Raw genomic sequence first — 144,179 nt, forward strand, 5'->3', positions numbered from 1 at the left:
ATGAGGACATGGAGAACCAAAACATAAATGAAGTAGTCAAAAGCTTAGGAGGTCCTATGACAAGGGCACGTGCTAGGAGAGTCAATGGTGCTCTAATACAATTTATGAAAAAACCAACGGTAGCAAGGGACCATTTGGAAGGAAATGAGCCAAGACTTGTCATTTTGATCCAAGCTAATGAAAAGGGCATGTCATGTGGGCTTGCTGCCCCATTTTGATGATTCTAATCAATTATGTTGTAATAAAATGTGTTATGGCCCAACTTGTCAAATTTTGGCCCAAAACACTTGTTTTTAATTTTTTGTGTGTTTTAAATATTCTAAAGCTCTTAAAGCTTAGAAATTTCGTGACTTCTAAGTTTCTAAGTAAATAATGGGCTAAAGAAATCAAAAGGTCAAGCATTGATGGAAGGAGAAAGAGAAAGGTGGGATGCATTAATAAAAGTGGCTATAAATTGCTATTATTCATCAAGGCAATTAATATCCACTTTCTCCACCACCTTTAAGTGTGTGACCTTTCTTTTCCAAACCATTATTGACTAGTTAGTGGGCTGAAGTTGTAGAAGTTCTTGAGTTATTATTGTAAGCTACCTTTTACCTATAAATAGGGAGCTAAATATGAATGAAAAAGCAAGTTGAATTTTGTTAAACACTTTGTGTGATTTTGAGAGGTTTGCTCCTTTGGTTCTGGATTGGGCCAAGTTTTTGATCTTACCAAGAAACCAAGTTTCTTGTGGTGATCTTCCCTTAGGGCTTATCATCCTTTCTAAATCATAGAAAGAGTGTGGCGCCCCATTTCTTTCCTTTTCCACCTAGTAGTTCTTTCTAAACTTTTCGTTGTTGCAATTCTATCCCAACATAAATATTACTTGTAATTTCGTGTTATTTACCCTATATTATCATCACCAATCACAAGTTTCACAAATATAACAAAGTATGAGAAAAATGGCCGAAAATCAAATCGATTAGCCATCAATTTTGGTCTTGTAATTTTTAATAATTAAAAAATAAAATTTAGAAACTAAATCATGCTATCACAGATAACACACCAAAGATAAAAAGACAGACGAAGACACTTATTCAACTCGTTTTCTTAATTAACCTTCTCGGTTCATTCCTCCATGCAACTCTAGAATCGACTTACACTTTTCTACCAGCCATCTAAATCTCAAAGTTCCCTCCATCTGAGTAGGTGCATCATTTCAGAATATCTTCATTCCAACATTTCATTTCTTTGTTGTTATCAACCGTTAGAATGCATGATTGATCCTATGGACAGTAGAAGATGAATGAGAAAAAAGTTGAAACCAAAAATAAGCAAATCCATAAAAATTGATCAATTTTAATATCATATCATTGCCACTTACATTTTAGGATGTAATTACCGTTATACAGTGATAGGTTTTGGACCACCAAACCAATCGATCAATAATATTTTCTCAATTTCCAAATCGAAGAACTGAAAATTGTGATCCTGTGGCCAATCTATTAAACATTATGGAAAGTCAGTATGAATTCTTAAAACAACAATTTACAACAAAAGATAAAAGTAAAAACATATTATTTATGTAATATAATAACAATACCAATAATGTGATGACATTTTCATAATAGTAATTATGCAATTTTTATCAAGAAAATCCATACAATATATATATATATATATAAAGGCAATTATATGCCTATAACTCTTTATTTTCATAATAGTAATTGTGCATTTTTTAAGAAGAAAATCCATACACTATATAAAAGCAATGATATGTCTAAAACACAGTATTAAATTATGTATCTAATAATTTTTATCCTTTTGTTAAATGAGAGGTTAGAAATCTTCTAAACGTACAAAAATTTGGTTTCAAAATTATGTTGATAAATTCATTATTTTGGAAAGTTTCTATTAAATAACTTTGAAGGAAATCAAGAGAGATAAATTATTTTTATTATTTTTTAATTTTAATTTGATTCACTCAATTTTTGGTGATACAACATCAATATCATTGGAGTACTAAATATATTTGTAACGTATTTATTTTATACCAACTAAGTTATTGGGAAGTAAGTGAAATTGAGATTTATATGATTTTAAAGTATTGATTCTATATCAATTAAACTATTCCCTACGTAATGATTTTAACGTATGGGTCGTTAAAAGGCTTTTATATCTTACAAAATAAGATAATTTTCTCAAATCTAATCATCTAAAAATACAGAAATGTTAATAATAATATTAATAATAGTATCACTAAATGTATATTAGTTGTGTTAATCCTGATATTCTTTTTCACTCATAGCAGTCGGTGCCGTAGATGATACATAAAACAACCCAATAAAATATGCATTTTTGATGAGGACATGGAGAACCAAAACATAAATGAAGTAGTCAAAAGCTTAGGAGGTCCTATGACAAGGGCACGTGCTAGGAGAGTCAATGGTGCTCTAATACAATTTATGAAAAAACCAACGGTAGCAAGGGACCATTTGGAAGGAAATGAGCCAAGACTTGTCATTTTGATCCAAGCTAATGAAAAGGGCATGTCATGTGGGCTTGCTGCCCCATTTTGATGATTCTAATCAATTATGTTGTAATAAAATGTGTTATGGCCCAACTTGTCAAATTTTGGCCCAAAACACTTGTTTTTAATTTTTTGTGTGTTTTAAATATTCTAAAGCTCTTAAAGCTTAGAAATTTCGTGACTTCTAAGTTTCTAAGTAAATAATGGGCTAAAGAAATCAAAAGGTCAAGCATTGATGGAAGGAGAAAGAGAAAGGTGGGATGCATTAATAAAAGTGGCTATAAATTGCTATTATTCATCAAGGCAATTAATATCCACTTTCTCCACCACCTTTAAGTGTGTGACCTTTCTTTTCCAAACCATTATTGACTAGTTAGTGGGCTGAAGTTGTAGAAGTTCTTGAGTTATTATTGTAAGCTACCTTTTACCTATAAATAGGGAGCTAAATATGAATGAAAAAGCAAGTTGAATTTTGTTAAACACTTTGTGTGATTTTGAGAGGTTTGCTCCTTTGGTTCTGGATTGGGCCAAGTTTTTGATCTTACCAAGAAACCAAGTTTCTTGTGGTGATCTTCCCTTAGGGCTTATCATCCTTTCTAAATCATAGAAAGAGTGTGGCGCCCCATTTCTTTCCTTTTCCACCTAGTAGTTCTTTCTAAACTTTTCGTTGTTGCAATTCTATCCCAACATAAATATTACTTGTAATTTCGTGTTATTTACCCTATATTATCATCACCAATCACAAGTTTCACAAATATAACAAAGTATGAGAAAAATGGCCGAAAATCAAATCGATTAGCCATCAATTTTGGTCTTGTAATTTTTAATAATTAAAAAATAAAATTTAGAAACTAAATCATGCTATCACAGATAACACACCAAAGATAAAAAGACAGACGAAGACACTTATTCAACTCGTTTTCTTAATTAACCTTCTCGGTTCATTCCTCCATGCAACTCTAGAATCGACTTACACTTTTCTACCAGCCATCTAAATCTCAAAGTTCCCTCCATCTGAGTAGGTGCATCATTTCAGAATATCTTCATTCCAACATTTCATTTCTTTGTTGTTATCAACCGTTAGAATGCATGATTGATCCTATGGACAGTAGAAGATGAATGAGAAAAAAGTTGAAACCAAAAATAAGCAAATCCATAAAAATTGATCAATTTTAATATCATATCATTGCCACTTACATTTTAGGATGTAATTACCGTTATACAGTGATAGGTTTTGGACCACCAAACCAATCGATCAATAATATTTTCTCAATTTCCAAATCGAAGAACTGAAAATTGTGATCCTGTGGCCAATCTATTAAACATTATGGAAAGTCAGTATGAATTCTTAAAACAACAATTTACAACAAAAGATAAAAGTAAAAACATATTATTTATGTAATATAATAACAATACCAATAATGTGATGACATTTTCATAATAGTAATTATGCAATTTTTATCAAGAAAATCCATACAATATATATATATATATATATATATATATATATATATATATATATATATATATATAATATATATATATATATATAAAGGCAATTATATGCCTATAACTCTTTATTTTCATAATAGTAATTGTGCATTTTTTAAGAAGAAAATCCATACACTATATAAAAGCAATGATATGTCTAAAACACAGTATTAAATTATGTATCTAATAATTTTTATCCTTTTGTTAAATGAGAGGTTAGAAATCTTCTAAACGTACAAAAATTTGGTTTCAAAATTATGTTGATAAATTCATTATTTTGGAAAGTTTCTATTAAATAACTTTGAAGGAAATCAAGAGAGATAAATTATTTTTATTATTTTTTAATTTTAATTTGATTCACTCAATTTTTGGTGATACAACATCAATATCATTGGAGTACTAAATATATTTGTAACGTATTTATTTTATACCAACTAAGTTATTGGGAAGTAAGTGAAATTGAGATTTATATGATTTTAAAGTATTGATTCTATATCAATTAAACTATTCCCTACGTAATGATTTTAACGTATGGGTCGTTAAAAGGCTTTTATATCTTACAAAATAAGATAATTTTCTCAAATCTAATCATCTAAAAATACAGAAATGTTAATAATAATATTAATAATAGTATCACTAAATGTATATTAGTTGTGTTAATCCTGATATTCTTTTTCACTCATAGCAGTCGGTGCCGTAGATGATACATAAAACAACCCAATAAAATATGCATTTTTGATGAGGACATGGAGAACCAAAACATAAATGAAGTAGTCAAAAGCTTAGGAGGTCCTATGACAAGGGCACGTGCTAGGAGAGTCAATGGTGCTCTAATACAATTTATGAAAAAACCAACGGTAGCAAGGGACCATTTGGAAGGAAATGAGCCAAGACTTGTCATTTTGATCCAAGCTAATGAAAAGGGCATGTCATGTGGGCTTGCTGCCCCATTTTGATGATTCTAATCAATTATGTTGTAATAAAATGTGTTATGGCCCAACTTGTCAAATTTTGGCCCAAAACACTTGTTTTTAATTTTTTGTGTGTTTTAAATATTCTAAAGCTCTTAAAGCTTAGAAATTTCGTGACTTCTAAGTTTCTAAGTAAATAATGGGCTAAAGAAATCAAAAGGTCAAGCATTGATGGAAGGAGAAAGAGAAAGGTGGGATGCATTAATAAAAGTGGCTATAAATTGCTATTATTCATCAAGGCAATTAATATCCACTTTCTCCACCACCTTTAAGTGTGTGACCTTTCTTTTCCAAACCATTATTGACTAGTTAGTGGGCTGAAGTTGTAGAAGTTCTTGAGTTATTATTGTAAGCTACCTTTTACCTATAAATAGGGAGCTAAATATGAATGAAAAAGCAAGTTGAATTTTGTTAAACACTTTGTGTGATTTTGAGAGGTTTGCTCCTTTGGTTCTGGATTGGGCCAAGTTTTTGATCTTACCAAGAAACCAAGTTTCTTGTGGTGATCTTCCCTTAGGGCTTATCATCCTTTCTAAATCATAGAAAGAGTGTGGCGCCCCATTTCTTTCCTTTTCCACCTAGTAGTTCTTTCTAAACTTTTCGTTGTTGCAATTCTATCCCAACATAAATATTACTTGTAATTTCGTGTTATTTACCCTATATTATCATCACCAATCACAAGTTTCACAAATATAACAAAGTATGAGAAAAATGGCCGAAAATCAAATCGATTAGCCATCAATTTTGGTCTTGTAATTTTTAATAATTAAAAAATAAAATTTAGAAACTAAATCATGCTATCACAGATAACACACCAAAGATAAAAAGACAGACGAAGACACTTATTCAACTCGTTTTCTTAATTAACCTTCTCGGTTCATTCCTCCATGCAACTCTAGAATCGACTTACACTTTTCTACCAGCCATCTAAATCTCAAAGTTCCCTCCATCTGAGTAGGTGCATCATTTCAGAATATCTTCATTCCAACATTTCATTTCTTTGTTGTTATCAACCGTTAGAATGCATGATTGATCCTATGGACAGTAGAAGATGAATGAGAAAAAAGTTGAAACCAAAAATAAGCAAATCCATAAAAATTGATCAATTTTAATATCATATCATTGCCACTTACATTTTAGGATGTAATTACCGTTATACAGTGATAGGTTTTGGACCACCAAACCAATCGATCAATAATATTTTCTCAATTTCCAAATCGAAGAACTGAAAATTGTGATCCTGTGGCCAATCTATTAAACATTATGGAAAGTCAGTATGAATTCTTAAAACAACAATTTACAACAAAAGATAAAAGTAAAAACATATTATTTATGTAATATAATAACAATACCAATAATGTGATGACATTTTCATAATAGTAATTATGCAATTTTTATCAAGAAAATCCATACATATATATATATATATATATATATATATATATATATATATATATATATATATATATATATATATATATATATATATATATATAAAGGCAATTATATGCCTATAACTCTTTATTTTCATAATAGTAATTGTGCATTTTTTAAGAAGAAAATCCATACACTATATAAAAGCAATGATATGTCTAAAACACAGTATTAAATTATGTATCTAATAATTTTTATCCTTTTGTTAAATGAGAGGTTAGAAATCTTCTAAACGTACAAAAATTTGGTTTCAAAATTATGTTGATAAATTCATTATTTTGGAAAGTTTCTATTAAATAACTTTGAAGGAAATCAAGAGAGATAAATTATTTTTATTATTTTTTAATTTTAATTTGATTCACTCAATTTTTGGTGATACAACATCAATATCATTGGAGTACTAAATATATTTGTAACGTATTTATTTTATACCAACTAAGTTATTGGGAAGTAAGTGAAATTGAGATTTATATGATTTTAAAGTATTGATTCTATATCAATTAAACTATTCCCTACGTAATGATTTTAACGTATGGGTCGTTAAAAGGCTTTTATATCTTACAAAATAAGATAATTTTCTCAAATCTAATCATCTAAAAATACAGAAATGTTAATAATAATATTAATAATAGTATCACTAAATGTATATTAGTTGTGTTAATCCTGATATTCTTTTTCACTCATAGCAGTCGGTGCCGTAGATGATACATAAAACAACCCAATAAAATATGCATTTTTGATGAGGACATGGAGAACCAAAACATAAATGAAGTAGTCAAAAGCTTAGGAGGTCCTATGACAAGGGCACGTGCTAGGAGAGTCAATGGTGCTCTAATACAATTTATGAAAAAACCAACGGTAGCAAGGGACCATTTGGAAGGAAATGAGCCAAGACTTGTCATTTTGATCCAAGCTAATGAAAAGGGCATGTCATGTGGGCTTGCTGCCCCATTTTGATGATTCTAATCAATTATGTTGTAATAAAATGTGTTATGGCCCAACTTGTCAAATTTTGGCCCAAAACACTTGTTTTTAATTTTTTGTGTGTTTTAAATATTCTAAAGCTCTTAAAGCTTAGAAATTTCGTGACTTCTAAGTTTCTAAGTAAATAATGGGCTAAAGAAATCAAAAGGTCAAGCATTGATGGAAGGAGAAAGAGAAAGGTGGGATGCATTAATAAAAGTGGCTATAAATTGCTATTATTCATCAAGGCAATTAATATCCACTTTCTCCACCACCTTTAAGTGTGTGACCTTTCTTTTCCAAACCATTATTGACTAGTTAGTGGGCTGAAGTTGTAGAAGTTCTTGAGTTATTATTGTAAGCTACCTTTTACCTATAAATAGGGAGCTAAATATGAATGAAAAAGCAAGTTGAATTTTGTTAAACACTTTGTGTGATTTTGAGAGCTTTGCTCCTTTGGTTCTGGATTGGGCCAAGTTTTTGATCTTACCAAGAAACCAAGTTTCTTGTGGTGATCTTCCCTTAGGGCTTATCATCCTTTCTAAATCATAGAAAGAGTGTGGCGCCCCATTTCTTTCCTTTTCCACCTAGTAGTTCTTTCTAAACTTTTCGTTGTTGCAATTCTATCCCAACATAAATATTACTTGTAATTTCGTGTTATTTACCCTATATTATCATCACCAATCACAAGTTTCACAAATATAACAAAGTATGAGAAAAATGGCCGAAAATCAAATCGATTAGCCATCAATTTTGGTCTTGTAATTTTTAATAATTAAAAAATAAAATTTAGAAACTAAATCATGCTATCACAGATAACACACCAAAGATAAAAAGACAGACGAAGACACTTATTCAACTCGTTTTCTTAATTAACCTTCTCGGTTCATTCCTCCATGCAACTCTAGAATCGACTTACACTTTTCTACCAGCCATCTAAATCTCAAAGTTCCCTCCATCTGAGTAGGTGCATCATTTCAGAATATCTTCATTCCAACATTTCATTTCTTTGTTGTTATCAACCGTTAGAATGCATGATTGATCCTATGGACAGTAGAAGATGAATGAGAAAAAAGTTGAAACCAAAAATAAGCAAATCCATAAAAATTGATCAATTTTAATATCATATCATTGCCACTTACATTTTAGGATGTAATTACCGTTATACAGTGATAGGTTTTGGACCACCAAACCAATCGATCAATAATATTTTCTCAATTTCCAAATCGAAGAACTGAAAATTGTGATCCTGTGGCCAATCTATTAAACATTATGGAAAGTCAGTATGAATTCTTAAAACAACAATTTACAACAAAAGATAAAAGTAAAAACATATTATTTATGTAATATAATAACAATACCAATAATGTGATGACATTTTCATAATAGTAATTATGCAATTTTTATCAAGAAAATCCATACAATATATATATATATATATATATATATATAAAGGCAATTATATGCCTATAACTCTTTATTTTCATAATAGTAATTGTGCATTTTTTAAGAAGAAAATCCATACACTATATAAAAGCAATGATATGTCTAAAACACAGTATTAAATTATGTATCTAATAATTTTTATCCTTTTGTTAAATGAGAGGTTAGAAATCTTCTAAACGTACAAAAATTTGGTTTCAAAATTATGTTGATAAATTCATTATTTTGGAAAGTTTCTATTAAATAACTTTGAAGGAAATCAAGAGAGATAAATTATTTTTATTATTTTTTAATTTTAATTTGATTCACTCAATTTTTGGTGATACAACATCAATATCATTGGAGTACTAAATATATTTGTAACGTATTTATTTTATACCAACTAAGTTATTGGGAAGTAAGTGAAATTGAGATTTATATGATTTTAAAGTATTGATTCTATATCAATTAAACTATTCCCTACGTAATGATTTTAACGTATGGGTCGTTAAAAGGCTTTTATATCTTACAAAATAAGATAATTTTCTCAAATCTAATCATCTAAAAATACAGAAATGTTAATAATAATATTAATAATAGTATCACTAAATGTATATTAGTTGTGTTAATCCTGATATTCTTTTTCACTCATAGCAGTCGGTGCCGTAGATGATACATAAAACAACCCAATAAAATATGCATTTTTGATGAGGACATGGAGAACCAAAACATAAATGAAGTAGTCAAAAGCTTAGGAGGTCCTATGACAAGGGCACGTGCTAGGAGAGTCAATGGTGCTCTAATACAATTTATGAAAAAACCAACGGTAGCAAGGGACCATTTGGAAGGAAATGAGCCAAGACTTGTCATTTTGATCCAAGCTAATGAAAAGGGCATGTCATGTGGGCTTGCTGCCCCATTTTGATGATTCTAATCAATTATGTTGTAATAAAATGTGTTATGGCCCAACTTGTCAAATTTTGGCCCAAAACACTTGTTTTTAATTTTTTGTGTGTTTTAAATATTCTAAAGCTCTTAAAGCTTAGAAATTTCGTGACTTCTAAGTTTCTAAGTAAATAATGGGCTAAAGAAATCAAAAGGTCAAGCATTGATGGAAGGAGAAAGAGAAAGGTGGGATGCATTAATAAAAGTGGCTATAAATTGCTATTATTCATCAAGGCAATTAATATCCACTTTCTCCACCACCTTTAAGTGTGTGACCTTTCTTTTCCAAACCATTATTGACTAGTTAGTGGGCTGAAGTTGTAGAAGTTCTTGAGTTATTATTGTAAGCTACCTTTTACCTATAAATAGGGAGCTAAATATGAATGAAAAAGCAAGTTGAATTTTGTTAAACACTTTGTGTGATTTTGAGAGCTTTGCTCCTTTGGTTCTGGATTGGGCCAAGTTTTTGATCTTACCAAGAAACCAAGTTTCTTGTGGTGATCTTCCCTTAGGGCTTATCATCCTTTCTAAATCATAGAAAGAGTGTGGCGCCCCATTTCTTTCCTTTTCCACCTAGTAGTTCTTTCTAAACTTTTCGTTGTTGCAATTCTATCCCAACATAAATATTACTTGTAATTTCGTGTTATTTACCCTATATTATCATCACCAATCACAAGTTTCACAAATATAACAAAGTATGAGAAAAATGGCCGAAAATCAAATCGATTAGCCATCAATTTTGGTCTTGTAATTTTTAATAATTAAAAAATAAAATTTAGAAACTAAATCATGCTATCACAGATAACACACCAAAGATAAAAAGACAGACGAAGACACTTATTCAACTCGTTTTCTTAATTAACCTTCTCGGTTCATTCCTCCATGCAACTCTAGAATCGACTTACACTTTTCTACCAGCCATCTAAATCTCAAAGTTCCCTCCATCTGAGTAGGTGCATCATTTCAGAATATCTTCATTCCAACATTTCATTTCTTTGTTGTTATCAACCGTTAGAATGCATGATTGATCCTATGGACAGTAGAAGATGAATGAGAAAAAAGTTGAAACCAAAAATAAGCAAATCCATAAAAATTGATCAATTTTAATATCATATCATTGCCACTTACATTTTAGGATGTAATTACCGTTATACAGTGATAGGTTTTGGACCACCAAACCAATCGATCAATAATATTTTCTCAATTTCCAAATCGAAGAACTGAAAATTGTGATCCTGTGGCCAATCTATTAAACATTATGGAAAGTCAGTATGAATTCTTAAAACAACAATTTACAACAAAAGATAAAAGTAAAAACATATTATTTATGTAATATAATAACAATACCAATAATGTGATGACATTTTCATAATAGTAATTATGCAATTTTTATCAAGAAAATCCATACAATATATATATATATATAAAGGCAATTATATGCCTATAACTCTTTATTTTCATAATAGTAATTGTGCATTTTTTAAGAAGAAAATCCATACACTATATAAAAGCAATGATATGTCTAAAACACAGTATTAAATTATGTATCTAATAATTTTTATCCTTTTGTTAAATGAGAGGTTAGAAATCTTCTAAACGTACAAAAATTTGGTTTCAAAATTATGTTGATAAATTCATTATTTTGGAAAGTTTCTATTAAATAACTTTGAAGGAAATCAAGAGAGATAAATTATTTTTATTATTTTTTAATTTTAATTTGATTCACTCAATTTTTGGTGATACAACATCAATATCATTGGAGTACTAAATATATTTGTAACGTATTTATTTTATACCAACTAAGTTATTGGGAAGTAAGTGAAATTGAGATTTATATGATTTTAAAGTATTGATTCTATATCAATTAAACTATTCCCTACGTAATGATTTTAACGTATGGGTCGTTAAAAGGCTTTTATATCTTACAAAATAAGATAATTTTCTCAAATCTAATCATCTAAAAATACAGAAATGTTAATAATAATATTAATAATAGTATCACTAAATGTATATTAGTTGTGTTAATCCTGATATTCTTTTTCACTCATAGCAGTCGGTGCCGTAGATGATACATAAAACAACCCAATAAAATATGCATTTTTGATGAGGACATGGAGAACCAAAACATAAATGAAGTAGTCAAAAGCTTAGGAGGTCCTATGACAAGGGCACGTGCTAGGAGAGTCAATGGTGCTCTAATACAATTTATGAAAAAACCAACGGTAGCAAGGGACCATTTGGAAGGAAATGAGCCAAGACTTGTCATTTTGATCCAAGCTAATGAAAAGGGCATGTCATGTGGGCTTGCTGCCCCATTTTGATGATTCTAATCAATTATGTTGTAATAAAATGTGTTATGGCCCAACTTGTCAAATTTTGGCCCAAAACACTTGTTTTTAATTTTTTGTGTGTTTTAAATATTCTAAAGCTCTTAAAGCTTAGAAATTTCGTGACTTCTAAGTTTCTAAGTAAATAATGGGCTAAAGAAATCAAAAGGTCAAGCATTGATGGAAGGAGAAAGAGAAAGGTGGGATGCATTAATAAAAGTGGCTATAAATTGCTATTATTCATCAAGGCAATTAATATCCACTTTCTCCACCACCTTTAAGTGTGTGACCTTTCTTTTCCAAACCATTATTGACTAGTTAGTGGGCTGAAGTTGTAGAAGTTCTTGAGTTATTATTGTAAGCTACCTTTTACCTATAAATAGGGAGCTAAATATGAATGAAAAAGCAAGTTGAATTTTGTTAAACACTTTGTGTGATTTTGAGAGCTTTGCTCCTTTGGTTCTGGATTGGACCAAGTTTTTGATCTTACCAAGAAACCAAGTTTCTTGTGGTGATCTTCCCTTAGGGCTTATCATCCTTTCTAAATCATAGAAAGAGTGTGGCGCCCCATTTCTTTCCTTTTCCACCTAGTAGTTCTTTCGAAACTTTTCGTTGTTGCAATTCTATCCCAACATAAATATTACTTGTAATTTCGTGTTATTTAATATTAACTGCCTTGATGAATAATAGCAATTTATAGCCACTTTTATTAATGCATCCCACCTTTCTCTTTCTCCTTCCATCAAAGCTTAACCTTTTAATTTCTTTAGCCCATTGTTTACTTAGAAACATAATAGTCACGAAATTTCTAAGCTTTAAGAGCTTTAGAATATTTAAAACACACAAAAAATTAAAAACAAGTTTTTTGGGCCAAAATTTGACAAGTTGGGCCATAACACATTTTATTACAACATAATTGATTAAAATCATCAAAATGGGGCAGCAAGCCAACATGACATGCCCTTTTCATTAGCTTGGATCAAAATGACAAGTCTTGGCTCATTTCCTTCCAAATGGTCCCTTGCTCCCGTTGGTTTTTTCATAAATTGTATTAGAGCACCATTGACTCTCCTAGCACGTGCCCTTGTCATAGGACCTCCTAAGCTTTTGACTACTTCATTTATGTTTTGGTTCTCCATGTCCTCATCAAAAAAGCATATTTTATTGGGTTGTTTTATGAATCATCTACGGCAGCGACTGTTATGAGTGAAAAAGAATATCAGGATTAACACAACTAATATACATTTAGTGATACTATTGTTAATATTATTATTAACATTTCTGTATTTTTAGATGATTAGATTTGAGTAAACTATCTTATTTTGTAAGATATAAAAGCCTTTTAACGACGCATACGTTAAAATCATTACGTAGGCAATAGTTTAATTGATATAGAATCAATACATTAAAATCATATAAATCTCAATTTCACTTACTTCCCAATAACTTAATTGGTATAAAATAAATATGTTACAAATATATTTAGTACTCCAATGATATTGATGTTGTATCACCCAAATTTGAGTGAATCAAATTAAAATTAAAAACTAATAAAAATAATTTATCTCACTTGATTTCCTTCAAAGTTATTTAATAGAAATTTTCCAAAATAATGAATTTATAAACATAATTTTGAAACCAAATTTTTGTATGTTTAGAAGATTTCTAACTTCTCATTTAACAAAAGGATAAAAACTATTAGATACATAATTTAATAACGTGATTTAGACATATCATTGCTTTTATATATTGTATGGATTTTCTTCTTAAAAAATGCACAATTAGTATTATGAAAATAAAGAGTTATAGGCATATAATTACCTTTATATATTATATGGATTTTCTTGATGAAATTGCATAATTACTATTATGAAAAAGTCATCACATTATTGGTATTGTTATTAAATTACATAAATAATATGTTTTTACTTTATCTTTTGTTGTAAGTTGTTTTAAGAATTCATACTGACTTTCCGTAATGTTTAATAGATTGGCCACAAGATCACAATTTTCCAGTTCTTCGATTTGGAAATTGAGAAAATATTATTGATCGATTCGTTTGGTGGTCCAAAACCTATCACTGTGTAACGGTAATTACATCCTAAAATGTAAGTGACAATGATATGATATTAAAATTAATCAAATTTTATGGATTTGCTTATTTTTGGTTTCCACTTTTTTCTCATTCATCTTCTACTGTCCATAGGATCAATCATGCATTCTAACGGTTGATAACAACAAAGAAATGAAATGTTGGAATGAAGATATTATGAAATGACGCACCTACTCAGATGGAGGGAACTTTGAGATTTAGATGGCTGGTAGAAAAGTGTAAGTCGATTTCTAGAGTTGCATGGAGGAATGAACCGAGAAGGTTAATTAAGAAAAATAAGTTGAATAAGTGTCTTCGTCTGTCTCTTTCTCATACTTTGTTATATTTGTGAAACTTGTGATTGGTGATGATAATATAGTCTTAGAGTTACTTGTGATACATTGTTTTGCCATTATTGGTTTATGTACTGTTGATTTTATCGGAAATGTTTTATAACATTGTTGAATGAGTTTCCGCTGTGCTGAACATGTGTTTTGATATTTTTGGATATTTCCTAATAAAGCATGACAAACGATTTGGTATTTTATTTATTTTATTAATTGTAACATCCTTGTTGTATAATTACTCTGATCTTTATTATATTTTTCGCGGGGGTTTTTAGAAGGTTGTTACAATAGTGGTATCAGAGCAGGTCGGTCTGTCCGGCCAATTGTAGAGTCAGTTGAGTTGCACGACAGTTGAATACTGTCGGCATATTATCCCTTGGTACGCGAGATGTGAGTGAATCACTGTCGGTACTTGGTTGTTTGTTGCGGAAGTTGGTTTGAAACAAGTGGGGGAGAAGCTTTGCTTCTCAGTTATGTTTCAGTTGTAAGACGATTGATTCAGTAGGCTGTTGTTGGCAACCATGCAAGCGTTGTTGGAGTTGTTGTTTTCCGAATCGAAGGTGACTTGAAATTAGGACTTTACTGGTAGTTAAGTTGGAACATCTGGAAGGAAAATGATTAGAGGTAATTGATGATTATTTGTAGGAGAGGGAAATTAAGAAGTTGTAATGTATCAGCTTTGCTGATGGGCTGCGAAGTTGTCAGTTGAGTAGTCGTGCGTCTCGGAAGAGGTTCAGTTGCAAGTTTGCAAAGAGGATTGTTGTCGTAATATTTCAAAAATCGCACTACGGCAATGGGATGTGTTGCTCAAGTTATAATAATGTATGGAAGTAAAGAGATATGATAAGGGGCTGTTTGGAATATGATTGAGTTGAAGAGAATGAGTTTTGGAGTGAAATTTTCGTAAGCAAAACGCCGGAAAATTGCTGAATAGCTGCAGAACTTCGAAAATTCATAACTGGAGTTCTGGACATCCGATTTGAGTTCCGTTTGAAGCGGCGGAAAGCTAACAAGACGAACTTTGTTATAAAAATGGTTGCAGCAGCTATAGCATATTTAATTGTTACAGGATGATGTTGGAAAGAGGTGAAGTTGCAGTTACGCGTGCTCTTAGAACTAGACTTGTTTGTTGGTACGGCGGATTGAAGGAATGATTAAAAGGTTTGTTGAGAAGCAATTTTAGGAATTAAATGTACCATTTGAGGAGTTTTGGAAATATCATTTGAAGTGTCGCTGCATGGCGTCAGTGTTGCAATTTCGGACAACGATTGGAAAATTCATATCTTGAGATCCGAGTGTCTGATTTAAGTGCGGTTTGGGGCATTGCGAAGCTGACTTAATAACCATGATATATGTTGTTATTTGATGTTTAAAACTTGTTTGAAATGTGTTCCCATTATAAAAACAGAGGCATGGGAATTTTGGGTTGTTGGGAACCGGTTCCCAGATAGAGACAACCCGGTTCCCCATAGTAAAAATCAGAGACGAGTTATGGTAAGCAGCCAGTAACTGGTTCCTGTGTGGGAGGAACCGGGTTCTACTGTGTGTTTTTGGAAAATTGTTTTTACTTAAAAAACCCATAACTTTTGATCCTATGAGGAGATATTCTGAAGTCAGTTAAGGAAGCGCAAAACTTGTTGAATAGGAATGCCTACTATCGTGATTGTTTGAAACAAAATTGAGTAGAATATGTTGTTGAGGAATAAGTTGATGAGATGTTCGGTAATAAAGATGATTTGATTACCGATGGATTTTAGTGAGGAGTGAATTAGTAGAAAAGGTGAAATAAGTTTTAGTACAGTTGAAGTCGTATTTATGATGCCAAAGCAACAACATGTATAGAAGAAGAATTGTAGAGGATTTCTTACACCTATTGGTGTGAGGAAGAATTTTTGAGATTCCGAGTGGAATGATACTTGGACGCAAAAGATGTCATGGGATTTAGAGTGAAACCACGAGTTATGAATGTTATCGCGATCTTTTTCCAGATGAGGATTTTGATTCAGAACGAGATAATTAGAAAGGTACGAGTATATTAGTGATTATGAAGTTGGGAGTACTTAACAGGTGTGTAATGCTAAGTGACCATGAAGCAGATTATGTAAAATGTTTGGATGTTGGTATCTCACTGACAAGATCCACTGAGAGGGAAGAGTGCAAGTTGTAAAGACTCAAGGTGAATTATCGAGCTATGACGATGTTAATGACTTTGAGTGCAAACTCGGAAAAGGACACTATTATGTAGTAACGACGGTTTATGCTTAAATATGGTTGTCGGCTATCTATTGATAAATTGAGGACTTGATCACCCTTAATCTCTTGTTGATAGTAGACGAAATCATATAGATAGGATGAGCTTGTTTGTTACCTTAATGGTTTAGGATATGATGGATACTAAGTCGTGAGAATAATCACTCACCATGTTGTGTGAACTTATGAAGAAGTGAATATGAAAGAGTGCAACATATTGGACGATGATTTAAGACGGGTAATCAGAGTCGTGCAGCGAAAGTGTGATGCGGAGTAGTGTGCGAGTACTACTCGTGGGCAGTGAGGAATTAATATGCCAGGAGCCTACGTAGAGAACATGAATTAATCTGTATGATAGATTTAGAATCTAGTGGATGCAAGGATGTCGTGCTAGAGAATTAGAACTCTTTTGAATAATTGTCGAGATGATGAGTATGTTATTATGGATGTACTTAGTTAACGAGTATGTATTCAGCGAAGTTAAGGCGATGAGTGTATACTATATGACGCTATAATAATTTTGTACTGTTGTAAGGTATTATTGTAGATTTCCAGATATAATGAGGAATTATACTCTATGAAGAATGAAGTTGATTTAATTCTTAGAGAAGAGCAAGACTCGGTTTGAGCTATTTTGTAAGCAATGGTATATTAAGGCTGATGAGTGTGATTATAATTACTTGTGTGTACTCGTTCTGATGGTTAGAATGTTTAAATAGAGGAAGTAAATCAGGACTTTGTTTTTGAGTGCGAGTGAGTGTTGCTAAATGGTAGATTAGTACCATGTATGATAAAGAAGGATTCTGGAACGAATGAGTAAAGAGAGTTGGAATTGGATAAAACTGAGAAATCTAATTAGTAATGATGATTGTAATGAGTAATCAAATAATGCAGAAAAAGCGGAATGTAACATGTTAGATAATTGCTGGTATGACTTGAGAGGAGTCAGATAGTTGAAATTCAATGGTATAGGAATGTTATTATCGAGCTCTTGAAGGAAGCAGTTGGTGAAAAGTGTAAGTGTTATTTCATCGCTCAGATGGAAAAGTGTGTCTAAAGTTGGTACGTTCGGTAGATGGAATGCTTTACTGCAGTGTTGATCGGGTGTGGTCATACCATGGTTGTGTAATTATATTACTTAGTTATTGGGCGTATTGTATGAGTCTCACCTTGACGCTCCATTGTCGTTAACCTTGGGAGATATGGCGAGTGGTACACCTTTGGATGGTCAAATGCGACGTAGGAGCTGAGATTGAATGCATGAGGCATGCTTATGTTGGTTATGTCAGATGAATTTTGAGGTTCGACTAAGAAAGTGTTAACTGAGAATGGGAGACTCAGATGAAGGACTCCTATCTGGAACTTTTCACTAGAAGTATGTTTTCGAGGACGAAAACTCTTTTAGTGGGGGAGAGTTGTAACACCCCGAAAATTATTTCTAATTATTTAATTTAAGTAGGAAAATTATTTAATTGGAATAATTGATTTTATGAGGAACATTGAGAAATATTGGAAAATAGTTATTGGGCCATGGGTGATGTTAGTAAGAAGGAGGTGTTAAGTTAGTAAAGCCCATTACTAATTTAATGTTATTTTTATAAAATAATAAGGAATTGGAAGAAAGGAAAAAGGAACGTGAAAAGCAGAGCAGAAGAGACGAGAGATTGGGAAGCTGATGCATGAAGAGGAACAAAGAGGGAGAAGACCAATCAAGAATTTGGCTAAGGTAAGGGGTGATTGCTCTAATTATATGGTATTATGATTTTGATGATGATAGGATTGAATTAAGGAATTAGAATCTCTATTTGGGATGTTAGGTTTTGTGAAATTCCAACACTGACATGTATGATTTGATGAATTGCTTGCAATTGATGATGTAGTATTGTTACATGGTGTTATGGTTTGTTGTTTGTGTATTAGAATCATGTATTTGGAGTATTTTGATGTTATTAATGATCAATTTCGTAATGGTATGAGTTGGTATGTGTTTGGGATGCATAAAAGCCTTAAAAATCATGTTTTTAAGCTACTGGGTTCGTGGGAACCGGTTCCCATGTGGGAGGAACCGGGTTCCACTGTGTTAGAACGTTAAAAATAGCATTTTTGGGTCTAGGAACCGGTTCCCATGTGGGAGGAACCGGGTTCCAGTACAAATTCCAGCAGCACGTTTTGAAAACTGTTCTAACTTTATAGGCTTCTAATTTTCAAACCGTAAGTCCGTTTTATACGCCGTTTTGGACGTTGTTCCTTAAATTGAATGCTCTACCATATGAAATAAAGAAAACAACAATAACTTGATTTTATTTTGACAAATATCGTTTTCTTCAAATGTGGTTTATTCTTGTTTTGCATAGTTGATGAGGTTCAATGAATTGTTGTTTGCATAATTGAATATGTGCAATGATGTGTGTTGTTATAATGTGATTGCTTCTGCTTGTTATGCAAATGGATGTTGTTCGTGGTAAATATGGTTATCATGTGTTTTGATGAATGATGATGCAGATGGATGTTATTCATGGTAAATGTTGTTATCATGTGTTTTGATGAATGATGATGATTGATTTGTTTTGAATGTTGCATGATACATGTACATACTTGTTGTGACGTTATTGGTAAGATGTGATAAAGCGATGTTAAGCATCGGATTGATGATGATATAACTATGTGACATGTGTGCATTCATTCATAAATCATTTGCATTGGACTCGTTGATGAACGGATCCTTGACGGCTAATTCCCATTGTGCGGAGATTAGCAGGCAGTCATCGTGTGCCCATGTGGGGTGTGAGCGATGAGGCAGTAGTCGTGTGCCCATGTGGGGTGTGAGCGACTAAAGGGCAGTATCGAAGAGAGAAGTCCTGTGAATGTGATTCACGAATTTTGGTACCACATGCATAAGAGTCTGCATGGTCTTTGTATAAATTGTGACATGTTAGGATGAAATCCGGTGATATGATTGTGTGGTGTTATTGGTGCATTCTTTTGACTTGTGCTTGTGATTGGTATGAATTGATAAATCTGAATATGCTAAGTAGGGTGGATAATTGCTTATGAAATTCTATATCTGATGATTTATAATGCTATTTAATTATGATGTAGTCTCACCCTTACTTTGATGATTCCAAATTGAAGCAGCGGCTTAAGCAATCGGTGAGGATAACTCGTAGAGTTTATCCGGTTATGTTGGGTCATGTCGGTCATGCTCTGATTTGTAACACTGGGATCGATAGTCTTAGAGTTACTTGTGATACATTGTTTTGCCATTATTGGTTTATGTACCGTTGATTTTATCGGAAATGTTTTATAACATTGTTGAATGAGTTTCTGCTGTGCTGAACATGTGTTTTGATATTTTTGGATATTTCCTAATAAAGCATGACAAACGATTTGGATATTTTATTAATTGTAACATCCTATAATTACTCTGATCTTTATTATATTTTTTGCGGGGGTTTTTAGAAGGGTGTTACATTTCTTATGGTGATAAATTCTAAATCTTGAGGGTTAATGAACAAACCTAAAAATAAAACCGAGGTTAAACACTATAAACCTAAAAATTAAACTAATTAGCCTAAATTATTTAACCTAACTGAACCCAATTAAATAAATCAAGAAAATCATTTATTAATCAAAGCATTTGTAGATATTTTATAAAAAATAATTTTTTATATGAAAACCTAGGTTTGTTAAAATATTAGTTAAAAGAAAACTAAGCAAAAAAAAAAAGAAAAAAGAAAAAAGAAAATAGAGAAGAAAACTTAGCTTTGCATAGATGTGACGCGTGGCTGAAGGATCTTGGTTAACCCTAGAAATTAGGTACGAAGAAGAAGAGAAATATTAGTGTATTGTGGTTCAACAAACCCTAATTGACTAAACCCTAGTTGATAAAAATCTACAAACCTAATTGATTAAAAAATAAACTAGGTTTAAAAAATTAGTTTATATACAATAAACAATTTAACATTATTGAGAATTAAGAAAATTGAAAGTTCAGTTTAATATGTCAATTAAATAATTAGGGGATTAAATCCTAATTATTTAATTGATTAAAAGCATTTGTAAAAAGGAATTGAGTTTAAAAAAAACAATTATTAATAAAAATTGTAAAAAATCGAACTTTCGATAAAATAAATATTTATAATTTTACTATAATAAAATTTATTAAGAATAAATAAGAATATAAATAATAATAATTATAATGGAAAGAGAAAATAAGAAAATAAAATAAAAGTACTTATGTAAAAAAATAAAAAAAAGTTTGAAAAAACTTAGCTCTGATTCCATGTGACCAGCCTGTGAGGGATCATGGTAGACTAGCAACCTCAGGTGCGTTGGATCTAATTAGTGATAGATTTGATGGCTTAGGATTGGGGGCGTATTGAGGTCATTGACGAGAGCGTGAGCACTGGATCCCCGTTTGGACAAGAATAATTAAAAAAAAAGGGACGCAAGTGGCAGGGATCGAACCCCTGCCCTTGCATACGAAAGCCTTAACACGCGCGCTCTCTCCACCAAGCTATTCTGTCTTCGCTGTTTACCAAATACACATTAACAAATATATTAAAAAACATAATTTTGATTTCAGCAAGCGCGCGCACAGATGGGAATTTGAATTGAACCAATGGGGCTTCGCCACATCATCGTCTTCTTCACCGTTTTGGAGCCCAGATTTTGCTACGATTTGGCTTCCACTTTGTTGTGATTCCTTCCCTAGCCAAAACCTATCAAGTTAGAACTCGCGCTACAAGCACAATCAATTACGAATAAGAACCCAGATCGATAGAAGACAACAATACGAATTCAATGAGCCTATTGATTTGGCGTAAAATCGCTTCTATATAGAACCCCCATGTGTGAAGCAACCGAACCCTAGTAATGGCATCGTACGATTCCTACACTTAAACTCCAATTAAATTGCACAAGAAGTACAGGTTTTGCATAGCTTTGCCTCTACTAGTAGGGAATTTAAATAGATTCGCCTTGTGAGGACCTTATGAGATGTGTACTATGGGAGACCTGCCCCTAATAATCATAAACTGAGGATGATGCCCCTGACTGATTGAGAGGTAGCTTCAGACCCACTTGGGTGCATGCCCCTGATTGATTTGTATTCTTTGAGAGATTCTCGGAATTTTGACCTGATTGCCCCAGATTGATTGGAAAAAGCACGTCGTGCCCCTTGTATTCATTGATTTCTAATCAACTAAGTCAGTGTAAGAGATGTTGTTGCTGAAGTGGCTTCGTTTGTCGGGATAATATTTAGTCACTAGTCATACTCTGTGCAGATTCTTTCTGATGCTAACACTTGAAATTATGTAGCAGAATATGTTTAATAATGAACTCATGAGATGCAATGCATATGTCTGTCTTGTTTTTTTTTATTTTGAAAAAAAACATTAAAATTAGAGGTGTAAAAGCGTGATGTTTATAGAAACACGATGTTTGTAAAAACGAGATATCAACTCAGTATTTGTGGTAAACCTTAAGGCTTCAGGATACCTTTGTTGTGACAGTATGCTTTCGAACTAACCATGCTTCAGTTAGGACTTTCAAGGGTTGTAACTTGGCTTGGTTCACGGTTTAAGAAACAAAAGGATAATGGCTCAAAAATTTTCTTTATACCCATCCCAATCTTCATGATGTTCTTCGATCCTATGCTCAGTTAACTTTGCGTTTAAATCCTAGCGTAGCTTGAAGTCGTATCATTGGCATTTGATGGTGGTTGAAGCACCGGCAGTTTATTTGGACAACCAATCGTCCTTTTTTGTAATTTTCTTTTGTCGAGGATTTTTTAGCAACCCTTCTTTTTTGACTTTGTTATCCCTAACTTTTCCCTGAACTGTTTATTTTGAGATTATAGTCAGCGGGATGTCTCAATTATTGATAAGTCTCCTTCATAGGTTTTGACTTAACATCTTTTTCTTTTTGGATATTGACTGCCTGACTCAATGGTTGCGGGAGCCCATCATTATTTGTGTAAACAACGACTAGAATAATTGAGTTAACTGAGTAGCTACCCTTCCTCGGGTTATGATTGAGGGTTTTAAATTGTACAAGAAAGAAAACTCCTACGCCTTAGGCTCAAAGGGGTTGACAAGGGATTAACGTCCTTATATCTCCACTGTTTAGGAATTGAAACAATGCCTGTACATCGTCAGCATAGTCCATTCAAAAACATACTATATGAGGTTGCGGTATCGTATTCGTCATCCTCCCTCAAAAGGCTTACAGTTTAGCAGGAGTTGAATAAACACAAAACATATGCAAAGTAAATACACAATTAAAATGAGTGATAGCGAAATACTTTATTCAAGACAAACATATGCAATGCACTAATGATGATTATTAAAACAGATAATGTCTATCATAAGTCGAATGTTTAAACAAATAGGAAAGAAATTGCAAATGAAATTAAGTCTAATGATCTAAAAGTCCATCTTTCTAGCCATCCACAGCATTAGCAATCTTGTTGTGATTAGGCATGGGAGCAGTGATCACGTTAGGAGTCTCAGGAGGGTCGAACTCGATTTCACCAGCATCGATCATGTCTTGGATCTTAATCTTCAATGCCCAACAGCTATTAGTGTCGTGCCCGGGACTATTAGAATGATAGGCACATCGCACGTTTGGATTGTGCTTAGCAGAAGAAGTGTTGATGTGTTGAGGAGGATCCCTCACAGTAATCATTCATGCCTTCAACAGATATTGCAGCGCCTCATCTAATGACATGTTGATGTTGGTGAATTGACGCTTAGGTGCATCTGGCTTGCATCGTTGATGTGGAACTGCCCCAACAGATAGGTTGCGTTCGTTACGACTTTTCTGGTTGTACACCATATTGACTTTATTCTTCCTATTATACAGCTTTTTTGTAGCACCAGATGAAGTAGCCACTTGAATCTTACCACTTCAAATTCCTCTTTCTACGCGCTCTCCAATCAGTATCAAATCAGTAAAACCAGATGACGAACTCCCCAGCAAATGACTATAGAAAGGACCAGTCAGTGTACTCATAAACAGGTCGACCAACTCTCTGTCAGCTATAGGAGGTTGAATTCTTCCGGCCAGATCCTTCCATTGAGCGTACTCTTTAAAACTTTCCTTCGGACCCATAGACATGCTTTGTAGTTGCATGCGAGTCGGCGCGAGGTTAGCATTGTATTGGTATTGCTTATAGAAAGGAGTTTCCAAGTCTTCCCATGTATGAATGTTGGCACCATCCAACTGATAGTACCACTCTAGTTGAGTTTCAGATAAGCTCTCTTGAAAAAAGTGGATCCATAGCATCTTGTCAGCAGTATGAGGCTGAATCTTCCTCACATAGGACTTTAAGTGCAGCTTAGGACAGGAGACTCCATCATACTTAGCAAAGGTCAAAGTTTTGAACTTTGGAGGGATAACCACTCCAGAGATGAGTCCTAGCTCCTTAAAATCTAACCCAGGTACCTTCTGAATCTCCATGGCTTTCATACGTTCTTCCAGCATCCTGTACTTGTCATCAGGATGTTCATCCTCATAGTAATAGTCCTCTTCTTCCTCAAAGGTCTTGACAGAATCATGGTTGCTCTTTGCATCAGTTTTGATGCTAGCATGGTCATCTTGATCATCGTCATTGTCTTCAGGAATTTCTGCTTCATTGGTTCTCTTAACAGGACCTCTAAATCTTTTCCTCAAGCGAATGGCATTAACTGATCTTTTGGGCTTCTTCTCCTTCTTGGTCAAGAGGGTTTTCAGCTCGTCTTGCCCCTTGGACAAGTTCAGAATCAAATCTTGGAACTGGGCATTCTGAGCCTGAAGGTCTTTGACTGATTGCTCGAGATCCATTTGTGCTGAAATAAACAGCGAGAGAAGATGAGAGACCTGTTATGGAAACCTGTTATGCGATGTTATGAATGCAAATGCAATGCTTTCAAGGATCTTCAGGAAATTTAGTCGGCAACGTCAAAAAATGATTTGGTCGCATCTTCGTTTGAAGAATTCTGATTTTTGGATGTTCTTCTATGGGAATCAAGCTCACCATATCGAGTGGGTCATCGCCTTTGATTCGGGATACTTCTGAATTTGAAGGTACATGGCTAGAGGAAAATAAATCCTCTTGCCCCTTGATAGGTACTGGGCCTCTGAATTGGAGAGTATGTGGCCAGAGGAAAATAAATCCTCTTGCCCCATGATAGGGATTCAGTCCTTGATAAGAGCACCTAAAATTGTGCGCCCTAAATTCCTAAGATCCTTGAAAGGGTTAGCTAATCATGTTATGTTATGATGTCATGATGTCATGATGTCATGATGTTATGTGAATGCGGTGCATCAGGCAAAGCGTAAGATAGTAAGGACGAGTGAGTCCCACAAGAAAAACCTGCAAGAAACCAAAGGGTTAGTAGTAAACACAAACAAGTCACACAAGTGTCCTTAGGTTTAGTGGCTTGCATGATGTTCGTAGGTAAGTACCCTTCCCACTGAAGTTTAGTTGGTTCAACTTGTCCTATATAAAGATCGGGTTCTAGGGGGCTCATATCATTGACCTTTCTCGAAGGCGCTTATCTCAGTTCTGTCATACCCCAAAATTTGCCCGATCAAATCGGCGTCTTTTAATTCATCAAGGGCCAAAATTAAGAGTCATGGGGTTTGACATTCCTATTGTCAAACCCACCCTCTTATAAAATACCCTGAGTTAAAATGGGGATTAAGGTTAGAAGGTGCCTGAGCCCAATCATCTGGCCCATCTATTCCATATCTGGGTTTTTATTTGTTCTTATAATTATACGCATAATTTATTATTTACCTCTTGATTATGGTTAGGCATCAATATTCGGTTCAACTTACTTTCTTAAAGTAATACTATATTAGGGTATTATTTAGGGGTTTTTTATTGTTATTATTATTAAGTTTAAATAGGTTAGAATATTATTAGGATATTGTTTTTTAATATTATTAGGAGTAATAGTATTAATTTCATTATTTAATTAAATTAGTTAATTGGTTAGTGAGGATTAATAGGTCAATAATATTGGGTTAATAAGGATTGGACAATAAGTCCATTGGGTGTAGAAAACTTTGACCTAATACACCAGTATAAATAGGTTTATTTCAGACACACTCAGGGAGACACGCACAACACACTTTGATTTAAATTTACAAATCCTAGTTTTTTTCGAGGGACCAAATTTCAGCGCCGATAAGATACACAAGCTAATTCTCATACATTTTTTTGGCCATATTATCCTATACATACAGAATATTTGTTTTCTATTGAGTCACAAAAAAACCTTTTCCTCTCTCACGCTGAAGATCTGGTCTCGAAGCACCTCACGCGAATTTCACAGTAATAACAGAGTTCCAATCGAATCCTCGTGGCCTCCGGGATATAAACCGATCCTCATCACCAACCAGGAGACGTTGGAACGCATTCTCATACCCACGTTCTTATGTCAAATATTTTTCGATTCGTACTCGCTCATAGGGGGATTATAAAGTGTTTTTGAATAGATAATTGTATTCATAATCTTGTTTGCAAACCATCTGGGCTGTTTAATTTGATTTTTGTTGCAGATTGGAGAATCCACCATGGCTAGGTTCTCCAAGCTCTAAATTAGGATTTCACAAGATAAGCGAAATCAGACCAAACTAAGAACATTAACGCGTTCAGAACATGATTTCCAATCGAACCATATAATTTTTTACGTTATTTGGGCTGAGTTGTACAAGAGTGGAATACGCGGCCGGAAAAGAACCAAGGAAGAAGACGCGTGAACAGTCCGCGAGCATGTGCATTTCGTTTTAAGTTTTATTCGCGTTTTTTTTATATATGATAATTTAGAATCATTTTATGAACGTGAATTAGAAGCAGCGCGCGTGGCTAGATCAGTACGTTGGTGACTGACACTGCCTGGGTTCGATCCCCAGACTTTTACATTTGTTTTTTTTACAGATCTGGTGCGTGCAACATGAGGAGGTCCACCATACGTCCTCCACTAGCAGCCCCAAGATCCCACCATTATCGGATCTGACGCGCGTGGAGTCACAGGTCCACCATGGACCATCAAAGGGGCGCTGCATAGGATCATGGCCCAGGTTTGTTCATATAATTTTTTTTTCTATTTAGGTAAAATATAAATGATGTTTAATCTATTTAATTTAATTAGATTATTCAATTAGGATTGTAATAATATAATTAGGAGTAGAATAATATAATTAGGGTTTGGATTCATTTAGGATTATCCCAATTATTCGATTATTCGACTTAATTAATTTAATTAGTTTTAATTATTATAAATCACAAAAATCCTAGAAAGGTCAAGGCATTAGAATTTGCCCAATCCCATTGCCCATTTGGCAAAGCACATTAATTCTTGAATAATTCTCTCCTCGACCCGACTAAACCTATTAGTCGCATTAGACGAGAGATAAAAAATACATAAAATTCAAAACACATTTAATTTGCTGCCCGTGACGATCAATCTATCGATCTGAGTAACCAACAATGCCCCTTAATCCGTTAGCTATACTGACCAAATCTATTGGTCATCGCATCTAACGGTCACATATCAAATCAGGGTTGTACGCCCAAATCTAAAACACTTCAAATCAAACTATGGATTTTCATCCGTTCGATCAGGCAATTCAAAAAGCCTTGCAAAACACAAATTCAAAACTACGATAGGCCATTCAAAAAGCCTTCAAATCATATCAAATCAAATTCTAAGGCGTACAACCCTGTTCCCGAACTACGTTGACTCTGATTCTCCATAAGGAGATACGTAGGCACTTGGATAACCAAGGCGAGTCCCCCTCCCTAAAATCTCAATTTTTCCCCTATTCACTTTCCTTAGCTATAAACCTCGATATTTAGCCATAAACTGTTACCTTAGATTCAAAGCCATAGGAAAGGGTTGAGGGTGCCTAACACCTTCCCTCGACCTGATTATAATAACTTACCCCGAATCTCTTAACTGCGTAGGGTTTCCTATTCGCCCTTCAGAATAGGTGGCGACTCTAAAACATTAATTTTTAGGGCAGGTTGCTACAGCTGGCGACTCTGCTGGGGACACACTTAATGGTGAATTATTATGCTCCTAAGGCTTGAGAGGGTTTAGGTTTTGGCGAATCATTTAGGGTTTTGGTGAATTTTTTAGGGTTTGGCTTATTCGCCATTTTAGGGTTTATGATTTTTTTTTATAAATATTTAAATTTTTATTTATTTATTTATTTATTTGCAATTTCATTTATTTACAATGATTTAATTAAATATCTATGTACTTGAATATTTGTTATTTTACTGCATATTTTGGGTTGTATATAAATTGTTGTTAAACCTAAGCGTGGGAATTATATTTAAGACCAGAGGGGAATTACATCGCCTACGAGTCTTATTATAATTCCACTCAGAGTGGGTTGAATATCCGGGAAGGTCTGATACGAGGCTTGACCTTGTTGAGGGTTGGACTTGGTATTTGGCTAATCTCTCTGGGAACCTACCCCTAAAACTCGAACCTCATGGATAAATGAGTTGTTCTAAAACCCAAAGAGACAAAAAGTCTCGGTGGCTACGAACGACCCCATGAGACCTTCTAGAACATATCAATGGGAAGGGTAGGCATCCTAAGCCGTTACGTCGAACCTATGAACCTAGGGCTTATGTGCTTACGTGCTTATATTATATGCAATTTATATACCGCGAATGTCTTGCGTGTTAATTTTTGCAGGTATTCCTACGTGTTCCCTAGCCTGTAGGGACTCTAATTCCAAGACCATGTCCTTCCCACGAAGGACACCTCCATTTGTGCATATTGATTGGCCTCTCGATGGCCATGAGATCTAGTGACTGTCTTGAACGGTCACCCCGTGCTTACATCTTTCATCCCTAGCCTATAGGGATTTTCTTTTACATCCATGTGTTTTCACAACAACGCATCCTTCCCCGAAGGACAACTTCATTAGCATGCGTTTAATTGGCCTCTCGATGGCTATGAGATCTAGTGACTGTCCTGAACGGTCACTCCATGCTTGTTTCCGCGCACCCTCTAACTTGTAGGGTTTGGATTCCCATCTATACATCTTTCATCCCTAGCCTGTAGGGATTTCACCTCATCCGATATCGTCCTTATATAGGTTGTGTTCCACATAGAGAACCTTCCCACCAAGGACAACTTCATTGGTACACGTCGAACGGCCTCTCGATGGCCATGAGACTTGGTGACTGTCTTGAACAGTCACCAGCCGCTACCTTCTGCATACCCCCCTAATCTAAGGGATTTCCATTGGCGTGTCATAACATCTATCTTGCAAGGACTTCACTAGGGTCTAATGCCGCCTCTAAGGCTATCCCTAGGATTATACTTCACACATCTGCATTGCATACACGGAGTTACAATACAAGGGGTCTCTCGCATTCACATGCATTTGCATTTTCATGCATTCATACATTTACATTCGCATCTTCGCCCGCATCCATACTTTCCGTGCTAGCCGATTTCTCGAGACTACTGGAGAAAAATCAAAGGATCATAAACTATGGAGAAAGGAGGACAAAATATCAAGAATGATCTGGGTCTTACTAAAAAAAAGGGGATGCATGTCACCATGCTAGTCGCATGTCCATGCCTTGTCGTAACGGGATTGTAAATATAACTGAGGTCATCGCCGAGAAAGGATTAGTTCAACAAAAGATTTCCCTCATAGATACACACAAGGGGTGTCTAGTCATAAGGGGGTTCATCTATGAACATAGCAAAATTTACGTGGACGCTCTACGATAACCTAGGGGCAAGGGTCAGTCCAACTAGGGCAATACCCTGAATAAAGATGCCTATTTACAATGGAGGGAAGACGACATGGGTTAACTCCACACCAAGGGGCAAAAGGGTCATAGTCTATCTTTGTCAATCTACAAACCCTGAAGGTTGCAATGGTGTGATACTATCCTTAGGAAAAGCAAAAGAGGTTTAGTCAAAGGAAACTCATGAAGTTCCGATAGGACGAAAACCCACCGCTAGCAATTTATTCCCGACAGGTTTGACGTGCCCAAAGAAAATTCGAGGTTACCCTTACTTCTACAAGTCCATGAACTAAGGAGTAAAATAAGGTCAACGGATTTACAAAGGAGATTACCCCTAGGATCAATAGGTCTTTCCACGCTCCGAATTTCAATCCCTACGACCGCTAAGTGTTACTCAAGATAAAGGTGGTACCTTTGGATTAGAAATTCAAATGGGATGACTACACATGTTTTGGAATCGATTCACTCGCACGCTTCTATTCTATTCTATTTCAAATTCAGGGTTATTAACAAACTTAAGGGAGAACGACGAATACAAATAACTAAGTCCAGCTAAACGTATGCTTTCAAGGTAAGACTGAACCGACGATGTACATGCATTGTTTCGATTCTTAAACAGTGGAGATATAAGGATGTTAATCCCTCGTTACCCCCTCGAGCCAGGAGTTGGAGCTTGTTTCTACTTTGCAAATAAACCTTGATTTCAACCAGGGGTAGGGTAGATTTCAATTAATTCAATGGTGTATTATGGTTGTCAAGAGAATCAATCAATCCGAGCAAGAATTCAAGCAAAGGTTCAAGCATAAGGTTCAAGCACATCTTCTTCCTCGTATTCATCCAAGAATGAGGAAGTAATGGAGATAACAATAACATTCACAACAATCCTCTTCCTCATTACATCATTCAAGATCGAGGAAGTATCAAAGGTGAAGCTTACAAATCAAAGTCAATATGGCAGTCACAACATTCAATATCCAAGGAGCAATACCTTCAAAAGAGCATAAAAAAAAGGAGAAAAATCGCCCGCTAAGTCAAAATGAAAAAAAAACAAAAAAAAAGACTTAGGCAAAAAATTAGGGCATCCCGATGGATCAAATTCAAAGGATTTGGTTCATGAAAAATAGGGGATAAAAACAAAGGCGAAATACAAAGGATAATCTTGTGACTGCTAAACCAACAAAGCTTCACACAATGCTTGGATCTTTACAAACAGTTTTCATCAGTACTTGGATCTTTACTAAGGCTTCTGCTCAACATCAGAACTGAAACGATTCTCTTACAAACAAAGCACATTCATTGGATTAGGCGAATTTTTAGGATTCGGAGAACATCAAGGAGAAAGGGGTGGGGTAAATAAACTTTGAGCCTTATATCCATTGTTTCTTAAAACATGAACCAGGCCAAGTTACAACATTCAAAAGTCCTAATTGAGGCAAGGTTAACCATGAAAGCATATTAAGCAGGATTTTGTTATACCAACTCCTAGGTTTTTTAAAACTATTTCTAACCACTACGCTTCTTCAAGCATTCATTTCTAAATCATCCAGTCCTAATTCATAACGGACTTCGATTCCAAAACTTGCATACACATTGCATTGGAGTTACTTCCCGAAGAGCACAACGTCATCTACGAATATATACTTAGCATCGAGGAAATCTCGAAACTGGTTTAATCAAAGGCGATCATTTCAAATAAAGACTCTGGAAATGGGGGAACCACATCTAGGGGGTTCTCCTAAACAGAGGCAAATTTCATGGATCGCAGGGGCATACAATCAAACATCCTATTTAGTAGGGACATTCTTCCTAAGGTTCAATCGACTTGGGGGCACATCTCGAAGCAATAACAAACAGGGGCATGTCAAACATGGGAAGAATTCAAATTCAAAAGGATAGAGCACTATGGATAGCCCTCCATATCCTAGAGATCAAGTGCACACCCTTCAACCTAAACGTTGAAGCATATAACAAGGTTATTTCTCGGGGCACTTCCTTCATGGCTTGGAGATCATAGACATCTTTTTCCACCGAACACTGGGGCATTGGATATCAAATCCATAAAGAAAACCTCAAAAGGTTAAAGGTGTGGAGAACCTCCAAAGGTTAAAGGCGTGGAATATTTCGAAAAACCAAACTGGGGCAAGACGCACAACAAAAAGAAAAGGCGTCTTTATATTTTACAACCTCAAATCAATCTTTCTCATAACTACGATCTTCAAAGTTCAAAAAAAACAGGTATTGGGAAATCGTGCTAGCATCCAACAAACCTACAATCCAGCGAGCTATATACGCTTGGTTATCAATAACCTATCATTGGAGCATCATGCAAATACATATAAGTCATGCATTACATACATTGGTTGATACATTACACCATACCTTCTCAGGGAGTCTTCTTTAAGACATTCTCTTTCCAAGAACCTTTTTAGGTAGTCTTCTTTAAGACGTTTCTTTTCTAAGAACCTTTCTAGGTAGTCTTCTCTAAGACAATCATCACCACTTCCAAGAACCTTTCTAGGTAGTCTTCTTTAAGACATTCTCTTTCCAAGAACCTTTTTAGGTAGTCTTCTTTAAGACGTTCCCTTTCTAAGAACCTTTCTAGGCAGTCTTTTCTAAGACATTCATTGTCATTCCAAAACCCTTTTTAGGTAGTCTTCTTCAGGACATTATTTTTCTAAGTACCTTTTTAGGTAGCCTGCTTTAAGACAATTTGTCATCCTTTTCAGGAACCTCTTCAGATGGTCTTCATTAAGACATTCTACGAACCTTTCTGGGTGGACTTTTCTAAGACATTAATCGTCCTTTCTAAGAACATTTTTTAGGTAGCCTTTTTAAGACATCTTTCAGCCTTTTCTGGTGGTCGTCTTTAAAGACATTCCTCATTCTTTGCTAAGAACCTTTTCAGGTAGCCTTCTTCAAGAAAAATTTTCACATCCATTCTAGAAACCTTTTCAGGTAGTCTTATAGAAGACATTACTTCGTTCCACTCATTACATCAGCCGACATATGCATAAGCATTATCCACATACATAAACATTACCAAGCCAGCATAAGCATAGCCGAGGTATAGGTGCAAATATGGTTTAAACAAAGTTCAATGGGTTTAAGGAGATAAAATCTTGGGATTGCATCAGCATACATACATACACATTAGCATTAGCATATACATATCACAAAAAGCCCAATTTTTATTGGCAATCCAAACCATTTTAAAGCCAGTTCCCGTCTGGTAGTCAGTTCCCGTCTGACTGTTACATTAAATCCAATTCTCGTTTGGTAGTCAGTTCCCATCTGACTGTTACATTAAATCCAATTCTCGTTTGGTAGTCAGTTCCCGTCTGACTGGTACATGAAAATCCAATTCTCGTTTGGTAGTCAGTTCCCGTCTGACTGGTACATGAAAATCCAATTCTCGTTTGGTAGTCAGTTCCCGTCTAACTGTTACAGCAAAACCCAATGATCCTAATGGTGCAGGTGAGTTTGCTATAACCCTAGCAAATGATCCTAATGGTGCAGGTGAGTTTGCTATAACCCTAGAAAATGATCCTAATGGTGCAGGTGAGTTTGCTATAACCCTAGCAAATGATCCTAATGGTGCAGGTGAGTTTGCTATAACCCTAGCAAATAATCCTAATGGTGCAGGTGAGGTTGCTATAACCGTAGCAAATGATCATATTGGTGCAGGTGAGTTTGCTATAATCATAGCAAATGATCCTATTGGTGCAGGGATTTATTTTCCCATATCAGGATTTTCTACACGGAGTTATCAATACATTTCAACCACATAGTGGTCACTCTACAATCGAATGAATATTATCAGTCCTTTTCAGGAACCTTTCCAGGCAATCTTCTTTAAGACATATTCCATCCTTTTAAGGAGCCTTTCCAGGCAGTCTTCTTTAAGACATATTCCATCCTTTTCAGGAGCCTTTCCAGGCAGTCTTCTTTAAGACGTATTCCATCCTTTCTAGGAGCTTTTCCAGGCAAACAGGGTTTCACAACAAGATTTTCAAAAGGTTTCTCAATTGGGTTTATCACGTTAGTCCCTCGGCAGTGATCTTCTCCAAAACATCATCAACATCAAACAAAGGTTTTTTTTTCTCTTTTTCAAAGCTACTAACATGCTTCAACTACAATCATGCATCATTCAACTAACATACCTCATTCATACATAATGCATATACATACATCGCGCTCATTTATTTTGAGAAGCTCACTGCATCATACATCGCATGCATTATAACATTGCATAAAATTCAGGTGGCCTTTTTAGGCCGTGCTACAATCGAAACACAGTGATTCCTTTCGAAAGCATCTGCTTCGCATTCGAATGAAAGGGGTATTCACCTCGGGTGGCATCTTTAAGCCCATCTCCTGCATAAATTCTTCCCAAACAAATGCAAATTTCAGGGCAGTCTTAGTGTTCAATCATCTTCTACCTTTAGATCACGATAGGCAGACAAGCCTATCTAGCTCTTCAGGTTTAAGCAGATTGAACAGGGGCAGCTGTCATACCCCAAAATTTGCCCGATCAAATCGGCGTCTTTTAATTCATCAAGGGCCAAAATTAAGAGTCATGGGGTTTGACATTCCTATTGTCAAAGCCACCCTCTTATAAAATACCCTGAGTTAAAATGGGGATTAAGGTTAGAAGGTGCCCGAGCCCAATCATCTGGCCCATCTATTCCATATCTGGGTTTTTATCCGTTCTTATAATTATACGCATAATTTATTATTTACCTCTTGATTATGGTTAGGTATCAATATTCGGTTCAATTTACTTTCTTAAAGTAATACTATATTAGGGTATTATTTAGGGGTTTTTTATTGTTATTATTATTAAGTTTAAATAGGTTAGAATATTATTAGGATATTGTTTTTTAATATTATTAGGAGTAGTAGTATTAATTTCATTATTTAATTAAATTAGTTAATTGGTTAGTGAGGATTAATAGGTCAATAATATTGGGTAAATAAGGATTGGACAATAAGTCCATTGGGTGTAGAAAACTTTGACCTAATACACTAGTATAAATAGGTTTATTTTATACACACTCAGGGAGACACACACAACACACTTTGATTTAAATTTACAAATCCTAGTTTTTTTCAAGGGACCAAATTTCAGCGCCGATAAGATACACAAGCTAATTCTCATACTTTTTTTTTGGGCCACATTATCCTGTACATACACAATACTTGTTTTCTTTTGAGTCACAAAAAAACCTTTTCCTCTCTCACGCTGAAGATCTGGTCTCGAAGCCCCTCACGCGAATTTCACAGTAATAACATAGTTCCAATCGAATCCTCGTGGCCTCCGGGATATAAACCGATCCTCATCACCAACCAGGAGACGTTGGAACGCATTCTCATACCCACGTTCTTATGTCAAATATATTTCGATTCGTACTCGCTCATAGGGGGGTTATAAAGTGTTTTTGAATAGATAATTGTATTCATAATCTTGTTTGCAAACCATCTGGGCTGTTTATTTTGATTTTTGTTGCAGATTGGAGAATCCACCATGGCTAGGTTCTCCAAGCTCTAAATTGGGATTTCAGAAGATAAGCGAAATCAGACCAAACTAAGAACATTAACGCGTTCAGAACATGATTTCCAATCGAACGATATAATTTTTTACGTTATTTGGGCTGAGTTGTACAAGAGTGGAATACGCAGGGCCGGAAAAGAACCAAGGAAGAAGACGCGTGAACAGTCCGCGAGCATGTGCATTTCGTTTTAAGTTTTATTTGCATTTTGTTTTATATATGATAATTTAGAATCATTTTATGAACGTGAACTGGAAGCAGCGCGCGTGGCTGGATCAGTACGTTGGTGACTGGCACTGCCTGGGTTTGATCCCCAGGATTTTACATTTGTTTTTTTTACAGATCTGGTGCGCGCAACATGAGGAGGTCCACCATACGTCCTCCACTAGCAGCCCCAAGATCCCACCATTATCGGATCTGACGCGCGTGGAGTCACAGGTCCACCATGGGCCGTCAAAGGGGCGCTGCATAGGATCATGGCCCAGGTTTGTTCATATAATTTTTTTTTCTATTTAGGTAAAATATAAATGATGTTTAATCTATTTAATTTAATTAGTTTATTCAATTAGGATTGTAATAATATAATTAGGAGTAGAATAATATAATTAGGGTTTGGATTCATTTAGGATTATCCCGATTATTCGATTATGTCGATTATTCGACTTAATTGATTTAATTAGTTTTAATTATTATAAATCACAAAAATCCTAGAAAGGTCAAGGCATTAGAATTTGCCCAATCCCATTGCCCATTTGGCAAAGCACATTAATTCTTGAATAATTCTCTCCTCGACCCGACTAAACCTATTAGTCGCATTAGACGAGAGATAAAAAATACATAAAATTCAAAACACATTTAATTTGCTGCCCGCGATGATCAATCTATCGATCTGAGTAACCAACAATGCCCCTTAATCCGTTAGATATACTGACCAAATCTATTGGTCATCGCATCTAACGGTGACATATCAAATCAGGGTTGTACGCCCAAATCTAAAACACTTCAAATCAAACTAGGGATTTTCATCCCTTCGATCAGGCAATTCAAAAAGCCATGCAAAACACAAATTCAAAACTACGATAGGCCATTCAAAAAGCCTTCAAACCATATCAAATCAAATTCTAAGGCGTACAACCCTGTGCCCGAACTACGTTGACTCTGATTCTCCTTAAGGAGATACGTAGGCACTTGGATAACCAAGGCGAGTTCCCCTCCCTAAAATCTCAATTTTTCCCCTATTCACTTTCCTTAGCTATAAACCTCAATATTTAGCCATAAACTATTACCTTAGATTCAAAGCCATAGGAAAGGGTTGAGGGTGCCTAAAACCTTCCCTCGACCTGATTATAATAACTTACCCCGAATCTCTTAACTGCGTAGGGTTTCCTATTCGCCCTTCAGAATAGGTGGCGACTCTAAAACATTAATTTTTAGGGCAGGTTGCTACAAGTTCGGCAATCGAATCACCGACCAAAAAGGTCCTGAAAGTCCAGTCCATATGAGTGTAGCTTCGAGTATCAACCAACTTCAGTCGGAACCAAAGCCAGCCATCTCGCTACTTTCTAATAGGCCAAAGTCAAGTTCAACTAAGGTTCTTGGGACAAATTAGTGATTAATGACACCACGCAGCAGCCAAGTGTTTCCTCAAGTGGGATCCCAAGGAACACCAGGACAAACCAATGTGTCAACACTAACGATGGCCACGATATCAACCACAGCAGTATACGCTATGCAGTCTTCTTGGTCTCATGCCATTTACCTAAGGTACTCAGATCCAGGTTAGGATCTTTCTGTAATACGGTGAACTGACTTTTTTGAAATGTTGCGGGTAGCAAGATTCGCCACCGACTTTTATTTTATCCAATTTAATAGAAAGGCTAAAAGAACAGAAAAAGACCTTTTAAAAAAGATTTTGAGTTCGGGGGGTAAATTATACAAAGGGAAGGTGTAAAGCACCCTTTGCATCCATGGTTATCCATGGGCTCTTAATTGCTTAGCTCACTTTGTTTTTAAAATGTTTGAATTGCTTAGCTTGTAAATGAGCGTAGTCTTTTTGAAAAGTTTCTTTGAAAAGAAGTTGGAAAAGATTTTGAATTTGAATTTGAATTTGAAAAATAGCAAGCAATTAATAACAACTACCCTAAGTTTAGAAATTTGTTCTTTTAGCTTTTCAGGGCGAAAGGGTCTATCCATACCATGAGAGGGCAGGAAGTCTTTCAATTGGACGTTTAAGGGTCATCGAGAGTAATCGTTCGCCACAAGACTGTCCCATGCCATAAAGAGGGCAGGTAGTCTAAGGGAAGGATATAATAGTCATTATGTTTAGGCATCATGCGAGGATACCTTAGCAATAGGGACAATCATTTTTTTACTGAGGCATCATCGAGGGAGTTTCAATAACTTTAAAATCAACATTGCTTTAGGTATCCTCAGAATCGAGGGACTTGACTATTCTTAGGCAACAAAATTAAGGCAACAAGGCAACAGTAATAAGGCAACAAGGCAACCAGAGGGATTACCCTAAAGGTGCGTGGGTGCACAATCACGTGATTCAATTCAGTTATATTATCTTGTAATTAGTGAGCTATGTTAATTCAAGGCTTGTACTCCCTAAGATTAGTAACCACAGCAATTAATATTACGGAATTTAAAGGCAGAAAATAAATTCCTACGCTATTATAATAAACACCTGCGGGGATGGGGAAATTAAAAGGCGGGAAAATAAGAGGGAACAGTAATTAGTTTTAAAATCATGGAATGCCTTGATCTTCTCGAACCCTCGGTTGACTCTGAAAATTAAAAAAAGAAAATAATAGGAGTGAGTGTAGGGGTAATTCATCAACTATTGAACAAAACCCTATTTAAATTCTTAAGGCAAAATAAAATAAAAATGTTATTAAACAAAGAAAGTAGAAAACTTAGCTTTTTGGTCGGGTAAGGCGCGTGGCTGAAGAATTTTGGTTATCCTGAAAATTAGCCACGAAGAAGAAAAATGTTAGTGCATGAGTGATCTCAACAATTATAACGTGGCAGATCAAAAAATAAAAATAATAATAATTTAGGCAAACAAAAAGGGCATGGAAAAGGCAAGCCCCCTGAATGAGCCAAAAGTTAAACAGGGTTAATGGGCAACATCTACCAGTAAACCTAAGGCTACCAGGGTTTATAAATGGATCGAAGTTAACAAAATTTAAAAGTATATACAAAAATAATAGTTTTTATTGTTTAAAAAATAATTATGAATAAATTGTGAAAAAATCGAGTTTACGATTAAGTAATAAATGAGTATAAAATTATCATATAAAACTAATTAAATAAATAAAAATAAAAAAATAAAAAATAAATTATAATGGAAGAAGAGAAAAAGAAAATAAAAAACCTTCATGTAATTAAAAATAAATAATAAAAAAAATTAGCAACACTTAGCTTTGTTCCAATGTGTACGCCTCCTGAAGACCAATGGTGGTCCTAGGCTATTCTGAGCCTTGGATTAGTGTTGATGGAGATCCTGTGGTGAGATATTGAAGGTGTACCATGGACACCCACAGTCTAGTACACTGGATGACTGAGATAGGAAAATTAGAAAATAAAATCCCAGAGGTGGGATTCGAACCTTGATTGTATCGGTACCCAACATCTCCACTCTCCCACCTGTGCTACGCTGCTGATCTGTTAACTAAATAGAAAGAAAACATTAAATAATAAAAGAAACATGATTATGGGCACAATCAACGAATCATCACGGTGGGGCCCCCCATGTTCTACGCGAGCCAATGGGATGAAGCAAGAGAGTGCATCTGGATTGACCAGCCACTAACACGCTTCCACGCCTTGGTCAAAGAGTCAGCCACCTGGTCTTCTTCTTCAACTTCGTAACCTGCGGATATACCTGCGGAATTTCCCAGGGATTTTCCTGCGATTTTTTCTTCGAGTTCTTCATGCTCACACCTGCAATTTGAAAACACGTACAAAGGGCGATCTACACTACTGAAAACAAACCAGATCGACTAATGGGAACCCCCACAATTCATTGGAACCGTTAGTTTTGCTTAATCATGCTGGTAACTTCCAAAATGAAGGTTCCTTCTTCCCATGCCCTAGCAATTGCAACATGTCATCCCTGCGCTAAAACTTGCGAACGATGACTCTAAACCACTCTAAACATGTTTCTGGACATATATGTGTGCTTGAAATTTGTTTAAATTACATGAATCGGAGATTTCGAATTTAAAAAGTATATACAAATCGAAGGAGTTGGTTGTATGTGTTCTGACTCGTGAGCAGCTTCAAGAGTGATTGGGAGTGCTCCTTGTACCTCCAGGAAGACAATGCAACGTTGGCAATTGGCTGTAACTCGCTCTGAAAGTGAAATACCTTGTGCCCTAGTTATGAAAACCTTGTGATCTTTGGAACCCTAGTTTTCTCCTCCTCTTTTCGTCCCTCTTGGTCTCATATTTCTTTAGTATATATAGGGTAAGGCATTAGGGTTAATATGTTTGAAAAGAATCCATTGATTGGTGAGAAAAATATATGAAAAGATATAATTGAAATTTTGAATAAAAGTGTTTATTTTTGCATTCAATCTTTCTCAATCAAAGGCCAACGAAATCCCTTGGATTTGTATGTGAATATATTTAAGATTGATTGCAAAAATAAACTCATGCATATCTTTTGTATTCCTTATTATTTATTTAATTAATTTTGACTTTTAATAAATAAAAAATCAAAATAATTAAAATAAATAAAAGAATGAATCATGAATGGGCTTAGGGGTCGTGGATAGGCTATGGATTATGTTTGGATCAAAAGAACTTGGGCCCATTTGGAAATATTTGGAGTTTTGGACCTTTTTCTTTCATGCATACCCTTGAAAATAGGTGAACTTATGCACCTTGCCATTTCCTCATACTTCAGAATTTTTCCAAGTTCTTGGACTTTTTAGAAACCTTGAAGGGTCCTCTAACTAATGTCTTTGGTCTCATGTCAAAATAATTTTTCATGCTTCTTGTGTGCTCTTTTGAAAAAGATGACTTTTGGCTGACTTTCAAAAGAGACCTTTAATGTTTTGAGTCATATCTCCCAAATGAAGCATTTTTAGACTTGGCATGTGAGATACAAAATTTTAGAGAATTCAATTTCCTTCAAAATGAGCGTTGGATGGGAAATTTTTGATGTTCCATGTAGGAGTTGTGGCTGGTCAAAGTTCAGTTGACTTTCTCCTATGAAAACCCTAATTTAGAAACTTTTAGATTTGTTGATTTCTGATCTTTCCTTGATGAACCATGATCAATCCTTGATCAAATAAAGTTGTTGACAAAAAATCAGGAACTTTGACTGTGATTTGACCATAGTTTGATTTTAAGGTCAAACTAGTCGACTGTTGACTATTTGAGCTTTTGTCTAGGCAATCTTGTGAATCAGAGTTTGAATCTTGGCATGAGGACCCTTTTGAGCATATGAGAGGCCATGGAGTCCATTTGAGGTATCAGAAGCTAATTTCTCTTTGAGAAGATCAAAACCCTAGTTCAAAGGCATTCGTTTAGGAGGTAGGTAGCTTTGAGCAATTTGGAGATCTTTGAGCATTTGAAAGTCAGATGGACTGAAATATGATTAAATATGATTGGAAAATTTTAGGGTATGATAGCTGCCCCTGTTCAATCTTCTTATACCTGAGGATGTAGATTGGCTTGTGTGCCTGTCGGAATCTGAAGGTAGAAGAGGATTGAACACTAGAATACCTAGGAATTTGCCCTAGATGAAGTAGGGACTTTTTGTAGGAGATGGGCTTAAAGATGCCATCCAAGCAGAGTATTGTTGGAGATGGGCTTAAAGATGTCATCCAGATTCTTGGGATTTGATTGTGATGGGCCTAAAGATGCCATCTGTCTCGATAAGTTTTGAAAGTCAAAATGAATTGTACGTTAGATTATATCTGAATTTAAGGTGTTGAGAAGTAGTTGTTGAATGTTAATCGTGTCATTTCTGTTCGTAGTAACAGAATTTAGACTTTGACAGTTGATCGCGTCTACCTCGTTTGTGATGATAGAGCTATATCTTGGAAGGTTGATCGTGTCAGCACCGTTCGTAGTAACTAAATTAGATCTTGGAGAGATGATCGCGTCTACACCGTTCTTGATGATAGAATTAGATCTTGTAAATAGCATACCATAACGGTTCACACATTAGACCATATATGATAGAGGACGTCAGAACGAGTCATGCATTAAACCATATCTGAAGGAGAATATTAGATCATATCTGTCGGAGGGTGTCAGAACGAGTCATACAATAGACCATATCTGAGGAAGGATACCAGAACGAGTCGTACATTAGACCATATCTGGAAGTAGGACATCAGAACGAGTTATTTATTAAACCATATCTGAAAGAGAATACCAGAACGAGTCATACATTAGACCATATCTGATGAAGGGTGTCAGAACGAGTCATACATTAGACCATATCGGAGGAAGGATACCAGAACGAGTCGTACATTAGACCATATCTGGAAGTAGGACATCAGAACGAGTTATTCATTAAACCATATCTGAAGGATAATGCCAGAACGAGTCATACATTAGACCATATCTGACTGAGAATACCGGAACGGGTCATACATTAGACCATATCTGATAGAGAATGCTTGCACATTAGAGTTGATAAGTTATTTGATGAAGTTTTTGAATGTAAAAGGCTTGTCAGCATGAATCTTCAACTCGATTATATCTGAGAGGAATGCTTGTCGAGGCGGAACCTGAAAACAAAGTTTGAAATATGCAATGTCATGATGCATGTATTATAGACGAGTCTCTCCAAATAAATGAGAAACCCATGTGTTTATCATGAAGTAATGTATGCAATGTATGAATATGTATGTGATGTATATGATGTATGACTGATGTTGTTCTGAGAAAATAAATCTCTGTATCATTGTGACTTGGATATTTGATCTTGTTTTGAAGATGTGTAGCTGGGGATTTATGATTTCTGCTTAGGGATGGAAACGATTTGAATGATTCGTCTTGATGTACCTTGACTGGGGATAAGAGAGATGAATAACCCTGTTTGGAGAAGAGAATAGTATAGGGGAACCGGCAGTGTCAAAGATGTAAACTCAGTTAAGGAACTGAGTCTTTGTTGGGACGAGAACATTTGAAGATATCTTCTTAATGATTACTCTGTGGGGGTATGATCTTGTGAAACCGGCTTTGTGGGAAGGCATGGATGATTTTAATATTGCCCCCAGTGATTTATATCTCTTGCTATTATTGGACTTATATTGATTAGGATGCACCACTGAGTATTGATCAAGATGTCAAACTGGACTTGCGTAGATTTGCCCCTGCTAGTAGTGACTTTGGAAAGATTCGCCTCGCGAGGACTTTATGAGATGTGCACTATGGGAGACATGCCCCTAGTAATCATAGGCCCAGGACAATGTCCCATGTTGATTGGGATCTTGAGAGATTCTCGGGATCTTGAGAGATTCTTGGAATCCTGACCTGACTGCCCCAGGTTGATTGGATAAACCATGTCATGCCCTTTGTATACAAAAGAGAAATTGCTTCTGAAGTGGTTTTGTCTGTCGGGATAACTTTTAGTCATTAGTTGTACCATGTGCAAATTCTTTCTGATGCTAACATTTGAAATTATGTAGCAAGATATGTTTAATAATGAATTCATGAGATGCAATGCATATGTCTGTCTTGAGTTTGTTGAAAAACATTTAAAACAGGAGATGTAAAAGCGTGATATTTGTAAAAATGTGATGTTAGTAAAAACGTGATGTTTTGTAAAAACGAAATATCAACTCAGCATTTGTAGCAAACCTTAAGGAGTCAAGATACCTTTTTGGCGACAATATGCTTTTCGAACTAACCATGCTTCAGTTAGGACTTTCAAGGGTTGTAACGTGGCTTGGTTCACGGTTTAAGAAACAAAGGATAACGGCTCAAAATTTATTCGTACCCATTCAAATCTTCGTGATGTTCTTCGATCCTATGCTCAGTTAATTCTGTGTTTAAGCCTTTAACAAAGCTTGAAGTTGTAACATTGATATTTGATGATGGTTAGAGCACCGGAACTTTTATTTGGACAGACAGTCATCCTTTCTGGTAATACTTTATTTTTGTCGAGGATTTGCAGTGACCTCTTTTGAAATGTTTTCTTTTGTCGAGGGTTTTTAGCAACCTCCTTTTTGACTTTGTTATCCCTAACTTTTGCCTGAACTGTTTATTTTGAGATTACAGTCAGCGGGATGTTTTTGATTTTTGATAAGTCTCCTTCATAGGTTTTGACTTAACATCTTTTTTTTGGTGGACATTGACTGCCTGACTTAATGGTTGCGGGAACCCATCATTATTTGTGTAAACAACAGCTAGTACAATCGAGTTAACTGAGTAACTACCCTGCCCCAGGTTATGATTAAGGGTTTAATTTATGTGAGAAAGAAACTTCTACTTCTTCGGCTCAAACGGGGTTCACGAGGGATTAACATCCTTATATCTCCACTGTTTAGGAATTGAAACAATGCCTGTACATCATCAACATAGTCCGTTCAAAAGCATACTATATGAGGTTGCGGTATCATTTTCGTCATCCTCCCTTAAAAGGCTTACAGCTTAGCAGGAGTTGAATATCACAAAACATATGCAAAGTAAAGACATAATTTAAAATGAAATAATTTATTCAAGACAAACATATGCAATGCACTGATGATGATTATTAAAACAGATAATGTCTACCATAAGTCGAATGTTTAAACAAAGAGAACAAAAAAATTGCAACTGAAAGTAAAACTAATGATCTTAAAGTCCACCCTTCTAGCCATCCACAGTATTAGCACTCTTGTTGTGATTAGGCATGGTGGCAGGAGAGTCGAACTCGATTTCTCCCGTGTCGATCATATCCTGGATTTTGTTATTCAATGGTCAACAATCATTAGTGTCATGTCCAATGCTGTCGGAGTGATAAGCGCATCTTGCGTTAGGATTATATTGATGAGATGAGGTATTAGGCTTTAGAGGAGGATCCTTTAAAGTGATCAACCCTGCTTTAAGCAACTGTTGTAACGCTTCAGCCAAAGTTATGTTGATCTTTGTGAATTGTCTTTTAGATACTCCTTGTTTACATTGGTTGCCCTTTTGTCGTACCATCACTTGATTAGAGGCTAGGACTGCTCCCACAGTATTGGATTCATTCCTCTCATTGTGCGCCTTCTTTGTGGTATTAGAATATGTAGCCACTTGAATTTTACCGCTTCGGATACCGCTTTCAACATGTTCCCCAGTCAGTATGAGGTCAATGAAACAAGATGAGGAACTTCCTAATAAGTGGCTGTAGAAAGGACCAGTTAATGTACTCATGAACATGTCAGTTAACTCTCGGTCAGTCAAGGGAGATTGAACTCTGCCTGCCAGGTCTCTCCACTTTTGAGCGTACTCCTTGAAACTTTCCTTCGGCCCCATAGACATACTTTGTAGTTGCATGTGGGTTGGCGCAAGGTCAGCATTATATTGGTATTGCACATAGAAAGCAGTTGCCAAATCTTCCCATGTATGGATTTTGGTACCCTCCAGTCGATAGTACCATTCGAGTTGTGTTCCAGATAAGCTTTCTTGAAAGAAATGGATCCAGAGCTTCTTATCAGCAGTATGAGGCTGAATCTCTCTCACATAAGACCTCAAGTGTAGTTTAGGACAAGAGACTCCATCATACTTAGCAAAGGTCGGAGTCTTGAACTTCGGAGGGATAACAACTCCAGAGATGAGTCCTAGTTCCTCAAAATCTAACCCAAGTATCTTTTGAATTTCCATGGCTTTCATACGTTCTTCCAACAGCTTGTATTTGTCATCAGGATGTTCATCCTCATGGTGATAGTCCTCTTCTTCTTCAGAGGGCTTGGCAGAATCATGGTTACTTTATGCATCAGTTTCGATGCTAACATCATCATCTTGTTCATCTTCGTCACTGTCTTCAGAGACTTCGGCTTCCCTGAGTTGCAAGATCGGTCTAAGCTTTTTCCTCAGAGTCTTCTTGCCCCTCTTATTCTTCTTTTTAGTCAGCATGGTTTTCAGCTCTTCTTGCCCCTTGGACAAATTCAGAATCAAGTCTTGGAACTCAGTGTTTTGAGCTTGGAGATCTTTAACTGATTGTTCGAGATTCATGATGCTGAAATAAACAGCGAGGACGGATGAGAGATCTATTGTAAGAAACCTGCTATGCATTGTTATGAATGCAGATGCAATGTTTTCAAGGATCAATAGGACATTTAGTTTGCGACATTTAGACATTGAATCTGTCACAGCTTCATCTGAAGAATTTTGACTTTCGTCTTGGCACGTCCTTCTTTAAGAATCAAGCTCACCATATCTAGTGGGTCATCGCCTCTGATTCGGGATACTTCTGAATATGGCTAGAGGAAAATAAATCCTCTTGCCCCTTGATAGGTACTAAGTCTCTGAATTGGAAGGTATGTGGCCAGAGGAAAATAAATCCTCTTGCCCCTTTATTAGGAATTCGGTCCTTGATAAGAGTACCTGAAATTGTGCGCCCTAAATCCCTAAGATCCTTGAAAGGGTTAGTAAACATGCAATTTTATGATGTCATGATGTCATGATGTTATGCTGATGCAATGCATCAGGCAAAACGTAAGGTGATGAGCCAAACAAGTCCTACAAGAAAAACCTGCAAGGAAACGAAAGGGTTAGTAGCACACACAAGCAAGTCACACAAGTGTCCTTAGGTTTAGGGGCCTGCATGAAGTTCGTAGGTAAGTACCCTCCCCACTGAAGTTTGGTTGGTTCAACCTGTCCTAGAATAGTAACCGGGTTCTATGGTGCTCATATCCCTGATCTTTCTCGCGGGCATTGTCTTAACATGGCACTTGATCGGCCAGCCAAAAGCATCCCTATAATCCAATCTCAATGAGTGTAGCATCGAGTATCAACCAGCTTCAGTCAGGAATCCAAAGCCAGCTATCTCGCTACTTCCTATAGGCCAAAGTGCTTAACTAGGGTTCTAAGGGCGAATTAGTGCTTATGACACCACGCAATAGCCAAATGTCTCCTCGATCATATTCAAGGGCCATCAGGACAAACCAAAGCATCGCACTAACGGTGGCCACCAGTTCAACCATAACGATACATGTCGTACAACCTCCCTGGTCTAATGCCACATACCTAAGGTACACTAGATCCGAGTGTAGGATCTTTCACACAGCAGAATACCCAAAACAACCTTTAAAGATAAAACAAACCAATCAAACAATTAAAGTGATCCTAAACTTTAAGGTAACCCCTCTTTAATTCGAAATCATTCCCAGCAGAGTCGCCAGTTCTATAATACGGTGAACTGACTTTTTTGAAATGTTGCGGATAGCAAGAGTCGCCACCGACTTTTATTTTATCCAATTTAATAGAAAGGCTAAAAGAACAGAAAAATACCTTTTAAAAAAGATTTTGAGTTCGGGGGGTAAATTATACAAAGGGAAGGTGTAAAGCACCCTTTGAATCCATGGTTATCCATGGGCTCTTAATAGCTTAGCTCACTTTGTTTTTAAAATGTTTGAATTGTTTGAAAAGCGGAATGTGAATAGTAAAAACTTTGAAGAAGAACTTTAGCTTGTAAAAAGCGTAGTCTTTTTGAAAAGTTTCTTTGAAAAGAAGTGGGAAAAGATTTTGAATTTGAATTTGAAAAAGAGAAAGCAATTAATAGCAACTACCTTAAGTTTAGATATTTGTTCTTTAAGCTTTTCAGGGCGAAAGGATCTATCCATACCATGAGAGGGCATGAAGTTTTTCAATTGGACGTTTAAGGGTCATCGAGAGTAATCGTTCGCGACAAGACTGTCCCATGCCATAAAGAGGGCAGGTAGTCTAAGGAAAGGATATAATAGTCATTATGTTTACGCATCATGCGAGGATACCTTAACAATTGGGACAATCATTTTTTTACAGAGGCATCATCGAGGGAGTTTCAATAACTTTAAAGGCAACATTGCTTTAGGTATCCTCGGAATCGAGGGACTTGATTATTCTTAGGCAACAAAATTAAGGCAACAAGGCAACTGTAATAAGGCAACAAGGCAACCAGGGGGATTACCCTAAAGGTGCGTGGGTGCACAATCACATGATTCAATTCAGTTATATTATCTTGTAATTAGTGAGCTATGTTAATTCAAGGCTTGCACTCACTAAGATTACTAACCACAGCAATTAATATTACGGAATTTAAAGGCAGAAAATAAATTCCTACGCTATTACAATAAACACCTGCGGGGATGGGGAAATTAAAAGGCAGGAAAATAAGAGGGAACAGTAATTAGTTTTAAAATCTTGGAATGCCTTGATCTTCTCGAACCCTCGGTTGACTCTGAAAATTAAAAAAAGAAAATAATAGGAGTGAGTGTAGGGGTAATTCATCAACTATTGAACAAAACCCTATTTAAATTCTTAAGACAAAATAAAATAAAAATGTTATTAAACAAAGAAAGTAGAAAACTTAGCTTTTTGGTCAGGTAAGGCGCGTGGCTGAAGAATTTTGGTTATCCTGAAAATTAGCCACGAAGAAGAAAAATGTTAGTGCATGAGTGATCTCAACAATTATAACGTGGCAGATCAAAAACTAAAAATAATAATAATTTAGGCAAACAAAAAGGGCATGGCAAAAGGCAAGCCCCCTGAATGAGCCAAAAGTTAAACAGGGTTAATGGGCAACATCTACCAGTAAACCTAAGGCTACCAGGGTTTATAAATGGATCGAAGTTAACAAAATTTAAAAGTATATACAAAAATAATAGTTTTTATTGTTTAAAAAATAATTACGAAAAAATTGTGAAAAAATCGAGTTTACGATTAAGTAATAAATGAGTATAAAATTATCATATAAAACTAATTAAATAAATAAAAATAAATAAAATAAAAGAAGAAATTATAATGGAAGAAGAGAAAAAGAAAATAAAAAACCTTCATGTAATTAAAAATAAATAATAAAAAATTAGCAACACTTAGCTCTGTTCCAATGTGTACGCCTCCTGAAGACCCATGGTGGTCCTGCGCTATTCTTAGCCTTAGATTAGTGTTGATGGAGATCCTGTGGTGAGATATTGAAGGTGTACCATGGACACCCACGGTCTGGTACACTGGATGACCGAGATAGGAAAATTAGAAAATAAAATCCCAGAGGTGGGATTCGAACCCTGGTTGTATCGGTCACCAACATCTCCACTCTCCCACCTGTGCTACGCTGCTAATCTGTTAACTAAATAGAAAGAAAACATTAAATACTAAAAGAAACATGATTATGGGCATAGTCAACGAATCATCACGGTGGGGCCCCCATGTTCTACCCGAGCCAATGGGATGAAGCAAGAGAGTGCATTTGGATTAACCAGCCACTAACACGCTTCCACGCCTTGGTCAAAGAGTCAGCCACCTAGTCTTCTTCTTCAACCTCGTAACCTGCGGAAATACCTGCGGAATTTCCCAGGGATTTTCCTGCAGTTTTTTCTTCGAGTTCTTCATGCTCACACTTGCAAATTGAAAACACGTACAAAGGGCGATCTACACTACTGAAAACAAACCAGATCGACTAATGGGAACCTCCACAATTCATTGGAACCGTTAGTTTTGCTTAATCATGGTGGTTACTTCCAAAACGAAGCTTCCTTCTTCCCATGCCCTAGCAATGGCAACATGCCATCCCTGCGCTAAAACTTGCGAACGATGACTCTAAACCCCTCTAAACATGTTTGTGGACATATATGTATGCTTGAAATTTGTTTAAATTACATGAATCAGAGATTTCGAATTTAAAAAGTACATACAAACTGAAGGAGTTGGCTATATGTGTTTTGACTCGTGAGCAGCTTCAAGAGTGATTGGGAGTGCTCCTTGTACCTCCAGGAAGACAATGCAACATTGGCAATTGGCTGTAACTCACTCTGAAAGTGAAATACCTTTTGCCCTAGTTATGAAAACCTTGTGATCTTTGGAACCCTAGTTTTCTCCTCCTCTTTTGGTCCCTCTTGGTCTCATATTTCTTTAGTATATATAGGGTAAGGCATTAGGGTTAATATGTTTGAAAAGAATCCATTGATTGGTGAGAAAAATATATGAAAAGATATTATTGAAATTTTGAATAAAAGTGTTTATTTTTGCATTCAATCTTTCTCAATCAAGGGCCAACGAAATCCCTTGGATTTGTATGTGAATATATTTAAGACTGATTGCAAAAATAAACTCATGCATATCTTTTGTATTCCTTATTATTTATTTAATTAATTTTGACTTTTAATAAATAAAAAATCAAAATAAATCAAAATAAATAAAAGAATGAATCATCAATGGGCTTAGTGGTCGTGGATAGGCTAGGGATTATGTTTAGATCAAAAGAACCTGGGCCCATTTGGAAATATTTGGAGTTTTGGACCTTTTTCTTTCATGCATACCCTTGAAAATAGGTGAAATTATGCACCTTGCCATTTCCTCATACTTCAGAATTTTTCCAAGTTCTTGGACTTTTTAGAAACCTTGAAGGGTCCTCTAACCAATGTCTTTGGTCTCATGTCAAAATAATTTTCCATGCTTCTTGTGTGCTCTTTTGAAAACGATGACTTTTGGCTGACTTTCAAAAGGGACCTGTAATGTTTTGAGTCATATCTCCCAAATGAAGCATTTTTAGACTTGGGATGTGACATACAAAATTGTAGAGAATTCAATTTCCTTCAAAATGAGCTTTGGATGGGAAATTTTTGATGTTCCATGTAGGAGTTATGGCTGGTCAAAGTTCAGTTGACTTTCTCCTATGAAAACCCTAATTTAGAAACTTTTGGATTTGTTGATTTCTGACCTTTCCTTGATGAACCATGATCAATCCTTGATCAAATAAAGTTGTTGACAAAAAATCAGGAACTTTGATTGTGATTTGACCATAGTTTGATTTTTAGATCAAACTAGTCGATTGTTGACTATTTGAGCTTTTGTCTATGCAATCTTGTGAATCAGAGTTTGAATCTTGGTATGAGGACACTTTTGAGCATATGAGAGGCCATGGAGTCCACTTGAGGTATTAGAAGCTGATTTCTCTTTGAGAAGATCAAAACCCTAGTTCAAAGGCATTCGTTTAGGAGGTAGGTAGCTTTGAGAAATTTGGAGATCATTGAGCATTTGAAAGTCAGATGGACTGAAATATGATTAAATATGATGGGCAAATTTTGGGGTATGACACTTTCACACAAGTAAACCCAAACAGGCCCACAAATATAAAGCAAACAATACATACATTTAAAGTGAATCCTAAACTTTAAGGTAACCCCTCTTTTTAATCGAAAGCATCCCCAGCAGAGACGCCAGTTCTGTAATACGGTGAACTGACTTTAAAGAAATGCCGCGGATAGCAAGAGTCGCCACCGACTTTTATTTTATCCAATTTAAAGAAAGGCTTAAAAGAATAGAAAAAAACCTTTTCGAAAGAGATTGAGTTCGGGGGGTAAATTATACAAAGGGAAGGTTTAAAGCACCCTTTGTATACATGGTTATCCATGGGCTCTTAATTGCTTAGCTCACTTTTGAATTGTTTGAAGTGTCGTATTTGTTTAGAAAAGATTTTTTAATAAGGACTTTAGCTTGTAAATAAGCATAGTGTGGACCTCCGTTTTTTCTCGGGCCATACCTCTGAGCGGGAGAGATACGTGAATTGACTCTTTTTTATCGCTTATGCTTTCGCATTTTTTTGAAAATTCACAGAGTCGCCACCGACCTTTTATTTTATCCAATTAAGGAAAGGTTTATAAAAGAAACAGAAAAAAGACCTTTAAGAAATTCTGGGTAAGGGGGTAGGTTATACAAAGGGAAGGTGTTAGCACCCTTTGTATCCATGGTTATCCATGGGCTCTTAAGTTTGCTTAGCTCACTTGTTTTTCGATTACTTTTCAATTGCTTTAGAATGCTCATATGTGGTTTCAAATACCTTTGTAAATTGAATTTTGTAATGATCCTTGTGTGGATGTATACAAAATGTTTGTTTATCTTTCGAAAGATGTTTTGAAAAGAACGTTAACTTTGTAATGATCCGTGTTTGGATGTATACAAAGTATTGTCTTTTTGGAAAGTTTTGTTTTGAAAAACAACAGTGTATGAGAATTTTGTTTGTTTTGATTTGAGCAAGCAAACTAGGAGGTCTACCATGAGTTGTAAGGTCTTTATCCTTATTTCCTTTAAAAATCTATCCTTTCACCGGATACAAACAAAAGGTTCGATTTTGTACTCGAAACAGTGGAATTTTGACTTTGATTTTGAAAAGAATGAGAAGGGATTACCTTAAAAGGTGCAAGTGTGATTGTGTTTGTATTCAGATATTTTATCTTTGAAGTTAGTGATCTAACGGTTCAATTTTATCTTTGACATACACGCAGTTTATATTAGCTGGAAATTAAAATGCGGAAATGTAAAGTGCGGAAAGTAAATCTACGCTATTACATCGATTGTGCAGGAAATGTAAACTAGCCTATTTACATGATTTTGACATCCTATACATTTATCTAGGAATTTAAATTGCAAGAAAAATAAGAGGCATGTTTTTGGATTTTTTTTATGATTGATTTTAATTATAATTAATGCATGATTAATTAAATTAAAATGAAGAAAAAAGATGAAAATATATTTAAACCTAGAATTTAAGTTTAAAATATGTACAAAATATTTGTCAATTAATTTTAAAACAAAACTAATTTTTTTGGAATTTTTTGAAATTGATTTGAAATTGATTAAGCTAATTAATACATAATTATGCAAATAATTACATAAATAATTAAAACTCAAAGAGAAAATTATTCAAAATATGTACAAAATTAGTTTATAATATATAAACAATATTTTATATAAAGAACAATTTTTTTTATGATTTTTTGATTGGTTAGAATAATTAAAAAGCAAATATATAAATATATACTAATTAATTATGCAAAATATTGAAATTATGAAGAAAAATAAAATATTTTTATTTCAGAAAATAAAACATTATTTTAGAAGCTTAAAAATATTTTTTGTGTATTTTTTGGATTTTTAAAACTATTTTTAATTAATTTAACAAGAAATTAAAATAAAATAGAAAATTAAAAAGATAATGATCAAGTGTGGAAATTCATGAGGGAACATGGTAAGGATGAGCGTTTTGGAACGTTAGATGAGCTGGCAGGTGGATCAGAAGGTGATTAGAGTGAGGGACCATAGCACGTGGAACACCTGCAAAACACTGAATCCAAGGTCTGTTTAAAAAATTACGCGCGCGCCCTCCAGCCAATCAGAGGACGCCACGCATCATCTTCTTCCTCAGGATGGGTCTTTTACACCTCTCAATTGCAGGTGGTGTAAAAACTCCAACCTTTTACACCTGTTGAAAATAACGAATGCAAGCAAACATTAATATAAATTTGGCGCGATGCCATGGTTCAGTTCGTCTTGCTCACGCGAGTTTAATGGTACCACTTAGAACCTGTAATTTTGCTTATTTCAGAAAGCCCTAATTTGGAGAGTATGAACCCTAAAATGGTAACTTCGTATATAAGCAACCAAACCTTAATTAAATGTCCAGAAACGATCTACACACCACACTAAGTTCAAATATATGTCTACATCTTGCTAGATATGCGTGTGTTATGAGATATGAGTTAGTTTTAGTTTGAACAAACCGTGGCCTAGGTAGCTCGATTTATGAGGTTTCAAGACTTGGAAATGATTGAGATATGCTCAGTGATGCTTGAGGAAGGTATTAGAATGTTTAGTTTGTATGGAAAGTGACTGGAATTCAAAATTCGAATTTGAGATTTCTTTGAAAAGTTTAAGTGATTACAAGTGTGTTACAAGAAGAATTCTGGCTATGATTTCTGTCCCTTTTGATTGTGAAGTGTTATAGCCTTTATATAGACTATGTTGTGCTTAGAATTGAAGCCAAGAAGCATCTAGTTGCCTTTGTGGAATTCTTGATTTTTTTATATTAAAAACCTTTGAATTATTGACCAAGTCTTCTTCTCTTCAATGCTCTTGCCTTGCTCTTCAATTCTCTGCAGAAAATCAGAGATTCCTTGGGTGAGTCATGCTTGGATTGTAAGCTACCCATTATCCATTCATTTTTATTTTAATTTAATCTTAAAATAAGATAAAATTAAGCAAAAAATGGATAAAAAAAGGTGTGGGCCTTGTCTTGGTCGTGGGAGGCCCATTATATTATGGAAATGATGTTTGAACCATGAAAACTTGGCCCCATTTGGAAAAAATACATTTTTGAGCAATGTTGGTTTCATGCATTTTCCCAAAATTTAGCCAACTTCAACAAGGTGTAAATCCCTCAATTTTTGGAAACCTCAAAGAGTCCTCTAACCAATTCCTTTGGTCTCATGTCAAAATGATTTTTGATGCTCCTTGTGTGTCCTTTTGAAAAAAGTGTCTTTTTGTTGACTTTGAAAATGACCTGTAATGTCTTTGGTCATATTTTTTAAATGGTGAATGCAATGACCATGGGATCAATTGCATTTGAAAGATAATTGAATTTCCTTCAAAATGAGCTTTGGTTTGAATTTTTTGGATGAAGGATGAGAGAGTTATGATCAGTCAAAGTTGAGTTGACTTTTCAGGCAAAAACCCTAATTTTGAATCTTAGGGTTTTGTTGATTTTTGATCTTTCCTTGATGAATTATGATCATCCAATGATCAAATGATGAATCCTTTGACAAAATATGGACTTTGACAAAAAATTTCATTTTTGACTGTCTGTTGACTTTTTGGGTCAAACGGGTCGTCTGTTGACTGTTTGAGCTGCTGACGGTGCGTCTGAGTGAATTGAAGTTTGAAAATTTGTATGATGGTACTTTGAGATATATGGATGTGCATGAAATCCATTTGAGGTCTCAAAAGCTTGTTTCTCCTGTAAAAACAAGAAAACCCTAGTCAGGGACTGTTTGTGTAGGAGACAGTTAAGCGTACCTGATTTTTGTGCAGTGTTGAGTCTCTGCTAATCGTGTGATATTCAGAAGACTTCTAGAACAAATATCTTGGAATTTTGAATTGTAAAAGATTGATTTGATTGATGGTACAAAACACTGAGAATTGTACTGCCAGCAGTTTGACTGTCGACTGACTGTTCAGATATTGACGTAGCAGTTAGAGTGAAAAATCAACAGTCCAAGTTAATTTTCTTTTTGTTGTTTTTGTTTTATGTGTAAGATTAAATTTTATTTACATGACTTGTTAAAAAAACACAGACATAATAAATAACTAATATTTACTGTACGCGAGCAAAATTACCGATAATAACCCTGAAAATCATTTAATGCACAGAAAAATGAATATTTGACTGGCAGAAAACACATAAAATATCATCTGAGTAATTAAGCAATATTATGACAAATAGTACAACATTTAATACTGACAGTACAAATATTACATACTATATTGAACAGTACGACGAATAAACGGTACATTTAAGAAATAAGAAATACGGCAAATTTTAAGAATGACGATTGATAACCCATGCTACAAATAGTAACATGTAGATGATTGGGAGCATAAGCATCCCAGGTCCACAGTGTTCCGGGCTATGTAGACAGAAGAAAGACATGATCACCGTAGCAATGGTGATGACCATAAGAAAACACGTTTCCCACCGCTTCGCCATTTTGTCGGGAAAGAAGAAAGGATGGATTATGAAGTAGAAATTTGAGAGATGAATTAGAATTTGATGTGAGATTTTTATGAGAAAATGAGAGGTATTTATAGAGTGGAAAGAAGGATAGAGACGTTGGGGAATGATGTGATTCCGTACAAAAGGAGAATTTGAGTGGAAGTGAGATTTGAAAGAAAGTGTATGATAGTGTTGGGAAAAAGAGAGATGTAGAGAATAAAGTTAGGATTTGATTTTTGAAAAAGAGATTTGAAAAGATTTTTGAAAATAATGGAATATAGTACAAAAATTAGTTGGAAACAAAAGATAATAATAATCTGCTTGTTACCAGTACAGTCTGAGTTTCCTGATTCTGCGCCTGCAAAAAGATTTAACTCTGTACCAATTGTGTCAGTACTATTTATCTATAAATAAATAAATAGCATGTGTGAAGTAATAAACAGTATTTGGCGTTTGCGTAAGAATAAATTCAACTGCAAGCCAAATTACTGTATAAGAAAAATTCTAAAAACTAAGTATTTCATATGTCAGGGTATTTGTTGAAATAAAAATCCATGATTATATGAGACTCTTAATTTTCAGATTGGAGTTTTCTTGAAAAAAGATGCGGGCAAATTTTGGGGTATAACAGTTGCCCCTATTCAATCTTCTCAAACCTGAAGAGATTGTCTGAAATCTGAAGGTAGAAGATGATTGAATATTTAGATGCCCTGAAAATTTGCACTTACCTTGATCAGAAGAGATGTTGGAAGTTGCATTTGAATGTCGTCTGCGAAATGTTGTTGGCAGATTGAAACATTACCTGAGATGGGCTTTCAGATGCCACCTGGTAAATGTGTTGATGGTTTGTTCATCAGAATGAATCCATTGATTATATCTTGATGAAGGATTTGAAAGTCTTTGTGTTGACTGTTTCGGAATCGTCCAAGGTTACCGCTTTATGTCTAGGAGGATGATTGCTACGGAACTTGTCCAAAGTTTTTCCGCTTTAGATTTTGATCATTGTGGAACCGTCTGAGGTATCAGCTTTAGATCTTTGATGTTAGATCGTTCTTGAACCGTCTGAGGTATCGACTTTAGATCTGCAATGTTAGATCGTTCTGGAACCGTCTGAGGTATCAACTTTTGATCTGCGATGTTAGATCGTTCTGGAACCGTCTGAGGTATCAACTTTTAGATCTGCGATGTTAGATCGTTCTGGAACCGTCTGAGGTATCAACTTTAGATCTGCGATGTTAGATCGTTCTGGAACCGTCTGAGGTATCAACTTTAGATCTGCAATGTTAGATCGTTCTGGAACCGTCTGAGGTATCAACTTTTAGATCTGCGATGTTAGATCGTTCTGGAACCGTCTGAGGTATCAACTTTAGATCTGTGATGCTAGATCGTTCTGGAACCGTCTGAGGTATCAACTTTTAGATCTGCAATGTTAGATCGTTCTGGAACCGTCTGAGGTATCGACTTTAGATCTGCAATGTCTGTTTTTGAGTTGGTAAGTGATCAGAATGAATCTTCGGCTTGATTATATCTGAGAGAACCGTTCATGGAATTCAGGTGAACACTACATGTGATTGAGAACATCTTTGTTGAAGATATCCGTCTACCTGAAAAATCAAGTTAGTGATATGCAATGTTTATGATGCATGTAAATGTGAGATATTCCCGAAGAAATATGCATGTGATGTTGTGTATGAATATGCGCATGATGCATGATGTATGATGTATGATGTATGAATGTATGAATGTGAATATGAATGTGATGTCAAGCTTTTATTTGGGAAAATAAATTTCCGTCAGTCATCTGGATATGACTATATTGTGATTGTTGATGATCTTTTGTCTTGTTTGAGTATCCTCGGCTGGGGAAATTCTTTGAGAACCATGGTACTCTGTTGAAGGATCTTTGACTATCACTTGGGAATGAAGGGTAGCTGGAAGTTCTGATGCCCTTTCAAATGGGAATGAGGAAGATGCATAATCCTCCGATGCACTATCTGACCAAGTCCGGGTGCGGGGATCACACCTTCTGAAGATAGTAATCTGGAACAATCCTGCTGGGGGATAAGACTTCTTTTGAAGAGAAAATCTTTTTGAGGAATTTGCTGAGAAATGCGTTTCTCTTGGGGATTTTCTTCTGATGGAATGATGTCCAGATAATTGGGACATTACCTGAATGCTTTTCCTGTTTTTCCTGGTAAACATCAATCATATTCAAATGCACATGTTCATTCAGAATTATCATTGGGACGTTTACGTATTTAAAACAGAAAAAGTGAAAATAGTGATTTTTGAGCCTAAGCTGCATTGATTTTTTGAAAAAGAGCCATGATAGGCTGAATAGCACAGGGAGACAACAATCCTAGAAGTAGGAAATTGTCAGAAAGTTTTGGAAAATATTTATAAAGATAAATAGCTATGTGAAAACAATCCAGTCAAGTTTCAACTCTGCTATTGCCAATCTGTCTTCGAGCATCTCATCCCTCACTTGTTGGAAGAAAGTGATTGGACTGATCGGTGTCTTTGAGGTGTTGAATCTTGATGGTGAGTAGGCAGCTGAACGGAACATAGTTGTATGCTTCACTCCCTAACTTTTGCCTAGGCTGCCCTTTCAGGTTTTCAGCCTATCGGGGTAGTATTTGTTTAGTCTCTAATTTTTGCCTGGACCGCCCTTTCGGGTTTTCAATCCACCGAGACGCTCATTTTTTTGCCTAAGTTGCCCTTTCAGGTTTTCAACTTAGCGAGCTGTTTTTTTCTTTTTAAGCGAAGTACTTTTTGACTATGTCAGCATTCACCGGGTGTGGGAAATCCTCACCATCCATGGTGGTAAGCAACATGGCGCCGCCGGAGAATATTTTCTTGATTATGAATGGTCCCTCGTAGGTGGGAGTCCATTTGCCTCTGGGATCACCTTGTGGTAAGATGATGCGTTTGACAACCAAGCCACCAGTTTGGTATGCTTGACTTTTGACTTTTTTGTTGAAGGCTTTGATCATACGCTTTTGGTATAGCTGACCATGACAAATAGCTGCGAGCCTTTTCTCATCAATCAAGTTTATCTGGTCCAACCGTGTTTGAATCCAATCGTCTTCGTCTAGATTGGCTTCTTTCATAATCCTTAGGGAAGGAATCTGAATTTCAATTAGAAGAACTGCCTCCATACCATAGACTAAGGAAAATGGAGTTGCCCCTGTTGAAGTACGCGCAGATGTGCGATAACCATGAAGAGCAAAAGGCAACATCTCATGCCAGTCTTTGTAGGTTACTGTCATTTTTTGTATGATTTTCTTGATGTTCTTGTTGGCAGCTTCCACCGCACCGTTCATCTTTGGTCGATATGGAGAAGAATTATGATGTTTGATCTTGAACTGTGTGTAAAGTTCAGTAATCATTCTGTTGTTTAGATTTGTGCCATTGTCCGTGATAATCCGTTCAGGGATGCCGTACCGACAAATGAGATTGTATTTGATGAACCGGGCCACCACATTTTTGGTGACAGAAGCAAATGAAGTTGCTTCTACCCACTTTGTGAAGTAGTCAATAGCGACCAGGATAAATCGATGTTCGTTGGAGGCAGTAGGTTTGATTTCTCCAATCATATCAATACCCCACATTGCAAAAGGCCAAGGAGCCGTCAGGACGCTTAATGGAACTGGAGGTACATGTACTTTGTCAGCGTATATCTGGCATTTGTGACATGTTCGGGAGTGATGATGGCAGTCTGTTTCCATGGTAGACCAGTAATAACCTGCTCTAAGGATCTTTTTAGCCATTGTATGTCCACTGGAATGAGTACCGAAGGCACCATTGTGTATTTCTTCCATGATCTGTTCTGCTTCCTTCTTGTTTACACAGCGAAGTAAAGTCGAGTCATGGTTGCGTTTGTATAAAGTTCCATTGCTTAGAAAGAATTTGGCAGCAAATCTCCTTAGAAACTTTCTGTCGTTAATGGATGCCCCTTCAGGGTACTCCTGAGCTTCGAGATATCTTTTTACTTCATGGAACCATGGTTTTTCTTCTGTTCCCTCGGTATTGATCTCATTGCAGTATGATGGTTCTTCTTGCCTGTAAATGGTGATCATAGGCGCCTCGTTGTCCCACCTGACTTTGAACATGGATGACATGGTAGCTAAAGCATCAGCTAGTTGATTTTCCTCGCGTGGGATGTGTTCGAAAGTGATTTCTTCGAAGTAAGGAATCAAACTCAGCACATATTCTTTGTAAGGAATTAGATTCGGGTGCTTCGTGTCCCATTCCCCTTTGACTTGGTAGATTACCAAGGCCGAATCTTCGTAGACTTCCAGGAATTTGATTCTTAGATCGATTGCAGCTTTGAGACCCAGAATACATGCTTCGTATTCGGCTATATTGTTAGTGCAATTGAAGCATAACCTGGCAGTGAATGGTGTATAACCTCCTGCGGGGGAAATGATCACAGCTCCGATGCCATTGCCAAGTGCATTAGAAGCTCCGTCAAAAACCATAGTCCACCGGGATCCTGGCTCGGGTCCTTCTTCTGGTCCTGGTTGTTTGTAGTCATTGACTAGCATAATGTCTTCGTCTGGGAAGTCAAAGTTCAATGCTTGATAATCATCCACTGCTTGATGAGCCAGATGATCAGCTACCACACTTCCTTTGATTGCTTTTTGGGAAGTGTATTGAATGTCATATTCAGTTAAGATCATTTGCCATCTCGCTATTCTTCCAGAGAGAGCAGGTTTTTCGAACACGTATTTGATGGGATCCATCTTGGAGATTAGGAAAGTGGTGTGATTTAGCATGTACTGTCTTAGTCGGCGAGCCGCCCAAGCTAAGGCACAACAAGTTTTTCGAGTAGTGAGTATCTTGTTTCACAATCGGCAAACTTTTTGCTAAGATAGTAGATTGCGTGCTCCTTTCGGCCGGATTCGTCATGTTGTCCTAGTACACACCCCATTGAGTCTTCTAACACAGTTAGGTACATTATCAGAGGTCTGCCTTCCACAGGTGGCAACAAGATTGGAGGTTTTTGGAGATATTCTTTGATTTTGTCAAAGGCTAACTGGCATTTGTCATTCCACCTTTCCACTTGATCTTTCTTCAACAGTTTGAAGATCGGCACACAAGTAGTAGTCATGTGGGCAATAAATCGGGCGATGTAATTTAGACGTCCCAAGAATCCTCTGACTTGTTTCTCGGTACGAGGTATAGGCATTTCTTGAATGGCTTTAACCTTGGCGGGATCAACCTCAATACCTTTGCTGCTGACGATGAAACCTAAGAGTTTGCCGGATCTTACTCCAAAGGTACACTTATTTGGGTTCAGTCGCAACTTGTATTTCTTGAGTCTGTCAAACAACTTGTGTAAATGACCCAGATGTTCTTCCTCGGTGTTGGATTTTGCAATCATGTCATCGACATACACCTCTATTTCTTGATGAATGATATCATGAAATAGCGCTACCATTGCACGTTGATAGGTTGCTCCTGCGTTTTTCAGACCAAAGGGCATTACTTTGTAACAAAAGGTTCCCCAGGGTGTTGTGAAGGTTGTTTTTTCCATGTCTTCGGGTGCCATCTTGATTTGATTGTACCCTGAGAATCCGTCCATAAAGGAGAATACCTTGCATTGTGCGGTATTGTCAACCAGTACATCGATGTGTGGTAAAGGGAAATCATCTTTGGGGCTTGCCCGGTTCAGATCTCTGTAGTCCACGCACATTCTGACTTTCCCGTCTTTTTTAGGTACAGGCACGATGTTAGCTATCCAAGGAGGATAACTTACAACTTTTAGGAATCCGGCATTGAGCTGTTTTTCAACCTCGTCTTTGATCTTTTTTGACATATCAGGCCTACTCCTTCGTAGTTTCTGTTTGACTGGAGTGCTACCTTCTTTGATTGGCAGGTGATGAACTACAATGTCTGTGTCAAGGCCTGGCATATCTTCATAGGACCAGGCGAATATCTCGACGTAGTCTCGTAGCATTTGAATCAGCCTTTGCTTGATGCTGTGTTCTAAATCAGCCCCTATTTTGACTTCTTTCTTTTCTTCGTTGCTGCCCAAGTTGATGACCTCAATTGGCTCCTCGTGAGGCTGTATGGCCTTGTCTTCTTGTTCTAGCAGCCTTGCAATTTCTCTTGGCACTTCACAATCTTCCTCACTTTCGTCCTCAGTTTGGTAGATCGGACTTTCAAAGTCATGACGGGCAATAGCAGAATCGTTGTTGACTGGATCCAGAGTGTATGTGAATCTGCATGTTAGTTATGTGAGTGTGTGTGAAGAAAAAACATAGCTATTTGAAAGCGAAGAAAGAAAGAAAAAGGATCACAAAATTTAAATATGCAAGCGTCCCATGATTTTATTGAATGCACATGATCATGATATGATAAGCCCTTATAGAAGGACCAGTGTGCTAAGGCACACGGCTTTCAAGCTCATGGTTCGATTGTTCAGGAACCATTTTTATCTTTGCACAATATACACAAAGAAAACAGGAAATGGCATTTACTCCTGGTCAAAGGAGATCACATCCTCAGCTTTCCAGTTGTTCAATCCACTGTTGTGAGCAAGGAGTACCCAGCTGTTCCAGTTGCAGTTGTCTTTTTCATCTTCCACAGCATTGATTTCATTAGTGGGAAAATGAGCCGGTGATCCTTCGGGATAAGGGATATACTCTGCTGGATACGAGAGCCCAGGCTGAGATATCTCTGTTGGCTGAGCGAGATGCTCGATAAGGCCGTCCCATGCAGTCGGGATGATGTTTTAAATAGAGAATTGTGCATCCTGATGAGGAGTGTATGCTGACAGAAAGCAACCCTCTTTATTTGGTATTTCCCTGGCTTCTTCAAAAGTGAAATTATCATCGTAATGTTCATCCCATCCAGTTGGGACAATGTCCTTCATAGCAATTTGTGAGCTCGGAGGAGCGGAATATTTCACCATATAGTCATATTTGCCGCTGGGTTCTCCTAGCGTGTCCCATACTTCTTTGGGTGGATTTTGATATTGCTCAGTGACGGGACTTGTGAAACTTTCGTCATTTTCAATTTGATCACCCCATCCAGTCGGGGTAATGTCTTCCATAGCAACATAAGAATTCTGAGGTGCGGTATACTGATAATTATACCCGTCACTTGGTTCTCCCACAGCATCCCACATTCCCATGGAAATGGGTGGAATCTCATCTGGATATGGCTGAATGATATGGTTCAAGAACACTCCTTCATCTTCAATAGCGTTTACTTCTTGGCTGACGAAGTGTGACATTAATCCTCCAGAACGAGGACCTTGATCATTCTTTTGATCTTCACTATCATAGCCCAGGCCTAGCTTGTCAGACTTGTAGGGTATATCGGGAAGTTGTCCCCATACTGTGCAATTACCCTGTTCAATCATGGCTTTGGCATCTTTGAGAGAAGCCATAGTTGTAGTTGGAGTAGCAGGAATATGCTTGGTGGTAGAGACATCTGGGGAGACCACCTCAAATGATTGGCATGGAGTTTCGATGAATTCGTCCTCCAACTCAACATATTTGGAATTGCTTAGGTGACTAACCACATATTCCTCTTCGCCATAGACTGTGACAATCTTTCCTTTTACTGGATATTTTAACTTCTGATGCAGGGTAGAAGTTACAGCGTTTGCCCCATGTATCCAAGGGCGTCCAAGTAAACAGGAGTAGGCTGGGTGAATTTCCATTACGTAAAAGATAGAATCAAAGATTTGAGAACCCACTCTGATTGGGAGATTCACTTTTCCGTATACCGTTCTTGTTGACCCGTCAAAGGCTCTTACCACAACATCGCTTGGTTGTAACATAATTCCTTCGAAGTCAAGCTTTTCTAGTACTGTTTTCGGTAACACGTTCAAAGAAGAACCGTTATCTACTAGCACATGAGATAGAGTGGTGCCATTACATTCAATGGAGATATGTAGGGCTTTGTTGTGATTTTTTCCAGCAGGGGTTAGATCCACATCAGAGAAACCGAGACCATTGTTCACGGTTAGATTGGCAACACAATTCTCAAATTGGTCGACTGAGATCTCTTGAGGCACATGCGCAGCTTTAAGGAACTTCATCAGAGCTTTGGCATGAGCTTCTGAATATTTTAGCAGAGATAGCATTGAGATTTTTGAAGCAGTGTGCCCCAGTTGCTCAACAATATTGTAATCACTCTTGCAGATGATTTTCAATATTTCCTCCATTTCTTGCTTTGATGGATCCTCAGCAGTGATCTCCACCGGGGTTTGAACTTGTTCAACTTGTGGCTCTTTGCCTCGAGCGTTGTTATCTTGATTAGGAACTGGGACTCGGACTGGATCAGCAGCAACATTTGGAGAAATTTCTGGTGAAAAGATTCTTCCACTTCTCGTGATCTTGCTGGTACCCACAATATTACCCACAGTTGGAGTAGTTAACTTTGCGGCCTCTTCAGTCGAGGTACCCTGCTTAACTCCATGAACGTAAACATTAGTGTCGTATCCCCATGGGATAGCTTTGTCTGAGGAGTATGGAAATGGAGTTGGACTAGTAATGACTACTGATGCCACTTTGAGTGTAGCAGAAATTTTGAATGGAGCCTTGGCAGAGATTTTGAATGGTAAGCTGGAGATCATTGAGGCATCCTCTATTCTCATCCCGTTTGCAAAGACTTCACACAGCACGTCCATAGAAGGGAGCCTCTCAAACATAATGATACGGCGATCCATCCATTTTTGAATTCCCATCCTCAGATTTTCACAACCATTGGGCAGGCAGGAGCAGTAAAAGCAGTCGGGGTCACATCCTGGGAAGTAACCAGCTCGGATTAGCTTTCCTTTGACTTCGCAGAGTGGAGTTGATAATTCGTTCACATCATAGATGTAAACAGTGTCCAGGATAGCGTTAACAGTTTTGTCATGCTTTGGCATAGGTGCAGTGATGACATTTGGAGTTTCTGGAGGATCGAACTCAATTTCCCCAACATCTATCATATCTTGTATTTTATTTTTCAAGGCCCAGCAGTGATCTGCGTCATGTCCTGGACAGTTTGAGTGATAGGCACATGTCGCATCAGGGCGATAATTCGGAGAGGAAGTGTTGACATTCTTTGGAGGACCTTTTAATGTGATCAGATCTGCTTTTAGCAAGTGCTGCAATGCCTGAGAGATTGGCATGTTGATTCTGGTGAAATTTCTTCTTGGTGCATCTGGTCGATGCGTATATTTTGGCTGTTGATCTTTTTGAGGTGCAGATGCGGAGATCAGAACTGCCCCTACAGATTGATGCTGCTCACTTTTGCGACTTTTCTGAATTTGTGTTGCATTGACCTCATTTCTCCCGCTGATGGGCCTTTTTGTAGTACCAGAGGAGGAACCTATTTGAATTTTTCCATTTTGAATGCCACTTTCGACACGTTCTCCGGTCAGTATCAGGTCAGTGAAACCTGATGATGAGCTTCCCAGCAAATGGCTATATAAAGGGCCAGTTAAAGTGCCCATGAACATGTCGACTAATTCGCGATCAGATAAGGGTGGTTGAACCCTTCCAGCCATATCTCTCCACTTTTGTGCATATCCTTTGAAACTTTCTTTTGGTCCCATAGACATGCCCGTTAGTTGAGTACGGGTTGGTGCAAGATCAGTATTGTATTGGTACTGTTTGTAAAAAGCAGCAGCTAATTCTTCCCAAGTATGAACCTTGGTATTTTCCAGCTGGTAGTACCACTCGAGTTGTGTACCCGACAGACTTTCTTGGAAGAAGTGAATCCACAATTTGTTATCTGTTGTACGAGGTTGTATCTTCCTCACATAGGATCTCAGATGTAGTTTCGGGCAAGAAACTCCATCATATTTTGCAAAGACAGGAACTTTGAATTTTGGAGGGATAACAACATCCGAGATGAGCCCCAGATCATTGAAATCTAAACCAAGTACCTTTTGTATCTCCATAGCTTTCATACGGTCTTCCAGCTGTTGGTATTTGTCATCATCCGGTTCGTCCCCAGAATGATCATCTTCTTCATTTGAAGAGAGAGAGGGTTTAGCAGAACCCTGGTTGCTTTGATTGTCTTCTTGTTCACCATCACCGACTGTTTCAGGGATCGGTGGCTTTTTGAACTTTTTGACTGGGATTTTGATCTTCCTTTTCAGGTGACTCACGCCTACAGATCCTTTGGGCTTCTTTTTCTTCTTGATTATCAGGGATTTCAGTTCTTGTTGCCCCTTTGCCAGTTCCAGAATTGCCACTTGAACTTGGGCATTCTGTGCTTCGAGATTCTTGACGCTTGTCTCGGATTCCATCTCTTCTGACTGAAATAAGCAGCGAGGAGATGAGAAATCCGTCATGAGAACCTGTTACGCAATGTGTATGACTGGATGCAATGTATATGCAAATGTATGAAATGTATATGCAATGTATATGAATGCAATGTATGTGAATGCAGTGTATATGAATGAAATGTGTGTGCAATGTTTTCAAGGATCTTAGAGTTTAGATTTGTTAAAGAAGAAACAAACGTTAGTTAATCAATTTATTCTTTTTTTTTTCTTTGCCTCATTTGGGCTTACAAGACAGAAATAAAATAAATGATCCTTCAGGTCTCCCTTGGACGCTTTCTCTTTGCCCCCAGGAATGTGTTGATCTGCTGTTCTTCTTGAAGCTGTCCGGTGAGCTCCAATATCCTTCTCTCATAGTCCTGACAGTGTGCTTTGAAGGTGTCTCTTTCCTCTTTGAGTTGAACCCAAGATTTTTGCAACTCTTCTAGGTCAGTTGGCATATCCGGGTGTAGAATAACTTGAGGTTCGTCTCCTTCGACCTCTGGCTCAATAGTCACGGGTAGAATAGCGGGATATGGCATAATGAGTTTCTGAGCATTAGTGCGGACCCATCTGAGGTAAGGTTCCATAGGGATAGAATTCCATTGCCCCAAAGTTTTGCTTTCTATTCTATAGACATTGTCCCATGCATGTATGAACCTTCGTCGGTGTCTATGAGAATCATTCTCGTAATCAAACACAATGCCACGGATAATCATGTCATGAGGACCGTTGCTCCTTGCATATCCGAATTGGCGTAGAGCTAAAGAGGGATTGTAAGTGATGCCTCCTTTGATGCCAAGGAGTGGCACATTAGGGTACTCTCCACAATGATCAATGATAGTAATGTCTCTTTGAAAGAAGTTGTTCCACCGGATATCTGAATGAGACAAAGACATAATCCTGCGAGGCCATTGCATTCTTTGTTCATTTCTCAACACTGATCGGGGAAGATGAAATGTAAACCACCTAGCCAGTAGTGGTATACAGCACATGAGAGTTCCTCGTTTCTTCATGGTACGAGTGTGTAGAGAATGTAGAATGTCTCCCAGTAATGTTGATACCGGGTTACGGATTAGGAAAAGGTTGATGATGTGTACACTTATGACCTGGTCGGGATTTGGGAATAAAACCAACCCATAGATCAAAAGGGCCATAACCTCCTCAAAAGCTGGATAACTTTTGTTTTCTAGCAGTAGTCGAGCCTTTTCCAACAAGAACTTGGCAAGCAAACCCTTAACTCCACTCTTTGTTTCCCAATTGGACTCGATTTCTGATTTTCGCAGATGTAAAGCAGCAACAATGACTTCAGGTTTTGGAATCCTTTCTAAACCAGTGAAAGGTAATTGATTTCGAACAGGCAATCCCATTAGTTCAGAGAACTCTTCCAAAGTGGGTACCAACTGGTAATCAGGAAAGGTAAAGCAATGATGTTCAGGGTCAAAGAACTGGAACAGGACCCGTATCATGTCTTCTTCAAATTTTGAGGTAACCAAATGGAGTAGGTGACCATGCCTTTCGGTGAATTGAACATTCCTGGGGAATTCTGACACTAAGTCTTTTAGTTCAGATGGTACCGTTGAGATGTTGACTCGGATGTAATCTCGGGTGGCGGGAGCCATTACCTGCAAAAACAAAGGTAAACTCTTTGATCCTTGAAGTGTTTTGTGAGAAAATGATATGCTTATGATGCAAACATGTGGCACACAAAAACAAATCAATCAATAGCCTTAGGTTTAAAGGCTTGCATGGAGCTGATAGGTGATACCCTCCCCACTGAAGTTGAGTTGGTTAAAACCTGTCCTAGAATAGTATTCGGGTTCTATGATCCTTGGAAGTAACATCTCAATACGGCGCTCGAGCGGCCGATCAAAATATTCCTCGAGGATAACTAACTTCGATCAATTTCAAAGCTAGCCACTTAATAGGCCACAAGTCAAGTTCAACTAAAAAGGTTCTAAGACAAATTTGAACAAAAATATCATGGGGGTTGTTTTGGTTTGTTTGATTAATTAGAATTACTAGAAATAAATAAAACACTAAATAAAAGATAGCTTGGTGCAAATATGAGCAGATATGCTAAGGTAGATGTATGAATCCTATGTAACTCCTTGAAACCACCGTGTTCATGAGATGATTTAATTATAACTGTGTATCAATTCTATAAATAGTTCTCCCTAATTCCTTAGTGAAGAACCCCTTAACACTAATTAGACAATCTCAATTCCTCAATAACTGAATTTAGTATTAGGTCTTTTATGCATTAGAGTCTAGAATGAATGATCACTAAAGTGCAATCCTTATTCCTAAGCGATTTGCCGGAAGTGTTTTGATTCACAAGCATTAGGGAGGTTTGTCACGCCAAACCCTAACCGTAGAACGATAAGATACTTTCCAATATAATAAAGCATTAAGAACAATGAATCAAAAACTCAATTTATAATTAAACATCAAATTCATCAACAACGGTTGTGACAATTCATCACATAAAAAGATTCAGGGACATCACCCCTAGCATAGTGTTGTTTAGCTACTCATAATGATAAAGAAAACAACAAGAGTAATTGAAGTCATTACAAGAAATTAGTGGTTGATATGATCTCCAATCGCCAGTGCTCTTGAAGATCTTCTTCCAAAACCCTTGACTCTTCTTTCTCTGTAATTCTCTATGCTCAATGATCCAAGATGCCTCTCTTCTATTCCTGTTAGGTTTTAGTAGTGTTGCTTCACTCACTCAGTATCCGGAATGACCGAAATACCCTTAATGAGGCCCAAGGTTTCCAAAATATCAAAATTAGAACATCTGCCCGCGCTCAACAACACGGGCCGTGTGCAGGAACACGGGTGCCCGTGTTGTCCATCTGGCCCTCACCTCAAAATTCACTTTCTGGGCACTTTTCCACACGGGCCGTGTGCAGGAACACGGGTGCCCGTGTAAAACCTCTGTTTTGCTCTCCAGAATCCACTTTCCAGGCAGCTTTTGACACGGCCGTGTGGGTGCACACGGGTGCCCGTGTTGGCCTCTTCTTTAGCTCTTTCAGCTCCTTTTTCTCGCCTCGGAGCGCCATCTTTCTCGGGATTAACCTGGCCAACAACATACTAACAACCAACGCATAAAATGGCATTTTTATGAAGCTTAAACACACTAATAATGTAAAAGCTCAAACAACCGAAAAACTAAGGAACTTATATAAAAACTTAAAACAATGCCACTTTGTATTACCAAGATTACAACTTTTGATCGGAAAAAGGTGTGGAAACTTACTAGAAATGGTGACCGATCACAACCCCACACTTATCTCATTGCTTGTCCTCAAGTGATGTATCGAGTCAAAACAAAAGGTCACCGACAAGATTCTTTTCTCCACAACACAACCAGGTTTTTCGCAAGGTTCCTACACTTAGCAATCAAGTGTAAGGTTTCCTTCTTCAGACTATCAATGGCATTCCCACTTTCGAACACGCTTTTCACCTGCAAGCTTTTCACACTCTCACAAAATCTCTCCGGGTTAAAGTGTCTACACTCATAGTATCAAGGCATGCATATTACTTTCAACTTTGAATAAATTCTCAAATCACTACACACAGAGATTACACACACTTTATGAGGTCTTAGGGATGTAACGTGGTTTTGGTTTGGTGGGTAAACAAAGAACGGGGTAACAAATGGTTTAGGTGCTCGGCATTACATAGGATTCACTTCTCTACTCATTTTGATCTGAATCATAAGAATGGGGTTTGAACCTTTTTCAGATTAAAAGTGGACCGGGGCAAATATCTTATTCTGCTTTGAAATTTAAACCTCTTTTTGTTGGTTTTCACAAGAGCATATTCATCTTTTTCTCTCTTTTCTTTTTTTTTTGAGATATTCTTTTTTTTTTTCTTGCCCCCCTTTTCAATGGTTCACAACCCCACACTTAGATCCTTTTAGTGTCTTACAAGTGATTAATTATGAATGCCGAGCGATGACATGGACAATGAGATAACGGGTGATAAACAGACTAACACAATGAACAAAACAACTATTATGGCTCAAATGGGGTTAACGATGGATAACATGCATACGGGATGGTTAGAAAGGCTCGGGGTTACGAAAAAAACTTGCCTCAGTGTGTGCTTTCATAGTGTGCTTGTGTTATGAGAAAATACGCAAAATCAAAGTGAATAGTGCCATACCTGACTGAGCTCTCATAAGGATGTTATAAATTTGGCTCTGACATCTCACCGGGTAGGTTAAGCTTGCATGCTTCACAGTGCTCTAAGTGTTCTGCAATTTCCTTTCCTCCAAAGTTCACCATACTCTTTCTTGGTTCAGTGTTTTCCTCATTGCGTCCAACCTTCTTTTCTTTGATTGTGTCAACTTCCGTGGTGCCTGTAGAGATCAAGTGTGAGATGTGTTGTTCAACCACTATCTAGTCATTCGCCCCCCTCCGACTTGTATTCCAACCTGGTAACACAATGGCAGCACTGCACCATACAAACTTGAAAGAAACATACTTTAACATAAAAGTAACACAAACGAACACAATCAAATCAACCAAACTAAATTCAAAAACGGAAAGCAACGCAATAAAAACAAAAGAACCTAAAGAACCTCCCCCACACCTGAACGAAACATTGACCTCAATATTTCAATTCGAGATAGCGAGGGTGAACTCACAGAGGGTACTGCGCCTCCAGCTTCCGCTTCCTAGCTTTCACCAGAGAGACCCACTTTTCTTTATTTTCTGAAAAACAAAACAAAAAGTAAACCGCATTATTAAAACCGTGGGTTGCCTCCCACGAAGCGCTTCGTTTAACGTCGCATGGCTCGACGGTCCATCACCCTTAATTAAGGAGGGTACTTCCTCCTCCAAACCTGGTTGCTTGTCACTTTTCCAAACCTGATTGTTTTTCTCGTCAAGCGACTATCCACTTTCATCTTCTCACTTTGATTGTCCTCTTTTTTCTTCTTTTTGACTTCTTGAATGAACGCAGAACTTATGATAGGTGTATGAGCTGAGGCCACCTTAGAGATGATACTTGAAACTTTTTCGGAATGGTGTGGACTTTTGCTGGCTCCCTCACTTCTGATCATACCAACTTTAGATTGATTATTCCTACCAGCAGCTTCTTCTTTGACTTCTAACACCTTCAGTGTTACCTCCTCATCAAATGATTTAACTACTAGTTCCCCTTTTTCAATATCCAAATTGCAGCGACTAGTAAGCAGAAAGGGTCGCCCAAGAAGGATTGGAGTCTCATCATCCTCAGGAATGTCCATGATGTGGAAATCAACTGGGTAAACAAACTTGTCAATCTCTACCATTACATCTTCGGCTATCCCAAATGAATTCTTAATAGTGCGATCAGCAAATTGCAATTTTGTTTCACTCTCGCTTATTTTTCCAATCTCCAGCTTTTTGAAGATGGACAATGGCATTAGACTCACACTAGAACCAGAATCAATTAGCACCTTTTTGAACACTCTGTCATTTATGGTGCACGGTATTGCCACCACTCCACGGTCTTTCTTCTTAATGGGGATCTTCCTTGCTGGCGATACTCTCCCACACTTTTCAGTCACAATTTCTGTTTCATCTCTCACTTGTCTTTTCTTAGAAATTACCTCTTTCATAAATTTCTTGTACAAAGGCATATTCTCAAGTGCTTCAAAGAAAGGTAAGTTAATCTCTAACTTCTTGAACATTGCAGCAAACTTCTCAAAATCCTTCTCTTTCGAATCCTTCTTGGCCACTCTAGAGGGGAATGGTAATTTGACCACTGGTTTAGTTTCTTTCTTATTTTTCTCTTCCAGTGGCTTAACCGGTGAGATCACTACTTCAGGATCTTTCGGATTTTCTCTAACTTCTAGATCTACCTCTATGACTAAGTTGTCATCTATTTCTTCTTCTTCTTCGGGCTCTGGCGCTTTCTGACTTCTTGTCGTAACAGCATTAATTTTTTCTTGGTTTTTTGGATTTGCCACAGTTGAGCTTGGAAGAGTACCTTGTGCTTGTGGAGTGAGATGTTGTGCTATCTGACTCATTTGAATTTCCAGATTCTTGATTGAAGCGGTGGTGTTCCTCAGATTGCTCCTAGTTTCTTCTTGGAATTGAGAGTTTTGAGCTGCCATTTTTTCAATAGCGATCTCCCAATCTTCTTTCTTCGGTACCTGTTGTTGAAATTGTTGTTGACCTTGAGTTTGGAACTGTTGTGGATGGTGCTGGAATGGTTGTTGTTGCGGACGATATTGTTGTCCCAGTGGTTGGTATTGTTGAGTCTGAGGCTGATATGGTTGTTGTCCTTGAACCGGCTTCTGGACGTTTCCTTGCTGGTCTTTCCATGAGAAGTTCGGATGATTTTTCCACCCCGGATTATATGTGTTGGCATAAGGATTGTTTTGCCTCAACATATGAATCTGCTCAACCTGTTCTTGAGTTGCTACACAATGCATAGCAAAGTGCGGTCCACCACATATTTCACAAAGAACCGCTTTAACTGGTTCCACCTGTGCTACGGTTTGAGTTCCAATATTCATCTTTTTTAACCTTCTCTCTACCTCTGCAGCAATCTGATCCTCCATCTTAACAACCTGCTCTGGCAATTTCAAATCAATTTTGCCCTCCGGTTGGTTCATGGTTCGATCATACAACTCAAGATGCTCATTAGCAGCAATTGCCTCTATGATCCTTTTCATAACTGTGGCTGTAGCAAAATTTGTTGAACCACCAGCAGCGGTATCAATAAGCTGCTTTGTCTTTAGTCGCAACCCATTCACGAAATTCTGCATTTGCTCGGTAGCGTCCATGTTATGAGTAGGACATGCAGTCAAACACCTTTTGAACCTCTTGTATGCATCCCCTAATGATTCCCCCTCTTTTTGTTTGAAATTGACAATATCGTATCTTTTTCGGATAAACACCGACGCAGGAAAATATTCATTGAGGAATGCCGTTTCCATCTCTTGCCATGTCGTGATACTTGCAGCCGGAAGTGAGTAAAACCACTCCTCTGCGTCATCAGTAAGTGTAAACGGGAACATAACAAGTCTCTTAGCCTCCTCTGAATGACCTTCGATCTTCAACGAAGTTGTCGTAGTGAGAAATCTCTGAAGATGCTTATTTGCATCCTCGTTAATTCTTCCGGAGAACGGCTTGCTCTCTAACTGGCGAATGGTGGACGGATGCAATTGAAAATGTGCCACATTCACAGGTTGATTAACAATAGTCATCCGGTTGGGGTGAGCATTTGCCCCTCCATAGTCCCCTAACAATCTTTCTGCAGGAGGTTGATTTCCAGCCATGTTAACTGGTTCCTGAACTACCTCCCTGTCAAAGTCAGAGTCGCTGTGCTCCGAGTGCACAGACACTTCGTCGTCGCTTTCCTGATGTGGAACACTAAGACTTGCACTTGGTGCTGCCAGTCTTTCAAGTCTTGCCTTGCGGCGTCTCTCGTGCAGAGCTCTTTCTGGTTCTGTGTCAAAGGAAAATTTAGCTGAGGTCTGACCTCGCATAAACAGTTAGACAACAGTTAAAACAGATACAAGACTGCAACGAAATTAAAATTAACAGATAAAAATAAAATTTTGGTCGCAGAGCAACAAAATTTCAATTGACTTAAAGTTCGGCTTATAGTTTGGCAGTCCCCGGCAACGGCGCCAAAAACTTGATCGTGAAATTATAGCAAGTGTACTATTTCCTCGATGTAGTAGTAAAGAAGGGTAAATACCCAGTATCGAACTCGCGGACTGCGTGTAAACTACAAGTTTCACGATGATTCAATTGAACAAAAATATCATGGGGGTTGTTTTGGTTTGTTTGATTAATTAGAATTACTAGAAATAAATAAAACACTAAATAAAAGATAGCTTGGTGCAAATATGAGCAGATATGCTAAGGTAGATGTATGAATCCTATGTAACTCCTTGAAACCACCGTGTTCATGAGATGATTTAATTATAACTGTGTATCAATTCTATAAATAGTTCTCCCTAATTCCTTAGTGAAGAACCCCTTAACACTAATTAGACAATCTCAATTCCTCAATAACTGAATTTAGTATTAGGTCTTTTATGCATTAGAGTCTAGAATGAATGATCACTAAAGTGCAATCCTTATTCCTAAGCGATTTGCCGGAAGTGTTTTGATTCACAAGCATTAGGGAGGTTTGTCACGCCAAACCCTAACCGTAGAACGATAAGATACTTTCCAATATAATAAAGCATTAAGAACAATGAATCAAAAACTCAATTTATAATTAAACATCAAATTCATCAACAACGGTTGTGACAATTCATCACATAAAAAGATTCAGGGACATCACCCCTAGCATAGTGTTGTTTAGCTACTCATAATGATAAAGAAAACAACAAGAGTAATTGAAGTCATTACAAGAAATTAGTGGTTGATATGATCTCCAATCGCCAGTGCTCTTGAAGATCTTCTTCCAAAACCCTTGACTCTTCTTTCTCTGTAATTCTCTATGCTCAATGATCCAAGATGCCTCTCTTCTATTCCTGTTAGGTTTTAGTAGTGTTGCTTCACTCACTCAGTATCCGGAATGACCGAAATACCCTTAATGAGGCCCAAGGTTTCCAAAATATCAAAATTAGAACATCTGCCCGCGCTCAACAACACGGGCCGTGTGCAGGAACACGGGTGCCCGTGTTGTCCATCTGGCCCTCACCTCAAAATTCACTTTCTGGGCACTTTTCCACACGGGCCGTGTGCAGGAACACGGGTGCCCGTGTAAAACCTCTGTTTTGCTCTCCAGAATCCACTTTCCAGGCAGCTTTTGACACGGCCGTGTGGGTGCACACGGGTGCCCGTGTTGGCCTCTTCTTTAGCTCTTTCAGCTCCTTTTTCTCGCCTCGGAGCGCCATCTTTCTCGGGATTAACCTGGCCAACAACATACTAACAACCAACGCATAAAATGGCATTTTTATGAAGCTTAAACACACTAATAATGTAAAAGCTCAAACAACCGAAAAACTAAGGAACTTATATAAAAACTTAAAACAATGCCACTTTGTATTACCAAGATTACAACTTTTGATCGGAAAAAGGTGTGGAAACTTACTAGAAATGGTGACCGATCAATAACTAACTTCGATCAATTTCAAAGCTAGCCACTTAATAGGCCACAAGTCAAGTTCAACTAAAAAGGTTCTAAGACAAATTAGTGTTTAATGACATTTCGGAAGCCTAATATACTCCTTGATCGTTTTCAAGGGACATCAGTATAAACCAAAGTATCGCACTAACGATGACTACCAGATCAACCGTATCGGTACATGTCGTACAGTTTCCTTGGTCTATTGTCATATACTTAAGGTATCTCGAGATTCGGGTTAGAATCTTTCACACAAGCAAAATACCCAAACAAACCTTTGAAAAATAGAGCAATCAAGTCAAACAATTGAAAACATCGAAGTAATCTATTCTCTTAAGGTAACCCCTTTTGAAAACATTTTGTTTTTTGAAAGTATCTCCCCAGCAGAGTCGCCAGTTCTGTGGACCTCCGTTTTTTCTCGGGCCATACCTCTGAGCGGGAGAGATACGTGAACTGACTCTTTTTTATCGCTTATGCTTTCGCATTTTTTTGAAAATTCACAGAGTCGCCACCGACCTTTTATTTTATCCAATTAAGGAAAGGTTTATAAAAGAAACAGAAAAAAGACCTTTAAGAAATTCTGGGTAAGGGGGTAGGTTATACAAAGGGAAGGTGTTAGCACCCTTTGTATCCATGGTTATCCATGGGCTCTTAAGTTTGCTTAGCTCACTTGTTTTTCGATTACTTTTCAATTGCTTTAGAATGCTCATATGTGGTTTCAAATACCTTTGTAAATTGAATTTTGTAATGATCCTTGTGTGGATGTATACAAAATGTTTGTTTATCTTTCGAAAGATGTTTTGAAAAGAACGTTAACTTTGTAATGATCCGTGTTTGGATGTATACAAAGTATTGTCTTTTTGGAAAGTTTTGTTTTGAAAAACAACAGTGTATGAGAATTTTGTTTGTTTTGATTTGAGCAAGCAAACTAGGAGGTCTACCATGAGTTGTAAGGTCTTTATCCTTATTTCCTTTAAAAATCTATCCTTTCACCGGATACAAACAAAAGGTTCGATTTTGTACTCGAAACAGTGGAATTTTGACTTTGATTTTGAAAAGAATGAGAAGGGATTACCTTAAAAGGTGCAAGTGTGATTGTGTTTGTATTCAGATATTTTATCTTTGAAGTTAGTGATCTAACGGTTCAATTTTATCTTTGACATACACGCAGTTTATATTAGCTGGAAATTAAAATGCGGAAATGTAAAGTGCGGAAAGTAAATCTACGCTATTACATCGATTGTGCAGGAAATGTAAACTAGCCTATTTACATGATTTTGACATCCTATACATTTATCTAGGAATTTAAATTGCAAGAAAAATAAAAGGCATGTTTTTGGATTTTTTTTATGATTGATTTTAATCATAATTAATGCATGATTAATTAAATTAAAATGAAGAAAAAAGATTAAAATATATTTAAACCTAGAATTTAAGTTTAAAATATGTACAAAATATTTGTCAATTAATTTTAAAACAAAACTAATTTTTTTGGAATTTTTTGAAATTGATTAAGCTAATTAATACATAATTATGCAAATAATTACATAAATAATTAAAACTCAAAGAGAAAATTATTCAAAATATGTACAAAATTAGTTTATAATATATAAACAATATTTTATATAAAGAACAATTTTTTTTATGATTTTTTGATTGGTTAGAATAATTAAAAAGCAAATATATAAATATATACTAATTAATTATGCAAAATATTGAAATTATGAAGAAAAATAAAATATTTTTATTTCGGAAAATAAAACATTATTTTAGAAGCTTAAAAATATTTTTTGTGTATTTTTTGGATTTTTAAAACTATTTTTAATTAATTTAACAAGAAATTAAAATAAAATAGAAAATTAAAAAGATAATGATGAAGTGTGGAAATTCATGAGGGAACATGGTAAGGATGAGCGTTTTGGAACGTTAGATGAGCTGGCAGGTGGATCAGAAGGTGATTAGAGTGAGGGACCATAGCACGTGGAACACCTGCAAAACACTGAATCCAAGGTCAGTTTAAAAAATCACGCGCGCGCCCTCCAGCCAATCAGAGGACGCCACGCATCATCTTCTTCCTCAGGATGGGTCTTTTACACCTCTCAATTGCAGGTGGTGTAAAAACTCCAACCTTTTACACCTGTTGAAAATAACGAATGCAAGCAAACATTAATATAAATTTGGCGCGATGCCATGGTTCAGTTCGTCTTGCTCACGCGAGTTTAATGGTACCACTTAGAACCTGTAATTTTGCTTATTTCAGAAAGCCCTAATTTGGAGAGTATGAACCCTAAAATGGTAACTTCGTATATAAGCAACCAAACCTTAATTAAATGTCCAGAAACGATCTACACACCACACTAAGTTCAAATATATGTCTACATCTTGCTAGATATGCGTGTGTTATGAGATATGAGTTAGTTTTAGTTTGAACAAACCGTGGCCTAGGTAGCTCGATTTATGAGGTTTCAAGACTTGGAAATGATTGAGATATGTTCAGTGATGCTTGAGGAAGGTATTAGAATGTTTAGTTTGTATGGAAAGTGACTGGAATTCAAAATTCGAATTTGAGATTTCTTTGAAAAGTTTAAGTGATTACAAGTGTGTTACAAGCAGAATTCTGGCTATGATTTCTGTCCCTTTTGATTGTGAAGTGTTATAGCCTTTATATAGACTATGTTGTGCTTAGAATTGAAGCCAAGAAGCATCTAGTTGCCTTTGTGGAATTCTTGATTTTTTTATATTAAAAACCTTTGAATTATTGACCAAGTCTTCTTCTCTTCAATGCTCTTGCCTTGCTCTTCAATTCTCTGCAGAAAATCAGAGATTCCTTGGGTGAGTCATGCTTGGATTGTAAGCTACCCATTATCCATTCATTTTTATTTTAATTTAATCTTAAAATAAGATAAAATTAAGCAAAAAATGGATAAAAAAAGGTGTGGGCCTTGTCTTGGTCGTGGGAGGCCCATTATATTATGGAAATGATGTTTGAACCATGAAAACTTGGCCCCATTTGGAAAAAATACATTTTTGAGCAATGTTGGTTTCATGCATTTTCCCAAAATTTAGCCAACTTCAACAAGGTGTAAATCCCTCAATTTTTGGAAACCTCAAAGAGTCCTCTAACCAATGCCTTTGGTCTCATGTCAAAATGATTTTTGATGCTCCTTGTGTGTCCTTTTGAAAAAAGTGTCTTTTTGTTGACTTTGAAAATGACCTGTAATGTCTTTGGTCATATTTTTCAAATGGTGAATGCAATGACCATGGGATCAATTGCATTTGAAAGATAATTGAATTTCCTTCAAAATGAACTTTGGTTTGAATTTTTTGGATGAAGGATGAGAGAGTTATGATCAGTCAAAGTTGAGTTGACTTTTCAGGCAAAAACCCTAATTTTGAATCTTAGGGTTTTGTTGATTTTTGATCTTTCCTTGATGAATTATGATCATCCAATGATCAAATGATGAATCCTTTGACAAAATATGGAGTTTGACAAAAAATTTCATTTTTGACTGTCTGTTGACTTTTTGGGTCAAACGGGTCGTCTGTTGACTGTTTGAGCTGCTGACGGTGCGTCTGAGTGAATTGAAGTTTGAAAATTTGTATGATGGTACTTTGAGATATATGGATGTGCATGAAATCCATTTGAGGTCTCAAAAGCTTGTTTCTCCTGTAAAAACAAGAAAACCCTAGTCAGGGACTGTTTGTGTAGGAGATAGTTAAGCGTACCTGATTTTTGTGCAGTGTTGAGTCTCTGCTAATCGCGTGATATTCAGAAGACTTCTAGAACAAAAATCTTGGAATTTTGAATTGTAAAAGATTGATTTGATTGATGGTACAAAACACTGAGAATTGTACTGCCAGCAGTTTGACTGTCGACTGACTGTTCAGATATTGACGTAGCAGTTAGAGTGAAAAATCAACAGTCCAAGTTAATTTTCTTTTTGTTGTTTTTGTTTTATGTGTAAGATTAAAGTTTATTTACATGACTTGTTAAAAAAACACAGACATAATAAATAACTAATATTTACTGTACGCGAGCAAAATTACCGATAATAACCCTGAAAATCATTTAATGCACAGAAAAATGAATATTTGACTGGCAGAAAACACATAAAATATCATCTGAGTAATTAAGCAATATTATGACAAATAGTACAACATTTAATACTGACAGTACAAATATTACATACTATATTGAACAGTACGACGAATAAACGGTACATTTAAGAAATAAGAAATACGGCAAATTTTAAGAATGACGATTGATAACCCATGCTACAAATAGTAACATGTAGATGATTGGGAGCATAAGCATCCCAGGTCCACAGTGTTCCGGGCTATGTAGACAGAAGAAAGACATGATCACCGTAGCAATGGTGATGACCATAAGAAAACACGTTTCCCACCGCTTCGCCATTTTGTCGGGAAAGAAGAAAGGATGGATTATGAAGTAGAAATTTGAGAGATGAATTAGAATTTGATGTGAGATTTTTATGAGAAAATGAGAGGTATTTATAGAGTGGAAAGAAGGATAGAGACGTTGGGGAATGATGTGATTCCGTACAAAAGGAGAATTTGAGTGGAAGTGAGATTTGAAAGAAAGTGTATGATAGTGTTGGGAAAAAGAGAGATGTAGAGAATAAAGTTAGGATTTGATTTTTGAAAAAGAGATTTGAAAAGATTTTTGAAAATAATGGAATATAGTACAAAAATTAGTGGGAAACAAAAGATAATAATAATCTGCTTGTTACCAGTACAGTCTGAGTTTCCTGATTCTGCGCCTGCAAAAAGATTTAACTCTGTACCAATTGTGTCAGTACTATTTATCTGTAAATAAATAAATAGCATGTGTGAAGTAATAAACAGTATTTGGAGTTTGCGTAAGAATAAATTCAACTGCAAGCCAAATTACTGTATAAGAAAAATTCTAAAAACTAAGTATTTCATATGTCAGGATATTTGTTGAAATAAAAATCCATGATTATATGAGACTCTTAATTTTCAGATTGGAGTTTTCTTGAAAAAAGATGCGGGCAAATTTTGGGGTATAACACATAGCCTTTTGGAAATCATTTTGAAAAGGAGGTGTGAAAAGTAATTTGAATTTTAGAGCAAGCAATTAGTAGCAACTACCCTAAGTTTTAAAATTTGTTCTTTTAGCTTTTCAGGACTATCCATACCATAGGAGGGTAGGAAGTCCTTTTATTGGATGTAAAGGGTCGTCGGAGTTATCATTCACCATAAGACTGACCCTACCATAAAGAGGGCAGGTAGTCTAAGGGAAGGATAGAATATTCATTAATCTTTTTATGTATCATGCGAGGATACCTTAGCAATTGGGACAATCATCATTTGCCGAGGCAACTTCGAGGGATTAGATGATTTTCAATCTCTTTAGGCAACCTTGCTTTAGGTATCCTCGGAATCGAGGGACTTGACTATTATTTAAGGCAATGGAATCATAAGGCAACAGGCAACAAAGGCAACAGAGAGATTACCCTAAAGGTGTGTGGGTGCACAATCACGTGGTTAAGTTCGATGATGTTATCTTGTAATTAGGCGATTCTAGATTAATTACAGGCTTGCACTCCCTAAATTACTAACCATGGCAGAAAATAAAACAATTAAAATCCTACGCCATTACAATAAACACCTGCGGGGATGGGGGAAATTAAAAGGCGGAAAAATAAACCTACTCTATTACAATAAAACCCTTATAGAGTAACAGAAAAATAAAGGCAGAAAATAAGAGAGAACAATAATTAATTTACACATCTTTAGCCTTCATCGCTCCTTGATCAACCCTGAAAGTTACGAATGAAGAAGAGAAAAGTTAGTGCATTTAAAGATCGACAATAAGGGTTAGCAAGACAATAAGGATTAGAGGTTTCTTATGGTGACAATTTCTAAATCTTGAGGGTTAATGAACAAACCTAGAAATAAAACCGAGGTTAAACACTATAAACCTAAAAATTAAACTAATTAGCCTAAATTATTTAACCTAACTGAACCCAATTAAATAAATCAAGAAAATCATTTATTAATCAAAACATTTGTAGATATTTTATAAAAAATAATTTTTTATATGAAAACCTAGGTTTGTTAAAATATTAGTTAAAAGAAAACTAAGCAAAAAAAAGAAAAAAGAATAAATAAAATAGAGAAGAAAACTTAGCTTTGCATAGATGTGACGCGTGGCTGAAGGATCTTGGTTAACCCTGGAAATTAGGCACGAAGAAGAAGAGAAATATTAGTGTATTGTGGTTCAACAAACCCTAATTGACTAAACCCTAGTTGATAAAAATCTACAAACCTAATTGATTAAAAAATAAACCAGGTTTAAAACAATTAGTTTATATACAACAAACAATTTAATATTATTGAGAATTAAGAAAATCGAAAGTTCGGTTTAATATGTCAATTAAATGATTAGGGGATTAAATCCTAATTATTTAATTGATTAAAAGCATTTGTAAAAAGGAATTGAGTTTAAAAAAAAACAATTATTAATAAAAATTGTAAAAAATCGAACTTTCGATAAAATATTTATAATTTTACTATAATAAAATTTATTAAGAATAAATAAGAATATAAATAATAATAATTATAATGGAAAGAGAAAATAAGAAAATAAAACAAAAGTACTTATGTAAAAAAATAAAAAAAGTTTGAAAAAACTTAGCTCTGATTCCATGTGACCAGCCTGTGAGGGATCATGGTAGACTAGCAACCTCAGGTGCATTGGATCTAATTAGTGATAGATCTGGTGGATTAGGATTGGGGGCGTATTGAGGTCATTGACGAGAGCGTGAGCACTGGATCCCCGTTTGGACAAGAATAATTTAAAAAAAAGGGACGCAAGTGGCAGGGATCGAACCCCTGCCCTTGCATACGAAAGCCTTAACACGCGCGCTCTCTCCACCTAGCTATTCTGTCTTCGCTGTTTACCAAATACACATTAACAAATATATTAAAAAACATAATTTCGATTTCAGCAAGCGCGCGCACAGATGGGAATGTGAATTGAACCAATGGGGCTTCGCCACATCATCATCTTCTTCATCGTTTTGGAGCCCAGATTTTGCTACGATTTGGCTTCCACTTTGCTGCGATTCCTTCCTAGCCAAAACCTGTCAAGTTAGAACTCGCGCTACAAGCACAATCAATTACGAATAAGAACCCAGATCGATAGAAGACAACAATACGAATTCAATGAGCCTATTGATTTGGCGTAAAATCGCTTCTATACAGAACCCCCATGTGTGAAGCAACCGAACCCTAGTAATGGCATCGTACAATTCCTGCACTTAAACTCCAACTAAATTACACAAGAAGTTTGTAAACATGATTCTTAACACGAATATGAATTCAAACATAATTTATGATGAGCATGTGAGCATAATCGAATATAAAAAAAAAGGTATAAATCGTGACTTATAAGAGCGCGGTGCAGGATGCTTTAGGCTTCAACAATGGTTGCAATAGCTTTAGAGTGTTCCCAGGAATATGTTTTGACCTTTATTTTGGCTTGAGAACGCCTGCAACCTCCAAACCGAATTTGAGTTCTTCTTGATTTTTTTGAAGTCCTTTAGGGTTCTTTCAGGCAAAGAAATCGTGTCCTTGCAATCTGTAGAGGTTATGTACTTATAATGGACTGATTTAGGGTAATAAAACTGGACTGAATCTTGTTGAATTATGTAATTGAAGATTGATTGATTCTTGATGTTTTGAAACTTCCAATTATGGCCAATTTCAATATTTTTGTCCAAGTCTTGCTTTGCACGAAATTTGATTGGTAATATGAGTTAAATGATGATCTGATTTGATTCAAATCATATTTCTCGACCAAATCTTTGATTTCTACTTGATTTATTTGAATTTAATCACTTTTTAATGAATAAAAATTCATATAAAATCAAATAAATCTAAAAAATTCGTGGAAATTATATTGGATGTCTTGGATAACTTGTGGAACAAGATTGGGCCAAAAGAGATTGGGTCCCTTTGCAAGAAAATTCAATTTGAGGCCTTTTATTTCACATTTTTTCCTTCAAAATTAACCAACTTTGACAAGGTATATCTCCCTCAATTTTTAAGGTATGGAAGAGTTATAGGACTTTTTGGAAACATCAAGATGTCCTCTACAAGCCACTTTCAAAGCTTTTTTCCATTTGAGGATTTTATCTTGATGATATTGGCTTTGACAAAAAACTACTTTTGGTTGACTTTCAAAAAGGACCTATAATCTTTTGATTCATACCTCTCAAATGAAGCATTTTTATACTTAGCTTGTGAGAGACAAAGTTTTAGAGAATTCAATTTCCTTCAAAATGAGCTTTGGATGGCAAATTTCTGATGTTCCATGTGAAAGTTATGGCTGGTTAAGGTTCAGTTGACTTTCTCCTATGAAACCCTAATTTAGAAACTTTAGGTTTTGTTGATTTCTGAACTTTCCTTGATGAATCATGATAGATCCTTTATCAAATGATGAATGATACTTCAAAATAAGGATGTTGACAAAAAAATCAGGAGTTTTAACTGTATTTTGTCCGTAGTTTGACTTTTAGGTCAAACTAGTCGACTGTTGACTTTTGAGCAGTTGACTGGACAATCTTTGAAATTGAAGCTTGTACTTTGCCATAGAGATAGTTTGAAGCATCACAAGCCATATGAAATCCATTGGAGACTTTGATTCATTGATTTTCTTTAGAGAAATCAAAACCCTAGTTCTTTGAGCCATTGTTTAGGAGGATGTGTCTTTGAACCTTGAACTTTGGTATGAGCTTGAAAGGAGAAATGAGATGGGCAAATTTTGGGGTCTGACAAGCTGGACGGCATATTATTTGTGGACATGATTAAGAACATATAATATTTATATCACCTAGGACTAGGGATATCATATTGTAACCGGAAATTTTGTTATTGGAATGCTTGATCATAACCGCAATTATCTATGGACATAGTAATTAGGTTATGAGATCAAAGATCTCTTTACTAAGGCCTTAGGATGAGAAACTCTAAAGAACCGGTAATTAACTATGAAAAGTATGTTGTTGCATTGAGAGAGAAAATTCATTGCATGAAGAATCATTCACCGTCGCTAGCATACTACTCATATTTATCTTCGTCATCCGTACTTTAATTATTTATTGTAATTGCATTTTATTAAAAACAACTCAAAACCCAATTTTATCTTTTGTCTAATTGAAATATTGATAAAACTCTTATTCGTCAAGCAGTCTTTGAGATTCGACATTCGGGGCATTTGCCCTTATTATTACAAAAGGCAAAAAAATACACTTGCTATTTTACCGATCAAGTTTTTGGCGCCGTTGCCGGGGACTGCCGAAGATTATAGAGTTTTTATATTTATTTCAATTAGAATTTTGTTGCTCTGCGGCTAAAATTTTATTTTCTACAATTTTTTATTTTTCCTCATTCTGATAATTGTCTAATCTATTTATGCGAGGTAAGACCTCAGCTGAATTTCTTTTTGACGCAAAAATTGAAAGAACTTTGGACGCAAGGCGCGACAAGCTCGTCGGGAAAAATTGGAATCTGAAGAAGAGGTTGTTTCAGTTTATTATGGTTCAAATTCTGAAAGTGAAGAAGAAGTCATGGGCGATAATCCACCAGCGCCGGAGAGACTCCTTGGTGACTACGGTGCTACAAACACGCCGGGGGTAGACTAACAATTATCAACCAACCGGTAAATGCGGTCAATTTTCAATTGCATCCGAGCAATATAAATCATCTTGAAAGAAAAACTTTCACCGGAAAGGTTAATGAAGATGCAAACAAGCACCTACAAAGGTTTCTGACCATGAGTACAACGTTAAAAATTAAAGGTCACACGAAAGAGGCAAAGAAGTTGAGAATGTTCCCATTCACCTTGGCCGAATAAGCAGAAGAGTGTGATCGGAAAAATAGCAAGTGTACTATTTTCACCGGTGTAGTTATAATGGGTTTTACCCCAAGTATCGATCACGAGGATTGCGTAGGAAATACAAATTATTATACTAAGTCAATTAAACAAAAGAGCATAGGGGTGTTGTTTTAAATGATCAACGCAATAAGTTAAAATGATAAAAATAATAACAATAAGCTGAAATTAAAGTTGAACTTTTATATATAAATTTAGGGTAATGCCAAGGTAGGTGTATGATTTGCCTGATAATGACTCTGTAAGAAGATCTCTTTAACAAGTTCATATGCTACAACTATTTGTTGTTAAGGGTGTTTTCCTAAGTCCTTAGTGAAAACCTTTTGGTTTGCAATCCTATTGCCTAAGTCCTTAGAAACAAAGGTTTGTGAACCAAAGATGTAAATAATCAAGAATGTTCAAATAACCTTACGGTATCCCTAGTCCTAGGTGATAACTATAAGATTTAATTGTTTCAAAACCTTAACAATCGTAGTCCTACAGATTGTTAACCGTTGATCAATCCTTGTTTTGCCGACAAAGAAAGCATAAAAACATTAAACAATCAAATTGCATAATACGAATACTTGATTAAAGAAATACGAAGATCATAGTCATTACAATTCAAATCAGGGACACCCCCTAGCATTGGGGGGTTTAGCCTCTCATAATATTCAAGAAACCAAAATTGAAAAGTTTAGACATTACAAAGATTAGGAGAACTCTGATCTTCAATGGTGTCCACCGTTGAATCTCTTCGTCTTCCAAAACCTTGATGAAGCTATCTTTCTCTTCTCTGGAATTCTATCGTACGATCCAAAAGTGCCTTTTCCCTGTCTCTCAAGTCACTTTTAATCCCTCTAGGTTTTCAGATTCCAGCCAGAATACCAAAATTGCCCCTGGGACTTAAAATTTGTAAAAACGTAAAATTCAGAATTTCTGTCCGCACAGCTGACACGGCCGTGTCACTTGACACGGGCAGACCGTGTCAGCTTCTGGTCTTGGGAGGAAGTTCTTCAGGAGGCCTGACACGGTCGTGTCAGGTGACACGGTCAGACCGTGTCCGCCTCTGCCTTTTTACTCAGTTTTTCTTCTTGCTTCCTTTTTGCGCACCTCTTGGACATGCGATCTTTCATCAATCCGAAGCTAACCTGAAACCATTACCAAACGAGATCAAAAGCACCTAATTGACAATGAAAATGGCACAAAAACAAATTGCAAAAAAAAAACTACAACTAGATAAATTTAAAGAAAACATTTGAAAACAAACACAAAGTGTTACCAAACATGACGATCGTGTGTCGAATTCATGATGAAATTAAGTGTAAAATGGTGACCGATCACACCCCCAAACTTATCTCATTGTTTGTCCTCAAGCGATGCAAGCGATCAAACAAAGGTCACCTTGGATTTCTTTTTGTTCCACAACATAGCCGATATCATTCGCAACTTGAATCTCTTTCTTGAGTCAGTTTTTGGGCTTATCGCGCCTTGTTGTCCATCACACTTCACATCAAGGTGTATTTCACCTGCAAACTTTTCACACTTCTCACAAAGTCTCTCGTGGTTAGAATGTTTTTCGCTCATATCACAATATGCGATATCAACCCTTGACTTTGCGAACATCCCACTTTCACTACACAAAAAGGAATCACACAATTTGAGGGCTTTTTGGGGTGTAATGGGGCTGAGGTGGAGGTTGGATAAACAAGGAGAGGGTACACAATGGTTTTTCTGCACTTATGTTACTTCTCTCGTTTTTGTGTTCATGTATGTGTGGGGGTTTCTTCTTAGACTCTCTGTTTTCACCGAAATTTCGAGTGTTAGAATCAACGAGTCTTTCAATTCTTTTTGGGCAAGTGTGTCAAACTCCTTTTTCTTTTTCTCTTTCTTTTTTTTCTTTGTGTGGTTCACCCACTTCTCTTTTCTCTTTTGTTTATTTTTCTGCACACTTGCCCCTTTATTTTCATATGTACCACCCCAAACTTACAATTTTCACATAGTTTTGAGATAAACAACGATAAGTGCTAAACAAAAATGGTAAACATGAAGGGTGGAGAGAAAACAAAACAAACAAGGGGAAATGGCTCAACGGGGTAAACGAAGGATATGGCACACAAAACAAAACAAACAAAAAACAAACAACAATGGCGGAAAACAAGGATAGGATAAAAACAAACAAATGCCTCTTGTGTGATTTCACAATTGTATTGTGTTGGTAGGACAGACGCAAAATTAGGGAGATAAAGACATACCTGATGTCACTCTTATGGTGATCTCTGTAAGTGTTTGGCCTTTTATATTCCTCACTGGGTAGGTTAAGTTTGCAGCTTCCACACACCCCTCATGTCGTGTGACTTCTCTTTCCGGCTTGATTTCATCACTTAACTGCTCAATTCTGTTCACCACGTTGCGTCCGACATTTTCGGCTACATCTACTTCCAAAGTGCCTTGAGAAATTAGCTTTTGGTTGTGTCGTCCATCCATTCACCACTCATTAACTCATGCCTTCGACATCAATCTTCATCCTGTTACACTTTTGATACAACTAAAAAAAAACTTCAAACGATAACAAACTAAAAATGAAATATTAAAGCAAGAAAACAATAAAATCCCTCCCCCACTTGCACTAAACATTGTCCCCAATGTTTTTGTACTCGCGAGAGAGAACTTACAGATCATCCTACTGCGGAGGAGGATGGGGTAAATGCAACATCAGTTGTTGCATCATACTGTGCATTTCAGTCATCATGACACCTTGACGAGTTTGTTCAGTTCCTTGACGGTGTAACTCCAGACCTTGGCGTGCTTGCTCACCTCGGAGATCGGCGAATTCGCCATGTATCCAATTCCATTCTTCACTCGTGAAAGAGGAAGATTGGTTACCACCTTGTGATGATTGACCCGTCTCTACCTGTATATGTTCCCTCTCGGCATTCGGCTGAAACAGAAAATTGCTCCTAAAAAATTCACAATAGCGCCAATTCTCCTCGCTAAGGGTGGACGTATGTGTCATACCCCAAAATTTACCCGATGTAGTTCCCGTTCTAATTTACTAAGGGTGTGATAGGAAAATAGCAAGTGTACTATTTTTGCCTATGTAGTAGTAATGGGAAAATCCCAAGTATCGAATCTCAAGGACTGCTTGACGATACAGAGTTCTATCAGTGTTTCAATTAAACAAATGTTCAAAAGGTTGTTTTGATTGGTTTTGCAAATAAAGTAAATAAACAAAATAATAGAACGATGAACAGAGATGAGTAGATTGCTAGGGACGGTGAATGATTCTTCATGCAACGAATTTTCTGTCTCAATACAACAACATGCTTTTCATAGTTAATTACCAGTTCTTTAGAGTATATAATCCTAAGGCCTTAGTGAAAAGATCTTTGACCTCACAACCTAATTACTATGTCCATAGATAATTACGGTTATGATCAAGCATTCCAATAACAAGAATTTCCGGTTACAATATGATATCCCTAGTCCTAGGTGATATAGATATTATATGTTCTTAATCATGTCCACAAATAATATGCCGTCCGGCTACACTATTCATTCATATTCAGAATCCGTTTTTCCGACGGATAAAGCATTATTAACGGATGAAGAACAAATCAACAGATATGAAAAGTAAAATAGTTATTGCATCAATTGAATAAATTCATCACAATCAGAATCAGGGTCACCCCCTAGCAATGGGGGGTTTAGCTACTCATAAAAATAACAGAAAACATAGTTTTGATTGTAGACATTACAGATAAATGAAGGAATCAGATCTTCAATGGCTAATGCTCATAGAATCCTTCACTCCTTGCCTCAATCTTGAATTCTCCAGCCTCTCTAATGTATTTTCGCACTCAAAACTGTCCAACCCTTGTCCAAACGCAATCTCCTTCTTTTATTACTGTCATTCTGGGCTTTTCAGCAAAACAGGCCCAAAAATCACGTGCAAACGCGTGTGGGAACGCGTTTGGGCAGACGGGACGCGTCCCGGAACGCGTTTGGGCAGACGGGACGCATGTGGGGACTCGTTTGGGCAGACAGGCATTTTCCTTTTTATTTCTGGCTTCTGGGACGCGTGTGGGAACGCGTTTGGGCAGACGGGACCGGAACGCGTTTGGGCAGACAGGCATTTTCCTTTGTATTTCTGGCTTCTGGGACGCGTGTGGGAATGCGTTTGGGCAAACGGGACGCGTCCCGGGACGCGTCTGGGTAGCAGATGGCACTTTTCACTTCCAAACGCGTGTGGGGACGCGTTTTGGCAGCAAATTGCATTTTTCTTCTTCCACACGCGTCTGGGAACGCGTTTTGCCAGTTTATTCACTTTTCTTCAATTTTTCACTTTTCCGCCTCGATTTCTCCCATTTCATTTACCTGAGCCTACAAACACTATAACACACAACCAAAGCATAAAATGACGAATAACAAAATAAAACACTAAATAAAATAACTTAAAGATAACTAAAAACAACGGTAAAAATACGTGTGAAAACGACTGATCAAACTCCCCCAAACTTAAACCGTTGCTTGACCTCAAGCGATAATTACAAGAGTTAATGACCTTCAAGGCACACCGGTATTCATACGTGAGATATCCGGTTGTATTGATCAAGGAACAGTTGGTCCGGCATTCACATGACGCGACGAGTTTCTGCGACCACTTTAAACCTTAAGCTCCCCTTTCAAATACCTCTCCAACTATGTTTTGCACTTAAGTCTCTTTCCGATTTTTCTCCTCTTTCATTCGGACAATCACATTAAGGCATTGCATTTCTTATAATGATCATCACATGCATGAGACGAATCAAGGCTTTTTATTTTCTTTTTTTGGCACCAAATGAGCAGCATTTGCTACTTTTCAAACACCGATGAAATTTTCAAACTTCGCAGTTATATATTGTCCTTTTGGACGACGTTTGGGGATCAACCTCCTTTGGGCTGAATAACCGGGTGAGGGTTACCCAACTTAGCGAGCCGGTTTCCTTTTACCGCCTTTTCATCATTTTGTGCCAACTTTATATCCTTTTTTTTCTCAATCCATCATCATGCATGTGAATCTGAATTATGCCAGACTGTATCAATAAACTACTCGAGGAGTACTTCTCAGGATACAAGTACTATGGTGCAAATCTACACGTTGGACTCGTATTTCTTTTAGGGAACCAAGGGTGTTTAAACAAACCTCTTCTTGTCACATTATTCCGAACTTCCTGTCCTCAACCAATCCTCCCTTCATCTCTATATACTATTCCCGATCGCTCTTTAAGATCAAAACTTCTTCAAAAATAAAAATTTCGGTCAAAATTTGGGACAAATATGATTCTGTAGGTCTTACACATATTATAGCAGCAATATAAATTAAAAAGCAAGGAGTAAAACCTCCCCCAAACTTGAACGAAACATTGGCCTCAATGTTTTAGAACAAGCCCGAGAGAGGTGACTCACAGAGGGTAATGCACTCCAAAGCTTCCACTTGAAATGCCCCTTTTATTTCCTGAAATAAAATAAACAAGAAGACAAAGTAATTATTAAAACCGTGGGTTGCCTCCCACGAAGCGCTTCGTTTAACGTCGCATGGCTCGACGGTCCATCACCCTTTATTATGGAGGGTATTTTCTATTCCACACCTGGTTGCTTTTCACCTCCTCAACCAAGAACTCATGAAGATGAAAGGCATGGACAACTTTTCTCTTCAATTCACTTTCCACATTCTTCTTGACTTTCTTAGACTTCTTAGGACTTTTGATAGCTTCATGAGTTGTTTCTACCCGAGATGCTATGCTTGAAACTTTTTCTTGGAGCTGCTCAGGCCTTTTGTCTTTTTTCTCATTTTCTGTCATACCGCCAGAAGTTTGATCATTTACAACCGCCCTATGTTTCTTAACTCCTAACATCTTCAAGGTTACTTCTTCATCAAAAGATCTCAGCGTTAGTGTCCCCTTTTCAATGTCGAGGTTGCATCGGCCTGTCGACAAAAATGGCCTCCCAAGAAGGATAGGAGTTTATTCGTCTTCCATAATGTCCATGATGTGGAAGTCCACGGGGAATACAAACTTATCCACTTCCACCAATACATCTTCTGCTACCCCATATGATTTCTTAATGGTGTGGTCGGCGAACCTTAACTGTGTCTTACTCTCACTAATCTTTTGCAACTCAAGCTTTTTAAAAATTGACAAAGGCATTAAACTCACACTAGAACCAGAATCGAGGAGTACCTTTTTAAAAGTTATGTTATTGATAGTGCATGGTATTGCCACCGCTCCCGGGTCTTTCCTCTTTATTGGGATCTTTCTTGCTGACGAGACTAAACCGCACTTCTCAGTTGCAATCTTTTGTTCTCCTTCCACTGATCTCTTTTTCGCCATCACCTCCTTCATAAATTTCCTATACAAGGGCATGTGCTCAAGTGCTTCAAAGAATGGTAGATTTACCTCTAACTTTTTGAACAAGGCAGTAAACTTCTCAAAATCTTTCTCTTTTGACTTCTTCTTTGTCACTTGGGAAGGGAAAGGTAGTTTGATCACCGGTTCAGCATCTTTCTTATTTTTTTCTTCAACTGGTTTAACCGGTGGTATCACAACTTCTGGTTCTTTCGGATTTTCTCTTATTTCCAAATCCACCTCTATTACCATAGGGTCATCTATTTCCTCTTTTTCAGATTCAGCCACTCTTTTGCTCCTTGTTGTAACTGCATTAATCTTCTCTTGGTCTTTCGGATTTTTCACAGTTGAACTCGGAAAGTTACCTTGTGCCTGTAGAGTGAGGTGTTGTGCTATTTGACCCACCTGAACTTCTAGATTTTTGATTGAAGCTGTGGTGTTCCTATGGTTGTTTCTTGTCTCTTCTTGAAATTGAGAGCATTGTCCAGCAAATCTCTCGATAGCTACTTCCCACTCCGCTTTCTGAGGGCCTTGTTGTTGTTGTTGATCTTTCCAAGCGAAGTTGGGATGATTCTTCCACCCAGGATTATAGGTGTTAGAATAAGGATTATTTTGCCTCAAGAATTTGATTTCTTCAATTTGCTTGGGAGTCGCAACACAACAAACAGTTTGATGAGGACCACTGCAAATTTCACAGATTACAGGTTGAGCTTGTTGCACTTGAGCAACCTGTTGTGTACCTATATTCATAGCCTTCAATCTTTTTTCAACTTCAGCCGATATCGCATCTTCAACTCTGATTTTTGAGGTTTCCAGCTTGAGATCAATGATTCCTTCTGGTTTACTGGCACACCTATCATATAGCTCCAAATGCTCATTTGCAGCTATTGCTTCAATGATCTTGATGATACCAGAGGCTGTTGTGAAATTTGTTGAGCCTCCAGCTGCTGTGTCGATTAACTGCTTTGTCTTGATTCTTAGCCCATTCACAAACATTTGCATCTGTTCAGTTTTGTCCATATTGTGTGTCGGACATGCCACCAAAGTCCTCTTGAACCTTTTATAGGCATCCCCCAAAGACTCACCCTCCTTTTGCTTGAAGTTCAGAATTTCATACCTTTTTCGTAGAAAGACTGACGCTGGAAAATATTCGTTTAGGAAAGCTTTTTCCATCTCTCCCCACGATGTGATACTGCCTGCTGGTAGCGAATAGAACCACTCCTCTGCCTCTTCTGCTAGAGTAAAAGGGAACATCCTCAATCTCTTTGCTTCTTCGGTATGACCATCAATTTTTAGAGTGGTGCTCATGGTCAAAAATCTCTGCAGATGCTTGTTTGCGTCTTCGTTAACCTTTCCGGTGAAAGGTTTCCTTTCAAGCTGATTGATGGTGCTTGGGTGTAGTTGAAAATTTGCAGCATTTACCGGTTGGTTGACAATTGTTTATCTTCCCCCCGGTGTGTTTGCAGCACCGTAGTCACCAAGGAGCCTCTCAGGAGGAGGAGGATTTTCACCCATGGTTTCTTCTTCACTTTCAGACTCTGAATCGGAATGAACTGGCACAATTTCCTCTTCAGGTTCCAGATTAGCCAACCGAGCTTTTCTACGCCTTGCGTGCAAAGTTCTTTCAATTTCTGCGTCAAAAAGAAATTCAGCTGAGGCCTTACCTCGCATACACAGATTAGACAAAGATTATAATTAGGAAAAATAAATAGTGCAGAAAATAAAATTTTAGTCGCAGAGCAACAAAATTTTAATTGAAATAAATTTAGAACTCTATAATCTTCGGCAGTCCCCGGCAACGGCGCCAAAAACTTGATAGGAAAATAACAAGTGTACTATTTTTGCCTATGTAGTAGTAATGGGAAAATCCCAAGTATCGAATCTCAAGGACTGCTTGACGATACAGAGTTCTATCAGTGTTTCAATTAAACAAAAGTTCAAAAGGTTGTTCTGATTGGTTTTGCAAATAAAGTAAATAAACAAAATAATAGAACGATGAACAGAGATGAGTAGATTGCTAGGGACGGTGAATGATTCTTCATGCAACGAATTTTCTGTCTCAATACAACAACATGCTTTTCATAGTTAATTACCGGTTCTTTAGAGTATCTAATCCTAAGGCCTTAGTGAAAAGATCTTTGACCTCACAACCTAATTACTATGTCCATAGATAATTACGGTTATGATTAAGCATTCCAATAACAAGACTTTCCGGTTACAATATGATATCCCTAGTCCTAGGTGATATAGATATTATATGTTCTTAATCATGTCCACAAATAATATGCCGTCCGGCTACACTATTCATTCATATTCAGAATCCGTTTTTCCGACGGATAAAGCATTATTAACGGATGAAGAACAAATCAACAGATATGAAAAGTAAAATAGTTATTGCATCAATTGAATAAATTCATCACAATCAGAATCAGGGTCACCCCCCTAGCAATGGGGGGTTTAGCTACTCATAAAAATAACAGAAAACATAGTTTTGATTGTAGACATTACAGATAAATGAAGGAATCAGATCTTCAATGGCTAATGCTCATAGAATCCTTCACTCCATGCCTCAATCTTGAATTCTCAAGCCTCTCTAATGTATTTTCGCACTCAAAATTGTCCAACCCTTGTCCAAACGCAATCTCCTTCTTTTATTACTGTCATTCTGGGCTTTTCAGCAAAACAGGCCCAAAAATCACGTGCAAACGCGTGTGGGAACGCGTTTGGGCAGACGGGACGCGTCCCGGAACGCGTTTGGGCAGACGGGACGCGTGTGGGGACTCGTTTGGGCAGACAGGCATTTTCCTTTGTATTTCTAGCTTCTGGGACGCGTTTGGGAACACGTTTGGGCAGACGGGACGCGTCCCAGAACGCGTTTGGGCAGACGGGACGCGTGTGGGGACTCGTTTGGGCAGACAGGCATTTTCCTTTTTATTTCTGGCCTCTGGGACGCGTGTGGGAACGCGTTTGGGCAGACGGGACGCGTCTCGGAACGCGTTTGGGCAGAAAGGCATTTTCCTTTGTATTTCTGGCTTCTGGGACGCGTGTGGGAATGCGTTTGGGCAAACGGGACGCGTCCCGGGACGCGTCTGGGCAGCAGATGGCACTTTTCACTTCCAAACGCGTGTGGGGACGCGTTTTGGCAGCAAATTGCATTTTTCTTCTTCCACACGCGTCTGGGAACGCGTTTTGCCAGTTTATTCACTTTTCTTCAATTTTTCACTTTTCCGCCTCGATTTCTCCCATTTCATTTACCTGAGCCTACAAACACTATAACACACCACCAAAGCATAAAATGACGAATAACAAAATAAAACACTAAATAAAACAACTTAAAGATAACTAAAAACAACGGTAAAAATACGTGTGAAAACCACTGATCAGGGTGTTAAAAATTAAGAGCCATAGGGTTTAATAAACCTATTATTAAACTCGCTCTCTTATAAAATGCCCGTATAAATTGGTGAAGGTGTGAATATCAAGTATTTGGATCCAATTTACTTTGGCCCATTTATCCCTTTGGTCGCCTCTTCGTTCTTTGGTTCTTCGATTATATTTTACCATTTCTATTTTTAGGATTATAAAAAAAAAAGAAACAAATATTGTTGATAATTATTGTTATGGTTTTAGTATTAGTATTAATTAGCTAATGTTAGTTTTAATTATTATTAGTACATTGGTACTAATTTAATCATGTTAATATTAGTTTGATTATTATTAGTACGTTGGTTAAAAATCAGCATTACTGAAAATATTAGGAATTAGTATTATTTGTAATTATAAGTTATTTAATGATTTGTTAATTAAGTAAATGGGTTAAGTGTGTGTTTTTGGTTTTTTTGTTGTCCGTCTGGGCCAAAAAAAAGAAGAAGATAAAAGAGATAATGGGCCGGTCTTGTGCGCGTGGACCAGGGGCAGTGGACCGGGTCAAACCGACCCGGCCACTGTTCACCGTCTCCTTCCTTCCTCAGCGCCGCTGCTACAACCAAGCTAACCCTAGATCTCCATCTTCATGCCCAAGCCCAGAGTTAAATGAATTAACGCAATTAGAATCAAATCTCTAATTGAATCCTAAAACTCTAATTTAATCTTTCCTAACTAAAAATCTAAACCTAAGTATAAATGAAAAGAGAAACAGAAGAGGAATGGGGGGAGATTTTCTGGAAAGTTCTTGGAGCGCCGCGAACACGAACGGAACTTCGCCTTCATCTTCACCTGCGAAAAGAGAAGCAAGGAGGTTAGGGGGGAGCTTACGCGTACCAACGAACAAGACAAAAGGTACAAACCGGTTTCGAACTTAGCTTAGGGCTCAAACATTTGCATGTTTATGTGTTTGATTTGTAGGTTGAAATGTGGATTGCGTATCGAATTTGAGAATACTAGGCGAATTTGGGCGTGTTTTGGGGTAAATCTAGGTTAGGGTTCTTAAATCTTAAGGTCTGTGTTCATAGGTTGGGGATGAAGGTTTAAAAAAAACTGGGGTTTGGGATGAACAATCCGGTTGAACATCAACCGGATTCTAGGGTTCATGGCGGCATTAGGGGCGGCTCGCGGTGGGATACTTTGAGTTGGCTGGGTTTTGGTTATTGTTGTTTGAGAGAGGAGAGGGAACGAAGAGAGAGAAGGTCTGAGTTAGAGAGAGGAAAGCGTGAAAGAATGAGAACGCAAAGTGAGGGGAGTTTTGGTTTTTGTGTGGTTTAGGCTACTTTCGTTTCTACCGTCAGATGGGTGCCACTTGGCCTCCCATGGCCATTTGGTAGTATCATGGAACATGATTCCATGTGTGTCTTTACCATACACCCCCAATCCAATACAGCATGCAGACCTTTAGATAACCATGAGTCCCATCAAATGCCTCGGATCTTGAGGGCGCACCACAACCATACACGCGCACCACATACAATCAAACGGATTACAACATAACTTTGGGCTTGACCTTGTACTTTTTGCAGCACCCCAATTTGCTACCTAACAATAAAATACACTCCCTGCGCCTAAAAGAAAAATTCCAATTAATACAAACTAATTAAATTTTTTTATATAATTTTAATAATTGTTTAATTGTTTTCTTTATTTATTATTCAACTTAATTTTCTCCTCAAACCGACTAAATCTATTAGTCGTAGTAGACGAGAAATAATCTTTTTGACTATTTAATAATTTGATTAATTCTAATTCAATTCTCTCCTCGACCCGACTAAAACTATTAGTCGCATTAAACGAGAGATAAAACTTAATTATAAATCTAAAACACTTTCAATTTGCTGCCCGCGATGATCAATCTATCGATCTGAGTAACCAGCAATGCCTTTAATCTGTTAGCTATACTGACCAAATCCATTGGTCACCGCATCTAACAGTGACATATCAAATCAGGGTTGTACGCCCAAACATTTAAAATACACTAAACCACGATACTACGGATTTTCATCCTTTTCAATCAGGCAACTCAAAAATGCCTTTCAAATCAAATTCAAACTACGACAGGCCAGTCAAAAAGCCTTCAAACAATCAATTCAAATTCAAAGGCGTACAACCCTGTGCCCGAACTACGTTGACTCTGATTCTCCATAAGGAGATACGTAGGCACTTGGATAACCAAGGCGAGTCCCCCTCCCTAAAATCTTAATTTTTCCCCTATTCAAATCTTTAGCTATTAAATCCTAACATTTTAGCCATAAATCTTGACCCTTAGATTCAAAGCCAATAGGAAAGGGTTGAGGGTGCCTAACACCTTCCCTCGACCTGATTATAATAACTTACCCTGAATCTCTAAACTGCGTAGGGTTTCCTATTCGCCCTTCAGAATAGGTGGCGGCTCTAATTTTTAGGCAGGTTGCTACAGCTGGCGACTCTGCTGGGGATTAGTGATAACAAAATTGTAAATTATTATGCTCCTTTAGGTTTTGGCAGGGTATAGGTTTTGGCGAAATTTTTAGGGTTTGGTTTAGGATTTAGGTTTTCCTTTTTTTTATTAAATATTTAAATTTCTATTTATTTATTTATTCATCTGCAATTTATTCATTTACGTTCAATTTAATTAAATATTTTTATATTTGTTATTTTATTGTATTCTGTTGGGATATTATAAATTGTAGTTAAGCCTAAGCGTGGGAATTATAATAATGACCAGAGGGGAATTACATCGCCTACGAGTCTTATTATAATTCCACTCAGAGTGGGTTAGATATTCGGAAAGGTCTGATACGAGGCTCAACCTTGTTGAGGGCTGGACTGGGTATTTAGCTGATCTCTCTGGGAACCTATCCCTAAAATTCGAACCTCATGGACCAATGAGTTGTTCCAAAATCCAAAGAGACAAAAAGTCTCGGCGGCTACGAACAATCCCATGAGACCTTCTAGAACATTCCCATGGGAAGGGTAGGCTCCTGAGCCGTTACGTCGAACCTATGAACCTAGGGCTTATATGCTTATGTGTTTAATTATACGCTTTCATTATTTTTTATATATCTATATAATTGTGGCATTCATCATGCATCATGTGCATTCTTGCATCATGTCTTATCCAAAAAATAATACGAAAGGAAAAAGTTGATTTATTATATTTAATCAATGGATGCGGATAAGGCATGAACCCGAATAAAGCATAACATTCATGGCATGCATAGCATTTTCATGGCATTGAAAGAAGATTTCTCTTTTACCTTCAGAGCAAGAGACCATTGGGAAGGATAATCTAACATCCCGACCGTCTTATCAGACAAGATTTCAGCAAAAGAAATCAATGGAGCAGCTAGAACAGAATCAAGCCGCCCTCCGTGGGGAGGTGGATCAGCTAAAGGTTAGTATGGAAGAGGTTAAAGGAGGTATGACTCAGATGCTAGGATTCATGAAGGCCCTCCTAGATAAACAAGAAAAGGCAAAAGAGGTTCAGTCTGAGGATACCCTGGTTCAGGATGAGATCCCCAACGACGGAAACCCGCTACTAGGATTTGTGACAGGCTTTGGCCCTGCTAAGGAAAGACCCCAGGTCCGATCTGTTAGAAGATCTATCCAATTCCAAGAGAAAGGAGAGACCTCTCAAGAGGGATTTGTCCCCACTCCACAGACTAAAGGGACAACCCGCACAGTTCGCATTCCTGCTAACAATGTCCTTAAGGATGATGATTACCTGGATCTACAATACAAAGTACAAGAGGTGGACAACACAGACCAAGCACCTCAGACGCAGCAGTCTAATCCCAACTCTAGGGAAGACTTCAAAGACAGTGAACAAATCAAAGCGCTAGAGGAGAGACTAAAGGTGGTAGAAGGATACGATGCTTTCGATGTGGATGCCTTCGAAATGAGTTTGGTCTCAGACTTGACTATCCCACATAAATTCAAGATTCCTGACTTCGAGAAATACAAAGGACTCACATGTCCGAGAAACCACTTGCGCATGTATGTGCGAAAAATGGCTGCCTATGCCCACGATCAAAAGCTGATGATACATTTCTTCCAAGATAGCTTAAGTGGGGCATCTGTTGACTGGTACATGCAATTGGAGAAATCCTATATCCTAAGCTGGAATGATCTTGCTAATACATTCTTGAAGCAGTACAAGTACAACTTGGACATGGCACCCAATCGGATGCAATTACAAAACATGTCACAGAAGAAGGATGAATCATTCAAGGAGTATGCCCAAAGGTGGAGGGAAATGGCTTCTCGAGTCCAACCTCCCTTGATGGAAAAAGAACTGGTGGACATATTTATGAGTACTTTGCAAGGACCATACTATGATAAGATGGTCGGAAGCATATCTTCAGGGTTCTCGGACTTGGTAGTCATTGGTGAAAGGATTGAAACTGGGATAAAAAATGGGAAGATACAAGGGGCACCCTCAGGTTCCTATCAAGCAAAGAAATCATATGATGAAAAAAAGGAACCCAACACCGTGGGGGCAATCCTGGTTAATCAGACCCCGACACTACAACAAAAGGATCAGCAAAAGCAACAGGGTGGCCAACGCCCCCGGAGGTCCAAGCCAAGACGATCATTTACTCCATTGCACATGCCACTGTCTCAAGCTTTGCAAAACCTGCTCAGTAAGAATTTGATAACTCTGCTACCTCCATACTCAGCTCCAGCTAACCCCGCTCCTGGGTACAAGCATCATGCTAGGTGCGCTTATCATTCAGATAGTCCTGGTCATGATACAGAGGACTGTGGGCCGTTGAAACACAAGATCCAAGATTTAATTGAAGAAGGACTCATTGAGTTCGAAGAGCCTCGCAAGTCCAATGCTATAAGTGGCTAGAAGGAGGGTTTTCTTAGATCATTAGTTGTTTTCATTTGCAATTTCCTTTCAGTTTGTTTAAACATTGGTTTGTGGTATACGCTATGTACTTTACAATAATCATTAATGCATTGCTTACGTTTGTCTTGGTTTATTCCTAGTGTTTTCACTATATTCAAAACTGTGTTTTTACTTGGTTCTATTATTTGTGATATTCAACTTTTGTTCAAAGATGTGTACCTTTAGAGGGAGAATGACGAAAACGATACCACAATCTCATACAGTACGCTTTCGAACAGACCGTGTTGACGATGTACAGGCATTGTTTCAATTCCAATACAGTAGAGATATAAGGATGTTAATCCCTCGTCAACCCCTTTGAGCCTAAGAAGTAGGAGTTTTCCTTCACGTACAAAATAAAAACCCTCAAAATATAACCTGGGGTAGGGTAGCTGTTCAGTTAACCTGATTATCCCAAATAGTTCCTTTGAACATAATCACTGATGGTTCTCCGTCATAATTAAGCTTGACAGTCAATGTCCGCAAAGAAAAAAAAACAACGCAAGGCCCACCAAGTCAAAACCTATTAAGGGAGACTTAGGGAAGATTGGGGCATCCCGCTGACTGTAATGTTAAATAAACAGTTAAGGCAAAAATTAGGGAGAATAAAGTAAAAAAAAGGGGTCGCTATATACCCTTGACAAAAGGAAAATATTACAAAAGGAGGATGGCTGTCTTTGCAGATAAACCCTTGGTTTTTGAACCATCATAAAGGTCAACGTTATAATTCCCAAAGTCTTTTGGAGCCTAAATGCATAGTTAACTGAGCATAGGACTGGAGAACATCACGAAGAAAGGGGTGGGTTAAATAAATTTTGAGCCTTATATCCGTTGTTTCTTAAAACCTTGAACCAAGGCCACGTTACAACCCTTAAAAGTCCTAACTGAAACATGGTTAGTTCGAAAGCATACCGTTACCAAAGGTATCCCGACTCCTTAAGGTCTACTATAACTCTTGAGTTGATATCACTTTCTTACAAAAAAAAAACTTTGTCTTACTAAAAAATGTTTTTAAGCTTTCAAGACAAACATATGCATTCTCATCTTATGAATTTCATTGTAAAGCACACTGGTCTATATCGATTCAAATGTTTTAACATCGGGGAGAAGTTGCAGGGGGCATGGCTAATGGCTAAAAATCCTACCGACAGGCGAAATAGCTTTAAAAGCATATCAAAGAAGAAATATCTCTTACGCCTGACTCGGATGGCTACTGTATACACAGGGCATAGCCCGTTGTTATCCTATTTATCTGGGGCAATATAATCAAGATCCATGGGGTCTCTCAAGGACTCTGAATAACCCATGGGGCAGGTCCATTACCGGGGGGCACATTGCAAAGGTCACCTCATATAAGATGGTGTTAATACTATTCTGACATCCTTTCTAGGAACCCTTTAGGTAATTTTCTCTAAAACGTCTCTTAATTCTTTCAGGCAATCTTCTTTAAGACATGCTCAAATATCTATTATCCTTTCTAGGATCCCTTTTCAAATAGTCTTCTTTAAGACACATCCTCTCGTTCTTTCTACAAACCTTTCCAGGTGTCTCTCGTCATCTCCAGAAATCTTTTCAGATAGTCTTCTCTAAGACACATTTCTTTCTAAGAACCTTGTCTAGATGGTCTTCTGTAAGACATCTCTTAACTTTTTCATGTGGTTTTCTTTAAGACATACCTTACCTTTTTCAGGCAATATTCTCTAAAGTATCCCTCATCCTTTCCAGGAACCTTTCTAGGTAATCTTCTTTAAGAAATCCGTCAATCTTTTCAGACATGTTCAAATATCTCTTATAGAACCTTGTCAAATTTCATTTAAAGTACAGTCTTCTTTGGGACGGTCTCCTATCCTTTCTAGGGTAATCTTCTTCAAGGTGTCTTTTCTCAAGTTTTGTCTGAAACACTACATTCCTTAAAATAGTCTTTGTCCTCTATGGGAATCTTTTGACCTTCTTTGCAAACGTGCCTCCCCGTGCTTTGTTTAAAGCACAGTCTTGTTTAAGACGATGTCATATCCTTTCCAGGAATCTCTTCAGGTAATCTCCTAGAAGACATCATCTCGTTCTGAGTATTCAGCAGAAATTTTGTCCATCGGACACGACCAAGACACATGACTAATTCTGAAAAGCATCTCCTTCACATTCGAATCAACACCTAGCATCATGGAAATTGGTTAATCAAAGGCGATCATTGCTAATAAAGATCCCTGAACCGGGTGAACCACATCTAGGGGGTTCTCCTAAACAGGGGCAAAATAGCGAGGATTATAGGGGCATACAATCAAGGATCCTATTGACTGGGGCATATATTTCAGGAATTCAAATACTGGGGCAGTGCATATCAGGTTTGTGGCATGACAGGGGAGCATTGCTGCGTAATTGGCCTTCTTACGCCTGTATTATTTACGACCTACAGTGGGGGTCGTCGTACATACATAATTCTCATTTATTTTGAGAATCTCATTACATGACACATGCATCATAACATTGCATAAATTCAACATTCGCCTTTTCAGGTCACTCCAGAGTCAAAAGGATATCATCATCCAAATACGGTGCAAATACGATCGTTTCAACGATTTAATCTTAACAATTTCGATGCTTTATTTCGAGCCTTTTTCAAAGGCAATTCAGAAACAATCAAAGATTTTCTTACTTTTCAAGGTAGTCTTCTCCAAGACGCTTATCAACCTTTCTAGGTAGCCTTCGATAAAACCTTTTATCATCGCTAGGAGTCTTTCTATGTCAGTCTTGTTTAAGACATATTTAGGTTAACCTTGTAATTTTGTTTAAAATACTTCGTATCCTTTCTAGGAACCTCTCTAGGTTAGTCTTGTTTAAGACATATCATCTCCCGTCTAAGAGCCTTTCCAGGTCAATCTTGTTTAAGATGTTTCATATCTTTTTAGAAGCCTTTCCAGGTAATCTTGTTTAAGAAATCTCATATCCTTTCTAGGTAGTCTTGTTTGAGACGTTTCATATCCTTTTAGAAACCTCTCTAGGTAATCTTGTTTAAGACGTTTCATATCTTTTTAGAAGCCTCTCTAGGTAATCTTGTTTAAGAAATTTCATATCTTTTTAGAAGCTTCTCTAGGTAATCTTGTTTAAGATATCTCACATCTTTTTAGAAGCCTCTCTAGGTAATCTTGTTTAAGATATCTCATATCTTTTTAGAAACCTCTCTAGGTAATCTTGTTTAAGACGTTTCATATCTTTTTGGAAGCCTCTCTAGGTAATCTTGTTTAAGATACTTCATATCTTTTAGGAGCCTTTCTTGGTAGTCTTGTTTAAGACATGTCTCAACTTCTTTAGGTAATATTCTGCAACTATTTATCCAATCTTTTCTAAGATATATCTTGCTCTTTCAAGGGGTTTCTCAGTTAGTCTTCTCTAAGACAGTTCTTCCCGAGCTTTGTTTAAAGCCTAATCTCCTTCATATCTGCCAAAGATCTGCCCTGTTCAGGAAACCTCTTCAGGTAGTCTGACATTACTTCATCTCCTCAAGTACAATCCGAACTAGGATTCGCAAACATCTCAAAAGGGTTAAACAAATTCAATGGGTGATAAGGAGATAAAACATTGGAGTTATCATAACATACGTACTCAGGTGCATACACACAGCATTTTCATGCATAAGCATTTACACATGTACATTGTACAAACAACATGATACATGTGCATCCACAAAAACAATCTTTTACACAACTACCCGGTGCAGTTCCCGTTCTAATTTACTAAGGGTGTTAAAAATTAAGAGCCATAGGGTTTAATAAACCTATTATTAAACTCGCTCTCTTATAAAATGCCCGTATAAATTGGTGAAGGTGTGAATATCAAGTATTTGGATCCAATTTACTTTGGCCCATTTATCCCATTGGTCGCCTCTTCGTTCTTTGGTTCTTTGATTATATTTTACCATTTCTATTTTTAGGATTATAAAAAAAAAAAACAAATATTGTTGATAATTATTGTTATGGTTTTAGTATTAGTATTAATTAGCTAATGTTAGTTTTAATTATTATTAGTACATTGGTACTAATTTAATCATGTTAATATTAGTTTGATTATTATTAGTACGTTGGTTAAAAATCAACATTACTGAAAATATTAGGAATTAGTATTATTTGTAATTATAAGTTATTTAATGATTTGTTAATTAAGTAAATGGGTTAAGTGTGTATTTTTGGTTTTTTTGTTGTCCGTCTGGGCCAAAAAAAAGAAGAAGATAAAAGAGATAATGGGCCGGTCTTGTGCGCGTGGACCAGGGGCAGTGGACCGGGTCAAACCGACCCGGCCACTGTTCACCGTCTCCTTCCTTCCTCAGCGCCGCTGCTACAACCAAGCTAACCCTAGATCTCCATCTTCATGCCCAAGCCCAGAGTTAAATGAATTAACGCAATTAGAATCAAATCTCTAATTGAATCCTAAAACTCTAATCTAATCTTTCCTAACTAAAAATCTAAACCTAAGTATAAATGAAAAGAGAAACAGAAGAGGAATGGGGGGAGATTTTCTGGAAAGTTCTTGGAGCGCCGCGAACACGAACGGAACTTCGCCTTCATCTTCACCTGCGAAAAGAGAAGCAAGGAGGTTAGGGGGGAGCTTACGCGTACCAACGAACAAGACAAAAGGTACAAACCGGTTTCGAACTTAGCTTAGGGCTCAAACATTTGCATGTTTATGTGTTTGATTTGTAGGTTGAAATGTGGATTGCGTATCGAATTTGAGAATACTAGGCGAATTTGGGCGTGTTTTGGGGTAAATCTGGGTTAGGGTTCTTAAATCTTAAGGTCTGTGTTCATAGGTTGGGGATGAAGGTTTATAAAAAACTGGGGTTTGGGATGAACAATCCGGTTGAACATCAACCGGATTCTGGGGTTCATGGCAGCATTAGGGACGGCTCGCGGTGGGATACTTTGAGTTTGTTGGGTTTTGGTTATTGTTGTTTGAGAGAGGAGAGGGAACGAAGAGAGAGAAGGTCTGAGTTAGAGAGAGGAAAGCGTGAAAGAATGAGAACGCAAAGTGAGGGGAGTTTTGGTTTTTGTGTGGTTTTGGCTAATTTCGTTTCTACCGTCAGATGGGTGCCACTTGGCCTCCCATGGCCATTTGGTAGTATCATGGAACATGATTCCATGTGTGTCTTTACCATACACCCCCAATCCAATACAGCATGCAGACCTTTAGATAACCATGAGTCCGATCAAACGCCTCGGATCTTGAGGGCGCACCACAACCATACACGCGCACCACATACAATCAAACGGATTACAACATAACTTTGGGCTTGGCCTTGTACTTTTTACACCACCCCAATTTGCTACCTAACAATAAAATACACCCCCTGCGCCTAAAAGAAAAATTCCAATTAATACAAACTAATTAAATTTTTTTATACAATTTTAATAATTGTTTGATTGTTTTCTTTATTTATTATTCAACTTAATTTTCTCCTCAAACCGACTAAATCTATTAGTCGTAGTAGACGAGAAATAATCTTTTTGACTATTTAATAATTTGATTAATTCTAATTCAATTCTCTCCTCGACCCGACTAAAACTATTAGTCGCATTAAACGAGAGATAAAACTTAATTATAAATCTAAAACACTTTCAATTTGCTGCCCGCGATGATCAATCTATCGATCTGAGTAACCAGCAATGCCTTTAATCTGTTAGCTATACTGACCAAATCCATTGGTCACCGCATCTAACAGTGACATATCAAATCAGGGTTGTACGCCCAAACATTTAAAATACACTAAACCACGATACTACGGATTTTCATCCTTTTCAATCAAGCAACTCAAAAATGCCTTTCAAATCAAATTCAAACTACGACAGGCCAGTCAAAAAGCCTTCAAACAATCAATTCAAATTCAAAGGCGTACAACCCTGTGCCCGAACTACGTTGACTCTGATTCTCCATAAGGAGATACATAGGCACTTTGATAACCAAGGCGAGTCCCCCTCCCTAAAATCTTAATTTTTCCCCTATTCAAATCTTTAGCTATTAAATCCTAACATTTTAGCCATAAATCTTGACCCTTAGATTCAAAGCCAATAGGAAAGGGTTGAGGGTGCCTAACACCTTCCCTCGACCTGATTATAATAACTTACCCCGAATCTCTAAACTGCATAGGGTTTCCTATTCGCCCTTCAGAATAGGTGGCGGCTCTAATTTTTAGGCAGGTTGCTACAGTACGTGCGGGGTTTGGAAGAGTCATGACCACCGTTTTCTCAACTTTGTACTCGTAAGTAGTACCGTTCATCTGTATCACAAGTTGGTTAATCAAAGCAAACATATCCAGTTTAGTAATACCTGCGACAAGCTCATGATGATACACCACCGGTTCATAGCCAAGAAATTTAGTTATTTGAGTAATGATACCTCCAACACAAATGTCACCAGAAACAGCTTTTCCCACTTTGCTTAAATGTGCAGCCACAAAAGCAGCCACATTAACCGGAGTGTCCGATATCATAGAGGACGTAAGAAAAAGCTCAGTTTGGGAAATAACTCCCTGACTGTCACCCCTGCCAAACATCGAATAAGCCAAACATTTTTGCACATAACGAAAACATGGATTGTGAATCCGGGAGGCTTTCGCGTCTTTAGCGACATATTCTGTTCCTGTGATCTTTCCCCAAAACCTTCCTGGTACAAAATCTCCAGGCAATTTACCCGGTCCATCAATGGGTAGACTAAGGATATCACCTAATTCCTCTAAATTCAACCGGTGTTGCACCTGAAACAACTGAAATGTGATTGCACCGGTACACATAGGAAGATGTCCTACCCACTCAGTATGGACCTCGTACTCAACCGAACTCAAGAACTCTAAGGTTATCCGTTCATAAGTTGGTGTCATACGCACCATAAAGTCTAATAGCCCTATTTTATTCAACGGTCTATGCACATATTCACACAAACCCAATTCAGCTAAAGTAGAAAGACACATATACCTATTCGGAATTAACCGTCGGTCCTTGTGTTTTGCATACCGGACTTCATGAGCGGGGTGGATGAATGTGATCCCATGAGAATTCTCGTTGCCAGGCTCAGCCGCCGGTTCAACATTCTTCCGTGGTCGGGTTTGTGGTCTCGAAGATCCATCCTGGGTTGGTCTTCTTCTGAAAGCATTCTTTGGGGGCATTTTGGGCACCTGAAAAAATTCACAAAACTAAAAATTCGAATTAGTGAAAACGGCCACCGTAGGTAGATGGAGAACGACGAATGGAGCACTTTTTGTGAAGTGGGTGTGGGGAAAAAACGAATATTTAGAGTGGTGGATGAAGGTTTATGGTGGAGTTTTAATGGAGGTGGTGGGTTTGTGTGGGAGAAGAAAGAGAAAGCAAGAGAAAGATGGAGAAAGATGGAGAAAAATGAGGGAAGAGAAAGGGAAAAATAGGGTTTAAGTGGGGGGCGAGCGGGACCCACTAATAAGAAGAAAAAAATTCAAAATCTGGCTCGGTGACACGGTCATGTCAGCCAACACGGTCAGACCGTGTCCGAGTCTGGAAAAATAGGTCCTCCCGCAAAAAATTTCTGAAAAGCTTGACACGGCCGTGTTCAGTGACACGGTCAGACCGTGTCCGAGTCTGGAAAAAATTTCTTTGAGCTTCAAAATTCATGAATCAGCGTGACACGGTCGTGTCAAGTGACACGGTCGTGTCAAGTGACACGGTCAGACCGTGTTAGGCACTGTTCTTAGCAAAAAATTTCTGTCTTGGATTTTCTGCTCTTTTCACTCCTTGATAGCTGTGTTTCAAAAACAACCTACAAAACAAAAATAAAAAACAAAGAAAACTGTGAAGAACAAAAATAGTGGGTTGCCTCCCACTCAACGCTTCGTTTAACGTCGCATGGCTCGACGGACGTCCACCTCATTAGGTGAGACGCACATGATCAATTGATCCAGCTTCCTGCCCAGCATAATAAGGCTTCAACCTCTGTCCATTTACTTTGAATATGTCCCCATTGGCTTGGTTTTTAATTTCAATCGCACCATGTGGGAATACCTTGTGCACTACAAACGGCCCTGACCATCGCGACTTCAATTTTCCAGGAAACAACTTCAGCCTCGAATTAAACAACAACACTAGTTGTCCTTCCCAAAAGTCCTTCTTGATGATTCTTTGATCATGCCACTTCCTTGTTTGTTCTTTGTACATCTTTGCATTTTCATAAGCTTGATCTCGAAATTCCTCTAACTCATGTAGTTGAAGAATACGAGACTCACCGGCTTTTACAATATCGTAGTTAAGGAATTTAGAAGCCCAAAACGCCTTGTAATCAAGCTCGAGTGGCAAATGGCAAGCTTTACCATAAACCAACTGATAGGGTGACATGCCTATGGGCGTTTTGAATGCAGTCCTATATGCCCATAATGCATCTTCAAGCTTCATAGCCCAATCTTTTCTTGAGGCGCTAGCAGTCTTTTCAAGAATCTGCTTGATTTGCCTGTTCGATACCTCTACCTGATCACTAGTCTGAGGGTGATAAGCTGTTGCAATCTTGTGCTTCACATTATACTTCTTCAGCAGATTCTCCATCAACTTATTTAAGAAATGAGTGCCTTCATCGCTTATGAGTGTTCTGGGTACACCGAATCTTGAGAAAATGTTGTTCCTGAGGAAGTTCACTACCGCCTTAGCATCATTTGTAGGTAGAGCAACTGCTTCTACCCACTTAGAGACGTAGTCCACAGCTACAAGGATGTAGTTCTTACCAAAGGATGGTGGAAAAGGTCCCATGAAATCAATACCCCACACATCAAACAATTCCACTTCAAGTATACCCTTCTGAGGCATCTGATTTCTTTTTGAAATATTCCCCGTTCTTTGACACCTGTCGCATTCTTTCACAATGCTTTGAGCGTCTTTGAATAATGTGGGCCAATATAAACCAGATTGTAAGACCTTTGCAGCCGTTCTATCACCACTGAAATGTCCTCCATATTTTGAGTCATGGCATGCTTTTAGCACATCCCGTTGTTCCTCATCGGGTACACATCTTCTAATCAAGCCATCGAGTCCCTTCTTGTATAAGAAAGGATCATCCCACAAGTAGAACCTGCAATCATGTAAAAACTTTTTTCTTTGGTTATAGTCAAAATCATCAGGGATAATACCACCTACCAGATAGTTCGCATAGTCGGCGAACCAAGGCACACCAATAACAGCGAGAATATGTTCATCTGCGAACTCGTCCTTTATTGGGCGCGTATCTTCTGTCTCTTCAATAGGTGACATTCGAGACAAGTGATCCGCCACAGTGTTTTCAGGCCCTTTCTTGTCACGAATTTCCACATCAAACTCTTGAAGGAGTAAGATCCATCTTAGCAGTCTTGGTTTAGAGTCCTGTTTAGCAAAAAGATACTTCAAGGCAGCATGGTCAGTATAAACAATGACTCTAGAACCCAACATATATTGCCTGAATTTATCAAAGGCATAAACAACCGCTAACAACTCCTTTTCGGTAGTTGCATAGTTCATCTGTGCAGGGTTCAACACATGACTAGCGTAGTAAATAACATGTAATAATTTTTCTCTACGCTGTCCTAGAACCGCCCCTACTGCAATATCACTTGCATCACACATGATCTCAAAAGGTAGAGACCAATCTGGGGCTACAACAATTGGTGCTGACACTAATTTTTGTTTTATTGTGTTAAATGCTATGGCACATTCTTTATCGAAAATAAAAGCTTTGTCCTTAACTAAAAGTGTAGTTAAAGGTTTTGCTATTTTTGAGAAGTCTCTTATGAACCTACGGTAAAAACCCGCATGCCCTAAGAAACTTTGGATACCTTTTTCATTCATGGGAGGAGGCAATTTTGCTATGACTTCTATCTTTGCTTGGTCAACTTCTATTCCCTTATGAGAAATTTTGTGGCCCAAAACTATACCTTCATGCACCATGAAGTGACACTTCTTCCAGTTGAGGATTAAGTTGGTCTGTTGGCATCTTTCTAAAACAAGAGCAAGGTTAGTTAAGCAATTATCAAAAGACTTACCAAAAACCGAGAAGTCATCCATGAATACTTCCATATGCTTCTCAAGCATATCGGCAAAAATAGATTGCATGCATCTTTGAAATGTGGCCGGGGCATTACATAACCCGAATGTCATTCTTCTGTAAGCAAAAATACCAAAAGGGCATGTAAATGCGGTCTTCTCTTGGTCTTCTGGTGCAACAGCTACCTGATTGTACCCCGAGTAGCCATCGAGGAAACAATAATAGTCATGACCCGCTAACCTTTCTAACATCTGGTTGATGAAAGGCAACGGGAAGTGATCTTTTCTTGTTGCCAGATTCAATCTTCGGTAATCTATACAGACTCTCCATCCTGTAACTGTCCTCGTGGGAGTCAACTCATTCTTTTCATTCTTAATCACGGTAGTTCCACCTTTCTTTGGCACCACATGAACTGGACTCACCCATGAACTATCAGATATTGGATAGATCATCCCTGCGTCCAAAAGTTTTACCACCTCCTTTCTAACTACTTCCTTCATTGCTGGATTGAGTCGTCGTTGAGGTTGGACAACCGGTTTGTGATCGTCTTCCATTAGGATTTTGTGCATGAAAATTGTTGGACTTATTCCTTTCAAGTCTTTAATGGACCATCCTAAAGCACTCTTATGCTTTTTAAGAACTTTGACAAGCTTATATTCTTGAAGGAATTCAAGGTGAGAACTTATGATGGCCGGGCACTTACTCTCAGTGTCTAAAAAGACATATTTGAGGTTTTCCGGTAATTGTTTTAGTTCAACCCCCTTCTTTGGTTCATCTTTACTTCCCTCTACTAACGGTTGCCTTAGCTCCTCCCATCGGTTGTGGCGAGAATTTTTGACAAATGATGTTGTTTCCATCATGGCTAAAACTTCACTATCTTTTTCATCAACTACCTCCTCTTCTCTAAAGATTGAGAAACTCAAAACTCTCTCCAAAGGTAACTTTTGTGTTGTCAACGAATTTCCTTCATCACAAATTTGATCAATTACCTCAATGTGTTGACTTGTGGCAATGTCATCTTTGTATTTCATGGTGTTTCGCACATCAATCTTTAGTTCCTCATCATAGACTTTCAAAGTCATCGTGCCTTCTTCTATATCGATTAAGCATCTCCCTGTCTCTAAAAATGGTCTCCCTAAAATGATTGGTATCTCTTTATCTTCAGGCATTTCTAGAATGACAAAATCTACAGGGAATACGAACTTATCGATCTTCACTAGCACATCTTCTACTACCCCATAAGGTCTTTTCACTGATTTGTCAGCAAATTGAAGCGTCATTTGTGTATCTTGTACTTTACCTATTCCCAATCTTTTGTAAATGGAGAATGGCATGAGACTTTGTGGACCTCCGTTTTTTCTCGGGCCATACCTCTGAGCGGGAGAGATACGTGAGCTGACTCTTTTTTATCAATTATGCTTTCGCATTTTTTTGAAAATTCACAGAGTCGCCACCGACCTTTTATTTTATCCAATTAAGGAAAGGTTTATAAAAGAAACAGAAAAAAGACCTTTAAGAAATTCTGGGTAAGGGGGTAGGTTATACAAAGGGAAGGTGTTAGCACCCTTTGTATCCATGGTTATCCATGGGCTCTTAAGTTTGCTTAGCTCACTTGTTTTTCGATTACTTTTCAATCGCTTTAGAATGCTCATATGTGGTTTCAAATACCTTTGTAAATTGAATTTTGTAATGATCCTTGTGTGGATGTATACAAAATGTTTGTTTATCTTTCGAAAGATGTTTTGAAAAGAACGTTAACTTTATAATGATCCGTGTTTGGATGTATACAAAGTATTGTCTTTTTGGAAAGTTTTGTTTTGAAAAACAACAGTGTATGAGAATTTTGTTTGTTTTGATTTGAGCAAGCAAACTAGGAGGTCTACCCTGAGTTGTAAGGTCTTTATCCTTATTTCCTTTAAAAATCTATCCTTTCACCGGATACAAACAAAAGGTTCGATTTTGTACACGAAACAGTAGAATTTTGACTTTGATTTTGAAAAGAATGAGAAGGGATTACCTTAAAAGGTGCAAGTGTGATTGTGTTTGTATTCAGATATTTTATCTTTGAAGTTAGTGATCTAACGGTTCAATTTTATCTTTGACATACACGCAGTTTATATTAGCTGGAAATTAAAATGCGGAAATGTAAAGTGCGGAAAGTAAATCTACGCTATTACATCGATTGTGCAGGAAATGTAAACTAGCCTATTTACATGATTTTGACATCCTATACATTTATCTAGGAATTTAAATTGCAAGAAAAATAAAAGGCATGTTTTTGGATTTTTTTTATGATTGATTTTAATTATAATTAATGCATGATTAATTAAATTAAAATGAAGAAAAAAGATGAAAATATATTTAAACCTAGAATTTAAGTTTAAAATATGTACAAAATATTTGTCAATTAATTTTAAAACAAAACTAATTTTTTTGGAATTTTTGAAATTGATTTGAAATTGATTAAGCTAATTAATACATAATTATGCAAATAATTACATAAATAATTAAAACTCAAAGAGAAAATTATTCAAAATATGTACAAAATTAGTTTATAATATATAAACAATATTTTATATAAAGAACAATTTTTTTTATGATTTTTTGATTGGTTAGAATAATTAAAAAGCAAATATATAAATATATACTAATTAATTATGCAAAATATTGAAATTATGAAGAAAAATAAAATATTTTTATTTCAGAAAATAAAACATTATTTTAGAAGCTTAAAAATATTTTTTGTGTATTTTTTGGATTTTTAAAACTATTTTTAATTAATTTAACAAGAAATTAAAATAAAATAGAAAATTAAAAAGATAATGATCAAGTGTGGAAATTCATGAGGGAACATGGTAAGGATGAGCGTTTTGGAACGTTAGATGAGCTGGCAGGTGGATCAGAAGGTGATTAGAGTGAGGGACCATAGCACGTGGAACACCTGCAAAACACTGAATCCAAGGTCAGTTTAAAAAATCACGCGCGCGCCCTCCAGCCAATCAGAGGACGCCACGCATCATCTTCTTCCTCAGGATGGGTCTTTTACACCTCTCAATTGCAGGTGGTGTAAAAACTCCAACCTTTTACACCTGTTGAAAATAACGAATGCAAGCAAACATTAATATAAATTTGGCGCGATGCCATGGTTCAGTTCGTCTTGCTCACGCGAGTTTAATGGTACCACTTAGAACCTGTAATTTTGCTTATTTCAGAAAGCCCTAATTTGGAGAGTATGAACCCTAAAATGGTAACTTCGTATATAAGCAACCAAACCTTAATTAAATGTCCAGAAACGATCTACACACCACACTAAGTTCAAATATATGTCTACATCTTGCTAGATATGCGTGTGTTATGAGATATGAGTTAGTTTTAGTTTGAACAAACCGTGGCCTAGGTAGCTCGATTTATGAGGTTTCAAGACTTGGAAATGATTGAGATATGTTCAGTGATGCTTGAGGAAGGTATTAGAATGTTTAGTTTGTATGGAAAGTGACTGGAATTCAAAATTCGAATTTGAGATTTCTTTGAAAAGTTTAAGTGATTACAAGTGTGTTACAAGCAGAATTCTGGCTATGATTTCTGTCTCTTTTGATTGTGAAGTGTTATAGCCTTTATATAGACTATGTTGTGCTTAGAATTGAAGCCAAGAAGCATCTAGTTGCCTTTGTGGAATTCTTATTTTTTTATATTAAAAACCTTTGAATTATTGACCAAGTCTTCTTCTCTTCAATGCTCTTGCCTTGCTCTTCAATTCTCTGCAGAAAATCAGAGATTCCTTGGGTGAGTCATGCTTGGATTGTAAGCTACCCATTATCCATTCATTTTTATTTTAATTTAATCTTAAAATAAGATAAAATTAAGCAAAAAATGGATAAAAAAAGGTGTGGGCCTTGTCTTGGTCGTGGGAGGCCCATTATATTATGGAAATGATGTTTGAACCATGAAAACTTGGCCCCATTTGGAAAAAATACATTTTTGAGCAATGTTGGTTTCATGCATTTTCCCAAAATTTAGCCAACTTCAACAAGGTGTAAATCCCTCAATTTTTGTCATATGAAGGAGATCTTGCACTTTTTGGAAACCTCAAAGAGTCCTCTAACCAATGCCTTTGGTCTCATGTCAAAATGATTTTTGATGCTCCTTGTGTGTCCTTTTGAAAAAAGTGTCTTTTTGTTGACTTTGAAAATGACCTGTAATGTCTTTGGTCATATTTTTCAAATGGTGAATGCAATGACCATGGGATCAATTGCATTTGAAAGATAATTGAATTTCCTTCAAAATGAGCTTTGGTTTGAATTTTTTGGATGAAGGATGAGAGAGTTATGATCAGTCAAAGTTGAGTTGACTTTTCAGGCAAAAACCCTAATTTTGAATCTTAGGGTTTTGTTGATTTTTGATCTTTCCTTGATGAATTATGATCATCCAATGATCAAATGATGAATCCTTTGACAAAATATGGACTTTGACAAAAAAATTCATTTTTGACTGTCTGTTGACTTTTTGGGTCAAACGGGTCGTCTGTTGACTGTTTGAGCTGCTGACGGTGCGTCTGAGTGAATTGAAGTTTGAAAATTTGTATGATGGTACTTTGAGATATATGTATGTGCATGAAATCCATTTGAGGTCTCAAAAGCTTGTTTCTCCTGTAAAAACAAGAAAACCCTAGTCAGGGACTGTTTGTGTAGGAGACAGTTAAGCGTACCTGATTTTTGTGCAGTGTTGAATCTCTGCTAATCGCGTGATATTCAGAAGACTTCTAGAACAAAAATTTTGGAATTTTGAATTGTAAAAGATTGATTTGATTGATGGTACAAAACACTGAGAATTGTACTGCCAGCAGTTTGACTGTCGACTGACTGTTACCAGTACAGTCTGAGTTTCCTGATTCTGCGCCTGCAAAAAGATTTAACTCTGTACCAATTGTGTCAGTACTATTTATCTGTAAATAAATAAATAGCATGTGTGAAGTAATAAACAGTATTTGGCGTTTGCGTAAGAATAAATTCAACTGCAAGCCAAATTACTGTATAAGAAAAATTCTAAAAACTAAGTATTTCATATGTCAGGATATTTGTTGAAATAAAAATCCATGATTATATGAGACTCTTAATTTTCAGATTGGAGTTTTCTTGAAAAAAGATGCGGGCAAATTTTGGGGTATAACAGACTTACACTGGCTCCCAAGTCGATAAGAGCTTTCTTGAAAGACCTATCCCCAATGGTACATGGAATAGTTACTGAACCTCGATCTTTCTTTTTAACCGGTATCTTCATACCCTGCAAAATGGAACTGCACCTTTCAGTTAGAATAATCGGATCATTGTCAACGGTCTGCTTCTTTGAAATTATGTCCTTCATGAATTTCGCATAAGTAGGCATTTGCTCAAGTGCCTCCAAGAAAGGAATGTTCAGCTCAAGTTTCTTAAACATCTCCAAGAACTTCTCAAAAAAATTTTCATGTTGTTCTTTCTTCTTATTTCTTGTGGGGAAAGGGAGTTTCACCGCCGGTTTAGGTGTAACTACTTTTTTCTTTTACCACCCTTTCATCACCCATGACCTCTTGACTTGCAACCTCATTTTCTTTAATCTCTACATCCACTTCAATCAACATATCTTCTTCATCATGATTCTTCTCAGGGGTGTCATTAGACTTCTTGCTTCTGGTTGTCACAACGTTCACATGATTATTGTCTCTGGGATTAGTAACCGTAGCACTAGGTAAAGCACCCTGTGGTTGAGAGTTAGTCATTTGCTGTGCAATTTGACTCATTTGAATTTCCAGATTTTTGATTGAGGCCCCTGTGTTCCTCAGGCTGCTCCTAGTTTCTTCTTGAAATTAAGAGTTTTGAGCTGCCATTTTTTCAATAGCTATCTCCCATTCAGCCTTCTTCGGTGCCTGTTGTTGAAATTGTTGTGGTGCTTGAGATTGGAACTGTTGTGGGTGGTGTTGAAATTGTTGCTGGTATGGAAGTTGTTGTTGTGGAGGTCTATATTGTTGTGACTGAGCTGGAGATTGAAATTGGGTTGGTCCTTGCTTTTGAAAGTTTCCTTGTTGGTCCTTCCAAGCGAAATTAGGATGATTTTTCCAACCAGGATTATATGTATTGGCGTATGGATTATTTTGCCTTAACATATGAATCTGTTCCACCTGTTCTTGCGTTGCCCAACAATGCATAGCAAAATGCGGTCCACTACATATTTCACATACAACTGAGGCGACTGGCTCAACTTGTGCTACTTTCTGTTCACCAATATTCATCTTCTTCAATCTTCTTTCTACTTCAGCCGCAATTTGTTCTTCCATTTTAACCACCTGATCATCAAGCTTCAAATCAATTTTTCCTTCTGGTTAAATCATTGCGCGATCATATAACTCAATATGCTCATTAGCGGCAATTGCTTCTATGATCCTCTTGATGCCAGTGGCTGTTGAAAAATTAGTTGAGCCACCGGCAGCAGTATCTATAAGCTGTTTTGTCTTGACTCGTAGACCATTAACAAAAGTCTGCATTTGCTCGGTTGGGTCCATATTATGAGTAGGACACGCAACCAAACACCTCTTAAACCTTTTATAAGCATCTCCCAGTGATTCCCCTTCTTTTTGCTTGAAATTTACAATATCATATCTTTTCCGAATGAAGACTGAAGCTGGGAAGTACTCATTAAGAAAAGCAGTTTCCATCTGTTGCCATGTTGTGATACTTCCAGCTGGAAGTGAGTAAAACCATTCTTCCGCATCTTCGGATAAAGTGAATGGGAACATCACGAGTCTCTTGGCTTCTTCAGAATGGCCTTCTATCTTCAATGATATTGTTGTGGTGAGGAATCTCTGTAAATGCTTATTCGCATCTTCGTTAATTCTTCCAGGAAAGGGCTTGCTTTCTAACTGGCGGATAGTGGAAGGATGTAGTTGGAAATGTGCCACGTTAACCGGTTGATTTACTATGGTCATTCTTCCAAGCGGTGCATTAGCCCTTCCATAATCACCTAAAAGCCTCTCTGGAGGAGGTGGATCAGCTGCCATAGTTTCATACTCAGATTCTGACTGTTCGGACGGGATAGATAGTACTTCTTCGTCTTCCGATTCTGAAACTATAGGGGATTCTTCTTTCGATTCCAGTCTTTTCCGCTTAACTTCTCGGAGTCGTGCTCGCAATAATCTTTCTGGTTCTGCGTCAAAAAGAAGTTTAGCTGAGGTCTTACCTCGCATACAATATTAGACAATGATTAGTTGGGAGTAAAAAAAATATAAAAATAAACAAAATACAAATTTCAGAAGAAATAAAATTTTAATTGCAGAGCAATAAAATTTTAATTGACTAATTAATGACTTATATTTTGGCAATCCCCGGCAACGGCGCCAAAAACTTGATCGGAAAAATAGCAAGTGTATTATTTTCACCGGTGTAGTTATAATGGGTTTTACTTTAAGTATCGATCACGAGGATTGCGTAGGAAATACAAATTATTATACTAAGTCAATTAAACAAAAGAGCATAGGGGTGTTGTTTTAAATGATCAACGCAATAAGTTAAAATGATAAAAATAATAAAAATAAGCTGAAATTAAAGTTGAAATTTTATATATAAATTTAGGGTAATGCCAAGGTAGGTGTATGATTTGCCTGATAATGACTCTGTAAGAAGATCTCTTTAACAAGTTCATATGCTACAACTATTTGTTCTTAAGGGTGTTTTCCTAAGTCCTTAGTGAAAACCTTTTGGTTTGCAATCCTATTGCCTAAGTCCTTAGAAACAAAGGTTTGTAAACCAAAAGATGTAAATAATCAAGAATGTTCAAATAACCTTACGGTATCCCTAGTCCTAGGTGATAACTATAAGATTTAATTGTTTCAAAACCTTAATAATCGTAGTCCTACAGATTGTTAACCGTAGATCAATCCTTGTTTTGCCGACAAAGAAAGCATAAAAACATTAAACAATCTAATTGCATAATAGGAATACTTGATTAAAGAAATACAAAAATCATAGTAATTACAATTCAAATCAGGGACACCCCCTAGCATTGGGGGGTTTAGCCTCTCATAATATTCAAGAAACCAAAATTGAAAAGTTTAGACATTTCAAAGATTAGGAGAACTCTGATCTTCAATGGTGTCCACCGTTGAATCTCTTCGTCTTCCAAAACCTTGATGAAGCTATCTTTCTCTTCTCTGGAATTCTGTCGTACGATCCAAAAGTGCCTTTTCCCTGTCTCTCAAGTCACTTTTAATCCCTCTAGGTTTTCAGATTCCAGCCAGAATACCAAAATTGCCCCTGGGACTTAAAATTTGTAAAAACGTAAAATTCAGAATTTCTGTCCGCACAACTGACACGGCCGTGTCACTTGATACGGGCAGACCGTGTCAGCTTCTGGTCTTGGGAGGAAGTTCTTCAGGAGGCCTGACACGGCCGTGTCAGGTGACACGGTCAGACCGTGTCCGCCTCTGCCTTTTTACTCATTTTTGCTTCTTGCTTCCTTTTTGCGCACCTCTTGGACATGCAATCTTTCATCAATCCGAAGCTAACCTGAAACCATTACCAAACGAGATCAAAAGCACCTGTCATACCCTAATTTTTGACCCCCCTGAGATGACATATCTTCAGGATTTTCATCAAGTCAAAGCAAGTACCCAGAGCAGCCTGACATTCAATCGAGGGTGTTCAAAGACAAGAAAACTCAGGCAAAGGATCAATCAATAGGAGGATTAGTCTCTAATACAAGCATAAGACTCAAAACCCTCATTATTACACCTATGATTGATTAAGACACCCAGTTATCTAAGTACAGGATTACTCAGATCAACAGACTAGGGTTTGGAGTCTATCAAGGACTAAAATCAGGGATTACCTTTGGGAAACCCTAAAAAGCCCCAGGGGATCATTCAAAGACATCAATCATCTTCAAATAACCCATATGACAAGATCCACTGGACATCACACCTCAATTCAAAGTCTACAGTCATCATTCTCATCTGGTCGACAATTAGGGTTTTTGACCTAATTCACCAGGATGGTTGACTTTTAATCAGGGCATGGATCCAAAACTCAATACATGATTCAAGAATCTCTACTACCTCAATATAATCCATTTACATCATTCATTTGAGGAGAAGATCTTGTTTCTTCACAAAAGCCCAAAAATTCACTTTGTCAGGAAAAGTCAACTGTGTGGGATCACCATTGACTTTTGAGATTTTTGGTCAAACCATGACTTTTAAGGATCAATATCATCAATATATGGATAATGAAGTCATTTGACCAAATAAATTCAAAGAAATTCATCAAGGAGCAAAAAGTCGGGAATTAGGGTTTTTGAAGGCATGGTGAGAACTCAAAATTTCACCTACACAACTCAAAAAACTTCCAACATGAAAGTTGTAGATCTTGCAAAATAAAACAACATCTTACAAAGGAACTTTTTTCAAAAGATCAATCATTTATGAAGTTTTGGAAATTTTGAAGTTTAGGTCATAAACACTTAGAAATTTTTCTAAGTGTTTTAACCTAGTTTTCTTCCAACTTTGGCCTCATTTTTCACAAATTTGCCAAAGGATTCTGAAGAAACTCCAAACTAATGATTTGAAGTAGATGTTTAGGGCTTTCCAAATTGTGTTCAACCTTCTCCAAATTCAATTTGAGCTAGGAGTTATGCTTGTTCAAAGTTGGCCTCATGAAGTAAAATTATAGGTCATGTACAATTTGAAACTTTGCAATTTTGTGCATTTTGCTTCACTAAGTGATGCTACACGACCTCTAATGCATCTGAAACCATACCATACATCAATTTCCATCATTGCATAAGGATTAGAGAAGATTCCCAAAAACAAAGGCATGTGATTATGTAATGATTGCATTTTTTGAATTTATGACAAATTGGTGATTCATCAAAGGAATCTTCTCCCAACCAATTGGAGCTCATTTCTGCAGCCATTTGGTCCCCTAAGATCAAGCAAAACCGATGGCTAGGGAGTGGTATCAAAGAGCTCATCATTGCACTTGGAATATTCTTTGAATTTCTTCATGGCTAAGAAACCAAACTTGCTTCACTAAGCAAGCTCACTCTCCCAGTCAGTACTGAGACATTTGCCTATAAATAGAGGCCTCATTCTCATTCAGAAAACACACCAAAGCAACCATATTCCTTGCTTTCTCTTTCTCTTCTCATGTTCATTGTTTTTCAAAGTTCTTTGGCAAGAAGAATCGATTTCTTCAAACCAGAGCTTATCTTTGGAAAGTGAGCATTCTAACATCTCAAGGGAGGTCATTTGAGGTGATCCAAGCACCTGGATCACTTCTGTAAGTAGAGGAACACCATTGTTGCTCTCACTTTGGAGCATTTGCAGTTGGAGGTCCATAGAGTGATTCAGGAGGTTTCAAGTCAAGTCAATCATCCAGGCACACTCCTCAGGTCATAGTGAAGCTAACCAGATGGCTGCAGCTCATCTGTAACTCCAAATTCAACAACCTCCATGTTCACTTGAAGCTGAAATCGAGGGAGGTCCATAGAGCAATTCAGGAGGATTCAAGCTCCAATAAGCATTCAGTTAGCATCATTGAGTCTCAAGGAAGCTATTGAGATCATTCATTCAAACCCAGGTGCTCTCAATCATCCTCACGACCTCCATTTTCAGAGGTAAGTTTCTGAACTTCACCTCTTTAATTTAAGCACTCACTGAGTTAAAGCTCGATTCTATCTTGTTTAGCATCATCAGAGGATTGAAAACCCTCTATCATCTTGCATTTATTCATCTTGTTTGTCATTTAATTTCAAATTTAGGGTTTATATGTTCTTAGAGTTTTCTGAGAAATTAGGTAGTTATAGTTCATATAAATAAATGTTAGTTACATATCTGGATTCGTGAGGAAATTTAGAACAAGATTGATGTTTACATCATGTCATTTAGTTGAGAAACCAGAGAGTTAGGATTTTGAAAATCTTTGAGCTCGAGGAAGAAGATGACTATGGCCATGGCGCGCAAAATTTGAATCTGGGGCCAAAATTTATTTTATTTTGAATGGTATGCGTTCCTTAAACGACTGAACAAACTTGCCCTAGTGGCCTCCCATACGCCCTTAGTCTCATCATGCCTCAAGTCTGGGGTTCGAATCCCCCTCGCCCCAGACTTTTTTGATTCTTTTATTTTTCAATGATTTACTAGTTGTTTTGAAACATAACCAAATGAATGCAAGTTACTATCACCACACGCGCGTTGGCTCAGTGGTGTTTGTTTTGAGTGTGTGACCTAGAGGGCGTGGGTTCAAACCCTCCAAGAGCCAAAACTATTTTTTAACACACAATTTCTTTCATTTTCTCACAAACTTCACATATTTATTTAACCTATCAAATTAATTTATTTTCACTTCATTTTTCACACACTTATCATTTAATATACCTATTTTGTGAATAAATAAAAAAATCATAAAAATATTATTTATTTCATATATTTTTTATTAGGTTTAAAATAGTATGTTTTAAGTGTTTTCTTAAATACTTTAAATACATATATTCACTTTGTTTTAACCTAATCATTTTGTAAATAAAGTTTATGATAAAACCCTAATTGTTTAGGTCTTAATTAAGTAAAAATCTTTATTTTTACTTTGATTAAGTTGACTTTTGTCAATATTCAAAACTGTTTTCAATCTCTAATTAAACGGATGATTAAGGTTTTCAAACAACAAAACCTTGTATCATTCCAAATCATTTTCAAAATTGCTTTTACACCAGTACTGTAAAGTACTGGGCCTCTAATAGAGTGTAAGTCCCAAAAACCTTCTCTTCTTAGCTTGTTTTCAAAAACTGTATTTTCAAAATCTTCTTTCTGTTTTTCAAAACATTCTTCTGGTATTTGAAGGGCATTATTCCCGGTGAAACTCTTCAGATACCTATGTGACCTTTGTCCATCTTCACTTCTTCTGTTTTCAAAAACCCTTAACTGTTTATCATATATATATTCAACTGTTATCCATCAATTACTGGTAAGGCTCTGTACATACTTCTTCAAAGGCCTCCACTCCATCCAGGTTAGGCTTTACAAGCTTTCAATTTTACAGTCTTTATTTAAATTACTGTCAAATATAAACTGTGCATATATTAGTTTAGAACTACGTTTGAGTATAAACCCTAGGACAGTTAAACCATATATATATATTATAGGAATATGGCCTAGGATTGAGAATGTCTTCCCGGTGAAGGCTCTTTCCTAATTAGAGATCTGTAGTTCAAACCCCCAAGATGAATTATTCCCGGTGAAACATCTTGGCAAAAACCTTAGAATCCAAATAATAGGACACATCCACCCAAAGAGGAATTATTCCCGGTGAAACCTCTTACCCATTTGCTTAGAGCCAAAATAAGTTCAAAACTACATAGCTTTCTCTTGTGCTATAACAAGGACCCTCGATTAGCCTCCTCTTGGGCTTTGTACAAGGACCCACAGGCTTCTTAAAAGCATTTCCAGCTTCCTCTTGAGCTTGTATACAAGGACCCATCAGGTTTCTTATAAACATAGGAACAGGTCTTTAGTCACCTTTTAGCCTACCCTGGTGAGTTTCTTCCAATTTAAACCAGACTTTAAACAAGCTAAGTTTGTCTCAATTTTGCATTGAGTACACCTTTTGGAATGAGAGACATGGACAGTCTCTGTCACCCTTATCTTCATCAATCTTCCTTAGCAGAGTCTAGGATCCATGCTTTGGGTCATCCTCAGCATTGAGTCAGCCTTCATCTTGGGCTTTAAACAAGAAGTCTCCATTAGATAATCTTTCTGCCATTCATTTTCAACAAAACCCCTGGAAAGGGTTAGCCTCCAAAGTCAATTAAAATCAACCTCCATTTCAATAAACCCCTGGAAAGGGTTAGCCTCCAAAGTCAATTAAAATCAACCTCCATTTCAATAAATCCCTGGAAAGGGTTAGCTTCCACACATTCTTTCATTTTTAATATAAACCCCTGGAAAGGGTTAGCCTCCAAAGTCAATTAATAAAAAATGTCAAAAAAATAAAGATTCATTTCTCTTAGGAGATAATTTCCCCAAAAGAGTCAAAACCCCTGGAAAGGGTCAGCCTCCAAAAAACATGATAAAGTCAGTCTTTTAACAGACAAATTCACCAGCTGAGTCAAAATCCCTGGAAAGGGTTAGCTTCCAAAGAAAAACAGTCTTTTAATAAATAAAACCTCCTCAGTAGAGTCAAAACCAACAAAAACAGTTAGCCTCAACCTTGGGCTTCATACAAGGCACCCAAACAATAAAACTCCCCTGTCAAGAGTCAGCCTCAACCTTGGGCATTGTACAAGGCAGATAATAGAGTCTCCCCAGTGAGTTCTTCATCACTCAGTAGCCACAACCTTGGGCTTTGTACAAGGCAGATAAACCATATTTTCATGTGTCAAAGATTCCTAACACCTAGGATCTTTTCCCCATAGAGTCATCCACACTCAGTTTATTTAAGAGTCTGCCACAACCTTGGGCTTTGTACAAGGCAGAAAATAATGTTTTCCCTAACTAGAGTCAGCCACAACCTTGGGCTTTGTACAAGGCACATAAAATAGAGTCATTCATTCAATTATCCTCAACAGTTAGCCACAACCTTGGGCTTTGTACAAGGCACACAAATAGAGTCTCCCTAAGTAGAGTCAGCCTCAATTCTGGGCTTTGTACAGAACACAAAAATACCCTGTAATTAATTCCCAGTGGAGTCATCTCCCAGAGTCAATAATATTAATAAATCAATCAAAAAGCCTCAAGCTTGGGCCTCATACAAGCCAGCTAAAGTCAAATCTTTTATACAGTAGATAGACATAGCTTATCTCTATAGAAAGATATTTTTACTACTCTACCACATTCAAACAAATAAACATTTCAATTTCAATTTCAATCAAAGTCTCCCATTTAGGACTCTGAAAGACATGCTCTGGCACATCCCCAGACTTGTACACTTTCCCTAATTTGGACGAGCATCTTTCTTTCATTTAAGAGGCATCTGACTGTCATACTTGATCAACCAAGTAGACTCCCCTCTTGAATGAAATGAATCCAGTTATTCTGTCACTCCTTTAAATGTTTGTGGTAGAATAGTACAAATACCTCTCTGTAAAGATGATTTCATGTCTCTTTACTGTAAACAGAGATTTAATTCAAAGCTTCAACCTTGAGCTTCAAGCAAGGCACCAAAAAAATAATTAATTTCCCTAGTTAGTTCCCCGAACTACATTAAGCTCTGACTTCCACTAGGGATATGTAGGCATGAGGTTCACAAGGAATCTCAGCGAGCTAATAAAATACCAAAAATAGTCAGTCTGTCTGTCTGTCTGTCTTTTCAAATCAAATCAATTCCTTCTCCTAACACAAAGGAGAAACTTTCCCAATCATTAGCAGCAAACACAATCACAATGACACAGAGAAGGTTCCTGTAGAGTACTACAGATATGTAGGGTGTTTAAACACTTCCCTATGTATAACCGACCTCCCGGACTCCAGAATTTCTAGTCTAGGTGAAATCCCCACACTTAGCAAACTCCTAGGGTTTAGTTGAGATCTTTTTTCCCCTTTCCTACTCGTAGGACAAATAAGAAAGTTCGTGTGATATCGTAGGAAGAACTGAAATAAAATTCATCCCGCCACGGGCGCATTCTCCTTCCAAATTTCGCGGGAAGGGTCTAGCGTGCCGTCCTCCCAAGTGAAATGGGGAGGTAAAAGAAAACGACACCACAGCACCTAATTGACAATGAAAATGGCACAAAACACAAATTCCAAACAAATAAACTACAACTAGATAAATTTAAAGAAAACATTTGAAAACAAACACAAAGTGTTACCAAACATGACGATCGTGTGTCGAATTCATGATGAAATTAAGTGTAAAATGGTGACCGATCATAGTGGTTCTATTCTCTTCCAGCAGGCAGCATTACATCATGGGAAGATATGGAAAAAGCTTTCTTTAATGAGTATTTTCCCACATTTATATTTATAAGGAAGAGGTATGACATCTTAAACTTCAAGCAGAAGGAGGGTGAGCCCTTAGGAGATGCCTACAAAAGATTCAAAAGAATTCTAGTAGCATGTCCCACTCATAATATGGACAAGACTGAACAGATGCAAGTATTTGTCAATGTGCTCAGAATGAAAACAAAGTAGTTGATTGATACAGCAGCTGGAGGCTCAACAAATTTCACAACAACCTCCGATATCATAAAAATCATTGAAGCAATAGCTGCAAATGAGCATTTGGAGCTGTATGATAGGTGTGCTAGCAAACCAGAAGGAATCATTGATCTCAAGCTGGAAACTTCAAAAATTTGGGTTGAAGATGCTATAGCTGCAAAAGTTCAAAAGAAACTAAAAGCTATGAACATAGGTAGACAACAGGTGGCTCAAGTTCAACAAGCTCAACCTGTAAGTTGTGAAATTTGCCATGGTCCTCACCAAACTGTATGTTGCGTTGCTACTCCAGAACGGTTTGAAGAAATAAAATTCTTGAGGCAAAACAATCCATATTCTAACACCTATAATCGTAGGTGGAAGAATCATCCAAATTTCTCGTGGAAAGATCAACAACAAGTCCCTCAGAAGGCGGAGTGGGAAGTAGCTATCGGGAGATTGGCTGGACAATGCTCTCAGTTTCAAGAAGAGACAAGAAATAACCACAGGAACACCACAACTTCAATCAAAAATCTGGAAAGACCAAGAGAAAATTAATGTTGTTACAACGAGGAGTAAAAAAGGGTCAGAATCGAAAAAAGAGAAAGAGGAAATAGATGACCTTATGGTAATAGAGGTGGATTTGGAAATAAGAGAGAATCTGAAAGAGCCAGAAGTTGTGGTACCGCCGGTCAAACCCTTTGAAGAAAAAAATAAGAAAGATGTTAAACCGGTGATCAAACTACCTTTCCCTTCCAGAGTGACAAAGAAGGATTCAAAAGAGAAAGACTTTGAGAAGTTTACTGCCTTGTTCAAAAAGTTGGAGGTAAATCTACCCTTCTTCGAAGCACTTGAGCACATGCCCTTGTATAAGAAATTTATGAAGGAGGTGATGGCGAAAAAGAGATCACTGGGAGGAGAACCAAAAATTGCAACTGAAAAGTGTGGTATAGTCTCGTCAGCAAGAAAGATCCCAATCAAGAGGAGAGACCCTGGGGCGGTGGCGATACCATGCACTGTCAAGAATATAATATTTAAAAAGGTACTCATCGATTATGGGTCTAGTGTGATATTAATGTCACTATCTATTTTCAAAAAGCTTGAATTGGGAAGGATTAGTGAAAGTAAGACAAAGTTAAGGTTCGCTGATCACACCATTAAGAAATCATATGGGGTAGTTGAAGATTTACTAGTGGAGGTTGATAAGTTTGTATTCCCCGTTGACTTCCACATCATGGACATTCCGGAAGATGAAGAAACTCCTATCCTTCCTGGGAGACCATTTTTGTCGACAGGCCGCTGCAAATTCGACATTGAAAAATGGACACTAATGCTGAAATCATTTGATGAAGAAGTAACCTTGAAGATGTTAGGAGTTAAGAAACATAGGGCGGTTGTAAATGATCAAACTTCTATTGGTATGACAGAAAGTGAGGAAAAAGACAAAAGGCCCAAACATCTCCAAGAAAAAGTTTCAAGCATAGCCTCTCGGTTGGAACCAATTTATGTAGCTATCAAAAGTCCTAAGAAGGCTAAGGAAGTCAAGAAGAAAGTGGAAGAGAAAGAGCAAGGTGAGAAGAATAATGTGGGAAGTGAGGTGAAGAGAAAAGTTGACCATGCTTTCCATCTTCATGAGTTCTTGGTTGCGGAGGTGAAAAGAAACCAGGGTTGGAAGAGAAAATACCCTTCATAATAAAGGGTAATGGACCTTCGAGCCATGCGACGTTAAACGAAGCGCTTCGTGGGAGGCAACCCACACATTTATTAACTAAGTTTTTGTTTTCTTTGTTTGTTTTTGGTTGTCTTTCAGGAAATAAAAGGGGCATTTCAAGCGGAAGCTATGGAGTGCATTACCCTCTATGAGTCGCCTCTCTCGGGCTTGTTCTAAAACAGTGAGGCCAATGTTTCGTTCAAGTTTGGGGGAGGTTTTACTCTCTGCATTTTAATTTATTTTGCTGCTATAATATGTATAAGACCTACAGAATCATATTTGTCCCAAATTTTGACCGAAATTTTTAATTTTTGAAGAGTTTTGATCTTAAAGAGCGATCGGGAATAATATATAGAGATGAAGGGAGGATTGTTTGAGGACAGGAAGTTCGGAATAATGTGACAAGAGGTTTGTTTAAACACCCTTGGTTCCCCAAAAGAGATACGAGTCTAACGTGTAGATTTGCACCATAGTACTTGTCTCCTGAGAAGTACTCCTCGAATAGTTTATTGATACAGTCTGGCATAATTCAGATTCACGTGCATGATGACTAGTTGAGAAAAAATATATAAAGTTGGCTCCGAATGATGAACAGGCGGTAAAAGGCAATCAGCTCGCTAAGTTGGGTAACCCTCACCCGGTTATTCAGCCCAAAGGAGATTGATCCCCAAACATCGTCCAAAGGGACAATATATAACTGCAAAGTTTGAAAATTTCATCGTTTATTAAAAAGTAGTAAATACTGCTTGTTTGGTGCCCGAAAAAGAAAATAAAAAGCCTTGATTCATCTCATGCATGTGATGATAATTATAAGAAATGCAGTGCCTTAATGTGATTGTCCGAATGAAAGAGGAGGAAAATCGGAAAGAGACTTAAGTGCAAAGCATAGTTGGAGAGGTATCCGAAAGAGGAGCTTAAGGTTTAATGTTGTAGCAGAAACTCGTCGCGTCATGTGAATGTCGGACCAACTGTTTCTTGATAAATACAAACGGATATCTCACGTATGAGCACCAGTGTGCTTTGAAGGTCATTAACTCTTGTAATTGTCGCTTGAGGTCAAGCAACGGTTTAAGTTTGGGGGAGTTTGATCAGTGGTTTTCTCACATATATTTACAGTGGTTTTTAGTTGCTCTTGAAGTATTTTATTTGGGATTGATCATAATAATCATTGTTTCCAAGATCTGACTGATGCTTTCATGAAGCAATACAAGTATAATCTAGGCATGGCACCTGATCTCCGACAACTGCAAAACATGTCTCAGAAGGAAAGGGAATCCTTCAAGGAATATGCTCAACGCTGGAGAGAGCTAGCTTCTCAAGTTGAACCTCCATTGGCTGAGAAAGAAATGACTGGAATGTTCATGGATACTCTCTCACCTTTCTATTGGGAGAAGATGATTGGAAGCGTGTCCTCTAACTTCACAGATTTGGTGACCATTGGTCAAAGGCTAGCGGAAGGAATTAAGAATGGCAAGGTTGCCAATGCTGCTGAATCCTCTAGTGGGACAAAGAAACCTTATGGAAACTTCTATAAGAAGAAAGATGGTGAAACCAACGCCGTTTCAAATGATTATAGAGGACCTCGTCAGAGAGCTCAACATTATGATCAATCCCAGATAGCTGTTGTTGCTTCTGTTGCCAAAGTGCAACCCGTTCAAGCTCCTCACCAAAATCCTAGTCAGAATCAAAATCGTGCTGCAAGGTCTAAGACTCAGTTTGACCCTATCCCGATGACTTATACCGAACTGTATCCTCAGTTGGTTCAACTAGGTTTGATTACTACAAGACCCTTGACTCCTCCAAATCCTCTTCCAGATAATTTCAGATCTGATTTGTGAGTTCCATTAGGGAGCCGCTGGTCATGATTTAGAACACTGTTACGCACTGAAGGCTAGAGTGCAAGATTTGGTCAGAGGAAAGGTGATAGATTTAAAGGCTCGTATTCCAAATGTTGTCAAGAATCCTTTTCCTGAGCATGACAAGAGTGGCTGAAGATTGAGATTGACAAGCTACTTCCCTAAAGCCAAGTGTTTCAGACAGGATAGCTCCTCCTCGTCACTGATTAGTCACTAGGCCTTGTTTCCTTCTATTTGCAATTTCCTTATTTTGTATTGTGTACTGCATTGAACTTTGTTTATTCTTGAATGTTAATTTTAATGAAATGAGCATTACATATTTGAGTCAATTCATTTACATCCACTGTGTTTATCTTTATGCTTTATCTTTCGGAAAAAAAATATATCTCTTGTTCACTTTCTTCTATCAAACTTGTGTTTTATGCAAAGATTGGAGGGAGGATGATGACAACGAAATACCCAAGTTGTTGAATTATATGCTTTCAAATAAAACTTTGTTGATGATGTACAGGCATTGTTTCAATCCCCAAACACTGGAGAAATAAGGAAGTTAATCCCTCGTCAACCCTTTTGAGCCTAGAAGTTGGTGTTTCTTTATGTACGAAAAAACCCGTATTTTTTAACCTGGGGCAGGGTAGTTCTCATTTAATTTGGTTGTGCATTCAATTTCAAGAAAATCGTTAAGTACACCTTTCATAAGGGTTTCAATCAAAAGTGATCAAGATAGTTATCATTAATCATGATCAAGGCAGTCACTATCTTTCCAATATAAAAAAAATAATCAAAGAAAGAAGCCCGCTAAGTCAAAACCTACGAAGGAAACTTAGGCAAAATTGGGGCATCCCGCTGACTGTGATCTCAAATGGGACAGTTTAGGCAAAAGTTAGGGATATCAAAAGAAAAAGATAAGTCAATAAATTCCTTGAACAACAATTAAAAGTTGTGACTATCAAAAGGAAGAAGTGACTGCCGTCTCAAAGATTCCCTTAGTCTTTAAACCGTCATCATATGAATAGGTACAACTCGAAAGCCTCTTGGAACCTGAATGCATAATTTGAATTAACTGAGCGCAGGATTGGAGATCATCACGAAGAATGGGGTGGGTACAAATATACTTTGAGCCTATATCCTTTGTTTTAAAAACCGTGAACCAAGCCACATTACAACCCTCAAAGACCTAATTGAAGCAAACTTTGAAAGCATACTACAACAAGGTTGCGTTAACCTGACTCCTAAAGATTTTTACAATTTGTTTGTTTCACCATACCTTTTGCTTTACCCATCACTTTGAATGTCTAGATCATTATGTTGGGAATTTTGATTCATTTTCTTTACATCAATAATATCATTCCTACAATGATTTTGATTTCAAAATATGCTTTGAGCATTGCATTAAAATTACCATTTTGAATGAACATTTTATTTGCAAATAAGCACTCATCTTTCAAGGAAGTTCAAACAGTCAAGAAACTTGATCAGTGATCCTACCAGGGGCACGTTACTTCAAGATCCTGTTGTTCAAGACTTATACTGGGACAAGTATTCCCAACTTTCTTTTCAAGGACTGAAGCAATGATTAGATAACGATCAATCAATCAGGGGCAATTTCCTTCAGCGACCCCCAAGCAGTTTATCAGTCCTTCTTAAAAGGATCATCAATGTGACATAACAGAGTTGGCAATGTTCTTGTGTTGAGGAATCAGAGTTCCAATCTACCCTCACAAAAGAGTCTACCTCAGTTATCATAGCCAATTGCATTGCATTAATCATTCATATCATGCATAGAAAATTCAATATCATGCATAGAAAAATTCAATATCATGCATAGAAACAAAACTAATGCTCATTTAGATTCTTTCGAGGTCCTGCTGTTATCAACATCTTACCTTGAGATCAAAGTCCAACTCACTTGGCATCTATCAAATAGTTTTATCCATTTGTTTTAATTTGTCTTTGTTTACCCGATGCTCTTCCGTATATGTCTCTATTTTTTCTGATGCTTTTCCGGATATGTCTCTGTTTTTCTGATGCTCTCCCAGAACCCTTTTATCTGATGCTTTTCCAGATATGTCTTCAATCATTCTAAAGCTTTTCTAGAATATTCAATTTGTTTCCATACTTTCAATGCTTTCCTGAATGTCATGGATGCTTTCTCCAGGATCTGTGGTATAATTCAATGCTTTTCTGGATTACTACTCAGATTCTCCATTTGGTTTCCTCATCTAATGCTTTTTTGGATGCGTTTTCCAAAGATTATTCAATGATCTTCTGAATGTCTTTAACGATGTGTTTTAGAGTTTATTCAACGCTTTTCTGGATATCTCCGATGTTTGTTTCTCGTACATTCAATGTTGTTCTGGATGTGTTTGATTGCTTCTCGAAGTTCATTCAATGTTCTTTTTCTAGAGTTTATTCAATGATTTTCTGAATATCTCTAGTGCTCATCACCTTTTACCCAATTGTCTCTTTCATTAAGTCTTTTATACATTCCACTGATAGTTTGTCTCTTGTGGCGCCTGATTCCTCACAGAATTCAACATATGTCTCATATCATATTGCATTCAAGATAAAAGAGTCCATGCATCGCATTTCATTTGCATATGAAGGACAAAAATTGTGTACTTTGTATTTAAGTCTCTTCATATCTTTGATAGAAGAAACTTAATAGGGGCATCTGTCGCACCCCAATTTTTGCCCTACAAATTTCATTCATATTTCATGTGCATTTACATTCTTTTTTTTTTTATGAAAATTCTAAAAAAATATTAGTCTTAATCAGTTTCATTTAGATTTATATTTTAATATAAGTTTTAGTCAAAAATCCAAAAAAAAATATAATCACCATGATTTTGTATTATCCTTTGATCTTAATTTTAACTTCAATTCAAAATTAAAATATTTTTAAAGTTGAATTATTGTTGAGATTAAAATTAAAAGATAATTTTCTTTTTTTATTTATTTATCATTCCTTTCTTTTTTACTTTATTTATTTCATTTATAATAATTTTTTACTAACCATTCCAATTCTTTTTAATTATGGTTATTATTATCATTGTTTCAATTCTCTTTTTTTAATTATTATTATTATTATAATATTTATTTTTGTCTTATATCTAAAGTAGAAAAGAAAAAAACAGTAATTTGGGACCACCAATTGCATTTCACAGATTCTCTGTTCCATAAAATTACAAGCTACAATAGTCCAAATGCCCTGTTGCTGATCTGCATCCTTGCCCTGCTATCTCAAAAAACCTGCACATCAAGCCAAAATTTACACTCAAATGGATACACAAAACCTACATCAAAGAAAGAACCGAAGACAGAGTGTCAAATATGTTCAAATTCTCCAACTTTTTCCCCCAAAATTCACTACAATAGGGCTATATAACAGGGAATGAAAGAACTGGAGAAGGGGGCTCAGCGGCAGAGGCAACAACACACAAAAATCAATACCTCACTTTGCTTGAAAACCTCAATCTCACTGAGAACACTCCTTCAAAACTGCATCACATCCATACATACTCACAAAAATTTATCCACTCCACCCTTCAGCCTACCACAAAACAGAACCACACACATACAGAAAACATACACAACACAGAAACAATACTCACTCACTACAAACAAAACCTCAACCACCTCACGATTCAACAACAACGCACTGGAATCGCAGACAACCTGAGCAAAGGAAAGAAGTAGAAAAAGGACAGAAGAGAATAATCGAGCTCACCGTGGATCTTCACCTCCGAAAACATTCAGAGTTGGTATTTTTTTTCTTTTTCGACCCCACTACAAACCTTTGCGAACTGTGTATCTAGAAATATTTGCATAATGATTTGAATTTCCATTTATACTTTGAATGTTGGATGGGTGCTTGTTCTTGATAATATGCTTTCATTCTTTGTGTAAATGTTACTCGAATCATGTCTAGCCGAGAGAGAGATGAGCGTTTCGTTGGTGAACCGTGAGAAAACAGGGGCCGATTGAGAGATCGACCGTGAGTGATGAACGTGCGAGAGAGTGAGACCGTCGAAGGGTTGAACGTCTGAAACCGAGCGTGCGAGAGAGATGAGAGGCCGTTGTGTTTTTTATCAATGTTGAGAAGCAGAAACCTATTTTGGTCTCCTAGTTTTTTCAATCATCTGGGCCGGGTCTTTTTTGGCCCAGTACCTGTTTTTTTTCCTTGCTAGCTCCTCATCAGTTTTTTTAATAGAAAGGGAGTCTTTGGGCCTTTGAGCACTTAGCCCATTCGTTTTTCTTTCTATAACACCCTAGTATGTGTTACACCCCTGGCTCTACTGGGATTTTATTTGGGCCCAGCGCCCCAAAGCTTTGTTTACACCCCCTAAGTTTTACTTCTTTATATCTTTTGATTATTTGTTTATAATAGTTTTGTTTATTGTTGTTTGATGTTACTAATTTCTAATTCATGATGATATTGAAAAATTACAAAAATATTTGTTTCATTAAATTTTGGTTTCCATCTTTGTTTACTTGCATGATTTATTTATTTTTTCTTGTTAGATAATTGTTAGCATAAAATATCAAAACTCAAAGACTTTTTTTTATTCAATAATTTCTCGATCCAACGTTGAGTTTTATCCTTTCAAATCTCTTTTCTTAACCATAATCGAAAGATCGAGTGACAAGGGGTGAACACCCTTTGAATACCTCGATTCTTTTAAAGCAAAACACATTAATAAAACTTTTTTCAAAACCTTTCAAGAGATCAAGTGACAAGGGGTGAACACCTCTTGAATACCTTGATCTTTTGAATTAAAACACATTAATCAAACCAAGAGATTAAGTGACAAAGGGTGAACACCTCTTGAATACCTTGATCTTTTGAATCAAAACACATTAATCAAACCAAGAGATTAAGTGACAAGGGGTGAACACCTCTTGAATACCTTGATCTTTTGAATTAAAATAAATTAATTAACAAGGACAACAAGTGACAATGGGGCTCTCTCCTGTAGAATACCTTGGGTAAAGACGCGCTAGGTGAACACCTATGATCAATCCTTTGCTAAACGTCCGCACACATCCTCTTTTATCAATATGGATAACAAGTGACAATTGGTGAACACCTTTTGAATATCTTGGGTGAACAACGCGCTAGGTGCACACCTATGCTCAAAATGTTCACTAAACATCCTTTTAAAAAATAACTTCGATTTCATTCAAACCTTTTGCCTTATGGCCTTTTTCTTTAAATCTCTTTTTATAAATGAGATGCTTTGTCAAGTTCATATGCGAACATACTTCCACATGTGAAGATCGAATATCTTCTACTCGAATGCGATGATGGCCAAAATCTCGTGTTACTCTTGATTTAGTCATCCATTCTTGTAGTGATCTCTTATCCATGTGCGTGTAGTATTGTCTCCATTTGAAAGCGATCGAGTACCTCTCGCTAAAATCAACCAACAAACTTTTCGTGGTTCTTCGCCCGAACTACGATTGCTCTGACTTTCCCATTGCACTAGGGAATACATAGGCACAAGATACAAACGTCTTGGCGAGCATAATAATAAAAAATCTTTTCTTTTTTTCTTTTTCTTCACAATAATTAAAAAAAATCTTTTCTTTTTCTTCATAATAATAAAAATCTTTTCTTTTTCTTTATAATAATAAAAAACCCTAAAAATTCTTTCTTTTATCTTTTCTCGATTAATAAGCAAAAGAACGCAAACATCACGCTAACACTCAAACACGAAACTGACTAAATGGGTCCCATTGAGTACGATGGAGGTGAGGGGTGCTAATACCTTCCCCTTGCTTAACCGACTCCCGGACCCTAATTTGGTTGCGATGACCATCTTATCCATTTCCTTTTTTATTTGTGGGTTTTATCGATATTTTCCCTTTCCTTCTTGGAATAAATAAAATTTGGTGGCGACTCTGTTGTATTTCGAGTGTGTGAACACGTCGAATATTTTTTTACCATTACACAGACGAACGCCCTTATCCAACAATAGAACGCCAGGATCGGGGCACTCGAGCAGAAGCGCTGCTCAAAGACTCCCCCCGGTCGCAAAACTCGCCCCCATCACGAGGCAATCCTCAAGAAACGCTCTCGTTCCTCTTCCCCTAAGGAAAACGCGGGTCCCATTTCCAAGAAAGGGTTTGGCGACCACCGTTCTCGGCACCGTTCGCAATCTCCTCGACCAAAAAGGGGATCCAAGTCACCTACCGCAAGGCATGATGACATCTGTAGGTGACACAAGCGAAGCTGCAGCCGGTTTGTTGCTACCGCGAAAATTAACAGAGTCGCCACTAACATATTTATCCTGAAAAGGAAAGGAATGCCAGCAAACCACAAAACAAAACAACGGTCTCACGACCAGAGAAAAAGGGTAAGGGAGTCGGTTACACGAGGGGAAGGTGTTAGCACCCCACGCGCCCATCGTACTCGATGGTATCCACGCTTATGTATAAACCTATGGGTGTGTAAGCAAAATGCGCTAATCTGGACTAAATGAATGCATAATGTAGGGAAAAGAAAGAGTTATACTCGCACGGGCCCTACCCCGCTGCCTACGTATCCTTTTTAAGGAATCAGAGAAACCGTAGCTCGGCTAACTAATTTTTGTTTGTTTTGTGTTTTTTAGGTGAACGAGTTACATTCACACTCCGCTGCTCGACCTTTGGAGGCTTACGCTTGGGAATGGAGCGGAATTAACAAGTTCTTAAGAAAAGAAAATCAAAGAGTGTGGTTTGTATTTTAAGAGATGCATGAGGAAGACCTAAACTAAAGGGGAAAGCTTGCTACCTAATGTTATCATACAAAGGGTACAAGTCTAAACTAAGCTAGCAACCTACGAGGGAAAACGGGAAGCACACAATAATATCATACAAACGAGCATCCGCTCGTAAAGCAAGCAAACCAACGGTACTGACCGAGTGGTAGAAAAGCGGTCCCGCCATAGCCAAGGGGAGCAGCTCAACCCAAGTCAACCAAGCATTAGACCTCGTGAAAATGATCGGGCCATAGACAAGAGGGTGGACCCCTCTCAGCAACCAAGCCGTCACGGATCGTAAAGGAAAACGGTGCGTGCGTACACCGAGCATCAACGTCGAGCGACGCGAGCTATAAGAAAGGCGGGGGTCCGATTGCATGAACCCTTTCCCTGACATGCTCGATAACAATATCTTTTGCACGTTCGGAAGCAAGCAACGCGAGGCGTGCGCCTACCAAACAGACTCGATGAGACTAGGCGGGGGTTGATTACGAACCCTTGACCGCATGCCTTCAATGAGGACTTAACGGAGTGCCATATAGGACTTATTACACCGTGACTCCCTGCCGCAAAGCACAAATATAAACATACCAACAAAAACAGAGCCTCTTTCGAGGACTTGGCCAGATGCATGTCTAAGTCCTACTTCTCATGTTATAGGATGATGCGAGAAAGCGATAAAGTGCGAGAGAAATAAAATGAAACGGGATCAATACCAAACGGATGATGATCCGTAAACTAAATCGAAGCAAAGCGAAGAAAGTAGAATCCTGCAAGCGAGCTAGCAAAGCAAAAGCAAATAGTCAGCACACCGATTAGCCATAAAGCGCACAAACGTCGACTCACATGTCGAGCATGATCACGATACACCTCCAAGAGGAACAAGCAAACCAAACAAGCAGATATAAAGTAAAAGGATCGCGTCTCCAAGTCGAGAACACGATACAAGTGATATAGAATCGTATCCCGCAAGTGAAGCGGAACACTCGAGTGATAGGCGTCGATCGGTAACCATCCAAAAGCCTTTCATACTAGCACACAAGTTAGAGATAACAAACATCGCAATCGGAATTGCGTTATTGCATTATAAGCTAGAAGAAAATGAACATTTAACGCACACATAAAAAGGACAACAAATGTCAAGAGGAGAACACACATGAATAACCTACAATCAATCAATATCAATCATCTCATGAGATAGTACGTTTCACAAGCTTTCCAACGATATAAAGAACATGCAAATCGGAGTTACGAGTAAAGAGATACGAAAATTTGAAGTTAGAAAATAAAACACAAAAATAACACACAGGAACCGGTTCCCACCTAGGGACAACCCGGTTCCTGGTACAAAATACCAGAGAGGCAACATTTTGGAAAACTGGGAACCGGTTCCCACCTAGGGACAACCCGGTTCCTGGTCCAAAAACACAGAGAAAGGCCAAATTAGCACGCTGGGAACCGGTTCCCACCTAGGGACAACCCGGTTCCCCATACAAAAAACCAGAGAGTCAAAAATTCAGGAAACTGGGAACCGGTTCCCACCTAGGGACAACCCGGTTCCTCGTACAAAAACACAGAGAATGGCCATTTTGGATTGAGTGGGAACCGGTTCCCGCCTGGGACAACTCGGTTCCCGGCGTATAAAAACAGAATTTTGCACCTTTTGGAACCTTAGAGCCATTCGCACTCAATCCAAAAACGTGCCAACTCGAGATTAATCACAAACAAACATCAAATATCGTGGTATACATGCATTCACACATCAAACTATCCACATGTCAACAATTATGCCAAGTGCGACGCGTCAAACCAAGCAAATATCAATCGAGAATATGGCATATGCATTTATACGAACACGTTGAGTACATCGCAAGCAACACAAATTATCAACAACAATTATACACACAAAATCACCAATAAATCACAGATTCAACCACGAGTAACACAATTCATCATCAACGAATATCAATTACATGCAATGAACATCAATTCTAAACATAATCCACATGAACACGATCAATTCGAGCAAAAAATACGCAAATTCACCGATCAATCATCATCGATCATCCATTAATCAAGAACAAGAGGTAGATCTAGATTTGAATTCACATATAATCAACAATTAAGCACTTAATTCAAGGTTCAAGGCTTACCGGATGAAGATCCAAACCGAAGCGCGAACACGAACACGATCACGATACGAACGCGAACACGACACGGACTCGAAAACGAAATCCGGAATGAGGGAGAGAGAGAGAGAGGCGCGCCACTCTATGTGGAGATAGGAAGAGAAATTCGAACTTTGATCCTTGATTCCTCAATCCATGCTCTTGATCTTGATGAAATTTGATGAATATTGATGAAAGTTTTATGTAATTTGTGGTTTTGATCCAAGAGAATTGAGAGAGAATTGAGAGAATGTGTTTGTGAAGAATTGGTGAATTAAAATTATGAGAGTTCTCTTTTGATTTGTGAAGAGCAAAATGTTTATATATTGTCAACGCAAAATGTCCAAATTGCCCTCGGTGCGTCTCATTTTGGCTCGTTTTTAAGGAAACTCGGTTCGGCTCTGAATTCCTAAACGAAACCAATACCATTGTGAAGATGACCAAATTCTTGACTCGTCGCCGCGAGAATCATCTCAATCCGATAAGCGATGAAGAAATTACGCCCGTTTGAATGACGACAAACGCCGATTCATCTGGTGCGACTGTGTAGAATTTTGTGAGTACCGCTCAAAGAACTCGATGAAACCCTATCTTTGGCTCAAAATCTGAACAAGCATGTGTGACGAAGAAACGAATCTAACGAAATTTCCGAGAAAATGCCGCCGGAATGGACTTCATACGATAAAAATCGAAGAAGTTACGAATTTTCAAACTCGGCGCGACATACTCGAAAACACACTGTTTACCGAAACAACGCGACGATCCTTAAAATTCTGGGAATTTTCCATGCATAATTGGCCTTTGGTCCAAACATATGAAATCTTGGTAATGACGGTACGAAGCTCCAGTTAAATTTTCAAGCAAATCCGACGAGCGGATTAGGAGATATGAATTTTCTGAGGCCCAAAACCCTACATTCAGCACTGTTTTTCACTGTGAGATCTCACGTAATTTGCAAATCTGGCTACCTTTCTCAAAGAATTGGCTTCCGAGCCGAACACGAAAGTTGTAGATATCGTCGAAACAGTCAAGACATCGCAGGAACTTAGCTCATATCACCTTCCAAATATGACTTGCGAATTTTCTCGTATTTCCACTGTTTAAACCATTTTTCACGCCTTTCTTCTTAAACCCATGAAAACTCTTTATTATTTTTCTTCAATTTTTGAATGACGAAATAAACGTCATTATTAACTTATAGCTCCAATAAAGAGGGCAAATTTTGGGGTGCAACAGCTGCCCCTATTCAAACTTCTTGAACCTGACGAGTGAGAAACGAAGGTTTCGAACCGTTGAGGTGGAAGGAGATTGAATACCAGAATGAACTCGAAAATTTGCACTCTTGATCAATAGAAGATTCCGTCTTGTAATAAGAAGGAGTGTACCACCCCGCAGGCAGGGAGAAAAAACTTCGATTGATCCGGATAATAAATATGCTCCAACTTGTGATAAGAAGGAACGGGCACCCACAGGCAGGGGAAACACTTCAAATGATCTGGGCATCAAGAGAAGGAACATCTTAACTGATCTGAGTATCAGGCGTAGCAGATGTCTCTGAACTTGCATTGGGATAGAGATCTTAAGTCGATCTGGGGATCGAAGGAGATACATCAGTTGATCTGAACATCAACGGGTAATAAGTATCTCTGATCTGGGAATCTGGGCAGACATCTCTTCTGATGCAATTAAATCATCAGGTAGATATTCCTACTAATCTGGGAATTAGCGGCTAGCTCCTTCGTAAGACCACGGGGATCCGGAGGCGGCTCCTTCAACTGAACTGGGAATCAGGATAGGAACAATATCTCTTCCGAACTGTGTACGCCGGGGAAAGAATGCCTTTAAACTGATCTGTACATGATGCCAGAAAATAAGTAGGACAATCTTCATCTGAAAGACAAAGTCGATCAGGCAAACATCTCCATCTGATCTGATGATATTAGTGGCTTGCTCCTTCGTAAGACCTTGAGAGATCCGGAGGCAGTTCCTTCAACTAATCTGAATCTGAATATTAGGATAGGAACAAATGTTTCTTCCGAACTGTGTACGCCGGGTAAAGAAAACGTCCTCAACTGATGGTTAGGCATCAGGACTGGGCAAACGAGTTTCTTCTTCTGAACAAACTAAATCGTCAGGGAGTAGATATTTCTAACTGATCTGATGTATCAGAGGGCTTGCTCCTTCGGAAGATCTTGGGAAATCCGGAGGCGGTTCCTTCAACTGAGCTGGATATCAGGAATAGGAACAAATATCTTCCACCGATCTGGGGGCATCGGGAATAGGAATGTCTTTGAACTGATCTGAGCTATGCCAGAAAATAAGTAGAACAATCCTCTTCTGATTCAAAACATCAGGATAAGCGCCTGTAATGACTAGGCGAGTTGCTCTCTGGGGAACATTTAACTCTGGATAACTTTCCTGCAGAAAGAAACAGATGTGATATGATTTATGCATGATGCATGTATGAATGTATATGGAATAGCGTTTTCGAAAGGAAGACACTATACGCTTTAGAGAATGCAATGCAAATGATGCATGATTCGAATGTTGCTTAGGGAAACAACGGATGAGCACTGAATTGCTGAAGAAGTCCTGGAGAGAGTATAGAACTCTGCGGGGAGGACAAGATGAGTGACCAGGGGTCACAAACTGCGAGCTGGCAATGATAGATCAGAAATCTGCTGGAGATGATCAAATTTGGATGCGAGCTTTGCTTGGGGAATAACTCCTGTTTGGGGATAAGAACATCCCACTTGAATGCTTGGGGAATACCCTTGCAACTTCACTAGAGAAGCAAATTCTCGACATTCTGGGGATGTGGAGATAAGAGCAAGTCGTGGAAATAACTCTGATGGGGAGTGACCAACTTGCTTGTGTAGGACGCATTCCGCTGGGGAAGTCCTAGATGAGAACAGATCCTGCTGAGGATGCAAACGAATCTCTATTGAGGAAAGAAACTCAATGGGGAAGACGGATACTTCTGCAAAGCAATCTGCCAGGGATATGAGAGATCCGCTGGGGATAAGGAACTTAGCATAAGAACCTTTTGTTAAGGCAACTCCATTGGGGAACAAGATGACTCTCCTGGGGAAAACAGGTCAATCTGTTGGGGAGAGAAACACTCTACTGGGGAGAATGAGGAACTCGGTCAAGGAACCTCATTAAGAGCTTACCGGGGAATCAGCTACCATCCAATCATGACTTAACTGGGGAGAAGACATTCCGCCGGGGAGCAAGGCTTCTGGAACATAGAGAATGCATCAAGATGTGCTTTGATGAGGAGATGAGAATCTTGGAATAAAGAAAGTCTCATCCAGATATACTCAGCTGGGGAATGAGAATCTCTCGTTAGGGTGCACTCGGCTGGGGAGTGATAATCTCTCGTTAGGATGCACTCGGATGGGGAGTGATAATCTCTCATAGCTGTGTCCACCAATATGCCGATGTGAAGCGCTTGCAAGGACGTACCTGCGAGACAAACAAATGTAAAATGCCCCAGGATATAGCATGGCATCTTGGCCTGCCATCCTGGTCACACAAGACTTTGAAGTAATTTCAAAGATTTCATCATTTCTAATCATATATTGTAAAAGCAATGCAGTTTTCATATGCAAAGTTTAACATAAATCCAGGACGTTTTATGCAAACAAAACAGTAAAAGAAAACAGTTGTTTAAGATAAAGAGATTTTTATTAATTGCGAACAGAATGCTCGTAAAAGAGCGAACACATTTCAGAAGTAGTTCCTAGTAAGAGGTAACCACGCATTTATTGAGTACAAGAGAAATGGCAATGTGAAAACGGATATCCATTGATTCCGATCCCGCTATCACTTTTATAACCTTGACGTTCTCATCTCCTTGCTTTGGAAGACCGTACTCATTAGGATTGATCACTGCCCGATCTGATAACGGATTGGTGTGACATCACCGAACTTGTGGACCCGACGGTGTTTGTGAGCGTATTTAGGGATTTGAGTTGCCAGGTGCAAACTCAAGAACACGGAGTCTTGCTTATCCCTCGGTCGGGAGCCCTAAACAAAGTGATTGGATGTTGTGAATGCTTTAGGGATTTGAGCTGCCAGGTGCAAACTCAAGAACACGGAGTCTTGCTTATCCCTCGGTCGGGAGCCCTAAACAAAGTGATTAGATGTTGTGCATGCTTTAGGGATTTGAGCCTCCAGGTGCAAACTCAAGAACGCGGAGTCTTGCTTATCCCTCGGTCGGGAGCCCTAAGCATGTATGAAGAGTGATTGCCAAGGTGGCATGCAAGATGTAGTCATTCGCTTTTGTCCCTTTTTTGCCTAAGCCGCCCTTTCGGGTTTTCAACTTAGCGGGTATATTTGTTTCTTTTTCATTCTTTTGCCCGATTTATTTTCCTTTTTCTTTTTCCTCTTTTTTTTTTCTTCTTTTCTTTTTTCTTTATCCTTTTCTTTTTCTTTTCTTTTTCTTTTTCTCTTTTTCTTTTTTTTATCAGGTCTATGCGAAGTATTTTTTGACTACATCCGCGTTCACAGGGTGCGGAAAGTTTTCGCCATCCATCGTTGCAAGCATCATGGCACCGCCAGAGAACACTTTCTGAACAACAAAGGGGCCTTCATACGTCGGAGTCCACTTGCCTCGAGGATCACCTTGAGGAAGAATGATTCTTTTGAGCACCAGATCACCTGGTTTGTAGCTTTGGGGTCGCACCCGCTTGTCGAAAGCTTTTCTCATCTTCTTTTGGTATACCTGACCATGTCCAATAGCCGCTAAGCGTTTCTCGTCAATGAGGTTCAACTGATCCATTCGATTCTGTACCCATTCTAACTCGCCAAGCTCGACGTCTTTCATAATCCTCAAGGAAGGGATCTCAACTTCAACTGGCAATACCGCTTCCATGCCGTAAACAAGTGAGAAAGGAGTTGCCCCAGTCGATGTACGCACAGAGGTGCGATAACCATGCAAAGCAAAAGGCAACATCTCGTGCCAATCCCAGTAAGTCACTACCATCTTCTGCACAATCTTCTTAATATTCTTATTGGCCGCTTCAACAGCGCCATTCATCTTTGGACGATACGGAGAAGAGTTGTGATGCTTGATCTTGAAGGACTCACAAAGCTCCTTCATCAACTTGTTATTGAGATTTGATCCATTATCCGTAATGATCTTTTCAGGAATCCCATAACGACAGATTATGTTGTGCTTGATAAAACGAGTAATCACTTGCTTGGTAACATTCGCATAAGATGCGGCCTCAACCCACTTAGTGAAGTAATCGATGGAAACCAAAATGAAGCGATGCCATTAGAAGCAGTAGGTTTAATTTCTCCAATCATATCAATGCCCCACATTGCAAAAGGCCACGGAGAAGTCAAAACATTCAAAGGCACAGGTGGCACGTGCACTTTATCAGCATAAATCTGGCACTTGTGACAAATTCTGACATGGTTATGACAATCAGTTTCCATAGTGGACCAATAGTAACCAGCCCTCAAGATCTTCTTAGCCATCGTATGCCCACTAGAATGGGTACCAAACTCACCTTCGTGCATTTCTTCAATGATTTTCGAAGCTTCTTCCTTAACAACACATCGGAGTAACACACCGTCATGATGTCTCTTATACAATACACCACCGTTGAGGTAAAACTTAGCTGCAAATCTTCTCAGAAACTTCTTATCAGTCACCGACACTTCGGGAGGATACTCTTGAGTTTCGAGGAACTTTTTGATATCATGATACCATGGATTACCATCTAATTCGACATCAGCTTCAAAGCAAAATGCTGGTTCATCCAACCTGTTAATGGTGATATTAGGCGCTTCATTGGCCCATTTCACTTTGAACATGGAAGCCAAAGTAGCGAGAGCATCAGCAAGATTGTTCTCTTCTCTAGAAATATGCTCGAATGTGATCTCATCAAAGTACGGAATGAGTCTCATCACATGCTCCCTGTATGGAATCAGATTCTGATGGCGAGTTTCCCAATCTCCATTGATCTGGCTAATGACAAGATTGGAATCCCCATAAACCTTCAAGTACTTGATTCGCAAATCGATCGCAGCTTCAATACCATAGATGCAAGCTTCATACTCAGCCATGTTATTAGTGCAATCAAAACAGATTCTGGCTGTAAACGGAATATGAAAACCTGATGGAGAAGTAATTACAGCTCCAACACCGTTCCCGAGTGCATTGGAGGCACCATCGAACACGAGCGTCCATCGCGATCCTGGTTCGGGTCCTTCCTCTGGTCCAGGAATGTTACAATCTCTGATATACAGGACATCCTCATCGGGAAATTCAAACTTCATTGGTTCATAATCTTCGATCGGCTGATGCGCGAGATAATCCGCCAACACACTACCTTTGATGGCTTTCTGAGTAGTATATTGGATATCATATTCAGTCAAAATCATTTGCCACCTAGCTAGTCTTCCGGAAAGAGCGGGCTTCTCAAAGACATACTTGATAGGATCCATCTTGGAAATTAATAGGGTGGTGTGAACCAACATATACTGCCTCAACCGGCGAGCAGCCCACACCAAAGCACAGCAAGTTTTCTCGAGCAGTGAGTATCGGGATTCACAGTCGGTAAACTTTTTGCTAAGGTAGTATATTGCATGCTCTTTTCGGCCAGACTCGTCATGTTGACCCAGCACACATCCCATTGAATTTTCAAGAACTGTGAGGTACATAATCAAAGGCCTTCCTGGAACTGGAGGCATTAGTATCGGAGGTTCCTGCAGATACTCTTTCACTTTTTCAAATGCTTTTTGACAATCATTATCCCACCTGGCCGTCTGATCTTTTCTTAGTAATTTGAATATTGGTTCACAAGTGGCCGTAAGATGAGATGAATCTAGCAATGTAGTTCAATCTCCCTAAGAAACCACGAACTTCTTTTTCTGTTCTCGGCTCAGGCATATCTTGTATAGCTTTTATTTTTGTAGGATCGACCTCAATACCTTTCCCACTAACAACAAAACCCAACAACTTTCCGGATCGCACTCCGAAAGTGCATTTGTTTGGATTCAACCTCAGTCTGAATTCCCGAAGCCTTTCGAACAACTTCTGCAAATGAACCAAATGCTCTTCTTCAGTGTGAGACTTTGCAATCATGTCGTCAACATACACTTCAATCTCTTTGTGAATCATGTCATGAAAAAGAGTCACCATGGCACGCTGATACGTTGCCCCTGCGTTTTTCAACCCAAAAGGCATGACTTTGTAGCAGAAAGTTCCCCACGGTGTAATAAACGTTGTTTTCTCCATGTCCTCTGGTGCCATCTTGATCTGATTGTACCCAGAGAAGCCATCCATAAAGGAAAACACTTTGAAAGGAGCAGTATTATCCACCAATACATCAATGTGAGGAAGAGGAAAATCATCTTTCGGACTCGCCCTATTCAAATCTCTATAGTCAACACACATCCTGACCTTTCCGTCTTTCTTAGGTACAGGAACAATATTCGCAACCCACGGAGGGTAATTCACAACTTGCAGAAAGCCAGCATCAAACTGTTTCTCAACCTCTTTCTTAATCTTCTCAGACATATCTGGGCGAGTCCTTCGGAGCTTCTGCTTGACAGGAGGACTATCTTCCTTGAGAGGTAGACGGTGTACCACAATATTTGTATCCAGACCTGGCATATCCTCATAGGACCAAGCAAAGATATCCGCATACTCTTTCAACATATCAATAAGCTTCTGCTTCACACTACTCTCAAGCGCAGCCCCTATCTTGACTTCTCGGACCTGCTCTTTAGTACCAACATTTACCATCTCGGTTACCTCTTGATGCGGCTGAATCGCTTTCTCTTCCTGT

Source organism: Vicia villosa, linkage group LG1 (assembly GCF_029867415.1).
Source record: "Vicia villosa cultivar HV-30 ecotype Madison, WI linkage group LG1, Vvil1.0, whole genome shotgun sequence".
Classification (NCBI taxonomy): domain Eukaryota; kingdom Viridiplantae; phylum Streptophyta; class Magnoliopsida; order Fabales; family Fabaceae; genus Vicia; species Vicia villosa.